The 144179-nt window shown below is 33.5% G+C and overlaps 1 long non-coding RNA gene across 1 annotated transcript; it reads left to right on the plus strand.

Annotated features, from left to right (window-relative positions):
* Window positions 1-87891: 87891 nt before the first annotated feature.
* LOC126886598 (uncharacterized) lies at window positions 87892-90512 on the plus strand. Its single transcript, XR_007698708.1, has 3 exons — window positions 87892-88209; window positions 88268-88458; window positions 90232-90512. It is a non-coding gene; the product is annotated as an uncharacterized LOC126886598 (long non-coding RNA).
* Window positions 90513-144179: the final 53667 nt, after the last annotated feature.

Here is a 144179-nt window from a genome sequence, read left to right on the forward strand (position 1 = left end):
ACAAAGAATGGAACAAAAACTGGATGAAAATCAACGTGAAACGAAACAAGCCATGGAAGAAACATCAAAGAAAAAGGAGAAAAGGTCAGAAAAAGATAAAAGAAAATGAAACCTGTGGCTCCTCAAAAGAAGAGTTGAGCCCAGAAGAAGAAAATTTGAGAGTATCAGAAACAAAGGAAACCTGGGATTCCTCAAAAGAAGAGACGGGCTCAGGAGAAGAAGAAATAAAGCTAAAAAATGAAAGTGAAAAGAATATGATTGAAACAGTGGTATTTGAAGAGGAGGTATATGCAAACGAGGATGCAGAATGCACGGTAAACATGTGTGAAGAATCACGAATAAAAGACAGAATTACATGAAGTAGATAGTAAGTTAGGATATAAGACGTAGATTAAAGTAAGGAAATATACAGGGAGTTGGTTTTGCCTCGAGAAAATTTATTTAAAAATGCAGATAAATTTTATCGAATACAAGGCGGGGATTTGTTATATTTCTATTTGATATGAAAATTAAATTTTGATAATTATAGACAAAATTCAATTTAATATAAAATATTTTCAATTTTCTCAACCACGGGCATATAAATTTAGAACAACCTGTATACAACAAATTGTTATATTTAATTTTAAGAAGTGATTAAAACGATACTCGGAACAATGCGCTTAAAATAAAACTAAAGTGAAATCGAAAATAGGTCATTATCGTTGTTCGCGGAAGGTTCAATCATTAGCCGATGCTAAAGAAGACTTAGTGAAAGTAGATAATAGATCATTAAATGTTGTAATTAGTAGAAAGTAATTTTAGAATGGGAATTAACTATTTTCTTTGAAATCCATTAAGCATATTTAGAAAGTTTAAAAATTGGTTTTGAGGAATACTGCGAATGAGAGTTGGTGGTGGAATTTTGATTTGTGAATCTGGAAGGGATATTTAGAAAGGAGGGGAATGAATGACAAATAGAGATCAGAATGTTTTGAGCTGTCGAGAAGTGAAGTCGAGTAGTAGACGGTAGTGTTCGAGGAGTGAGAAAGTCGTTGTAGTTCCGTGAGTGTGGAGTATCTATCGTGGAACGAGAAGTAGGCCAGGTCGAGAGTAAAAGAACCTCCTTGAGCCAAGAGTTTCCGGTAGCTGATTGCAGTTTCGAAAAAGGTAGAACACAGCATCACGACAGAAGCAGGAAACGAGAGCTATACGAGCTAGTTTCGGAGGAGAACATTACTGGAAGCCAGGACGAGGTTTTGATTGCAGCCAAGGATAGCAGGAAACGGGTCTTGTGTGAAGACATTCTCAGTGCACCAGAAAAAGGTCAGTCTCATTTGTTTGGACATGAATGTATGGGTTTTTCGTAGTAAATACCACATTTAAAATTGAAAAAAACATAATCAATAATATCAGAAAAGCTTCATCAAACTTAAATAGAATTGTTGCTGATAAATCATAATAGTTAAATGTTAATAAAAACTTTCAATTGGAAATCAAAAGAAAATAAGATTCCCATGTATAAATGTTATGTTTAAGAATAATAAGATATAGCAAATATTAAGCAGTGATTGCCATTTAAATAAAATAAACAATATTTTGATTACAATTGTAACCCATATGTGTATTTTTTTTTACTCTTTTCTTTTCTATCCCGATTAGGAACCATTAAGAAATACTAGAAGCCACGAAAGTAAGTAATTAATTTATAATTCGCCCTGAGATTGAAAACATATTGATATGTGATCTGGTTAATTAATTAGATTATTATTAAAGCATTGATTAAATTAAATGACATATAAAATTATTATCTCATATCAATAATCAAGATCACAACAGTATATTGAGTATTTTTGGAGTTATGGGCCATTCCACGAACATACGCCTGTTTTGGATTACTTCGACAACGAATATTTTACTGTGCAACATAAGAAGTACGAAAGTAAATGGAGCTAATAATTATTCCAATAAACAACAATGTAATTTGCAATTTACTTTCGTTCTTCTTATTTTGCACAGTAAAATATTCGTTGTCGAAGTAATCCAAAACAGGCGTATGTTCGTGGAATAGGGTATATTATCAAAAGAAAATGAAATAGACCAGTGCAGATAGCTCTAAAATGGACCAAAAAAATAAAAAATTAATAGCAGGATGAGACCAACTCCAAATGAAAGTACACATATTAGATAACATGTGGAACATTTTTCACCAAATCTGGATGAGGGGAACATGGGTTGGGGGAGCGTTTTTGGGGTGAAAACGGTTAATTACGATTTGCGACAAAACCGCACATCCTATCGAAAAAAGTTAAATTGTAAAGTTGTAGTCAATAAAAAGATCTACAACTTTTGTAAATAAACATTTTTCAGATAACTTCAAAATATACGAGAAAATCGGAAAATTCGATGTTTTTATTTTATTTTTTTTTTCTCACTGAAAAAAAAAATTTTTTACCAAATATGGTGGAAACTTACCTCTTTCTGTCCCAAATACGCTGTAATTTTTCTATATAAAAATGTTTTTTAAAACTCTTGTTTTTTATGTTTAAAGGAAAATGTAAGCATTTTTTCAATTGAAAAATCTCCCGAAATTTTTTTAGCTTTTTTAAAGAAGTTGGCATTTTTTTTGTTTATTGAAACCTCTATTTTCTGAGGGTGTAAAAATATATGTACGTTACTCTGGAAAATTTTGTCACAAAAGGCAAAAATCGGAAATTTATTTTCAACCTCTCACCATTTTCAGATTCTCAGACGTAATATAAGTTGCATAGCGAGCAGGAACCAACGAACCTCTGTTAAAAATTTACTACACTAATGCCGTTGTCTGTGATTTTTAATTTTGTGAATAAATTATAGTTAAAAAAATAAAAAACACGGTTTTAAAGCACTAAAAATTTAAAAATAAAATATTACTAGCTTTAATTTTAAAAGTTATTTTTAAATTTTTAGTGCTTTAAAAGCGTGTTTTTTATTTTTTTAAACTATATTTTTTTTAAAGTCGGCCTACTTACCTATAAACTACATTTTTGAAGTGAAAAGTTCTTTAGGGACGTTGTGCGATTTTTGGATAGGGGAAAAAGCATTGAATTCGTCATTGTCATCGCGACCGTCATCGCGACCGTCATTGCGACCGTCATCGCTTATGCTATATATTATTTGTATGTATATATAAATTGTGTAGAGGTATTTAAATTTAAAATAAATGTAAAACCTATTTTAGGATGGTGAAAAAGGACTGATTTCGCGACCATCATCGCGACCGTCATCGCTTCGGCGAAATAAATTTTGTACATATTATATAGGTATATTATGTGTATGTATATATAAATTGTATAGAAGTATTTAGATTTAAAATAAATGTAAAACCTATTTTAGGATGGGGAAAAAGGATTTATTTCGCGACCGTCATCGCGACCGTCATCCCTTCGGCGAAATAAATTTTGTACGTATCTATATTATGTGTATGTATACATAAATTGTATAGAAGTACATATTTAAATTTAAAATAAATGTAAAACTTATTTTTGGATGGTGAAAAAGGATTTATTTCGCGACCGTTATCGCGACCGTCATCTCTTTGGCGAAATACATTTTGTACGTATATTTATTATGTGAATGTAGGTATATATAAATTCTGTAGGAGTATTCAAATTTAAAATAAATGTAATATCTATTTTGGAATGGGGAAAAAGGATTGATTTTGCGACCGTCATCACTTCGACGAAATAAATTTTGTACGAATATTATTATAATATACGTAAAATAATAGTAATATCATTGAAGTTAAAACTTCTTTAAGGACGTTGTGCACTTTTTAGATGGGAAAAAGTATTAAATTAGCGATCGTCATCGCGACCGTCATTGCTTCGACGAAATAAATTTTTGAAGCGAACACTTCTTTAAGGACATTGTGCACTTTTTAGATTAAGAAAAGTAAATATTGATTTAGCGACCGTCATGGCTTCGGCGAAATAAATTTTTGTAGTGAAAACTTCTGTAGAAACGTTGTTCCCTCTTTAAATGGCGAAAAAGTATTAAATTTGCGACCGTCCTCTCGACCGTCATTGCTTCGACGAAATAAATTTTTGAAGTGAAAACTTCTTCAGGGACGTTGTGCACTTTTTAGATGGGGAAAATTATTGAATTAGCGACCGTCATCGCGACCGTCATTGCTTCGACGAAATAATGTTTTAAAGTGAAAGCTTCTTTAGGGAAGTTTTGCAATTTTTAGACGGGGAAAAGATATTGAATTAGCGACCGTCATCGCGATCGTCATTGCTTAGACAAAAATAAATTTTTGAAGTGAAAACTTCTTTGGGACGTTTTGTCTTTTTATATTGAGAAAAAGTATTGAATTAGCGACCGTCATTGCTTCGACGAAAATAAATTTTTGAAGTGAAAACTTCTTTAGGGACGTTGTGCCCTTTCTATATGGGGAAAAAGTATTGAATTAGCGACCGTCATCGCGACTCTCATTGCTTCGACGAAATAATTTTTGAAGTGAAAACTTCTTTAGGGATGTTGTACCCTTTTTAGATGGGGAAAAAGTATTAAATTAGTAACCGTCATTGCTTCAACGAAATAAATTTTTGAAGAGGAAACTTCTTTAGGGACGTTGTGCCTTTTTAGATCGGAAAAATGTTGGATTAGGGAACGTCAACACGACAGTAATTGCTTCGACGAAATAATTTTGAAGTGAAATCTTTTTAGGGACGTTGTGCCCTTTTTAGATGGGGAAAAGTATTGAATTAGCGACCGTCATCGCTTCGGCAAAATAAATTTTTTAAAGTGAAAACTTCTTTAGAGATGTTTTGCACTTTTTCGATGGGGAAAAAGTATTAAATTAGCGACCGTCATTGCTTCAACGAAATAAATTTTTGAAGTGAAAACTTCTTTAGGGACGTTGTGCCCTTTTTATATGGAGAAAAATTATTGAATTAGCGACCGTCATCGCAACCGTCATTGCTTCGACGAAATATATTTTTGAAACGAAATTTTTTAGAGACGTTATACACTTTTTAGATGGGGAAAAGTGTTGAATTAGCGACCGTCATAGCTTCGGCGAAATAAATTTTTAAAATGAAAATTTGTTGAGGAACGTTGTGCACTTTTTGGTTGGGGAAGAATTATTGAATTAGCGACCGTCATCGCTTCGGCGAAATAAATTTTTGAAGTGAAAACTTGTCTTTGTCTTTGTGCACTTTTTAGATGGGAAAAAGTATTAAATTAGCGACCGTCATTGCTTCGACGAAATAAATTTTTGAAGTGAAAACTTCTTTAGGGACGTTGTGCACTTTTTAGATGGGGAAAAACTATTGAGTTTGCGACCGTCACCACTTTGCCGATCTAAATTTCGTACGTATATACATATATTATTATGTGTATGTACATAACACTAAAAATAACCAGATAGTATCTTCCCGTAGCACAAATACGTCCGATTTCGCGCAAGATGACGTAACTGGAGAACAATTTGAATTTTAATTCTTGTTAAAGATAAATGGGATTTGTATGCATTCTGTCACGAAATTATTCAATTAGAAAAATAATATTAAACGACTTTTTTGTGTTATTTGTTTATAAAACACATCTCACTTTTACAAAGATAAAATATAAAATACACTTATCTTACAACCGCGAATGATTCAAACTAATCGGACGTTACGAACCATTACGAACGTGCCGGTCTCCAGTTGCGTCACGACTCCCCCTCCCTTCAGGATGCGCTTATGATCTTCTTATTTATAGTATAATGTGTATGTCTACATAAGTAGCATAGAACGTACGAAACGCGTATATAATATAGGTATACCATTTTTTTGGATGGGGAAAAAGCATTGAGCTCGTAATTTGTATATAAGAAGTTTTCACTTCTGTAGACACTCCCATGAGTGCTTTAATTTTTTTTAAACTTCTTTCTCATGAACCAAATTAAAAGTCGCAACAACTTTTTTAACGAAAAAGTTTATTTAATACAAAAGAAAGTAATTATTATAATTTTAATGGCCAATTTTTCATCAATTAATTAAGTTTTTGCTTCTTTGATGGCATTTCTTCATCACATTCGGTAATGTTTACAGATTCTGCAGTTTCCTCTAAATCTTCTAGACCATCATGGTCTTCGTCTACATTTTCTTCATTTGGCGTTGGTTTCTCATCCATAATGGCATCATATTCTGCTTATTATCTGCCTCATTGCAGATTATATAAACAGATTCTTCCATATCCATAGTGATAATCTACAAATACAAAATCATGATTTTACAATTTTCTCTTTGAGTAAAACTAAATTTGCTTGTGCAAAAGAAAGAAATTATTGTTTGTTAATATTGTACTGAAGTACCTATTTCTAATTTATTTTGAAATATATTGTATTAAATTATTATTAAAAATTTGTTAATTAAAAAAATAAAAAAATTTCAGGTTATTTTAGTCATACCATTTATGAAAGAAAGTGATAATATTTCATTGCTTAATTGAGAATAAGACACAGGTAGTATTTACCTTTTTATGTAGATTCCACAATTTCCTTTAAAATAAATAAATTTGTCACTAAATTCTTTTCACAAAATTATGTTTAACACGTACGTTTGATTCACTGTATGTGTCATCATGGTACACATAATGGCCGCAGCGCGGCGCGGCTCGGCGTCTGGCTGGGCTGCACCTACTTGCTATGCAACTTACATTACGTCTGAGAATCTGAAAATGGTGAGTGGTTGAAAATAAATTTCCGATTTTTGCCTTTTGTGACAAAATTTTCCACAGTAACGTATATATTTTTTTACACCATCAGAAAATAGAGGTTTCAATAAACAAAAAAAATGCCAACTTCTTTAAAAAAGCTAAAAAAATTTCGGGAGATTTTTCAATTGAAAAAATGCTTACATTTTCCCTTAAACATAAAAAACAAGAGTTTTAAAAAATATTTTTATACAAAAAAAATTACAGTGTGTTTGGGACATAAAGAGGTAAGTTTCCACCATATTTGGTAAAAAAAAATTTTTTCAGTGAGAAAAAAATAAAATCAGTACCATCGAATTTTCCAATTTTCTCGGATATTTTGAGGTTATGTGAAAAATGCTTATTTACAAAAATTGTAGATCTTCTTATAGCCTATAACTTTGCGATTTAACTTTTTTCGATAGGATGTGCCGTTTTGCCGCAAATCGTAATTAACCGTTTTCACCCCTAAAAGCGCTCCCCCAACCCATGTTCCCCTCATCCAGATTTGGTGAAAAATGTTCCACATGTTATCTAATATGTGTACTTTCATTTGGATTTGGTCTCATCCTGCTATTAATTTTTTATTGTTTTTTTGGTAGTAGCACTGGTCTAAAAATTAGGACAATATTAAAAATTCCGATTCTTTTAAATTATATCTTTTTTCAAAAATATGCATTCTAAACCGGTAAAAATTGTCAAAATCATTACTTATGCTAATATAAAGAAATTATTGTAAGGATTACTATAAATTTTTATTTTTGTGGAAATGGCGTATGTTTAATTTTTCACTTTTTCCTAAAAAATTCGAGAGGGTTCTCTTATTTTCATCATAACTTGCTTAATTTTGATGCTATTAAATTCTTCGGAAGCTCATTTGATAGCTACTCCAAAGTACTTTGACAAGTGTTTAGCAGATATGTTTTATAAAATGCATCGTTGTCCCGTTATTCAGGCTTGAATACTTAGATTTGAGTTTTCGTCGAAAAAAATATACATTCAATTACCCTTAACTCACTTTGAATTAACATTCGTTTAGTTCTTTAAGTAGGAAATGTATTTAGTTTTTTATTATCTTTAATTTTCACAATAATAATTTTTTTGTAAAAGCTTATAGTTTTTGAGTTATACGTGAAAAACAGCTTTAAAACATGCATTATTTTACGAAAAAATAAAATTTTTGATGTTTAATAATTCAAAAAGTATTGATTTATATTAATAACTTTATACAGTGAGCACGTAAAGGTTGGAATAAATTCATTTTCTCAAGAACGGACGATTTTGGAAAAAAATCCCCAAACAGGTCAATTTTTATTTTTAAATTATGACTTTTTGGCATATATATCATACTAGTGACGTCACCCATCTGTAGGTGACGTCATCGATGATTTTTTTAAATGAGAATAGGGGTCGTGTGATAGCTCATTTGAAAGGTAATTCAATTCTTTATTCAGTAATATAAACGTTAACATAATTATTTATACAGGGTACCCAAAAAATTTTTTTTCAATTAAATTTATTGACATAAAAAGAAGAATGTGTGTAATTTATTTAATTCAAAATACATTTTACTGCTATCCGAAAACAGGAAAAAAATGTTTATTTGGCAAATAAGTATTGTTTTCTGCTTAAATTTAATATTAAAGCAGCCACCCACCAGCCTCGTGACAATTTGAACATTTAATTTAAGCGAAAAGCAATTATTACTTTTCAAATAAATATTTTTTTATGTTTTCTGAGAGCAGTAAAATGTATTTTGAATTAAATAAATTACATACATTCTTCTTTTTATGTCAATAAATTTAATCCAAAAAAATTTGTTTTGGACACTCTGTATAAATAATTATGTTAATGTTTATATTACTGAATAGAGAATTGAATTATCTTTCAAATGAGCTATCACACGACCCATATTCTCATTTAAAAAAATCATCGATGACGTCATCACGCCCAGAAGGGTGACGCCACTAGTATGATATATATGCCAAAAAGTCGTAATTTAAAAATAAAAATTGACCTGTTTCGGTATTTTTTTCCAAAATCGTCAATTCTCGAGAAAATGAATTTATTCCAACCTTTACGTGCTCACTGTATAGCAAATTTTCCTTAGAATTTGTCCCTCTATCAATTTGTGGTATTATTTTTAATAAAATAATTTTCACCCCCGAGAAGGAGTGACATGCACCCCCAGGGTAAAAGCGCAAGTTGTCATCATGTCAACATTGTTTCTTGTGGTATCCTTTAACTACTGACCAATTTTCATGAAAATCGATGGAGGTTCAACGAAATCGGAGGTGAAAACCATCAGTGACTGCACTATCCTGTTTGTGCAAAATTGTGCGAAAAATCCGAATCAGAATATTTTTTCTAGCGGATGAGCAGTGGGTTTCTGGACTAGAACTGCATCTCTGCATTGACTTGAAACTACTAGATGACACCACTTAAAAAACTAGACCTATTTTTTAATTATTTTATTTTTCCAGAAATTTGAATTGATATTTAATAGTAACAGATTAATAATATTTTTTGACAATTTGATATCTATTCACTTGCTGGCAACTGGTTCATTCAAATGACAGTACAACAAACATACTTCGGTTGCTCACAAGTTACCCTAAAACAGATAAATGAAATGGATTAATAAATTTTTGAATAATAAGTGAAAATAAATTTAGGCGAAGCAATAAAGCACTAAAATCGGCCTTACCTCTGAAAAAAAAAAAAAACGACAAGACGGATCTTGATAATTCTTTTTGCATTAGATTCGTGGATGCGCCAGGAAACTTTGTGACCCCGAGCCATGATATAATATTGAAAAACCGCATACAAAAATACATTCTTAAAGTGCATCTCAAACAGACAATAAAAAAATTCAGAACTCGTCAATTATCGGCGGAAATTTTTTACTCGGGGATTTTTGGGGTCGCTGAAAACGAATATGATGTCGAAAGTGATCTCCGGATTCCCTGGTGCCCAGGTTACCTATTGTTTACCTCCTATTGTGGAGTTTTCGGCAAATTTATTAAAAATTAGTCAAAGATCATTACTCGGTGTTTTTTGGGGTCGCTAACGACGAATATGACATCGGAAGTGATTTTCAGAATACCTGGGCAGGGTACCTACTGTTTACCTTGTCTTGTGGAGTTTTCAACAAAAAAAATTATTAAAACAGTCAAAAATGATTACTCGGGGGTTTTTGTGTCGCTGACGACGAATATCACATCGGAAATGATCTACAGAGTACCTAGTACCCAGGGTGTACCTACTGTTTACCTCGTTTTATGGAGTATTCGGCAAATTCAATAAAAAATTAGTCAAAATTCATTACTTGGGGGGTTTTTAAGGTCTCTGACGATGAATATGACATCGGAAATAATCTCTGGAGTACCTGGTGCCCAGGGTAGCTACTGTTTACCTCATCTTCTGGAGTTTTCGTCAAATTCATTAAAAAACAAGCTGAAAATGCGAGCATTATCATAACGAAAACTTTGTTTATTTTAGTATTTTAATTCATAATATGGAAAATTGTTATTATAAAAAGTTGTTTAGAATTAAAAATTATAATTAAGTATTTTCTATGGCAAATAAGCCACAATTTTACTAAAAAATGAATTTATTAACGTTTGGAAGCCCAAATCGGGTTTCGTTGTCAAAATACAAAATACTATTAAAATAAACAAAAATGTTGTTGCTAAGTAAAAAAATTCTTCCAATAATTTATTTAATCTGACTCATTTATATTGGCAATTCAGACGTATATTATACATTTTAAAGTAGAAGACTTTAAAATGATATCGCCAATATTTATGAGTTGCGTTCCTGGGACGACTTTACTAAAAGATAGTTCATTCGATTATATGAAATCAATCCCAACTCAAGAATATCCGTCGCAAAAAAGTCATAGCATGTGATCTGTCTTTAAAAAGACAACCAAATGCAACGATGACAGTAAAATTCTCGCGTTAGAGATTCCATAGTAAATCACGAGGGAAAAACCAGGAAAAAAACCTCGTGATACTATGCCGACATCGTAAGTGTTTTGTCTTACATTTAATTTACCTTCAAAAAACTAATACCAAATTCTGACTTTAAAACTCCAGAAAACGAGGTAAACAGTAGGTACCCTTCGTACCAGGTACTCCGTTGATCACTACCGATGTCATATTTGTCGTCAGTGACATACAAAACCCCTTAAGTAAAGATTTTTGGCTAATATTTTAATAAATTTGCCGAAATCTTCAGAAGGAGTAGGTAGGTACCCTGGGCACCAGGTATTCCGGAGATCACTTCTGATGTCATATTCATCGTTAGCGACCCCAAAAACCCCCGATTAATTATTATTTTTGACTAATTCTTTAATAAATTTTTTGCCTAAAACTCCACAAAAAGAGGTAAATAGTAGGTACCCTGTGCACCAGGTACTCCGGAAAGCACTTCCAATGTCATATTCGTCATTAGCGACCCCAAAAACTCCCAAGTAATGATGTTTTACTAATTTTTTAATGAATTTGACGAAAACTCCACACGACGAGGTAAACAGTAGGTACCCTGGGCACCAGGTACTCCGGAGACCAGTTTAGACGTCATATTCGTTTTCAGCGACCCCAAAAACCCCCGAGTAACAGAATTGAACTCATTTCCGCCGATAATTGACGAGTTCTGAATTTTTTATTGTCAGTTTGAGATGCACTTTAGGAATGCATTTTTTGTATGCGGTTTTTCAATATTATATCATGGTTCGGGGTCACAAAGTTTCCTGGCGCATTCACGAATCGAATGCAAAAAGAATTATTAAGATCCGTCTTGTCGTTTTTGTTTCGGAGGTTTAGTGCTTTATTGCTTCGACTAATTATACAAAAATACTGTTAAATACAGAGTGTAACAAAAATACAGGCCATAAATTAAATCACATATTCTGGGACCAAAAATAGACCGATTGGACCTAACTTACCTTAATACAAATGTGCACATAAAAAAAGTTATAACCCTTTGGAATTATAAAATGAAAATCGATTTTTTCCAATATATCAAAAACTATTCGAATTTTTTTATTGAAAATGGACGTGTGGCATTCTTATGGCAAGAACATCTTAAAGAAAAATTATAGTGAAATTTGTGCACCCCATAAAAATTTTATGGGGGTTTTGTTCCCTTAAACCCCCCAAACTTTTGTGTACGTTCCAATTAAATTATTATTGTGGTACCATTAGTGAAACTCACTATTTTTAAAACTTTTTTGCCTCTTATTATTTTTTCGATGGGGCAGTTTTTATCGAGTTGCGGCTTCTTTTATAATATGTTTACATAAAAATTTTATGGGGGTTTTGTTCCTTTACACCCCCCAAATGTTTGTGTACGTTCCAATTAAACTATTACTGCGGTACCATTAGTTAAACACAATGTTTCTAAAACTTTTTTGCCTTTTAGTATTTTTTCGATAAAGCACCTTTTATCAAGATGTGGCTTCTTTTTTAATATGGTTCAAAATATGCCTAAAAATGTAAATTATAAATAAATTTTCATACGATTACCAAGTCTCCATAATCGTACTTAACCATTTAAAAATATGTGGTGGATTTGACTAATATTCAAAATATCTCAACAAAAACTGACTTTTCGAAAAAGTACTAGGAGGCAAAAAAGTTTTAAAAACATTATGTTTAACTAATGATACCACAATAATAATTTACTTGGAACGTACACAAAAGTTTGGAGGGGTTTAAAGGAACAAAACCCCCATAAAATTTTTATGGGGTATAAGATGATCCTGCCATAAAAGTACCACATGTCTAGTTTCAATAAAAAAGCTCTAGGAATTTTCGATATATTGGAAAAAATCGATTTTCATTTTGTAACTTCAAAGGACTGTAACTTTTTTCATGTGTATATTTATACTAAGGTAAGTTAGATTCAGTCGAACTATTTTTGGTCCCAGAATATGCCATTAAATTTATGACCTGTATTTTTGTTACACCCTGTATAGACTGGTACATACATAATGTAGATTGGCTATTATGTACTTGATCTTGCACCCGCGTACCAAAAAAATGTATATTAATAGCAAGCTGATAATTTGTTAATAGCTTAACGGTGTCTAGTCGGACAAACTTTGATGTATGGGAACACTGAAACAGGGGAAATTTCAATTGTGGAACATGTTACAGGTTTCAAATATCAGACTACGAGAACGTCCCATGTATTTTGTCGGACAGAACTTCTAATCGATTTGTTACCCTTTCATTAAACTCTCATGCAATAATTAGACTGCTATTTACTACCAACATAATTACTGTCATTTGGCATGTTCTACGTGTCGGACTTTTTAAAATGCCCAACATATTTGTCGTCAGGTGACGACAAACGACAACAACGACAACACGACAACACGACGACAAACGACAACAACGACAACAAACGACAACATACTGACAATACCTGACAATACTCTTTCAAAACTGCATAAACAAAGTAGAGGTTCCAGCCGAATTTAAAACCTCTACCATTTCAACTTTACATAAAAAAGGAAACAAACAAAATTGCGATAATTACCGTGGAATAGCAGTTACTAGTACCATTAGTAAAATCTATGGGAAAATGATCAAAAATAGAATAGAAAGAGAATATACTGATATGGAGGCAGAAGAACAGGCAGGTTTTAGAGCTGGTAGATCGACCATAGACCACCTTTTTTGTATCACTCAACTTATAGAAAAAAAGGTTGCCGTAAATCAAGAAGTCCACTTTTTGTTTGTTGATCTAAAAAAGGCCTACGATAGCATCCCCCAAAATAAGTTATGGAACACTCTAAGACAAACGAACATCAACTCAAATCTCATAACAGCAGTGGAAAAACTATATGATAACGCCAACGCCAAAGTTAAAATAGGAACGAATGTTTCCAAAGGTTTCGTAGTAGACAAAGGACTGAAGCAGGGATGCTGCCTATCGCCGACACTTTTCAAAATATATCTGGAACAAGCATTGAAACTTTGGAAGCGGAAATGCAGCGGCATGGGTATACAATTAAATAATAACAACCTGTACACTCTATGTTTTGCTGATGATCAAATTGTGATTGCTAACGAATATGACGATCTGGAATACATGACTCGAAAATTAATCGAAGAATACAAAAAATGGGGATTATAAGTTAACATAGATAAAACAATGTACATGAACATCGGTGGCAACGAGCAGAGTCTAATTTGAAATGACGGACAACACATTAAGTACAACAATAAATATTCTTATTTAGGAGTAGAAATCACGGACGACGGCAAATCAGATCAGGCTATAAAAAAACGAAACATTCAAGGTAGAAGGGCCATATCGCAACTAAATAGTATTATTTGGGATCGACATATATCCAAAAAAAATAAACATCGAATATACAACACTATTATAAAGAGCATAGTAATGTATGGAAGTGACGTGTGGCAATTAAAGACAACTACTGAAAGAACACTACAAGCCACGGAGATGGATTACTGGAGACGTGCCGCAGGAAAATCAAACTCGAAAGAGTTAATAACCAACGTATACGAGAGATTATGGGAGTCACACATACGATTGTCGAAGATATAAGAGTACAACAATTAAAGTGGTATGGACATGTGCAGAGATAGCCAGAACACCGTCTGCCCAAACAGATTCTAGATTGGTCACCAAATGGAAAAAGAAAAAGAGGCCGACCCAGAAAGAGCTGGAGAGAAGGAATAGACAGAGAGATCCGAGAGAGAGGTTTAGACGAAGACCTTTGGGAAGATAGAGATGCATGGAGATTGGGCATCGGAAGACGTCGGAGGACGTTTTAAACCGATTATATATATATATATATATATATATATATATATATATATATATATATATATATATATACATATTTGTCGTACAAACATTTTTTGATATATTATATTATATAAAGTGTTCTATTGAATAAACTTAAAAACAACCTGCTTAGTTTTCACAATTATAAACTTGTCAGGATGACACCATCCACAATTAAAATCACGTTCCACAATTAGAACTTCCCCTGTTCCAGTGTTCCCATACATCAAAATTTGTTCAACTAGATACCGTTAAGCTATTAACAAATTTTCAGCTTGCTATTAATAAACTTTTTTTGGTACCCGTGATTCGGGCCTATTAGTTATGTTAATGTAATGTATGTCGTAAGCAAGACAATAATGATGTAGCATATTGTTTCAATAAAATAAAGAATTTGTCCATCAATATTGAGTTTATTTAAGTCGTTTCTAAAGTAATAAGTTATTGGCTTATTTGACGATGATATACAGTGATGAGTGCGTTAAGAACCGGTAAAATAACGCAAAAGATGGAAAACATAATACCTTGTGAACTAAAAGAGACGAAACAAGTAGAGGTGGGAAATATAGGTAGAAACCTATAAATTTATATTACAATACATTACCACTATCAATAGTTTCCTTCTTTAGACGTTAGCTTATAAGCTAGTTGACTTCAGTAGAGGAAAGCAACCAAATATGGGATAGTGCCCTAATATGGAATTCCTCGATTTCTTCGAAAATATAAGTTGGAAGCGCACTACAAGACCATCCTCTATTTCAGTCGCTCTCTTTATTATCGTATTCACACCTCTGTGTCAGATGCGAGAACGACACGTGTCTGACAGGCGCGTTTTGTTTTATCGTCTCGCAGAAAATTTCAAAGGTTAATATATTCAACGAGTATTATTGGTTATTATGCATGAATACAGGCTTGTTATGCCATTGCGTATATCAATAGTACCTTAATTTTGATATTTTATGACCTTCTGTAATTAAAACATTACGACTTGAAAAAATGTTGATACTAGTTTGAACTAATGTACAAATCCAAATATGGACAGTCGTTGGTGCCCAATTATGGAATAGTGGATTAAGTGTAAGTGGGCTCATTATGATTGTGCTGGTCCAGAGTTTCATACATGGATCTGTGATGTCTGCAAGTGAATTCTAGCTACTTCTTTCATTTTTCACAATTTTCTTATTTAAATTTATTTGATTTCAGATGTTTATGTCTATTTTTGTTACTGATATGTTGGTTTATGCCTATATTCCATATATGGATACCTATTCCATATTTGGTTACTCATTTGGGATTTTGTTTTTTTGTTCAATTTTTTTTTGTTAATTAAGATATTTAATAGAAGACTTTTAATTACTACATAAAAATGTATGACTGATGTGTCATAACATTAAATTCTTTTCATTTCTATAAAGGTGTTATTTTATATCCATAAAACAAAATGGTATGGGCCATTCCACGAACATACGCCTGTTTTGGATTATTTCGACAACGAATATTTTACTGTGCAACATAAAAAGTACGAAAGTAAATGGCGCTAATAATTATTCCAATAAACAACAATGTAATTTGCAATTTACTTTCGTTCTTCTTATTTTGCACAGTAAAATATTCGTTGTCGAAGTAATCCAAAACAGGCGTATGTTCGTGGAATAGGGATATTCCATAATTGGCAACTTTCCTCTAATAATTATACGTATGAAGTCGAACACTAACATGTTTTCTTTTTAATTTCGCATAAAGCAAAACTTTATCTATAACGCCATACTGAACAGCATTATTACAGCTGCGAAGTATGGCATATGAAGGAAAAATCAAAACAAATGTTAGAGGTCACCGAAATGGATTTCTGAAGAAGAGCTGCAGGAAGATCAAGAAGAGAACATTTCACCAATGAACGGATACGAGAAATAATGATGGTCACACATACAATAAATAACGAAACCATCGAAATACAACTAAGATGGTTTGGTCACGTACAAAGAAGATACAGTAAAAAAGTACAAAAGTACAGAAGTACAAAAATGGAAACCGTAAGGTAGAAGAAGAAGAGGTAGAATGAGGAAAAGTTCTTAGCGCACTCACAATTGTCTAACTAGAGTATAAATAAAGTAAAAGTGATTACCCTCAAATATATTCGCAGGTCAACAATTTCCTGCTCTCAGAGGAGAGAAGAAGTAGCTGGCTGTATACCATTAATTACAAAAATTGAAGAAAAAACTTGCGTAAAAGGTATATTTATTTTAAAAAACCGCAAAAAAGGCTACAAATACAAAACAGAACCTTTTCGCTCTAAAGAGAGCATCATCAGGGTTCTTTGCAAGCTCTGCATGCTAAGCCACCAAAAATACATGGATTAAAACCCTTAAAATGTCGACTAAAAGTCTTACATTAAAATATTATAAATCCTGACGACTGATGAAATTAATAAGGATACCCTAAGGCAGTGTTTCCCAAACTTATCTAAAGCGCGACCCCTTTTTGTTAAAAAAATTGTTCACGACCCCCTACTCATCACCCAAACCAAAATAGCGACAAAAATAGCGTGCCTAATTTACAACTGATGGTTTCTCAAATTTTATTTTACTTTACTGTTTAAATTCAAACTAAATACATTTAAAAAATTCAACAATTATTTTAATATTTGCGATCTGTCCCACTAGTACACTAGAAGTACTTCTGCCAGACTAGCATTTACAATAAAAATAAATAATAAAAAGTCGACTGCACATTGTACACCGCGACATCTTTGTGTCTACATCGCAATACTTTTCCATGATATTCGCGAAGGCTCTACTCCTTACTTCGCTACTGGAACGTTCTGGAACGTTCTCGTTCGATGGCACTCTGGAACGTTCTCGTAGCCTCGTTTTGGCTTTATATAAGCGGCGATGTGCAATGAGACCTCAGTTCGAAACAGCACGTTGTGGCGAATGCAGCGGTATTAAGTAATGAGTAAATATTTTGCGACTTACGTATTCCCGTTTACGTATTTACGTCTACGATAAATTACAAATTATGGATAAGTTTTTAAAAAGAAGTGCAGAACCATCTACGTCTGAAAGTGGCAGTAATAAAAAGAAAAACAGACTTTACAGTGATGAATATCTTATATATGGTTTTACCATTATTTCCAATAAATCACAATGTGTTATTTGTGGAGAAGTATTGTCAAACGAAAGCATGAAGCCATCAAAGTTACTTCGACATTTAAATAGCAAACATCCAGATAAAAAAGACAAACCCGTAGAATTCTTTGAAAGAAAGCTGAACGTCCTTCACAAACAGCAAGATACTTTTCAATTGGCAACCACTACTAACGAAAAAGCATTATTAGCAAGTTATAAAGTTGTTTATCGCGTTGCCAAAACTAGTAATCCGCACACAATTGCTGAAAATCTGATTTTGCCAGCAGCTGTTGAAATGGTACATATAATGATTGGTGAAAAAGAGTCTGCAAAGTTAAAAAACAATACCTCTGTCAAATAATACTATCCAAAGAATAATTAATGATATGGCAGAAGATATTCAAGCGCAAGTTGTGGAAAATCTTAATAAATGCACGTACTTCTCTCTTCAAATGGACGAATCCACGGATATATCTAACTGTGCCCAATTTATTACGTTTGTAAGATATGATACAAATAATGGCATTCAAGAAGATATTTTATTTTGTTCCCGATTGGAGACCAATGCCACTGGAAAATGTTTATTCGACAGTTTTGTGAAACGTACAAGTAAATATGTTATTGACTGGGGAAAATGTATTGCTATATGCACAGATGGCGCTAAAGCTATGACAGGACATCAATCTGGTCTTGTCGTCAGATTACAAGAAATAATGCCTAATGCCATATGGAGACATTGTTTTTTACATCGAGAAGCTCTGGCGTCAAAAGCTTTACCTCCTGAAATGGACTGTGTTATGAAATCCATCATTAAAGTTGTAAATTCCATTAAAGGAAAAGCTTTACAGACCCGTATTTTTCGAAAAATCTGCGAAGACATGGGTGCTATATTTCAAAATCTTCTTTATCACACCGAAGTAAGGTGGCTTTCAAGGGGCAACGTCTTAAAAAGAGTATTTGACTTAAGAGCAGAGCTTTTAATGTATTTGAAAGATGAGAAGTCCCCATATGAAAATCAATTTTCCGATCCTATTTGGCTTTTGAAACTAGGTTTCCTTGCTGATATATTCGAACAATTAAATATTTTGAACAGTAATTTGCAAGGTCGCGACATTAATATAATTACAGCCACAGATAAAATTAAGGGGTTTATAAGAAAAATCGATTTATGGTCAACTTCACTTGGCAAAAAGCAGCTCGATTCATTCCAGTGCGTTCAGGAAATTATAGAAAATGTATGTTACAGTGCTACAAATTTTGAACAAGTTTATGCAGGCATGCAAGTTACTTTGCTTAATTTAAAACAACAGCTCTGTGATTATTTCCCCGAAGAAATTCAAAACAGTTACGACAGTTGCAGTTGCAGACTGAATCCGTTTTTAGCCGATTCCTTTCAACATGCTAAAATACCAATAAACATGAAAGAACAACTTATTGAAATATCAAGTGATGGAATGTTGAAGCTCCAATTTTTTTCCCAGAACCCGGACGAATTTTGGGCCAAAAAGATGCAGGAATACCCTCAGTTGGCGAATGAAGCTGTAAAATGTTTGGTTCCATTTGTAACATCATATTTATGTGAGTTAAGTTTCTCGTCTATGACTGCCATTAAAACAAAAGTGAGAAATCGTCTCGTACTTGAAAACGATATAATTGTGTGTGTCTCAAATACACAGCCTAGATTTGAAAGACTAGTTTCAAAAAAACAGGCGCATGGGTCTCATTAACATTGTAATATTTGACTTTATTTTTTTCTTTTACTTTTAAGGAGTTTTAATATTTAGTTTTATGTTTCGTTTGATAATTAATTGTTAATTTTTATTTACGGCTTTATTAAAATAAAAATACATGATTTAACAAAGTAGTGTTTTTGTCTTATTTTGGAAATTTCCGGCGACCCCCCTAGTACCTCATTGCCACCCCCCAGGGGGTCGCGACCCACACTTTGGGAAACACTGCTCTAAGGCATTATATGACTTTCCACGAAGCACGTGGGTTGTTGAGTCGAATTCTCTGTCTTAACATAGAGAAAGGCGAAAGCCTATGTGAAGGTTCTCTATGTGAAGACAGAGAACTCGACTCAACAACCCACGTGCTTCGTGGAAAGTCATGTAATGCTTTAGGGTATCCTTATTAATTTCAACCATCGTCAGGATTTAGCATATAACGTTTTAAAGTAAGACTTTTAGTCGACTTTTTCAGGGTTTCAACCCATATATTTTTGGTGGCTTAGCATGTAGAGATTGCAAAGAACACTGATGATGCTCTCTTTAGAGCGAAAATGTTGTTTTGTATTTGTAACCCTTTTTTGGGGGGTTTTTAAAATAAATATACCTTTTAGGCAGAAGTTTTTTCTTCAATTTTTGTAATTAATGGTATACAGCCAGCTACAGGAAATTCTTCCTTGAGAATTTTAACAGAATTTTTACAGTTGGAAATTTTGTGCTAAGACCTTATTAAATGAAAAGAAAATTATCAGTTATTGAACGTTTAGACGCCACACAGAGAGAAAATTTTAGAGATGATAATGGTAAAGCAAAATCAATTATAGTTCAGTGTGTTACACATAATAATTTAGACATTATAAAAGATACCAATACCGCTAAAGAAATGCTGAAAGCACACAAAGACGATTTTGAAAGACTATTTACCAAGCGCTCATTAAAAAAGAAGCTATTGACTTTAACGTATAGTATAAATGTGTATTTTGACAAAATTATAAGAGAACTAAAAGTGTAAGTAAGATAGATGAATCAGACCAAGTATGTCATCTCCTCTTAACCCTTAATGAAGAGTATGAATCAGTAATTACTCCAATAGAAATATTAAACACTGAGTTAGCTATGGACTTGGTTAAATTTGGATTAGTTATTGGATAAAGAGCTGAAAAAATTGATAAAAAGGAACCACCTAATAAGCAATGAGGCAGCATTCAAAGTATATTAAATGCATCAAAAATTTGGTAAAATGGGCCATAAATCATATGAGTGTAGGTATAACTCTGACCATGCAGGTTATGTGGAAGAAGAATTAGGTTTTATTGCGATAAATTCCACTAATGAAGCTATTGAAACCAGAAAATATCCGGTGGTGTTAATATTGGGGAAGAAATAGTGCAAAATGAAGAGGCAGTATACCATGAAATGAACTGTGGTACACTTAATGAGGTAAATTTTGTTTTAGATTCAGGTTGTACACAAAATTTTTTTATCTGAGAAATTCGTGGACTATATGATAAATATAACTTTGGATAAAACAAGTTTTCTACAAATGTCAGATGAGTAAAAATTAAAAGCAACTACAAAAGCAAATTAAAATAAAATAATTTGCAAATAGACGCTCTAGTGACATCTAACAAAAGATAGACGAAACCTAAGAGATTTCCATTTCAAAATAAATGAAGTAAAAGTCTTAAAGATTTCTTAGGTCGGAAAAACATTCTCACTTTCAACTATACCCTGTCCTGCTATAATTTGCAAGGAAAAGGGGTGATAAATGCATAGACATGGGGAATCTAAATTATGTATTCCACAACTAACACTTAATTTATCTAGGAAAGATCAAACAAATTTTGATTCCTAGTACTCAATTCGGGAGTTCGAATGAAGCAGTAAATGCATAAAGACAGTTAAGATTAATTTCAGAGCACACCAGTGGCGGCTCGTCAGAGGAGGCAAGGGAGGCTTAGCCTCCCCATACATTTTTTACACACGCTACACTGTTTTGTTTATCATGAATCGCGAAAACAACAAGTACTCTCACTATTATACAACGTGTAAATTCCATATTATCACTAAATATCCATACGCACGGAGCATTAGCATTAGAACGCATGATTGCGTCTCAGTTTTTTTATGTATTATTGTAGGCAGGACCCTGAGTTATCCCGAGATGCATGAACGGAGCCGAGAAGTGGAACAGCCTCCGTAGCTGATGCACCGCGCAGCGCAGCAGGTATTTAAGGAGACGCGGTCTCCTAACAGTGGCATCTACGGTGCAATCACACGCTGCCCGGAGATATACCAAGGAAGGCTAAGTAGTTTCTCGGCTCCGTTGCGTGGTTACGTGCTCGGGACAACGAGTTTTAGGGTCCTGACTAAAAATAATGAAAAAGCTAAAAGTGCGAATTTTGTTATGAAATTTGGTATGTGGGGTTAGACTAATATTTGGAAAAACTTGTTCAAATAACTTTTTCCGATATCTGTAACGCAAAGCAAAATATCGGTAATTTATCGTGTTTTTGAATTCGCAGTAGGCCGCGTTTAGAATTAAAAAAATTCTGTTGAGTATCTTAAAAAGTGTGAAGCTTCATCCTGTATGGACTGCATAACTTCAAATCTGTATTTATTTTGATATGCATATCTACTTACAAAGATGGAATTGTTATAGTATATTAAGTATGGAGAACGGTAAGGGTTTTATACCGATCGAAGACAATTGTTTGGAGGAGGAGCGGAGCGACGACTCCAATTATTGTCTGAGATCGGTTACCCTTAACGTTCGACATGCTTATAACGTTTTTTGCACGATTGATACCATTATAAATTATAAAATTAAACATTTTCGTCATATTGACTAGTTTCATTCATTTTATCAAGACAGATACTTTGGTTGTTAGGTAGTAACTAGGGTGCATAACAACAATGGAGAATTGAGTTTTTATTTAGTTGTCAATAATTTTAAGTACAATTTTGATTATTATAAATTAAAATATGAGCGAAAGTGAATTTGAAGAAATTGAACGGGCTTGGGAAGAAGGGTGTTCCGCAATTATTCCCGAAAAATCCAAAATCCGTTATCAAAATACCTACCAGTTTTAAAAAATTGTGCGAAGGCAAGAATTTAAGAATCGAAGAAAATACTGTATTGGCATATTTCGTTCAAAGATATATGCAGTTGAAAGCTCCTGGAAGCCTCTGGGCAGAATATTCAATGATTAAATCCACCGTTTTTCTTTATGATGGCATTGATATTTCCAAGTTTTCAACTTTAATCGCGTATTTGAAGAGAAAAAATGTTGGCTATAGGCCTAAGAAAGCGAGCATTTTTACACGGGAGCAATTTGAAAAATTTCTGATGGAAGCACCGGATGAAGAATTTCTAGTTCACAAGGTAATATAAGCTAGTTTAGGTAAAAGAAATACTCTAATGAAGATTTTTTCATAATTTATAGGTCGCAATGATATTGGGAATATCTAGTGCCTGTAGAAGAGAAGAATTATATAATATTACTATAAATGACATCCAACAAACCGATGGTTTAATAATTGTAAAAGTACCCAATATAAAAACGAACATCCAGCGTACTTTTACAGTCGTTAATAAACCAGACGATAAAATTCCATATTTAGAAATTCTTCAAAATAAATTAAAATTAAGAGATTTTTTAACTCGACGGTAAGTGAATTACTTACCGTGGAGTTGGAGTACTTACCGTCGAGTTGGATTACTTACCGTCGAGTTGCTAGTAAATGTCACCTACTGACGTAAAATCTGTCACGGTAAACAGTCAAAAATGATCAATCGTGCAAAAACAAATAAACGACACAAACTTTGGTATTAAACTTTTACAATTAGACTAACTATTTTTAAAATATGATCTCATGAAATTGTGAATTATGATGATATTATAAAATGTAAATAAAAAATGGGACCCTAAATTACATTTCTTGGCGCATTTTTTTGCTAGTGCAAATTTGTCTAGATATTTTACAGTTAGGTATAGCCTCCCCTATTGTAAAAATCACGAGCCGCCACTGGAGCACACCACCGGCTGTCCTGATGAGACCAAGAGATTGAAACATATATAAATAGATGGTGGTGGTCTCTGAATCGTTCTTACTCATACGAATTAAGTACTAGGAATCAACATTAGTTTGCATATATTTTGGATTTCCAATTTCAATGAATTTATCACCTTTTTTCTTGGAAAAATGTAGATGGATAAGATATAAATTAAAGTGAGAATTTGTTTCCGACCTAAGAAATCTTTTAGATTTTTACTTCATTTATTTTGAAATGGAAGTCTCTTAGGTTTGTCTTATGTAATTAATTTTAATTTTTAGTGTCGCTGAAAATTCGGATATTAGTACGACGGTTCTAGCAATCTACATATTGAAACCGTTCTAGTAAACTTTCAAAAGTTTCTCTTCTTGGTTGTCGTCTATCAGGGAATTCTGATGATAAATTCTTATTGCTAGTAGCGTTGATTGAGGTATTGGATCATATCCCATGGACCCATATCAATATTTCAATCAACGCTAGTAGCACATTTTTGTTACACGATCCTAGCACAGAACCATATCAATCAGTTCCTCCTTAAAAACATTCATTCTAGTAACAGTAATAAAAGAAACTAAAACTATAAACATAGTCTAATGTCAAACTTTTAAGCTTTACGGCCCTATAGCCACCTATGATTACATTAAAAATCATTTGATTTGAACATAAATAGACTGTTTGATGCCAATCACTACAATTATACAGGGCGTGAATGTTGCTACACAATTAATAAAAAACGTTGCAAAGCCTTATATGTCAAGAAGGAAAATATCGGGGAGAGCTCAAAAATATAAAAATATACAGGAATTTCCATTAAAAAACAGAGATTTGGTTCGCCATATCAACACTAGTGATCCTGTATATTTGAAAATATTTTCAAATGATGATCCTATCTAGGCTCCCCCTTTTACCTGTTTGTGTGTATGTATTGTTATATAATTTTTATTGGAAAAATTTAGAAAATTAATTTATGTCAAAGACCACGAGATTATAGATTTTCATCGCCCTGTATATGGACAAAAATTGTAAATAGTATTAGTTAGTCATAAGCAGTGTTTCGTCGAAAGTGAAAATCGTTCAGTATTAATATTTCTATGAACTGACTTATACAATTTACGGTCAGATTAGAAAGTACATGTATTCGCTTTGAGGTGAACAATAGCACGTTTATAAATGCTTCTTAGAAGGAAGCACGGTAAACACAATTGTTAAGCAATAGCATGTACAAAAACAAAATAATATTGGTATCTCCTGGAATTTGACAAAATGGAAAAGTTGTATACAAAATTAATTTGTTCTTAAGAAATGAAAGGCGGGATGTAATGTGTAGAGCGGATGTTTTATGATTGGTAGGAGAGACGGTTGGAGGGAGAATAGAGTGTTTGAGTCTGGTTTTGAGGAGAAAAAAGTTTCACTGTGTAATGAAGATCTGAGGAGAGCAGTCCAGTTTTTGAAAAGTAAGAAGTCGGTGTAAAGTGGTGAAGTTGGCGGCCGTGTAAGCAGAATCGTGTTGAAACGAAATCGTTGATCGAGTTGAGAGGTTAAATCTCCTTGTGTCCGAAGATATTCCTGTTGCTGTCTGGAACAAGTAGCCGGTTGGTATCAATTTGCACAAGATATCGAGCAGAGAGAAAACTGAGGAGAGATTTCGAGAGAGTGCTGTTGTTTGTTTGTGAAGCAGTTTGGACGAGAAGGATCGTTCTCAGCATTCTAGGAGCACGTGTGGGAGAATCGAGGACTACACAATCCATGAGAAGAAGTAAAGAAGAAAAAAAAAAGGTTAATCAAAAAAAAGGTTAATCAAATTATTTGTGAAACGGAGAGAGTTGTTTTATATCACATACCATATTTGTTTATTTTTATTGAATAGTTATATAGCATAATTTAGTCATTCATAAATTTAAAGAAGAAATAAGTAATCTATTCAAAAGGTGAGCAGTAAATTTTATTTTTTTTTTTATAATAGTAAGAATAGTCTAACGAATTATTTAAATAAAAATTTTGTAAAAAAATGAGATAGCAGAATTAAAGATTAATTTATTACATAAGAAATAGTTGCAACAAAATTGAGTTTTAGCATACATTAAAATCTTAATATTTATGGTATATTGGATAAATAAATAATATTTATAGAATATATATGATATTGACTATATTTATTTTCCCTGTTCTGTCCTGGATTAAGTAAGCAACTAAAGATACTAGAAGCCACAAACCAAAGGTAATATATTAAAATAAATTAGCCCTGAGAATAAATTTTTTTGGAAAGTTTTATTTAATTTTGGTTTTGTTTTCCATAAGTAATAATTAAAATAATTAATTAATTAATCAAAATAAGAATAATATGCTGATCAATATCATAACATAGAGAAAATACAGAGCATAACAGTATGTATCCAATATAATGCTTTAATGTTTTATGATACTCACCTCGTGTCAACTTTCGTAAAGCATTGGATCGGTTTCACGCAAAAGCAAGGTACATCCCTTCGAATACGATTTAAGGCCAAATCTTCAGCTGACGTCATCGTCACTAGGAATATTGATAATAAGACGCAAATCGCTACAAATCTATAAGACATCATTGTTCCGCTTAAGTTCAGAAATATATAACGACATCTGTCGCAACGGTTTTTATTTATAGTGGCGCACTGTTGATTTGGTTATTGTTCTTGATGTTATCACCACAATAACTTTGTAATTTTTTTTATTATATTTTATGTTGCAACACAATTAAATTAGTTTAGAAGCATAGCAAATGGTTTTTGGGAGGAACTGAAGCATTTATTTATTTAGCGTATGGCTACATCACAGGTTCATATATATACACACACACATATATGTATATATATATATATATATATATACATATATATATATATATATATATATATATATATATATATATATATATATATAGTTTTTCTAAGTTTCTTGAACCATACTATATTTAATTAAATTTTGTATTTCTTGGGTTTAGGTTCAGTGAATAATGTTAAAAAAATTTGGAATTAGATTTTATTTTTCCATTTAAATCGACGTTTCGGTGGATATCTCTGACCTTTGTCAAGATTCTAAAAATGCATACAAATGAATACAAGATGTTATTATAAAACATGTTCAAAAACTTACCTACACGTAAATCGACACACTCACAATAATGGACATATACAGAATAAAATGTGAAACCTGTTATCTCATTGCTAGATGGTATAGTAATTACTATTAATTATTAATTATGGTACAGTGACGTATCTTTTATGTTGTTATAAAATAATGCAAAGTGGATGTTTGTTACGACTTTAGGAGGTTTTTGTTTTGTTTCGGGTGTTATAATTATCATTATTTAAATGATATTGTAATATATTCTATTTAGGTTGTTAGTGTCTTTTTTGTCGTTGATAGCATTGGTGTTTCTTTTTATTTCAATCGATTCGTATATTTCCCTCTTTTTTTTATTTTTCTCGGTTTTTGAGACTTTGATGTTATCGAAGTCAAATTTATACTTTTATACTTTTTAATTATAGGTCTTGCTGACAGATCTATTAAACTGACAGATCCAGAGTACAGACCAATTGCAATAAAAAAAGCAAAAAATGCACTCCTAAGCAATGATTATCCCAAACATTTAATCGAATCGATATTCAAATCCAGACTAAATAAATTTTACAACAACACTAATAACAACAAAAGCAACAACACCAAAACTATATATACAACCCTGCCGTATATAAATGGTTTATCTGAACAACTGATGCATCTTTTAGCCAAACATAACATAACAGTGGCTCACAAGGGCAACAACCTTTTAAATAAATATTTTACCAAATTGAAAACAAAGACTCCAAAACTTAAAAAATCACATGTTGTTTACGAGATACCATGTACTAACTGTGAAGGTGTCTACAACGGGCAAACCAGTCAACTGCTTCAATCTAGAATTCGTTCCCACAAATACGATAAAAACAACACCACTGCGCTTACAAAGCATGAGAATGGGAAGAAGCATAAATTTGACTTCGATAACATCAAAGTCTCAAAAACCGAGAAAAATAAAAAAAAAGAGGGAAATATACGAATCGATTGAAATAAAAAGAAACACCAATGCTATCAACGACAAAAAAGACACTAACAACCTAAATAGAATATATTACAATATCATTTAAATAATGATAATTATAACACCCGAAACAAAACAAAAACCTCCTAAAGTCGTAACAAACATCCACTTTGCATTATTTTATAACAACATAAAAGATACGTCACTGTACCATAATTAATAATTAATAGTAATTACTATACCATCTAGCAATGAGATAACAGGTTTCACATTTTATTCTGTATATGTCCATTATTGTGAGTGTGTCGATTTACGTGTAGGTAAGTTTTTGAACATGTTTTATAATAACATCTTGTATTCATTTGTATGCATTTTTAGAATCTTGACAAAGGTGAGAGATATCCACCGAAACGTCGATTTAAATGGAAAAATAAAATCTAATTCCAAATTTTTTTAACATTATTCACTGAACCTAAACCCAAGAAATACAAAATTTAATTATATATATATATATATATATATATATATATATATATATATATATATATATATATATATATATATATATATATATATATATATATATATATATATATATATATAACAAAATTGTTTTTCTTGGGCTTAGGTTCAAAGATTAGGTTTTAAATTTGGAACTAGATTTTATTTTCCATTTATACACAATCAACGTTTCGGTGGATATCTCTCACCTTTGTCAAGATTGATTCTAAAATTACAAATGAAAGACAATACATTATTTTAGAAAAATATTAAAAACTTACCAAACACGTAAAACGACACACTAACGACGATGAACAGACACAAATTAAAAATTGAGTGTTGATATCTCATTGCTTACTGTCCAAACATATTTTATAGTTAATTACAGGAGCGTATCTTTTATGTTGTGAAGGGATACAAAGTGGAAATATGTTATTTTAAGAATTTTTTATTGATGGTGTGATTTATTATTAATTAAATTAGATTAAAATAAATTCTATTTAGGTTATCCGTGTCTTTCCTATCGTTGATTGAATTTTTGTTTCTTTTTATTTCTATTGATTCGTAAATCTCCCTCTTCTTTTTGTTCTTCTCAGTTTTTAAAATTTTTGTGTTTTCGAAGTCAAATGTATACTTCTTCCCATTCTCGTGTTTTGTCAGTGCAGTGGTGTTGTTTTTGTCGTATTTGTGGGAACGAATTCTGGATTGAAGCAGTTGACTTGTTTGCCCAATGTAGACACCATCACAGTTTGTACAAGGTATCTCATAAACAACATGTGATTTTTTGAGTTTGGGAGTTTTGGTTTTAAGTTTGGTGAAATATTTATTTAAAAGGTTGTTTCCTTTATGAGCCACTGTTATGTTATGTTGGGCTAGAAGATGCATCAGTTGTTCGGATAAACCTTTTATATATGGAAGAGTTGTATATGTAATCTTGGTTCTCCTGTTGGTTTCCTGCATACAATCGCCTTTCGAGAATCTTTCAAAGTTCTTGAAAAATATTATTTCTAATATCACAAATAAAAATCCATATTACATTAAAGATTCCAATGACCTTATTTCTAAAATTAAAAATATTCATATACCAAATAACTACATATTAATATCTTTAGATGTCGTTTCACTATACACTAACATCCCAATAAAGCTTGCCACTGACATCATAAAAAAGAAGTGGAATGACATAAAGAAGTACACTGATATCCCATTGCAAGAGTTCCAATCATCTGTGGAGTTAACATTAAACTCAACATACTTTTTATACAAAAACGAAATATACCAACAAATAGATGGATGTGCAATGGGTGCGAGTATTTCCAGTGTCATTGCCCAGCTGGTTCTGGAAGATTTAGAGGAATCTGTCATAAGTCACTTAGATTTTAATGTACCATTCTTCTACCGCTACATTGATGACTGTGTATGTGCTGTCCCAACAAATAAAGTGAACGAAATTTTAGAAAATTTTAACAACTACCACCCAAAGCTAAAATTTACTATAGAGATTGAACAGCACAATAAAATAAATTTTCTGGATGTCACTTTACATCGTATTAATAACACAATTAAAACTATGTGGTTCACAAAAGAAACATGGTCTTCACGATATCTCAACTATAAATCTCACCATCCATTCTCCCAGAAGAAGTCGGTAATTATAGGTCTTGCTGATCGATCCATAAAGCTAACAGATCCAGAATATAGACCAACTGCAATAAAAAAAGCAAAAAATGCCCTCCTCAGTAATGCATATCCCGAACATCTAATCGAATCGGTATTTAAATCAAGAATAAACAAATTTTATAACAACACCAACAACAACAAAAGTAGTAGAACCAAGATTACATATACAACTCTTCCATATATAAAAGGTTTATCCGAACAACTGATGCATCTTCTAGCCCAACATAACATAACAGTGGCTCATAAAGGAAACAACCTTTTAAATAAATATTTCACCAAACTTAAAACCAAAACTCCCAAACTCAAAAAATCACATGTTGTTTATGAGATACCTTGTACAAACTGTGATGGTGTCTACATTGGGCAAACAAGTCAACTGCTTCAATCCAGAATTCGTTCCCACAAATACGACAAAAACAACACCACTGCACTGACAAAACACGAGAATGGGAAGAAGCATACATTTGACTTCGAAAACACAAAAATTTTAAAAACTGAGAAGAACAAAAAGAAGAGGGAGATTTACGAATCAATAGAAATAAAAAGAAACAAAAATTCAATCAACGATAGGAAAGACACGGATAACCTAAATAGAATTTATTTTAATCTAATTTAATTAATAATAAATCACACCATCAATAAAAAATTCTTAAAATAACATATTTCCACTTTGTATCCCTTCACAACATAAAAGATACGCTCCTGTAATTAACTATAAAATATGTTTGGACAGTAAGCAATGAGATATCAACACTCAATTTTTAATTTGTGTCTGTTCATCGTCGTTAGTGTGTCGTTTTACGTGTTTGGTAAGTTTTTAATATTTTTCTAAAATAATGTATTGTCTTTCATTTGTAATTTTAGAATCAATCTTGACAAAGGTGAGAGATATCCACCGAAACGTTGATTGTGTATAAATGGAAAATAAAATCTAGTTCCAAATTTAAAACCTAATCTTTGAACCTAAGCCCAAGAAAAACAATTTTGTTATATATACTTAGTATGGTTCAAGAACATCAATAAAACTATATATATATATATATATATATATATATATATATATATATATATATATATATATATATATATATATATATATATATATATATATATATAAATTACAAACAACAGTAAATACAAAAATATTCTACAAACAAACATCTAGATTATAAATTATTCGATTGACTCTCTTTTTGGGAACTGAAGCATTAGTTGACTTACTATATATTTAAGTCCACTTTGTATTTAAAAGCTATAGAGGATATAATTCTAGTTTATGTCATCATTTAACATGCCGTATCTCAGTTTGTATTGGTTCTAGAAAAAATTATAAAAAAAGATTTTGTTTCTGTTTCTAAAAGATACAATTTTTAAAGCTACAGTTTTTTATTCACTGTATATTTTTTGAGTTATTCTCAAAAAACCCTCTAAAAAGTCAATTTTTTTGTCGAAAAACTGTTACTTTCAAACGCGAATACCTCGAAAAATATTAGTTTTACTAAGAAAACGTAAGGAACAATTTTTTTAGAAGTCCATTTTTAAATCGATTTCCCTGGTTAAAATGTAATGAAAAATTCCCGCCCCCGAGATAGGAGACAACCACCTCTAAGGTTTCATCGTACAGCGGCATGATATAGAAAATGATCCTTGGGCTATTCCCTACCTTCTGTGAAGATTTCAAGTAAATCCATGATAAACGAAAAAATTGCCAAAATGCTTCATTTCCTGAACTAATATCCAGTAACATTTAATTTCTAAATAGAATCGGTTGTTTGTGTGAATCAACTTTTACTAAATGGCATTGGGAAGAGTATACTTTAACTAGTTGGAGTCTACTTTTACCAGTAAATGTTGAATAAAAATCTTCATTTTATATTTATAATCAACATTTACTGAAACCAGCCGTTTGAGTTGACTCGAACTAGGGATAGTCAACTCCATCTGGATAATCAACTTGAACTGTAACATATATATAATAAATCCTGAATTCAAGTTTACTTTCATATAATAGATATTATCATGTCACTTACAACTTACAACCTTCCATTTCAGTAAGTATATGAGTTTAATGATTTTTTCTTTTAAAATACATAATAATTAGTACCCGTACTTATTAGTAAGTAATTAATTTTTCAATTTCAATACTCTATAATATGATTTGGTATTGCATTTGAGAAGGAAACAATAAATATTCAAAATGTAGAGGTCGGGATTTTTGCTTATGCGAGGAATGTTGCATGTCGGGATTTTGGCTGTCGGGATTTTGGGCGCCACCGGGAAATTATATAGCGCAGAATTTCCTCGCATCCGCCAATATATTCTCTTATAAAGAATATCATTACCTTCCCCTTCTTTACCTTGTAAATGAACTTTTCAGATATATTGAGCATCGAATGTTCAACTATAATGCATTGATGTATACTTGTAATATAAAGTTTTAATGCATAACTTATAAGACTTATTAGCCTGTATTTTTTTGCACTCTTTCGCTTCCTGTTGGTGTGGTAATGTCATTAATTCCGAAACTACCCAATGTATTGGAATATTGCCGGTATTGTAGATATTATCGAAGATTTTACGTAGTATTCTCAAAAATTATTATATAACATAAATTACTATCAATATAGTAAATTACTATCAACATAGTAGTAATGGTTGGTGACTTCAATGCAAAAGTAGGCAAAGAAAACCAGTATAAGGAAGTAGCAGGGAAAGAAACTATTCATGAAGACAAACGATAACGGAAGAAAATTATGCCAACTAGCAGCAATAACAACCAGTTACATTATAAGCACAACTTCATGCACAGAAGAGAGCGTAAAGTAACATGGCTGATACCTGGCACAACAGATGGCAATCAGATAGATCACATACTAATAATAAAAAAAAATGGAAAGCAATAATGCATGATGTCAGATCATATAGAGGAGCAAACGCTGATACAGACCATTTTATAGTAATAGGAGAAATCAAAATGAAGATAATTAAAGCAGAGAGAACAAGACAAAACAAAAGAAGATGGAATCCGGAGAAGTTAAAAGTACAGGAACTAAGAGAACAATATGAGACAACCCTAAAGGAAAATCCAACAGAAGCAAATAACACGAGGACATATGGAAAAATATAAAAGAATCCATTCTGAATTCAGCTGAAGAGGTGCTAGGACAGAGGGAAATGAAAAGAGGGAAAGAGTGGTTTGACGCAGAATGCGAAATCAAAATCAAACAGAAAAACCAAGCAAGAGATAAATGGATATCAACTAAAGAAAAACATCATGGAAACGAATACATAGAAAAAAGAAAGTAGCTGATAAATGTTGCAAGAACAAAAAAAACTGTGGATGGAAGAGCTGTTAAAGGACCTAGAAAAGAATAGTAATGATAGCGCCAAACTATTTGGATACCTAAAAGCTCAACAAGCTCCCAACGAAAAGGCAGACCAGTAGTTAAAATTGACAATAGATTATGGGAAACACACTTCACAGAACTATATAGATGCAAAGAAAACCCGGAAGAGGAAGTAGGCTCAATGGAAGACATTAGAGATAATGAAATAGGGATACCAACATATGATGAATATTTAACATCATTCAAAAATTGAAACAGAAAAACACCTGGCCCAGATGAAATTCCCAATGAGCTAATTAAAAACGGAGGGAAAAAGTTATTAACAAGCATCTATAATCTAATAGTTAGAATATGGAAAGCAGAAGAAATGCCCGAGGATTGGAAAGAAGGCAGAATTATACCAATATTTAAGAAAGGAGAAGTAACAAACTGTAACAACTATAGAGGAATATCTCTTCTGAGTACAACATATAGAATTCTAACAGCCCTCATTAAACAAAAACTCACTCAATTCACAGAGAAAAAAATTGGGGACTACCAGCAAGGATTCAGATAAGGCAGATCCACTACAGATGCGATCCACATAGTTATACAAACAATTGAAAAATGCCGCGAACACAACATAGAACTCCACATCCTCTTCGTAGACTTCAGACAAGCCTTTGACTGTATTGGAAGAAATAAATTATTTATTGAAATAATGACTATGGATGGATCTCGAGCTAAAGTAACAACAGAAGAAGGTAGCACAAAATCAATTGCAATAGAAACGGAGTGCGACAAGGCGATTCACTGTCAGTCAACCACATTATTCAACATAGCAGTAGAAGGAACAGTCAAGGCCAGCAAAATTAAAATAAATATAGCCCACTCCTCAACACAAATAGTTGCATATGCAGATGATTTATTTCTTATGGGAAGAGACAAGGAAATATTAAAAGAAGCAGCAAAAGAAGCACGGAAAGAGGTCTAAAAATTAACGAATGAACAACAAAATATCTACTCTGCTCTAGAAGAGAAGATAACAGGATGAGAGAAATCAAAATAGAAAACTACACTTTTGAAAGAGTCCAACAATTTAAATATCTGGGAGTAATATTGAATGGCCAAAACAAGAGAAGTGAAGAAGTAACGGAACGAATACTAGCAGGCAACAAAACATACTGGAGATATCATATAGTTATGAAAGACAAGAACTTATCCAGAAATACAAAACTGAAAATATACAGAGTTGCAATCAGACCAGTAGTTACGTACGCAGCTGAGACAATGTGCCTCACGGAAAAAGGTGAAGAAAAATTGAGAATATTCGAAAGGAAAATCCTCAGACGAATTATGGGCCCGATCAGAATGGACAACGGAGAAATGAGAAAAAGAATGAACCATGAACTAAGAGACACAATGAAGGGAGAAGATATAGTTAGATTTATTAAACCACAGAGGCTGAGATGGATGGGACACATAGAGAGAAGGAAAAACGACCTACTGATTAAGAAGATCACTAGATGGAAACCAGAAACTAAAAGACCAAGGGGAAGACCCAGAGAGAGATGGGAGGACCAGGTCATGAGAGATATCGAAATTCTGGAAGTGAGAAACTGGAGGGAACTATGCACATATCGAAATGAGCGGAAGAAAATTGTAACGAAAGCCAAGTTATACAACAAACTTTGACAACATACTAGTGGAATGCGGAGTGATTCACCGCAAGAAGCGAATCAGAGGGCTCTAAAGAGCGGCAAACATTCCACCCGGAATGAAAAGCCCTGATGATGATGATCTGATCTTCTGAAAAAAGCCGAAAAGTGGCGATTTATTTTTTACATAGTCTCCTTTTAGCTCGATACACTTGACCCAGCAATGCTCAACCTTCTTTAACCCGTCTGAAGAATACCTTTTCTCGAGGTCTGAAGAGTAGCCTGCCGTGTCTGTGATGAACTCCTTATTCGACTTAAATATATGCCCGGGGAGTGAATATTTTAAATATTGGAAACAAAAAAGAAGTCGTACAGGCCCAAATCTGGAAAATACGTTGGATAAAACAGCAATTTGTAGCCCAATTCGACCAATTTGGCCATGGCGATGGCGAAGGTTTGAGCAGGAGCGTTGTCGTGGTGGAAGAGTATTTTTTTATTTGCCAATTTAGGCTGTTTTTTCTGAAATTCGACGTCGAATCGGGCCAATAATGAGGCATAGTAAAGCCCTGTAATCGTTCTAACGATTCCTTTTCCAGGAAGTAAATATAAATTGGAACCATTCCATAGAAATCAAATGTAGGATAGAGAAAGCAAGATTTGCATTTCAAAAAATGGCTAAATTATTCAAATTTCAAGATTAGACGAAGCAACGAAGCTTTAAACCTAGGAATTTTGTGCAGTAAGATGAATCGTCATGCAACTTTTTGCATTCAATTAGAGAAAGTGTCAGGCAACTTTGTGAACTAAATTCATCTAGGGCAAAAATTTTTGTGCATAAGAAAATGCATTTTAAAAGTGCATCTCGAAGAGGTGAAAATGAAAAATTTAGAACTCGGGCAATCTTGATGGAAATGAGTTGAATTTTTATAATCGAGGGTTTTGGCGATCGCTGAGTACGAATTTCATATCGGCGATGGTCTCCAAGGTACCTGGTGCCCAGGGTGGAACTCGTCGCCTGGAGTTTTATGTTTTATGTTTTATGTTTATAATCATAAAAATCAGTCAATAACCATTACTAAAGGTTTTAGGGGTCGTTGGTGATCAACTTCATGTTGGCGATGGTCTTCAAGGTAGGTATACAATAATCTAAAAAATACGTGTTAAATTAAATGTTAGTGCACGTATTCATAATCAATTTATTTGTATAATATAATGAAAAAATTAATAAAAAAGTAAAGTAAAATAAAAAAATATATTTACTTACTTGAAGTTACACAAATTTCTCTCTTCGAAAACCAAATTATTTCGTAAACCAAATTTCGAAAACGAAAATTATAAAACAGTGCAGCTATAGACTGTAGATAATGAAAATTCCTTTAATACCAATCTTAAACAGCTTGATATTATAATATTAATATTTATTCTGTAATTAACAAAACTAATAAGTATAAAATATATGACTTTTTCAAAACACCAACATTAAAAACTTACTTTGCTTTAAATACGGTATCACTTTTTAGATGTTTTTTTTATAATTAATTAAAATTTTTTAAAAGAACAGAACTACATAAAAGTGTAGCTTGGAGGTATTTACATAATATACTATCCTTTGCTTTTAAACCAGGAGCAGTAAAATAAAAAGACAGATTCACACCCAAGAAAGTCAATAGAAACATCACCATATACATCTTCTTTTTTGGTTGATCATATCGGCCTTCGACGGTAATCCATCAACATTATAATATAAACTATAATATTATTATACTAATACGTCGCTAAATAGTTCTAAAAACTACTGTTTTTTTTTATATAAAAGCAGGCTAGAAATCTAAAAATTAAAATAATACCGCAGAAAACACAAAAAATCGCTGATATAAAACTCCAGGCGACGAGTTGCACCCTGGGAACCAGGTTCCTTGGATACCACCGCCAAAAACCCCCTGAGTAATGGTTATTGACTGATTTTGAATGGTTATAACATAAAACGCTAGGCAACGAGTTCCAACCCTTGGCACTAGGTAACTTGGCACCATCGCCGACATGAAATTCGTACTCAGGGACCCTCAAATCACCAGGGTAATAGTTTTTGACTAATTTTGAATAATTATAACTAAAAACTCCTGGCGACGAGTTCCACTTTAGGCACCAGGTATCTTGGAGGCCACCGCCGACATTAAATTCGAGGTCAACGACCTCTAAAACCGCCGTGTAATGGATATTGACGATGTTTTTTAATTATTATAACATAAAACTCCAGGCGACGAGTTGCACACTTGGCACCAGGTACCTTGGAGACCATCGCTGACATGAAATTCGTACTTAGCGACCCCCAAAACCCCCAGGGTAATAGTTTTTGGCTGATTTTGGATAATTATAATTAAAAACTCTAGGCGACGAGTTCCACCCTCGGACCAGGTATCTTGGATGCCATCGCCAACATTAAATTCGTGGCCGGCGACCTCAAAAACCCCCCGACTAATGGATATTGACTGATTTTTAATGATTATAACATAAAACTCTAGGCGACGAGTTCCACCGGTGGCACCAGGTACCTTGGAGACCATCGCCGATATGAAATTCGTGCTCAGTGATCCCCAAAAGCCCCGAGTATAAAAATTCAACTCATTTCCGTCAATATTTCCCAAGTTCTAAATTTTTCATTTTCGCCTCTTCGAGATGCACTTTTAAAATGCATTTTCTTATGCACAAAAATTTTTGCCCTAGATGAATTTAGCTCACAAAGTTGCCTGACACTCTCTCTAATCGAATGCAAAAAGTTCCATGACGATTCATCTTACTGCACAAAATTCCTAGGTTTTGGGCTTTTTAGTGCTTCGTTGCTTCGTCTAAGATTTGTCGATACCCATAAAAATCAGGTTACTACGATGCTATGTTTTTCCTATACTGGTGTACGGAGTTAAGTCGTGGACTCTCACACACGCCAACTGCAAGACAATTAAGGCTTTTGAAATGTGGCTTTATCTTCGAATCCTGAATATATCTTATACCGACCACATTACTAATCAGGTTGTTTTGCTGAGAATGCAAAAAGAAAAAGAGCTGTTAATTACAATAAAAACTGCCAAAATTGAATACCTCGGTCACATTATGAGGGATAGTGAAAGATATGGACTGCTGCAACTAATCTTGCAAGGAAAAGTAGAAAGAAAGCGAGGACAAGGAAGGCGAAGGATTTCCTAGCTGAAAAATCTACGTACGTGGTTCAACACAACAGCCATAAGTCGTTTTAGAGCAGCAGTGTGCAAAGTACACAATAGGCACTACAAGAAGAAGAAGAAGGATATAAATTACACCTTGTGAATCCTAGAAAATGGTGGCCATCACCTTTCCGGCCGATTGGACCCAGTCTTTGCCCTCCTCGGAGCACGTTCGCGGGGTGACGTCCACTGTATCGACTAGTCCTTGGTCTCTGGTGTATCTATCTATCTATCAGCGAGGTTCCTACAGCCTCTGCCGCTTCTCGCATTTCGACCGCCATCGTTTTCTGTCTATCCATTCGTCTTCTTTTATGGCTCTATCTCTCATTATGTGCCGTACATTTTCTTCCCAGGCAACTGAAGGTCTTCCCCTTCTTCTTCTTTGGTGTGGTATGTAATTTAAAGCTTTCTTTGGCCATCTATCTTCATTCATTCGTTTCACGTGACCATACCACACTAGTTGTTTAGTTTCAATTTTATCTACACTGGAATATACAGTATGTGTCCTCCTTCTAATATCTTCATTCCTGATGTGATCTTTTTTAGATATACCACACGCTCTCCTTAGATAATCCATTTCTACTACTTCTATTCTTTTCCTATCTTTTTTTGTCATCTGCCAAACTTCTGCCCCATAAGTCATAATAGGCTCTACCAAGGTACGATAGATTGTCAATTTCGTTTCTTGCCTTATATCTTTAGACCACAGTAGAGAGCTCAGAATGTTTACCGCTTTTTTGCCCTGCTGCGTTCTCTTTTCGATGTCTCTTTTGGTAGTGCCTTCTTTAGATATTATAGATCCGAGATATTTATATTCATTACATCTTTCGTGGTTCTAATTTCTAACTCTGGATCTTCTTCATCATCCCCTATTTTAAGATACTCTGTCTTTGACATATTCATATTGAGGCCCCATTTTTCATATTCTTTCTTTAGTTTTCTAAACATGTAGTCCATGTCTTCCTCATCATTCGCTACGACTACCTGATCATCTGCAAAAAACAAAGTTGTTAGACATTTACCACTGCCTATGTCTATTCCCATTCCGGATACTTGTTTCCTCCACTGCTCTAGCGATGATTGAATATATATTTTAAATAAAGTCGGAGACAGACAACATCCTTGTTTAAGTCCCTTTGATATAGGGAATGAGTCAGATATAAAGTTTCCTTCTTTAACGACACTTCTTGCATTTTTGTATATATTTGCGATAGCATCCACATACTCTCTACTGAGACCTACCTTCGTCAATGTTTGAAACAGTTTTTTCAAAGGTACCGTATCGTATGCCTTCTCCAAATCTACAAACAATAGGTGGGTAGATAGATTGCTTGCCTTCCGTTTTTCTATTACCTGCTGCAGAACGAATATATTATCAGTGCACGATCTTCCTGCACGAAATCCACTTTGTTCTTCCATGTCTTCGTATTCTGATTCTATTATTTTCTTTATTATTCGACCGTACAACCTCTCTACTGAGCTGGTAACAGTTATTCCTCTATAATTAGAGCATATGCGTTTATCCCCTTTCTTGAATACTGAGCTGATGTATCCAACATTCCAATCATCAGGGATATTTTGTCCTTTTAAGCATTTATTAAATAATTGAACCAACATCTCATGTAATATGTTTGGTCCGTACTTTACCAACTCAATTGGGATGTCTCCAGGTCCTGCTGCTTTACCGTTTTTAGATCTTTTGAGGGCTTCGCTTAACTCTCCGGTTGTTATCTGAACTATTTGTGTATGTTCGACTAAATCTTCCATTTCGATCTCTTGGAATTTACATCTATCTTCTGTCAGTAAAATCTCATAATGGTGTTTCCACTGTTTAAGATCTATTATCTTTATGTTAGATTTTTCCTTTCCTTCCCTCTGGAGAGACTTTATTACCTTCCACGCTTGCCCAACTCTTGTTCCACCCATATACCTATCCACTTCTGCGCATTTTCGGTCCCACATCTCATTTTTACTTTTCACTACTTCTCTTTTTACATCTCGATTTAATGCTGCATATCTCTTGTGATCTTCCTCCTTTCTTGTTGACATCCATTTCTGATTTATGTATATCAGTTAAACTATGTTTCGTCGACGGTTATGAAACAATGTAGAAACTCATTTGGATTACGCTTAAACAGCATCAGACACTGCTCTGAATTGGTCTCATGGTTGTGTTTATCATATTGTTTGGAGTTAGAAAATGCGGCAGCCATCGCGACGACAGCTTTTTTACGCCCAAAATTTCAGGAAGAATATAACTAACGAGATCTTTTTAGATGCCTACTGTCTCAGCTATCTCATGCACATTCAGTCCGCGGTCTACCAATACGAGATCGTGGAATTCTTTCACGTTATCCTCAGTGGTAGCCATTTTTGGGGCACCTGGGAGTGACTTATCAAAAACCGACGTGCCACCACGTTGAAACTCGTCAAATCAATTTTTGATTATTTTTATTGAAGAAAAAGAGTCACCGTCTACAGAATTTAAGCGCGTTTGATTTCGTTGAGGGATTTTCCTTCGAAAAACAAGAATCGAATCACCGACTGATATTGCTTTCTTTTCGTTTTTCTAAAATCTCCAAACACGCCCGGTTAAACACGCGGTCAAAACAAAACTATGAGCCCGATTTGGCTGACATTTTGACATAGATCGTCTACAGTCTACAAGAATGTATTATATAATGGTAGATTTCTCTTGAGACAGTGACGATATCGGGCGGAGAGGCTAAAGTATTTATCGGACCACCCACGTAGGTGATCCTGCTTCCGTAGGTATTGGTGTTCAGTACTGTTCAGTTTGCTACAGTTCATGTGCAGTTCAAGTTGGAGACATTGGTTTCTAAGCTTTCTTGTGTCTCGTTTAGAGATTATAATGTGATGTTTACACTTTTTGGTAGTTTCATAGTTTCATAATTGTTAAGCAGCTCTAGGTTGAGCATGGTACTAATTTCGATTCATAAATATTTTTGTAAAACTTAACATAATCAGTAGTAATTGCACGACAGCTCTAAAATTATCGATTTGTTTCCCGAGTGACACTTTGACGGTGTTAATTTCACGATCCGAAGGGGAGTGAAATTATGTCAAAGTGGCACGATAATAATAATGTCAAGTAATAATTTTAGAGGTCGAGTGTAATTTGCTGAGATTATTTCATGAATAAAACTGTCTTTTTTAAATAATTTTAACTAATATTTTATTGATATCTTCACCTGAATATTTGCTAAACCTATTTCTTGGTGTTTTCTGTGACAAGTTGTAAAACATTAATTGTCATTCATGTCACTGAATGTTCATTTTTGCGTAGTAATGAAGGGCATCTGACGTAATGCTTGACGACGGGATATTATCAAAAATTATAATTGTAATTTTTATTTCTGTCGCTTTCTATTGGTGAGAATCTCCTATGAATGAAATAATCGCCCCTATTTGGTTAATTTTTCCTGTTTTATCTAGAAATTTTTATTACTTCTATTAAGGTATAATTTCTTGGTTCGTAATAAAAAATAAGTTTGAATAAAATTAAAAGTTATACTTGATTAACGTAATAGCCAAAACCTTACAGTAAAATATTTGTCTTACTGCAATAAAAATAAATTTAATAAGTTACATTTAATGAGGAAAATAATATATAAATTTTCAAAATTATCCATGGTAATAAATAAATTGTAGCAAGAAATTGCCAACGTTTCCTTTTTTCTTTCCTCTACTCTTTAAATTTTAGGTTATTTTAGGATTTTTCTTTTAGTTCCATATGTTTCGTGCTTGCATTCTAGGGTTTGGGTATTTGTTATCTCAAATGCCATCAAACTTAGCTTCATACGTTCAAGTTACACATCTTCTATTCGCTTTAGATATTAGTATTTGTTTTGTTCGTTGATTGTTATTTGTTATCCATTTTGTTTTTACATTATTTTTATTTTGTCTGTATTATTGTCTTTTCTCACTGACTGAATAAATATTGAGGAAAGACAGCTTTAGATTCAGGGTACACCACAGGCGGTCTTGAACACTCTAAAAAGCAGAAACATGTCTACTGATGGTAGTGGACCTTGAAGCGAATTAAACATAAAACTGTCTTTCCTTATTTTTTTTTCTGTTGGAATTTTATCCAGATAAGCGGACAGGCGATGAATGCATATTGTAGATTCTCCGAAGTCCGCTATTTATCGGCCTACATGCTTCATAAATAGCAAAAAGCTCAGGCAATAGATTGTTACCAAGGATTCTGCATTTCGACATGAAAGAGATAATTTTCTGAAACGACGAGACCCAAAAGACCCCATTTTCAAATAAATAAATATTTAAAAATAAAATCTTTGGATTTCTAAATTCGGAAATAGATTCTCTCTTATACCTATTCCCCATCCTATTAAAATTTGCAAGGAATAAAGGGTGATGAATGCAGAGACATGGGGAGTCTATATAGTTGCACTCCACAACACATCAATTCAACGAGGCAAAGATCAACAAATCTGTTTCCTAGTACTCAATACGTGAGTAAAAACGCAGGTAGATAAAGGCATTTTATATTTAATTTCGATTCAGAGATCATAACCATCTCTCTATGGATCATTTCGAACTTTTGTTCTCCTCAGGAGAGCTTGTAATGATGCTCTGAATCGAAATTAAGATAATTAATAGATAATTTTCTCTTTTCTCCTTGTTTGAATAAATATTCTCACTCCATATGGAATACTTACCCAAGAGCAGTATTAGTGTGTCTTCCGAACAGTAAGGTTGGTTTTGTTACACGCGCTTAATTACTTTTTGCTCGAATTTAGGCAGGTAGATATTTTATTTTGGTTTGTTATTTCATAAACCCATAGTTAAGGTAAGTACAAGTTTTTTAATACTATAATGAGTAACTCTTCCGACGGGGGTACTCCCCCTTCTGGAAAAGACCCACCAGATGAGAAATATATACAAGGCGAAATGGAAATTGATAATAAAATATATAACTTAGACAACAAATATATTTCGACAGACATCGGACCGTACTATGTTATCGTTGAACCGGTTGATCAAAAAAGTCATTTATCGGCTGTTAAAGTTGGGCACTATTTATTTAAAAATACTACTTTAAACACACATGTTATTGACATAAAATTAGTCGGGAGAAATAAAGTAAAAATTATTTTTAAATCTTATAATATTGCTAATGCCATTATAGGACATAAATTAATAAAAGATAACAATTTGATCGCGTATATACCTATTTTTTTCAACCATAAAAAGGCAATTATCAGACAAATTGACACATTTTTGTCCGAAAAGTATATAATGGAGAATATCGAAAGTGAACATAAAGTTGTAGATGTAAAAAGAATGAAACGTAGGATAGTTGATTCTGATAATGAGACACAGTTTGTCCCTAGGCAAATGATCGTCTTGACGTTTTTAGGAAATAGTTTGCCAAAATTTGTTAAAATTGATTTGGTGAGATTTGCTGTAGAGCCCTACATATATCCTGTAGTTCAGTGTTTCAGGCGCCTTCGATATGGCCACACAGCCAAATACTGTAAAAGCACTACAACTAAATGTAAAAAATGTGGTCAAACCCACGATGAAAATGATGATACCGATTGCACTTCTGACACTTACTGCATATACTGTGAAAAGCATGACCATCAGTCCGTATCAAAAATTTGCCCGAAATACCAGGAACAATTAAAAATTAAAAAGATCATGTCTGAAAAAAATGTATCATTTAAAGAAGCTGAAGTTATTGTAAGAAATCCGTCTTACGCTAAAATAGTAACACATAATAATTTCGATATTTTAAATAATTTAAACAATTTCCCTGAGCTGAATGGTAATATTGACACGAACAATTCCCCCTCCACGAGTAATAAAAATTGGGTACCACGTCCTCATTACCAACAGCCGAAAAAGCGCAAAGTAAGTTCGCCCCTTTCAGTTAATAAACCCACTTCATTTAAACTTAAAAATACCGCTTCAAACCCTATCATTCCTAATCCACATAGAGAAGCTTTCCATTCATACAAAGAAAAATTAGAATCACAGATACTGCAGAAACTTCCTTCTATTTTTGAAAATATGCTTAAAAAATTTAATTTGGTAAACCCAGATCCACTAGTTATCCAGGAAACACAAACAGAACTCAGAACAATCTTAGATACGATACAATACAATGATAGTGATAGTGACGAAAATTATTATTAAGTAGATGATAAATATATTGCAATGGAACTATAACTCCATTACAAAAAACAAAGCTAATCTTATTAATTTCCTAAACGATCACGCTGTTAAATTTGATTTAATTATGCTTAACGAAACTTGGTTATCTAAAAAGAAAATATTTCATTTACCAACTTACAATATATTACATGTAGATCGAACTGATGGATTCGGAGGCACTGCCATACTTATTAAAGATTCCCTATGCTATCATGAAATTTCAATTCGTAAAAACTTTAATTCCAAAATAGAAGTATGTGCAGCATATATCGATGACCTTAAGATATCCTTAGCCTCCATTTATAAAGCTCCCAACATAAAAGCAACTAAGACTGACTGGAATAATCTTTTTTCACAACTACAGGGTGATGTCATTATATGCGGTGATTTTAACTGTCATCACAGTCTTTGGGGCTCTACAATAGATAACTCACAAGGAAATCGACTTGTAGAAGCTATAGAAGAAACTAACCTAATTATTTTAAACGACGGACGACCTACTAAGATAGTCAGACCTAACGAAAGACCTTCTGCCATAGATCTTACCTTTGTCTCACCTAGCCTTTTAAGTTTATCTGAATGGAATCCTCTGAATGATACACTTGGCTCAGATCATCTCCCTATCCATATTACTATATCTCGGGAATATACCCCCACTAACAAAACACCTTCTAGAAAATGGATTGAGTCTTCAGCTGACTGGACGCTTTTTCAAAACCTAATCGAAACACAAATCTATAACAATAACAGTAATAATAACTCCTTTGATTTTTTTATGAAAGTAATAAATGATGCAGCTTCTAAGTCAATGAAATCTCGTTCAGGTAACAGTAAAAAACCTCCAAATCCTATTTGGTGGGATAATGAATGCACTTTAATTGTTAATGATAGAAAAGACGCATACCATGAATATAAAATTACCACGAATTATGAAAATTACCTCAAGTTTAAGCATATTCAGGCCAAAGCTAAATTACTTTTTAGACAAAAGCAACAACTATGCTGGAAAAATTTTATTAACAAATTAAATAAAAATACCCCAATATCAAAAATTTGGAGTTTTATAAAAAAAATATCGAACAAAAACTCAACTTTTAAAAACCATCCTCTATCTGAAGAACTAATAAACCAAATTTTTGATATTGTAGCACCTAGTTTTGTGCCAAATATGCTTGAAGGTCCGAACGAGAAAATTGGCAGCCACTACATGGATGCACCTTTTGATATAACAGAACTTGAAGCTTCAATTAAGACCTCTAGATGTACTGCTCCGGGTAATGATTATGTTACATATGACATTATTAAAAATCTTCCCCAAGTTGCTAAAAATTTTATACTAAATATATACAATGATTGGTGGGTGAATTCAAACTATGTTGAGCATCTCAAACAAATTACCATTTGTTTAATTTTAAAACCTACTAAAGATAGAAATATGCCTTCCTCTTATCGCCCTATATCTTTAATGTCATGTATAACTAAAACGTTCGAAAGAATGATAAAAACAAGACTGGAGTGGTACATCGAGTATAACAATATCTTACCTAATACTCAATACGGTTTTAGAAGGGGATATGGTACTTTGGATGCAGTAACTCATTTAGTAAATGACATCCAGATTGCCTTTTCTGGCAACAAGTATCTGGCTTGTTTATTCCTAGATATAAAAGGGGCTTACGACTCTGTAAATATAAATATACTTAAACAGAAAATGGTTAAGATTGGTCTTAGCGAAACGACTGCTCTAAATATATTGCAACTATATTTTTCTAGACATGTCTATATTAGAGACCATAGAAATGTGTTACATGGTCCAAGGGTTGTTTATCATGGGTTGCCACAGGGATCCGTACTTAGTCCTATACTCTTTAATATATATTCTGCCAATATTCATTCACTATTTCATAATTCCGTAAATTGCATACAATATGCAGATGATATCTGTATATACACCATCCAAAATAGTTATGAAGCATGCACTGAGGCTCTTGATAATATTATGCATAAGGTAAGTACATGGACAGAAGAAACTGGTATTACCCTTTCAACAGAAAAATGCTCTATTATGTTTTTTACCAGGCATAGACTACGTGCACCAGAGAGATTAACTCTGTGTGGGCGTACCTTGTCGGTAGTTAAAGAGTTTAAGTATTTAGGTATCATTGTTGACACCAAGTTACTATGGTCGAGTCACATACGTCACTTAATAAACAAATGTGAGAAAGGCTATAATTTGCTTAGGTGTGTAACAAATCGAAGTTGGGGCGCAGCTACTGGTATAGCTTTATTGTTTTATAGAGCCTATGTGCGGTCTATCATTGACTATGGATGTTGTTTATACGGATCTGCTTGTAACACCAATCTAAACAAAATAAACAGAGTTCAATATAAATGTCTTAGAACTTGCATAGGTGGAATGATATCATCACCGGTGAAAGCAATACTGGCAGAATGTAATGAATTGCCTTTGGATTTGCGTCGGCAGCTATTATCACAAAAATATCTTTTAAAACTAAAATCCTTAGAGTCAAACATGATCAACAAATTAAGTGATATTGCAAAAGAAGATTTAACAAACCGCTTTTGGAAATTAAAGAATTCTCCTCCACTGGCAGAAGCTTTCGTTGAGACCAATGCTGATCACATTTCTTTTGGTAAAAATAAAACATTGTTTATGTATACCATACCCTATAGATCACTAATAAAACCAAACAGAGTCATAATACCCAATTATACAGAATACCATCATATAAATCACACCCTTCTAAAATCCATATTAGGTGGATTAGTCAATAAGCCATTTATATATACAGATGGATCAAAAACAAAACACGGAGTTGGTTGTGGAGTTTTTATCCAAAATACAAAACAATCATTTATGTTTAAATTACCATCAATATGTAGCATATATACTGCTGAACTTATAGCAATTTGGAAGGGCATTACTTGGTTAACATCAAATAATTTACGAGATGGAGTAATACTAACTGATTCTAAGTCTGCATTGGAGTCAATAAAAAGCATAAAATTTGAAAGAATGAAATGTCCTATATTATGCAATTTAAAAAATTTGATAGCAGATTTAAATATAACATTTGTATGGGTCAAAGGTCATACAGGTATACTAGGTAATGAAAAAGCTGATAGTTTGGCTAAGGAAGCAGTACTTAACGGAGTTATTTGTAATATTTATACATTACCAGACGTCTTTCATTTGATAAAAAATAAAATAAGATTAAAATGGGAACGACAGTGGGAAAATACTGTAGAAAACTCACAAAATACCTACTTTAAAATACATCCTACCCTACCATCCCCACCTCTATATATTTTCAACTACCCTACTTCAAAATTCTTTTCGGCAAGTGTTTTTCGACTTAAAACAAATCATGGGCGATTTCCATCGCACCTTGCTAAGCTGGGCATTATACAGTCCTCGGCCTGTAGTTGTGATCAGAACTCTTACGGAGATCTAAATCATATATTTTTCGGCTGCAAAAAACATTTAAAAAAATCCAATGATTTAATTCGTACACTTATTGAAATGAAATATTTTCTTCCATTAAATCTCACACACATTTTGTTAGCTGCCAATAAAAACACCTTGGAACTTTTAGTAAATTTTATTAAAGAAAATAAAATACAAATTTAAAACGGCATAACCCACATCTCTGTAGTTATACTATAAGAAAATTCCTTTTACAACTTTCTGTGGCAAATGGACTTGATTCCATGCCATTATCTTTCCACACACACACTTACCCAAGAGAAGATTGAACTAATATAATGAGTTTAGATAGATTCAATAAAGCTTTTGGACCTATTACACTTCGATAAGGTAAGATCGATAAGAACAAGAATAAAACACGACATCAGGGATAGCAATACCGAAAAAATCGAAAATATTATAGAGAAAAACAAGAGTGTGTGTGTGTAGTTTCATTTTATGACTTGGGACATAATCCATTAGCCTATTCTGTTTTGATAAATAATTCAAGTTTTTTTTTTTAACAACTGTTATAGAGAGAACCCGTAATAACAATATAGACCTAATTTTATCTTGACTTATACATACATAGCTACATAATATATATATTGATTTTTTTTTATTTATTTATTATTTTTTATTTATTTTTTCACCGAATGATTGCCGGTATAAGCAATCCCACACTTACTGACCAACGGCTTCGGGCGGATGAGTTGGTCAGTGGCAGGGCACTCTTTTGTCCTGAGACTGAGAAATCGGTCTCCAAGGCGCATGAACCCTACAGAATGGTCAACGGTATAAGAATGCAGAAGGCAACGGGAAACCACTGCATTAATCACTCATGGACTCATGGACTCATGGAGTATCCCTAGAAATCGTCATGGCTTGCAGAAATGACAATCAACAACCTACTAATCATGGTTCTCGGATGCCAAGATTCGGCAGGGGAAGAAACAACAGTAACGACAGGGCTTCCCAGGCCGTTAGTCAGCGAAATCCCTGTTCCCTAAATATATACAAATCCACCTACAAAATCGCTACATGGAATGTAAGAAGTATGTATGAACCTGGGAAACTGAGGAATATACAGCAAGAGATGATGCGACTAGATATCGATATATTAGGAATAAGCGATACAAGATGGGTCAGTTCTGGCGAACTCAATGCAGACAATGGGCGAATCTATTACTCTGGAAGCAGCGACACCCAACACAGATATGGAGTTGCTATGATCCTCAGTGAAAAAGTAAAGAGATCAGTAACAGGCTTCGTTCCGGTGTCCGAAAGAATTATAATGTTGCAGTTATTGACAACTCATGGAAAAATGAACCTTATTCAGATTTATGCGCCAACTGCTGACAAAAATGAAGAAGAAATAGAAAACTTTTATAGTGAACTTCAAAAAACATTACAGTTCACAGCATCTAGAGACATAACAGTGATCATGGGTGATTTCAATGCAAAAATTGGCGAAGGAAAATGCTACCCTAATGTAGGGCCATATGGACTTGGCGAACGAAATGACAGAGGGGATCGCCTAATAGAATTTTGCCAGGAGCATAATGTTATAGTCGCAAATACATTCTTTAAATTACCTAAACGACGCCTTTATACATGGAAATCACCAGCTGACAAAGACGACAAAATCGTCAGAAATCAAATTGACTACATCCTAATAAAGCACAGATATCGAAACTCAATTCAGGCAGTAAAGGCATATCCAGGAGCAGACGTATCTTCTGATCACAGTCTTCTTATTGCTAGGTTTCAAGTTCAACTAAAAAAGACGCAAAAAAGCCGCAACAACAATAAATTTAACATACAGAAACTTAAGTCAGAAGAAACAAAAGAAAATTTGAAACATGAAATCAACACAAATCTAGATAGAAACCCAGGAAATAATTGCAACGTAGAACAGCAGTGGCAATTCTTCAAAACCTCTATATTAGAGCCAAGTAAGAAAGTACTTACAACAACCAAATGTAAGAAAGAAGAATGGATGACGGAGGAAATTCTAGAGTTGATGAATGAAAGAAGAAAAAACAAAACAAATAATAAGACCCGCTATAAACAGCTTCAAAACCAAATAAGAAGAAAAATTAGGGAGGCTAAAGAAACCTACTTCTCTGAAAAATGTAAAGAAATAGAAGAACTTCAAAACAGATATGACAACTTCAACCTTCATAAAAAAGTCAAAGAACTAGCCGGAATAGGAAATAGAAGAACCTCAAATATATTGCTCGACAAAAACGGAAATATTATAATGGAGACAGAACGAAAACTACGACGATGGAAAGAGTACATCGAGGAACTATTTCATGACCAGAGAGAAGCTACTACATCCGTAGATAGCCAAACCGGAGACGTAGGCCCAGAGATAACCAAATCAGAGGTTAGCCAGGCAATAAACTCTATGAAAATTAATAAATCTGCTGGTCCAGATGAATTACCTAGCGAGCTGATAAAGTTGGTCAACGAGAAAAACCTGGACATAATAGTAGAACTGTTCAACGCTATCTATACTACGGGAATCATCCCTAAAAAAATGTTGACATCAGCATTTGTGTGTTTGCCAAAAAAAGTGAATGCCAAAGAATGCAGTGACTACCGAACCATAAGTTTAATGTCACATATGTACCTTGAAAATTCTGCTGAAAATTATCCACGCCAGAATACACTCTAAACTGGAGCTGGATATTAGTGACACACAATATGGGTTCCGCAATGGTATGGGCACCAGAGAGGCATTATTCTCCTTCAACGTGCTGACACAGAGATGTTTGGATGTTAACCGTGCTCTTTACGTCAGTTTTATAGACTACAATAAAGCGTTTGATAAAGTAAAACATGACCGACTCATGGAAATTCTAAAAACTAAAAACCTAGATGAAAGAGATTTAAGACTAATAACACATCTCTATTACAATCAGCGAGCAATAGTAAGAATAGAAAAAGAAACATCTGAAGAAATGGAAATAAAGCGAGGAGTCAGGCAAGGCTGCATACTATCACCTCTATTATTTAACGCTTATTCTGAAGAGGTAATGCGAGAAACTCTGGAAAATGAAACAGTCGGCATAAGAGTAAATGGAATCTTAGTTAACAACATCAGATATGCAGATGATACAGTAATAATAGCCGATAGATTACAAGACCTGCAAATACTCATGAGTAAAATAGTAAGGTGTAGTAAGGAGTATGGACTCTCTCAATATCAAAAAGACGAAGTTTATAAAAATTTAAAAAAAAATAACATGAAGTAAAACTCCCTAGTGTAGTTGGTATATTTAATAAAAATTCTAAAAATTTTTTAAAAATCCAAACGGATTACGTTCAAAACGTTTTCGGACTTATCAGTCCATCATCAGTGAACCTAAAAGTAAGTAATCTCACTTAGTAAAATTGAAAAAGGTGAAATTTTGAATGTTAAAAATTTAAAAGTGTGGTTACGATTACTTACTCTCTGTCCTTGCTAAATAGCCACAATGCCAAACACTGGTCAAGATGAATGTTCTAACTACATGGTGAAATCTGATCTACAATTTGGCTTACATTGGATGCCAACGGATTAGTACTAGGTACATGATGCTCTACTCCATTAATTAAGAGATTTTTTTATTATTAGGTCTACATTGAACTACGTTTAGTCTGTCAATGATTTAGAAGGAAGTTGAAATACTTCAAATGTCAGTAACATTGACATCCAGGAAAGGGAATTTTTAAGGTATTAACCAAGGTCAAGATCCAATGTGGTTACGGAAATTTAAGTTTAAGACTGTGTTGGAATTTTAATTTTTAATATTAGAATTTAAATTTACTATTTTTATAAAAATATTACAACCATTACTATAAACCTGACTATAAAATTAAATTTGATCGAACTTATTGTAATAATATGGTAATGAAAACAAAATGTAAGATAGAATTATTGGTTAATGAAAGTTAATAATTTTTGGCCTAAAATAGCCTTGTGGGTGAAAGTTAAAACGTTGAAGTGATACAACAGTTGTTTAGTGTGTATAGAAATATAAATTTGTTAACTGTAATGTTGGTTGTATAAGTCTAGTAAGATATTGAGTCTGTGTGAAATTAACTATTTAAAAAAATTGGTGAGAATTGAGGTAACTGATATAAGATTGTTAAGTGAAAAATATAAATAATTGACTGAATGTGAAAATGTGTTAGTTATAGTCAAAAATATAGGAAATATAACGTTATGCATAGAAAAGAAAATGGAATTATTTGATTGTTAAATTAAAACGAAGTTGATAAAATGTGTAAATGAACAAAAGATTCAAAATAAGTGCGTCAACCGGATGCACAAGACACAAACTGTATTTGGAAAATAATTAAAAGTTAAAAATAGTAAAATAAGAATAAAGTTGTAAAGTTAGAGATTAGAGTGGCTAGAAAGTTAAATGCAACATATTAAAATTTTGAATTTTTAAGAAAAAATTTTTAAAAATGAAAAATAAAAAGAAAAAGAAAAATAAAATAAAAAGGAAAAAGGACCTGTATGAAAAAGAAGAATTAAATGAATAGCGTAGTAAAACATTTTGGAAAAGACCAACGAACGAAGTAAAGACCCAAGCGGCGAATAGACAAATAGATAAGGTCAATGATTTATGAAGGGGAAAGTAGGGTGAGAAAATGGCAAAGGGTGAATTAGTTGTGTTGGTGTTACTGGGGGTTGTAGAGTAAATGATTAGTATGAAAGGAGATTTTGGAAATAGAAGGAAGTGAATGAAAAAGAATGAAAAAGAAGGTTAAGTTAAAGGTTTTATGGGTGAGGTCAGGAAAGTTGCTAAGTGTGAAGGATAAATTGAAAAAACAAGTAATTTAGGAAAAAAGTTGACGGTGATTGGGAGTAAAATTGCGATTAAGGGAGGTTTGTCTATTCACACAATTGGGACTGGACCTCAAGTCTCGGATAATCTCCAAATTCTCATACAAGTCCAATCGGAGTGTGTTTTTCTGCTGTATATTGTGCACCAACTGGACACCCTCAGGAATCTTAAGTTCATGTCTATTGACTTTAAGGTGATGTGAGAAAGAGGAAGTAGTATCTCTCTTACTATGTTCTAGGGATCTGGTGGCAAGAGATCTACAAGTTATACCGATGTAGGTAGCATCACAATCTGAGCAAGAGAGTTTATATACACCACTACGGTTCATGTAGTTGATTGGATCCTTAGTATTGGTCAAACTCTTGTTAAGGGTGTTATTAACTTTAAAAGAAATTTTTATATTATCACAGGAGTTGGTAATAATGTATTTAACTCTTTCAGATAGATTAGGGTTATGGAAAGGCAATGAAGCATAAATCGGAGTTGTTGTAGATGAAGTAGAAGAAAAAGCTGACTGTTGAAGTAATCTGAGCTCTCTTTTATGTTGGAGTTTATTGATGATATCAGGGTCATAACCATTGTTTATAGCAATCTGTTTAATGATGTTTAATTCTTTGTTAAATTCTGTAGATGAAAGAGGAATAGAATTTAATCTGTGGATAAACTACGGAATGAAGAAAGTTTGTGGGAAAGAGGATGATTAGATGATGAATGAATTACCTGATCTGTTTGAGTGGGTTTACGGTAGATCCCAAAGTTGAAATGGTCATCTAGTCTGGTGATAGAAAGGTCTAAGAAATTAATGGAGTTAGAAGTTTCTAGTTCCATAGTGAAAGTGATTTTTGGATGAATTTGATTTATTTTATGAAGTAAATTCTGTGCTGAGTTGGAATCGCCTGAGATAAGAAGTAAACAATCATCTACATAACGGAACCAGTGTAAAATCTCAGTATTTTTTATGATATAGTTGGATTCTAAATGATCCATAAAAACATCAGCTAGGAACGGGGATAAGCAACTACCCATTGCTAGACCATCAGGTTGTTGGTAAAAGTTGTTATTGAAAACAAAGTAATCTTGAGATAGACAAATTTTGAGAATGTTTATGATAGACGAAGTGGTATTAGGGGTGATAGAGTTATTTAAAAGAAGTGAGTTAACCAGACTAATAGATTCATGTTTGGGTACTGAGGTAAATAAATTGCTAACATCAAAGGAAAGCATAGTAATATTCGGATTAAGATTAATAAGTTGAAGTTTTTCAACTAATTGGCGAGAATTCAAAACTGTAAATTGGGGAGTGAAGTTTATGAAGTTCTTGATAATTTTTAGAATGAATTTAGATAAAATAGAAACTGGGGTGTTTATAAAACTGACGACGGGACGGATAGGAATGTCAACTTTGTAGATCTTTGGTAAACCGTATAACCTAGGGATCAATGGATTAGATGGAATTTTATTGTATGGTGCTTCATGTTCAGAGAAGAAATCAGAATATTGTTTTAAATTATTTTTCAATTTTGAAACAAAAGATTTAGATGGATCAACAGGAAGAAGGGTAAAATTATTGGTGTCAAGAAAGGAAGTGACTTTATCAACGTATAGTTGTTGTTCTAAAATAACAAGACAGTTGCCCTTATCTGCTTTACTAAAAACAAGTTGATGGTTTTTAATCTTATTTTTTATTGACTTTAAGGTGGATAAAAGAGAATTGGTTTTTTTAAGAGAAAAATTGGGAAATGAAGAAGTTGAAGAAATGTTGTTACTGTGGGCCGGATTAGGTGTAAGAGAAGAAGACGATGATGAATTGTTGTAATTAATAGAATGGTTATTGTTAGAAAGTTTATTTTTGAATTTATTGATGGTTTGGATACAAGAATTTCTGATAGAAGTTTTTTGTGTAAGAGAAATGGAAAGATGTTGAATGACTGTATGGGTCTCAATAGAAAGACTCTCAAGATCTTTGACAGACAAATTGGTGGGAATGGAGTGTTTGAGTCCGAGATTCAATAGTTTTAATTCATCATCGGAAAATTGAACTTTGGAAAGATTTTTGATTCTTGGATGGAATCGAAAATTGGAGAACTTATTCTTGTTTAAAGTTTTTTGTTGATCAGATCTAATCTTATTGTTAACCAAACGTAATTTATTATTGACTGTATTGAATTTAACTGTGCGAGAGTGATCAACCTTATCCTGAATGTCTGACATTAAAAAATTGATGTTAATATAACCTAAAGTATCAAGTAGAGAATCATATGTTACCTTAAGTTTACAATTGATGTAATTAAGCTTACTGTAGTGCTTACAAATTTCTTTCCTCAAAATTTTATTCTGAATGGAGATCCTGGTATTGGGATGTACATTATTGGATGTCTTAACTCTACAAAAGGTTGGAAAAACTTTATTGTGTAAACATCTTGAGATGAACCATATTATGTCCAGTTGAACATTGCTCCGCTGTGTGGCTAGTCGCAAGTACTCTAAAGCCAAATTGACCATACTGTCATATACAAAAATAAAACGGGATAAATCTATACTACATACGACATACTAATCATTTACTCTACAACCCCCAGTAACACCAACACAACTAATTCACCCTTTGCCATTTTCTCACCCTACTTTCCCCTTCATAAATCATTGACCTTATCTATTTGTCTATTCGCCGCTTGGGTCTTTACTTCGTTCGTTAGTCTTTTCCAAAATGTTTTACTACGCTATTCATTTAATTCTTCTTTTTCATACAGGTCCTTTTTCCTTTTTATTTTATTTTTCTTTTTCTTTTTATTTTTCATTTTTAAAAATTTTTTCTTAAAAATTCAAAATTTTAATATGTTGCATTTAACTTTCTAGCCACTCTAATCTCTAACTTTACAACTTTATTCTTATTTTACTATTTTTAACTTTTAATTATTTTCCAAATACAGTTTGTGTCTTGTGCATCCGGTTGACGCACTTCTTTTGAATCTTTTGTTCATTTACACATTTTATCAACTTCGTTTTAATTTAACAATCAAATAATTCCATTTTCTTTTCTATGCATAACGTTATATTTCCTATATTTTTGACTATAACTAACACATTTTCACATTCAGTCAATTATTTATATTTTTCACTTAACAATCTTATATCAGTTACCTCAATTCTCACCAATTTTTTTAAATAGTTAATTTCATACAGAATCAATATCTTACTAGACTTATACAACCAACATTACAGTTAACAAATTTATATTTCTATACACACTAAACAACTGTTGTATCACTTCAACGTTTTAACTTTCACCCACAAGGCTATTTTAGGCCAAAAATTATTAACTTTCATTAACCAATAATTCTATCTTACATTTTGTTTTCATTACCATATTATGACAATAAGTTCGATCAAATTTAATTTTATAGTCAGGTTTATAGTAATGGTTGTAATATTTTTATAAAAATAGTAAATTTAAATTCTAATATTAAAAATTAAAATTCCAACACAGTCTTAAACTTAAATTTCCGTAACCACATTAGATCTTGACCTTGGTTAATACCTTAAAAATTCCCTTTCCTGGATGTCAATGTTACTGACATTTGAAGTATTTCAACTTCCTTCTAAATCATTGACAGACTAAACGTAGTTCAATGTAGACCTAATAATAAAAAAATCTCTTAATTAATGGAGTAGAGCATCATGTACCTAGTACTTATCCGTTGGCATCCAATGTAAGCCAAATTGTAGATCAGATTTCACCATGTAGTTAGAACATTCATCTTGACCAGTGTTTGGCATTGTGGCTATTTAGCAAGGACAGAGAGTAAGTAATCGTAACCACACTTTTCAATTTTTAACATTCAAAATTTCACCCTTTTCAATTTTACTAAGTGAGATTACTTACTTTTAGGTTCACTGATGATGGACTGATAAGTCCGAAAACGTTTTGAACGTAATCCGTTTGGATTTTTAAAATTTTTTTAGAATTTTTATTAAATATACCAACTACACTAGGGAGTTTTACTTCATGTTAATTTTATTTAACTAGATGGTATACAGCCAACCTTCGGGTATTATCCCGTTTTATTTTTTTTATGAAAATTAGTAAAAACAACCATAATACTAACGAAATCTTGATAGTAGAGGGCCTGCAGATCGAAAGAGTAAAAAAGTACACTTACCTAGGAACACTTGTAACCGAAAATAATGACTACTCTGCAGAAATCAAAGTCAGAATCGAGAAAGCACGTTCTAATTTTATGAAAATGAAAAAGGTCCTATGTAGCAAAGATTTAACATTAGCTCTTAAAGTACGCCTAACAAAATGTTACGTATATAGTGTACTATACTATGGACTGGAATCATGGACGTTAAATGTAGAGACAATGAGACGACTTAAAGCCTTTGAAATGTGGACCTATAGAAGAATTATGAGGGTTTCCTGGGTAGATAGAGTTACGAACAATGAAGTACTGAGAAGAATAGGTAAAGAGAAGGAAGTTGAACTTACAATTAAAGAAAGAAAACTACAGTATCTCGGACATGTGATGCGGGGCGAGAAGTATGGCATCCTGCGACTCATAATGCAGGGAAAGATAGATGGCAGAAGAAGCATCGGCAGAAGACGAATTTCATGGCTGAAGAACCTCAGAGAATGGTTTGGATGCAGCTCAAAACAACTATTTAGAGCTACTGCCTCAAAAATTAAAATAGCTATGATGATTGTCAACCTCCGTAGCGGAGATGGCACCTGAAGAAGAAGAAGATTTATTTTTTCTTCTATTTTTTTAAATTTTATTTTATTTATTTTTTTATTTACTTTTATTTAAAAAAATTGGTTTTTTCTATTTTTTTTTTATTACGGGAAAGAAAAGGATAGCATAAGGTTGGGTTATTACATACGCCTAGGGGTCCATCAAGACGACTTGCACAATACAAAGTTAGACCACGGATAGAAAGGCTAACAACTGGGTTAAAACACAGGACTTATCACTAACGTTTTACAAATTAAATAAATTTTTCCATTTAGAAATTAAATTTCATTTCACGTATGTGGCGAAAAATGATTTCATATACACTCACGTGCAAAAAAATCGATCCACTTAAAAATTTGGTCAATTTGATGTCACGAATTTCCTAAACCCGTTGTCCGATTTAAGTGATTTTTTTACCATGTTATAGCCTTATTCATTAACAATATCGCTGTAATAATATTGTTGTTAGACAAGTAAACTGTCGTTGTATACTGGGTGTACGAATCAAACTGTGTTTTCTCCTCAAAGTTTGCATCATCCTGTGGACTATTCTAGCATTTATAAAATACTCAAATTAAAACCCAACTACAGCCTCAGGTCTTCTTAATGTTCTGTTTTTAGATTCATTCGCTTATGTTGGATAATAAAAAAGTTAGGTCCTTTAACAACTGGCCATGTTCGTTATCAGTACAGGGTGTTTCTGAATAAGTGCGACAAACTTTAAGGGGTAATTCTGCATGAAAAAATAATGACTGTTTGCTTGATAAACCTATGTCCACAAATGCTTAGTTTCGAAGATATGAATATGTTAAATTTTTTCTTACAAACTGACGATTTATTTATTGCTCTAAAACTGGTTGAGATATGCAAATGAATATTGGTAGGTTTTAAGAGGTAGTTATTCCGCATTTTTTGACATAAAATTAAGAATTTATATTCACCATTGGCGCGCAAACGGGTATTATTTTACACACGAAAATAATGACAGTTTGATTTATAATCATATGTCCGCAAACGCTTCGTTTCCGAGATACAGGATGTTCAGTTTTTTTACAAACTGACGATTTATTTATTGCTTTAAAACCAGTTGAGAAATGCAAATAAAATTTGGTGGGTTTTAAGACGTAGTTATTGCACATTTTTTGACATACAATTAAGAATTTAATATTCACCATTAGCGCCCAAACGGGTATTATGACCGATCATATTACCCGTATGCAAACCAATGGTAAATATTAAATTCCTAATTGTATGTCAAAAAATGTGCAATAACTACATCTTAAAACCCACCAAATTTGATTTGCATATCTCAACTGGTTTTAAAACAATAAATAAATCGTCAGTTTGTAAACAAAATTGAACATCCCGTATCTCGGAAACGAAGCGTTTGCGGACATATGATTATAAAGCAAACTGTCATTATTTTCATGTGTAAAATTACCCCTTAAAGTTTGTCGCAATTATTTAAGAAACAACCTGTACTGATAGCGAACATGGCCAGATGTTAAAGGACCTAACTTTTTGATTATCCAACATAAGCGAATGAATCTAAAAACAGAATGTTAAGAAGAAATGAGACTATAGTTGGGTTTTAATTTCAGTATTTTATAAATGCTAGAATAGTCCACAGGGTGATGCGAACTTTGAGAAAAAAGCACAGTTTGATTCGTACGCCCAGTATACAATGACAGTTTACCTGTCTAACAACAATATTATTACAGTGGTATTGTTAATTGGACGTAGTTAAGCAAAAAACGTTTAACCCACAAATTGTCAAAAATGAGATTTTATTACCAGCGAGTAGAAAATTCCTGTTTCTGTAATGTGCAGAAACCGTCCAAGCTAAAACACTACCTTTTTCTAATAAAATCGTCAAAGATCTAATTCACAATCATGCCAAAACTCAGATTTCTAATATGAATAATAAGTTCAAGTGGTTTGAGCGTTTTCTAAAAAATATAAATTGATTTCAATAACCGTATCAAATAACTGTTGAAACGTGCCAAGTGCCAATCAATGTTTTATCAAAAAATTTTCTCTGATTACCATTTAGGCAGTATACGTCCAACCCGTAATTTTGAATATATCTTTCTTAAAAAATACACTTTTGAAAAATTACCTAACTAAACTCTTTATATAATCAACATCAAGTATTATAGTCACTGTCGTAGTCGTAGTAATCAAATCTATTGTGTTTTAGTGGGGTACGATCATAATGTTTAAATTCAATTTCTCAACAATTGCTATTTGTGGGTTGGACTTATTCTGCTTAACTACGTCCAATTAATGAATAAGGCTATAACATGGTAAAAAAATCACTTAAATCGGACAACAGGTTTATGATTCAGTGAATTTGTACTCTACGAGCTCCTTAGTGGGAAAGTTTTGGGGTAGTTCTGATTTTTTTCATTATATATGGATTTTGGGCTGCTCAATCCGAATATGAGGTTTGCGGACAAAATTTCTTGCCGGAACATTTAAAAAATCGCGAAAAAAGCGAAAAATTTCAGCTTTTTTCCGCTTTTTTGCTCAAATCTCGAAAACTGTTAACTTTTAGTAAATGGTCTGTTAACAGAAATTAAAGTACTTAAAATTATCTACAAATATCACTATTTACTTTTTTTTCAGACGAACCGTTCGGTCTAAAGTGCTAGTTGAAAATTGTCAATTTTTAACGGTTTTGGCAAAACCCACTTTTTACATTCCAAAACTTTAGTTTTTATTAGAATGCTGTCATTTGATAAATTTCTCCTAGTTTTCTGTACAAATAATAAATGTTAGTTCATAATATGAATATTGTATGTCTCCCCTCACAGCTTCCATGAATCCATTCCATCCTAAAATACCGAGAATGTCTCTGCTTTTCCCTTAGAGCCACAGAAGATCAGGCACAGATGGAGTCACAGTTTCAGTTGGTGTGAACATTCCCTTCGGATCTTGATTTCTGATAAACCTTGAGGTTTTGTCCTTTCAAAATGTATTAGTTGACTCTCTGACTTCCATAAACCTCAAGTGCGGGTTTAGTTTTTAGCCGAGGAATGGATTGGTTAGAAGCTATTGAATGTTTTGGTGCAATACAAGAAATGCCACCCATGACGTATAAAGTGTGGTATCCGTCGATTGTATGTACGTTAACCCTTTCTGTCCCAACGCTGCATATATATGTTTTTGAAAAAAAGTCCCAGCCGCCGTATATATACGTTCAAGGTGTTACGGTCTCAATTTACCAAAGCCGAAAATATGCGTTGCTTATAAAATTTTAGACTCATTTGTATCCCAATGCCGTAAAAATATGTCCGAAAATGTTAGATTATTCTTCCGGAAGCCTCAAAATCTTGGCACCTAAGACAGGTCATGCGGACCCATTGCCGTATATATTGGTGCACATATTTTTGATATATGCTATATTGTAGCACTGGTGGCAACGCTTATAGGTAGCTGCTAGAACGTGAAGCGTTTGTAGCCAGAGAAAAGACCAGAAAAAAATAAGCGAATCGAGATACATGTGTGCAAGATGCGGAGTCGGCCTTTGCGTAGTGTCATGTTTAGAGGAGTACCACACAAAAGAAAACTTTCAATTTTAATTTACATTACATTATTTTTTTTTAAGTTATGTAGTTACATTTTTTCAAGTTGGTTTTGCTTTCTGATGAGTACTTTTTAAAAGAAAACGTTTAAGTCGGTTAAAAAACTCATTAAAAACATATTTTTCGGTCATTTATTTGTTTATTTATATGCGACGTATATATAAGGCAATTGGACACTAAGCATGAAAAAAGCTTTGGGATTGAGGCCTGGCATAGAAAGGGTTAAAATCAGCGTTTTCGTACACCTGTTGTGTAAAGCACGGCTTATGAATTTTCTGCAGATCGCCTGCGAATGCTGACACTTCCAGATAAGCAACGCGCTTGCTCAAAGTCTTGTAGCGGCAGTAAGTCCCAGATAGTTGGTCTCACCATTCCCTGCAGGGTTGGCAGTTTTCTCTACAAAAAGTACGGTTCAAGAAAATAGGTTGATGTAGTTTCCTGTTTGGAGTTTTGTTTATCCTATACAGAAGCTGTTCGCCTGGAAGTGTCAGCATTAGGCGATACACAGAAAATTGACCTACCGTGCTTTACACAGCAGGTGTACGATAACGCTGATTTTAACGTACATACAATCGACGAATACCACACTTTTCACGTCATATGTGACATTTCTGGTATTACACCAAAACATGCAGTAGCTCCTAAGCAATACATTCCTCGGATAAAAAAGAAACCCGCGCCTGAGGTTTATGGAAGTCTAGCTAATTCATTTTGAAAGGACAAAACCTCAAGGTTCATCAGAAATCAAGATAACAAATCCGAAGGAAATCTTCACACCAACTGAAACTGTGCCTGGTGGCTCTAAGGGAAAAGCAGAGACATTCCCGGTCTCTTAGGACGGAACGGACTCATGGAAGCTGTCACAAGAGACATACCATACCTATGAACTAACATTTATTATTTGTACAGAAAAGTAGGAGAAATGTATCAAATGACAGCATTATAATAAAAAATAAAGTTTTGGAATGTAAAAAGTGGGTTTTGCCGAGACCGTTAAAAATTGGCAATTTTCAACTTGTACTTTAGACCGAACGGTTCGTCTGAAAAAAAAAAGTAAATAGTGATATTCGTAGATAATTTTAAGTACTTTAATTTCTGTTAACAGACCATTTACTAAAAGTTAATAGTTTTCTAGATTTGAGTAAAAAAACGGAAAAAAGCTGAAATTTTTCGCTTTTTTTGCGATTTTTTCAATGTTCCGGCAAGAAATTTTGTCCGAAAACCTCATATTCGGATTCAGCAGCCCAAAATCCATATATAATGAAAGAAATCAGAACTACCCCAAAACTTTTCTAGTCAAAACACAATTTTATTGAATCATTAGGAAATTCGAGCATCAAAAATGAGCAACTTTTTAAGTGGATCGATTTTTTTGCACCAAAGTGTATATGCAAGTTGTTGGATTTTATTAAATGTAATAAAATAAAAGGTAGCATAATAGGAATTTTTTCACTATTGATATATTGTAGTAGTCTAGACACTGCTGAGTGAACACGTAAAATAAACATAAAATACAAGGTACATGTAAGTACACCAAATGTTTATTTTTGTATATGAATTCATCGTGATGTTGTAAGTCATCTACTTTTTTTTAATGTTTAAAACTACAATGGAGCAAAAACTTGATAAACTAATTCAAACAATAGAAGAAATGAAATCTGATATCCATTCAATAAAAACTTGCATGGAACTAATGCGACAAGAAAACGATGAATTGAAATTAAAGGTCAGTCAACTTGAAAATAAAATAGTAAATCTGGAAAATAATCAAAATAAAAACAATATAGTTGTATATGGACTGAAAGAAAATCTTTTTATAAACCAAGACGCAATTATAGAAGAGGTATTATCGGTAGTTAATGAGAAAATGGAAGTCAAGTTGGAAGAACGTGATATACAGGATGTCTATAGGATTGGCTTTAAAAAAGAACGCAGAGATCGACCGACAGTTATAAGACTTAATTCCATTCAAAAAAAATATCAAATTATAAGAAATGCTAGGTAATTAAAAGACACCAGTTCTAGTGTATCAGAGCAGTTTAGTAAAAAAACGATAGAAGAAAGAAAACAACTGGTCCCGTACTTGAAGAAAATTAAAGATTCTGGTGCAACGGCTTTTATTAGACATAATTATATAATAGTGGACAACAAAAAAATGTTTTTGACAGAGATTAAGCAAAAATTCGACGATTCTGAAAAACCAATTTCATCACAGCAACAACAAAATTCATCATCGTCTTCAAAAAACTACAGTTTGAGAAGTGGAATACGGAGCTAAATCCGAATTCAACTGAACAATGTTCGCAAAAATTCTCATTAATGCATCTTAATGTTCATTCAATTCGCATTAAAGTTGATGACATAAATATTTTTATTGACGATTATAGTTCAGTAAACTGTATTGACGTGATCTGTTTCACAGAGCATTGGATGCAAGAGGGAAAATTTGACTTTTACTCTTTACAGGACTATCAATTAATAAACAAATATTGTAGGAAAACTGATTCCCATGGTGGAGCGGCCGTTTTTTCTAATAAAAAGTTTGATTTTAGTCCAGTTGTTAATTTAGAAACTGTTTCAGTAGATAACAAAATTGAATTTACCGTTGTAAACAATCATATTTTAAAATTAGTAATTTCTTGTATTTATAGACCCCCCTCGGGAGATTTGCAAATATTTTTTATTGTGTTGTGCGATTTGTTAAGTAAACTGTATTTAAAATACAGAAATTACAATTATATAATTTGCGGCGATTTTAATATAGACTTAGATTGTAAGAATAGGAATGTTTTTGATTTTGAAAGCATATTGACATTGTATAATTTAATACCAACTATTTTAGAACCTACTAGAGTAACAATAACGTCTGCTACACGAATAGATAATATTTGTGTTAATTTGAATCCTAAACTATTATTTGAGGGGTCTACATTTGAAGTAGGAGTGTCTGATCACAAAGCTCAAATTTTAACCATAAGTGTGGATAAAGCTGATGCTAATAATCAATCTCATCTGGTTAGATCCTTTTGTCAAACTAATAAATTAAAATTTCTTGAGTATCTTCGTCAGTGCGACTTTAATGATGTATATGAAATATCAGATGTGGAAGTAGCTTATAATGTGTTTAATGAAAAAATTGGTTCGGGCTTCGAATACGCGTTCCCGACTAAACGTAAAAAAATACATAACAAAAGAAATTTTAAAGGGTGGTTAACTCCCGGAATAAAAGTATCGTCAAAAAACAAAAGATTCTTATTACAACTAAAAAAATATACAAATAATATTACCATAAAAAACTACATTAAAACGTATTGTCGATGGTTACAACAAATAATTAAAGAGGCAACAAATAAGTACTACCACGGTATAATCAACTCCTCAAATAATAAATCTAAAGTGACATGGGATTTAATTTCACATTTTAACAAAATAAACATAACAGCTAAGAAAGATATATTTATTAAAAAAGGTGATATTGATATCACAAATCCAACTGAAGTTGCAGAAGAATTTAAATCTTATTTTCAACACATTGCATCAAGTATTATTCCTAATATCAAAAGAAAAAAATCTAGTGATAACTATTTGCAGAGTTTACCGGCAAATAATGTAAGTTCATTGTTTTTTGGACCTTTAATAGAAACTGATGTCAGGGAGTGCATTTTGTCACAAAAACCAAAGAAATCCGCGGGGCTTGACAAAATTCCAATTACCCTTGTAAAAGAAAATATTGATACCCTTTGTAGGCCTTTAGTTTTTCTTTTTAATTTGTCTCTTAAAAACGGAATATTTCCTAAATGTTTTAAAAAATCGGTAGTTATTCCTGTACATAAAAAAGGTGATAGGTGTGATATAGAGAACTATCGCGGAGTGTCTCTATTACCGTCCCTTTCAAAACTATTAGAATGGTGCGTAAATAAACAATTACTTCTTTTTTTAAATAAACATAAAATTCTAACAACTTCTCAATATGGCTTTAGATCTGATGTGAGCACTACAGATGCAGCATTTTCTCTAATCGAAAATGTGCATAAAATCTTGGAAGCAAAACACCATCCTCTTGGTATTTTCTGTGATTTATCGAAAGCATTCGATTGCGTAGACCATCAAATACTACTGGACAAAATCTACTACTACGGCATTAGAGGTACACCACATAAATGGTTTCAGACATACCTATCACACAGAAAAATGTGTGTTAGAATAAATAATTCTGATAGTAGCTGTGAAGCATCCTATTCAAATCTCGTAGAAGTTTAGTGTGGAGTTCCACAAGGGTCTGTTTTAGGACCAACACTGTTTCTTATCTATATCAATGACTTGGTAGCTAGTATCCCGAATACCACATTTTCACTTTTTGCAGATGATACGAGTATAGTAATTAAAGGCGATAGTTCTGATACATTAACATCCTGTGCCGCTACTACAGTTGAAGAGATATCAGACTGGTTTCTCGCCAATAAATTGGTTCTGAATATTAGTAAAACACAAAGTATCCGTTTTAATTTGTATCAAAATGTGGAAGATGTTGTTATTAAAGTAGATCAAGAAAGCATTACTTCTTGTCATACAATTAAATTTTTAGGCATAAACATAGACAGCAAACTTGATTGGAGTTACCACATAACTGAACTTAATAAAACCCTCAGCAGAGCTACATATGCCATAAGAGCAATTAGACAAAATACAAATGTTTGTGTGGCAAAAATAGTTTATTTTGCTCAATTTCAAAGTATTATGCAATATGGTGTGGAATTTTGGGGCGCGGCTAGCACAGCAGAATCCACATTTGTGGCTCAAAAACGAGCAATTCGAGCACTATTCAACTTAACAAATAGAACTTCATGTAGACCTCTCTTCAAAGATCATGGAATAATGACGCTCATTAATATTTATATTTATAAGATGTCTCTACTTATACATAGAAAACGACATGAATTGTTAAAACCTCCTGATATAGACAGTCACAATACACGCAGGCAAGATATAATTCTTCCCAATTATAATTATAGACGTACTCGAAATGGTCCATTGTACTCCGGTATTAAAGTATACAACCATTTGCCCACTGGGATTAAAGCACTTTCAATATGTAAGTTTAAAAAAAATTAAAAAATTGTTAGGTCAATATGTTTTTATAGTCTGGATGAATTCTTTTTAATAAATTTTAATGATCTAGACGGTTCCAACGCTTGGGCTAAAATCACATATTGTTCTTGTACAAATATTTTTGTTAAAATTATATTTATTGTGATTTTTTGGAATAAAGATAACTAACTTGGAACTTGGAACTAACTTGGATATACTCATATTTTTTTTATAAATTGGTTTATGGAACGTGTATTTAATGAGCAATTTAAAACTAAATGCTCAATTGAGCCTTCTTCACCACATTCGCAAAGTGGAGTTTCAGCTAAATTAATTTTAAATTTATGTAACGGAGACAGAGCATGGTTGAATCTTCTAGATATTATCCTAATCATGTCTTTATTGAAATTTGAGTTTTTAAACCACGTTGAGGACTGTATTCTTGGTTTCACGCCTTTATAATATAATCCCTTGTTGGATAACTTGTGCATTTTTTGCCATGAATTGATCATTTTTTTTCCTTAAATGAGAAATTAGATCCTCAATTACACATTTATATTCTGATTCTTTAGATGGTTCATTATATTTGGCAATTTTGTCTACTATTTCATTGTTTACTAATCCACAATGAGCTTTTATCCAACAAAACATTATACAGTGCGGTGGAATAAGTGTTGCCCCCCCCCCCCTATTAAGAATTTGTTTATTTTAAGAATATAAGCACAACGCTCGGACAGGTCGATTTTTAAACTAACCATAGTATATTATAGCATCAAAGTTTCGAACTTTACGCGATACCTCTTCAGGTGACAGGCATTTTTTTATTTTATTTTATTTTTAACTTTGATTTTTTTAAATGGGAAAGTACATCATGTGACACCTCATTTAAAAGCTCTAAAAATACTGATTTCAAAAATGTATAATACTTTAATCCTGTTTGAGAGCGTAGGCGCAAAATTTTGGTCGAATTTTTTATAAATGCAATCATTTTTTTCGAATCCTGAAAAAACTAATAAATATTTTTGAAAAATTTAAACGCAGAATGAAATATTGCAGTATTCTCGATGGTCCAAAGTCCCTGAGAACTCCTATAATGTTTATTTTAATAAGTCACAGTGGTGAAAAAAAGAGAAAATTTAGTGTGATTTTTAATTTCAAATATATTATTCAAAAGAAACTTTTTGTTTATTTTAAGGAACTGTCAGCCCTCGGTAATAATCTAATCTTTGATTCTGCGTTTAAATTTTTCAAAAATACTTATTAGTTTTCTCAGAATTCGAAAAAAATTAATGCGTTTAAAAAGAGTTCGACCGAAATTTTGCGCCTACGCTCTCAAACAGGAAAAAGTATTATACATTTTTGAAATCAGTATTTTAAGAGCTTTTAAATGAGGTGTCACATGATGTACTTTCCTATTTAAAAAAATCAAAGTTATGCCTGTCACCTGAAGAGGGATCGCGTAAAGTTCGAAACGTTGATGCTATAATATACTATGGTTAGTTTAAAAATCGACCTGTCCGAGCGTTTTGCTTATATTCTTAAAATAAACAAGTTAATAGGGAGGCCAACACTTATTCCACCGCACTGTATTAGATCCTTTTAATTTTATTGTACCCACCAGGTTTATAATTTCAGACAATACATAGTTAAATCCAATATTAAATCCAATATTAAAATCGGCATGTATCCGTGACAATCAGTGATTATGACATTTGACATTGTGGAAAAATCAAACTTCCTACAAATTCCCCTAGACTTTCATGAAAACTTGCAGAGAAAATGGCACCAAACCGATTATCGCGCAATTGCAAGAAGTTGCAGGCAATAATCAACTGATGACATACTGCGCATGCCTTTAGGCAACTTTCTTGTGTCTTGAACGTATAATTGCAAGCTGCAAAGCGGTGTTAACCAAAAAGGTATTTATATATCAGTTTATAACGTTCTACGCCGTCTTCTGATTTCCAGTCTCCATTTATCTCAGTCGTTCCAAAGATTTTCTTCAGCTCCCCTCTCCCTTTATCGATTCCTTCTCTTCAACTTAATCTCGGTGATTATGTCTAAATCCTGACCCACTACTTTACGCCGTGTAATTTGGGTTGCCTATATAAACTTGAATCGACGAAATGGGCCTTTCGGTTATTTAATAGTTATTTATGATACAGTACGTAAATCGTTCTGCTGGACATAGGGAATATACATTGAGATCATTGTGGCAACTGCGCTAACCTGTGTTAGTTGAAACTTCTGTTCGAGTACGAGTTTCTGGTGCAATAGAGCTGTTAGAACGAATAAAATGAGTGATTTTGAATGCAAGGTAGTCCATAAATAAATCAAAAACAAAGATTATGACTGATAAATTAATAATTTTACTTTAATTTTTAAAATATCTTTTATTTAAAAATTAATTTCCAAATTAAACAGACACAGCTTTCCCATTAGATCAAAAATAGTTCTACTACAATGTCATGTGTTGACGTTTATTTGTGTCACCCGAAATTAATTGTCAATTTTGAGGTTAATGCCCCTTAATTCTAACAATTATATTGTCATTGAGAGAGCGAAGTTGCCACAATTACCTTAATATAATACAATGTATGTATTTATGTATCTAAATATATACAATGTAGGTTCCCTATGTCCAGCTAAACGATTTACGCACTGTATAAGTGTTAAAAGTACACGTTTAAGGCACGCATGTGAAAGTTTGCAGAATGAGCGATAGCGAGTTCTGCAATTCACATGAGTGCCTTAAAAATGTACTTTTTAACACGCATATCATACAATATTTTTTCTACAAACGTAATTACAGGACAATATCTACAAAAACTTTTACTTGAACTTGACTGACATTCCATTTTTATATTTTTTTGACATTGCATCAAAATTGTCTATACGGTCAATACGAACTGCAGTGCCTTAAACATATTTTTTCTACAACCACTATTCAAAGTGCACTTTTCTGCACGGTTTTATGTTAGCAAACTTGATATTTTCTCACAGTATACGATATTTGACATTAGTGTGCAGAAAAGTGACGTTTCTGTGCCGCAAAGTGACGTTTCTGTGCCGCAAAGTTCTTTTCTGCACAGCTGACTACCTCATTCTGAGTAACGTTATATTCTGTTTACATCCGTGGACTACCGCATTCTGAGTAACGTTATATTCTGTTTACATCCGTGGTTAAACTTTAGACAAATATATAACCTATAAGACAATTATTATATTTAACTATAGCATAGAAACTAAATTATGGATGTTACAACTGTTTTATTTTACAATTTTATTCTTATTAAACATTTTATAATTATCAAATAACCAATAAGGATTTAGCAACCTGTGCAAGAGACGTCGAATGAAGTAGGTTTTGTGTAAATCCGTGACTGCATAAAAATATAATGTCAATAATGTGTAATAATTGTTTAAATTTAAACAAATTAAGGCAGTGCATTAATTTTTTAACTGATTTCTGTGCAATTTATTTAGGTATAAGGAATTTAAATTGATTAGTAGGTATTAATTAAATACAGTTTAAAATTTATCACATAGGTACCTATTATAATTAATCGTCGTTTGGAAATTGTGATTTTTATTTTTAGGAAAAACTGTGCTTGTAGAAAAAGTATAGTGTGAAACACGTGCAGAAAGGTAATTTCTCACTCGTTTGAATTGCGGCACTCGCTTGCGCTCGTACCGCAACTTTTCAAACTCGTGAGAAATTAGTACCTTTCTGCACTTGTTGCACAATATACTATTAAAGCACTAGTGCCTTAAAGTAACATTTTTAACGCACGTATGGAGTGCTAAAAATTGCATTTTTAACACGGTTGTAGAAAAAAAATATTACATACAGAAATTGGAATAAAATAGAAATGGGAAAATTATTAATTTATAGATATTACAAAGGAAAGGTATCTAAATGGTTATCGAGCAAGTCATGCTGTATGAAAGAATTTAATAAATAATAAAATTTTGCTATATTACCTAACAACTTTAAAAATTCACATTATTGCAATGCATGAATAAATTAAACTATGTAGGTAGTATCTTTTTAGATATAATTAAAAATGAAACTGAAAAGTTATTACTATAAAGATTGATCTGTCGCTATGCTTGACTTAAATAAAACAACGATTAGATAATATAAAAAATTACAAATTTTATTAAATTTGGGAAAGTATAGACTCAAAATTCAAAATCAATTGATGGAAAGTCACTTGAAGGTCGGTGAAAAGCTAGGGCTGACGAAATTTAATTAGTTGTTTAAACTCTAGATTTTAATTGCGAAGCGCATTCAATGAATCATATTATATGATTTGCTTATACATATGCTAATTATGTCATGTGTGAATGATCATATTATTATGTGACCGTTAAAATTGTTTTTAGAAAAACGCTGAAAAGACTATTTAGTGATAATAAAAATCGATATTTACTGCAGTTACATGATATTTAATATTAAAATAGTATTGGATGTGATAGAATGTAGACTCTTTGTATAATTACCAATTGAACAGTGAAGCTGTTAGATAAATTTTCCGATTCAATCATTTCTACTGTTCACAGTTCTGTGTTTGCTTTTTGAGTAGGTATTTCATTTTCTTGGCAACGAAAATGTTCAGTGTGGAAAGAATTAATAAGTGCGTGAAACGCGGAAAAGTGTATATGTTACCGTAAAAACCCGATTTTAGTTAAAACCCGAATTTACTAGGAAAAACTAGTTTTAACTATGGGCTTTAGACAATTCTAGTTTTAACTAGTGAAAACTAGTACTATCAAATATTTTCAGTTAATTCTAGTTGAGACTAAGCATATTTCAGTCAAAATTAGTTTTTACTAAACTTTTCAGTAATTTCCAGATTCAACTAAAACTCGGTAAATAATTTGCTACCCCGGTTGCTTGTAAATACTTTCTCTAAAATGTAAAATACTGGACAAGGTAAAACAACTAGTTTAAATGATGCATTTACTTGAGTTCAAAAGAAACTAAATCTGAGTGCTTGTACAATAGTAAAAACAAGACACTAATAAACTATCGAACAGTTCTTTGGATTTAAGAATAAAAAAAAGTTATGTGTAAGTGTCTGTTTGTGCAGGGCTGGCTATCGTGGCATTTAAAGTTGCATGACTAGCCCTTAATTTTACAGAAGCAACAACTATGTATTAGTGTTGCAAATCTTCTTGCATATGTAACGTGTAAATCTACGACCTTCCCCTATGGTAGCGTAACTAGCAGCAGTTCTTTATCTTAAGGAAACATTTTCTTTGAGCACTTCTTTAGATGTCAAAAACCTTTCTTTTATGTCAAATTCCGATCTGAAAAAAAAAATAAAATGTCCAAGGGTGGACAAGTATACTGAGTACAAAACTATACAAGCTGCTCTTGCAAATTTGATGTTTAACATTCGGTTAGGGCGTTAGGGCAAATTGTAAATTATGAGAAGTAAATTAAAAAAAGAGAACTAACTTTTTTTCGTTAATTTTATAGACTTTTTCTAGTTTATGCTAAATGTCTTTTTTCTTCCTTTGATTAATGTAAATATTGAATTTGGTTTTTTGAAATCATTTAACGTCGCAAATAGAACTAGGTATATTTTATAAAAAATAAATTTTACATCCCAATAATCAGCATCAAATATGTAACAGGCTATTCTCGTACTTGTCGGCAATACAGTTTTTCTATTTTCCATGTTTTTTTCCAATTTTGTGCAAGCCCTTTAGGTTTTTTTTAAGCACGACTGTGATCTTTCTTTCTTCTGGGTCTCTTCCTTTTGTAAAATCTTTTCCAAAAAACGTCCTTTCCATTTATTTTTATTTAGCGTATGGACTTTCTCAGTACGATAAATACACAAATATAATATATATTATTCAAACATTAAAACATAATGAATGAATCTAAATATTAATGTCCAATTTACATAGCCATTCAATTGCTTCTGGGGAGCATTCCACAAAGTCCTGGAGGTTTCTACGGTAGGCACGATTTAGGCAATCTGAAACACAATGACTTATGGTCTGTCTAGGCGATCCACAATCGCACTGTGGACTTTCCGCACGACCCCATTTGAACAGAGAATCAGCACATTTACCATGTCCGGCACGTATGCGATTAAGCGTCGCCCAGGTGGGCCGGGGCAGACCCGATCCGATGAAACCCTGGGTTGGGGTGGATATCTGAATATAGTCTGCTGCTATTGTTGGCATCCATCTTGTGGACCATTGCCTTTGTATATCATAGGAATCACCAATTGTTCGGGCAGATCTGATTGGAGGATTTCTAGACCTCAGTCGCTGGTGCTCTTTTGATATGTCTGGTATGTCTTGATGGATTGGTAATTGTATGTTGGCTACAATTTTCTGATACTCTCTCACTAATGCTGCTGTACGGCGTAGATCTGGTGGAGCAATATTGCTCAAAATAGGCAGCCATCTCACTGGGGTTGATTTTATTGTTCCAGTGATTATTCTCATGGTTTGATTAAGTTGGACATCGATATTGTTTGTATGTGCACTATTTAACCATACTGGTGCACAATATTCTGCCACTGAAAAAACTAAAGCTAGAGCAGAGGTCCGAAGAGTATCTGCAGAAGCACCCCAAGTTGTTCCAGCAAGTTTTGTTATTATATTGTTTCTTGTTCTCAGTTTACCGGCTGCGTTTGTAAGATGGCTTTTTGAAGGTGAGTGTTCTATCAAGTGTGACGCCTAGATATTTGGGGTTGTTGTTATGTTTGATAGCTGCATCATTTAGAGTTACATTGAGGGTATCGCTCGCAAGTTCATTCGACAGGTGAAAGAGACAGGTTTCAGTTTTGCTTGTGTTAGAACGTAAGCGCCAGTTCTTAAAGTAGTTAATAAGTGTAGTTAGGTCCTCGTTTAGAGCTCGTTCTCCAACTTCCTTACTATTACCTTGGAAGCCAATGGCCAGGTCGTCTGCATAAGCGAATTTTCTCGATTTTGTTTCAGGTATATCCGCCGTATATAGGTTAAATAATAAAGGAGCTAGCACTGAGCCTTGAGGTAAGCCGTTGTTAAGTTTTCTAACGCTACTTCGTGCATCATTTATATATACCTGAAACAGTCTGTTATTAGATTGTCTATCAGCTGACAAGTTTTGAGACGGTATGATTTTCATCAACTTATTAATAAGGCCCTCTCTCCACACAGTGTCATAGGCAGCCGTAAGGTCTATAAATGTTACGGCAGATTTTTCACGTCTTTCAAAGCCAGCCTCGATGAATGTAGTTAAGGACAGCACTTGGTCACAGCAGCTTCGCGATTTTCTAAATCCAGCTTGCTCAATTGGTACAGCGTCCTCAATGGTGTTACATTCTTTCCATGTTCTTATACCACAGCTCTCAACCTGATCTTCGACATTATCACTCATGGTGAATAAATAATACACAGTATTGTAATACAACCAATAGAAACTATGCAGATAAATCAACAGTTTGCACACACTTAGTTTGTTTGATACCAACCGGCCGCCTTAGTCAATAACACTACTTTGAACAAGCCAAATCGTATTTGTCTCTTCTTGCAACGATTTTAACTGGTACATCTAGTAATTCCAGTAAAAACTAGTTTGAACTAATATAACCTACTCTAAATAAAATTAGTTGAGACTTTTAGTTTTAACTGAATTTAGCAGTAAAATCTAGTTTTGACTAGTTAAAACTAGAATTGTCTATAGCGCGTAGTTAAAACTAGTTTTTAAGAAGACATGTAAAAAGTTTGCAGTAGGCAACCCAAATTACACGGTGCAAAGTAGTGGGTCAGGATCTAGAATCGAGTAATCTCGGTCTACCTTGCTTTCTTCTTCCACGCGTTGTCCAGTTCAATACTTTCTTTGGTATTCTGTGTTCATCCATTCTTTGGACGTGTCCATACCATCTTAGTTGATTTATTCTGATGTCCTCTGTTATATTGTGTTTACCATAGTTTATATTGTGTTTTTTTTTATATATTACCAATATTAGGTTTATTAAATACCAATTTTTAATGACATATTATTTGAAAAAATATACTTATGGTTTAATTATTTCATTTTTATAGACATTTGAATACATGTAATATAATAGTAACAAATTGCAGATTAAAAATAGTTGTTGACAATTTGATGTTCACTTGCAGGCAACCTGTTCATTTAGAAGCTGGCTCTATTGGCTTTTCCTATACGAAACAACAATAATGCCGGATGCCGGTCTGGCAAGTTACCCTAAAACAGATAAACCGAAAAGGGTTAATAAATTTTTGTATAATAAGTAAACATAAATTGTACAAATACTCATATCTTAAAGGGGTAGGCGCAAAATCTTGGTCCAATGCTATTTAAATGCATTGGATCTAAAATACTTGTGCTTAACGCTAAACACGAAGCTTCGCTGAAAAGAAGAATTAAATATCAAATATAAAAAATTGTACTGGCTCCTGGGAAGATACTCAGGGTTGACAACGTATAAAAAGATACTAATTTACATACAAGTAATAAAGCCAGTATGAATGTATGGTATCTAACTATGGGGGTGTACAAAAAAGGCTAACTTGAAAGTAATACAAACTTTTTTCAAAACAAAGTATTACCTAAGGGCCATAGTTAACGCACTTTGGTATAGCCGTAATGACGACCTCCACAAGGATCTACGAATGGAGTCCGTCGACAAGGAAATTCGAAAGCATAAAGAAAGTCACGAAAAAAGACTTTTCCTCCACCGAAATATTGAGGCGATTCAGTACCTGGACATCTCAAACCAGAAAAGAAGTCTGAAGAGGACCAAACTTCACGTGTTGGTGTAGTGATAGTGTGTGATAAAGTTAAAAGCGGTGCTTTGTGTGATAGTGAGGAAGCAGAAAGCGCCCCAATGTCAATAAAATCAACTAAGCAGGCATCAAAGGGTGACTCGTAGATATTAAGGGCCGGTATTTCCAACCTCACTTAAGCCAAAGCTTACTTTAAGCCTTTGTTTAAGCTTAAATGGCTGTATTTCCACTTCAATTTGAGGCTTAAGCCGAGGATTAAACCAAATAATTTTAAGCTCGGGCGGCAGTTGGTTTAAACCTTTGCTTAAAATTTGTTTTCTGTTTCTTGAGGTTATTTCTATAGATTATTAATTATAAAGTTATTTTTTCTACAACCGTGTTAAAAATGCAATTTTTAGCACTCCATACGTGCGTTAAAAATGCTACTTTAAGGCACTAGTGCTTTAAAATTTTTATGGCACTGCAAGTATTGATCGTATAGGCAATTTTGATGTAATGTCAAAAAAATATAAAAATGGAATGTCAGTCAAGTTCAAGTAGAAGTTTTTGTAGATATTGTCCTGTAATGACGTTTGTAGAAAAAATATTGTATAATATGTGTGTTAAAAAGTACATTTTAAGGCACTCATAAATAAAGCTCGGATTATAGGCAAAATGCCCTTTTTGCCTATTTTGCCGATTATAATTGATTTTTGCACTTTTTGCCTTTTTTCGTAAATTCCGCCTATTTGTGCCTTTTTTAAAATTTCATGGTACTACCCATGATATTATTCTATTACTAAACCATTCTATAATAAAATTTTGGGTCAATAATAAAATATCAATGGTTTGTTTATATAACAGATTTCTAGGAAAATGTACCTGATCGAGACTTGCGGGTTAACTATTTGGAAATCCCTAAGCTTTATTAGTTTATTATCAGTTGTACAGTTGGTTACTGTATCAGAGTTTAGTCACAAATTGCTATATCCTAGTTTAGTTTTGTTGCGTATACCGAAAAGCAAAGAACACGTTTTAAAACGTTTTAGACATTTGTGTGAAAAGATGACATCTAAATTAAGGCTATGGATCGCACCTTATTCGGAACTTTCTCTAGAAGGAGATGGAGCATTTTGTAAACCATGCGGCAAATCGGTAAGTTTTATTTTTTCTCTTTTTTTCTCGTCCCACAACATAACTAAATTCTAAAGCGGTTTTAGAATTCTAATATTTTTTTTTTAATTCTCAGATTTCAAGTAGAAAAAAGTACTTTATTGACCACCATTGTGGAACCCCACTTCATAAACGTAATGTGGAAAAATTAAATTCCTCTAAGTTAGCCCAAATATCTCTGCGGGATAGTTTAAGCAGTTCAAGAAAAAAGGAGGAAGACGCATTTAAATTTGATTTATGCCAGATGATGATTGCATCCAACATTCCTCTATATAAAGTTAATAACCCTAGTTTTAAATGCTTTTTCGAAAAATATCTTAATAAATCCTTACCGGACGAGAGTACATTGAGAAAACATACTGCGGAAAAATGTTATGTGGAATGTATTTCAAAAATTAAGCGGGAGTTAGAGGGCAATTTTTTGTATATTATCGTGGATGAAACGACAGATGTATGCGGCAGGTATATAGCTAATTTAATTATTGGAATTTTAAACGAAAACTTTGCAAGAAAACCTTATTTAGTTGCCGTTAAAGAATTGGAAAAAACAAACAATTTAACAATAAGTCGATTTATACAAGATAGTATAACAAACCTCTTTTTACCCAACCCTATACCAGTGAATAAAATAGTTTTAATGCTTTCAGATGCTGCGGCATATATGTTAAAAGCTGCTGTTAATTTAAAGATTTTTTATCCTAATATAATTTATTGCACTTGTGTAGCCCACGGGGTAAATAGAATTGCTGAAGAAATAAGAAATCTGTTTCCGTTGTTAAATAATTTTATAAATTTGATGAAAAAAGTTTTTGTAAAGGCTCCGTTGAGGGTGCAAATATATAAAGAAAGACTTCCCGGTGTCCCTTGGCCACCTAAACCAGTAATTACAAAGTGGGGAACCTGGCTCGAAGCAGTTTTTTTACTTTGAACACTGCAATGAAATAGAATTAGTTATGTCAGAATTTGATGATGATATTTCCGAAGCCATTCAAGAAGCAACAAAAATATTAAAAAATCACAAATTGAAACAGGAACTCGCTTATATCAATGACAATTATAAATTAATAGTTACCACAATTACCTTATTAGAAAAACAAGAGATAAATTTATGTGAGTCAGTAAAATTAATAGATAATTTAAAGACGAAAATTAAATCGGCACCTGGAAGTAACGGTCAATTAATTAAAAAAAAAATGAAATATGTTTTCGACAAGAATGAAGGTTTTTCGTTTTTATCTAATGTTGCTAAAGTTTTGAATGGGACATTTTCCGAGGAATTACAAATTATGCCAGATTTATTATCCGCTCTGAAATATGTTCCAATTACATCTGTCGATGTCGAACGTTCGTTTTCAATGTACAAATTAATTTTAAGTGATCGAAGACATAGTTTTAAGACCGAAAATATTGAAAAACATTTAGTTGTTTCTATTAATGATAAAATTTTAAGTGGTTACAATGTTTAATTATTAATTAACAGTTATTTAGTTACTAGTTTATTTATAATAATGTTATGGTTATGATTAGGATGTGTAAATATACCTGCCTTAAGTTAATATTACGTTAATTCACTTTGTGTGGATTGGCAACGTTGCGCTGAGTGTGTAAATATTAATTGTATTTTGCTCCTGCATTAAACCCGTTTTTCGCGAAATGCAGAGTAAATCAATTACAGCAAACGCTAAAGTGTGAAGTTAAGTGAGTAATCTTCGCGCTGAACGAAAAATAATAAACTAAATATTGAAATTGTGCTCCAAATTGGCAAAAATCAAAGGTAAGCGTAACACATAAACAAATAAAACGTCATCGATATTACGATATTCGAAGTGGATTCTTGTTTGATTGGAACGCGGTGTTGCCAAGTCGACAGGGAAGTCCTGTAAGTAGGGAGGAGCGAAATAGTATATACTGCTCAATATAATTTTATCAAAAAAAAAAAGAAAAAAAGTAAGACGCTACACCGAGAAAGGTTAAGTTTACGCGGAGATAGTCCGAACGAGACCTTTATCGCAGTAAAACGAACCAGTTGTAATGAGCAGAGAAGATAAAAAATACGAAGAGCTATTATTTCGAACAGAAAGTGACGGTACCACGACAGACGAAAACGACAAGAAGAGAAAAGAGGAAGAATTGGAACGGGCTTTTAACAAAGGTCGAAAAATAAGCAGATCTCCCTCCTACAGAAAGGAGAAAATGGAGGAGAATATACAAAAAATTATGGAAATGATGGCAGGAGTAAGTCTAAAAATCGAGGAACAATCAAGAGAACTTAGCGAGATGCGTAGAGAGCAGAAAGAATATAGAGATGAAATAAGAGAGCTACGCCAGGAGAATGTAACATTAAGAGAAGAAAACACGAAACTAAAACAGGCAGTTTATCAAATAGAAGAACGGCTTGAAAGTTTAGAAAATCAAAAAAGGCGGAAAAATATAATTATACAGGGATTGAACATAGATACAAATGGGCCAGATATCCTAAAACATGCAATGAAAAATTTTATGCAGACAGAATTAAAAGTAGATGTACAAATAGAGAAGGCTCTGAAGTTAGGAGAAAAAGTTTGTCTGGTTGAGCTTGAAAAGGAAGAAGATAAAAGAAAAATCATGCGAAACAAAACCAAATTGAGAAATCGAGAAGAAGGTCTAGTTTATATCAACGATGACCTATCAAAGAACGACAGAATTGTACAGAAACAGGTCAGACAAAAAGCGCAAGAACTAAGAAAGGAAGGGAGAAAAGTGAAAGTAGGGTATAAGAAAATATATGCCGATCATGAAATATGGCGCTGGGATGGAATGAACCAAACGTTGGTGGTAGAGACCAAAGCAAAAAACTAAGCAATAGCAATGAAAGGAAACAAATGACGACGAAAAATGCAAAGAATAGGATTACGAACTATGGAAATAAAACAAATCAAGACAGCAATAAAAAAGAAAAGCCGAAAAATGACAAGATACAGTTTGCAACAGGGATAAATAAGAAGGAAACGACGCAGGCAATGGACAAGGCAATAAGTAAAGATAACAAAAAGAAAACTAAAGTCAACTTGGGTACATGGAATGTAAGAGGCACATACGAAACAGGAAAACTCAAAGAATTAATTAGAGAAATTAAAAGATATAATGTAGAAATAATAGCTTTACAAGAGACAAAACAATTGGAAACAGAAATAGTAGAAATAGAAGAAGTGGTATTTTTTAAAAGCGGGGGAGAAACCAGAAGGTTAGGAACAGGTTTTATAATACAGCGAAAATGGAAGGAAAGAGTAATGGCATTCCAACCAATATCAGATAGACTATGCACAATAAGATTAAAAGGGGACAAACGAAACATAAGTATAATAAATGTACACGCACCGATTGAAGATGCCACAGAAGAAGAAAAAGATGAATTCTACGAGCAATTGGAAAGAGAATATGATAAATTACCAGGGTTTGACATCAAAATAATAATGGGAGACTGCAACGCCAAAGTAGGAAGAGAGAATATATACGAACACATAATAGGGAAATATAGTAAGCATGAGGTGTCGAACGATAATGGCCAAAGAATAATAGGCTTTGCAACAGAAAGACAAATGGTGATACGAAGCACACAATTACGCCGAAAAGATATATATAAAGGAACGTGGATTTCTCCTGATAAGAAGACAGTAAATCAGATAGACCATATTTTAATAGAGAAGAAGCATGCAAACAATGTAATAAATGTAAAGAGCATGAGAGGAGCGGACTGTAACTCTGACCACTACCTGGTGAGAGCAGAATATAAAATCGAGCATAACATAAAGCGAAACAATAAAACAACAGAAAAAATTGGAAAACAATTTAACATAGGACTACTAAAAGATAACAACACACAGAAGAAGTATGAACAGGGAATAACCAACAGACTAATCAGGGAACAAGAAACGTCAAGCCCAGACAAACAATGGCAAAATATCAAAGAAGCAATCTTGGACACAAGTAAAGCAATCCTAGCGAAAACCAAAAGAAAACACAAAACAAAAGATTGGTATGCTGAAGAATGTCAAGAAATAGCAGAAGCAATAAGAAAAGTAAGACTCAAAAATCTCACAAATGACGAAGAAAGCGCTAGAGAAGAATACAGAGAATTGAGAAAAATCATGAAAAGAAAATGTAGAAGCAAAAAGAGAAAATACAACGAGAACAAACTGAAAGAAATAGAAGAAAAATTTCAAAAAAAAGAAATAAGATCATTCTACCAGGAAGCAAAAAAAATGGAAAGAGGATATAAAAAAAACAACCCATATATGAGAGATGATAAAGGGATGTTGCTAAATGAGCCTGAAAAAATAATGGAAAACTGGCAAAACTATTTCACAGAACTGCTAAATAAGAGCGAAGTACAAAAGGAAACAAACCATGAAATTGAAGATGATCAGATAGCAATAGAAATACCCCTGAAACAAGAAATAAAGAACGAAATAAAGAGCTTGAAAAATAACAAAAGCCCAGGAATAACAGAAATATCGGCCGAAATGATAAAATCAGGAGGGAAAAGACTACAGAAAGAGATATATGATCTGATAAAAAGAATATGGGAAGTAGAAAAAATGCCAGAAGAGTGGACCATAGCAAGAATATGCCCTATACATAAAAAAGGTGATAGAATGCTATGCGAAAACTACAGAGGCATCGCACTATTAGAAATAGTTTACAAAATCTTGGCACAAAGTATAAGTAAAAGGCTAAGTCATTATTCGGAAAAAATACTGGGGGAATACCAGGCAGGTTTTAGAAACAACAGATCAACGACTGACCAAATATTTGCCTTAAAAGAAATACAGACTACCTGTTACGAACATAAAACAGTACTATATGCTTTGTTCATAGACTTTAAGCAGGCTTACGACACAGTAAATAGACAGCAGATGTACGAACTGATGAAAGAATTGGGGATACCAATTAAAATTGTCAGGATGATAAAGATGACGATGGAAAACACAACAAACGAAATAGCTTGGAAAGGGTATACATCCAAAAATTTGAAACCAAGGAAGGATTACGACAAGGAGACCCACTATCAACAATGGCATTCAATCTAACATTGGAAGGAATAATCAGGAAAAGCAGAATAAACATGCAAGAAACGATATTTAAAAACGGCCACCAATGCATAGCATTTGCAGATGATCTGACGCTATTAGCAACAAGCAAAAAAGAACTACAAAAGTTAATGAAAAACATAATAACAGAAGCCAAAAAATTCGGACTTAAAATAAATGAAGAAAAGACAAAGTATATGATAATGGGAGAGATCCAAAAAGAAAAAGAGAATAACATCATAGTACAAATAGATGGAGAAAAAACATACTCGTTTAAAAGAGCCAAAGAAATTATTTACCTGGGAGCCAAAATAGATGAAAATGGTCATGAAGAAGGGGAGATAAAGGCAAGAATAGCTAAAGGAAATAAAAAATATGGAGCATTACGCACATTATTGAAATCCAAATACGTATCAAGAAAAACAAAAATAAGAATTTATAAGACTGTTATCAGACCTACAGTAACATACGCAAGCGAAACATGGGTGCTCAAAAAGTCAGAAACAGACCTGTTAGAAAGATGGGAGAGAAAAATGCAAAGAGCAATATATGGAGGTGTGAAAATAGAAGGTCAGTGGAGAAGAAGAACCAATAAAGAATTGGAAGAACTATATCAAGAGCCAACGATTACGATGACGATCAAAGCACAGAGAATACGATACTTGGGGCACATAGAGAGAATGGGAAGTAAACGAATGCCAAAAATGGTACTTTCACGAAGACCAATACAAAAGAGGAGGAAAGGCAGGCCAAGGAAAAGATGGAAGGACAGTGTATATGAAGACTTGAAGAAAAGTAACATTGAGAGATGGAAAGAACTAGCATTGGACAGAAGGAGATGGAGAGAGGTTGTGAAGGAGTGTATAAAAAGACTGAAGTGTATTTAAATAAAATTTATAAGTTATGTAAGTTATATTAAGTTATTTACTATATTATTTATGTAATCAGAAATGTAAACATTTTAGCCCTAGGCCTACAAGGCCTGTTGCGCTTAATAAATAAAATAAAAAATAATTCACTTTGTACAATAAATAATAAGTTATATTCCTTTATTGCCTATATTTTGCCTAAATGTTAATATTCCTGCCTTTTTAAATAAAAATCTTTGCCTACATAGGCGCTTTTTCTTCAATTTTTGTTGCCTATAAATCCGAGCTTTATTCATAAATAACTATTATGATATAAGTGTTAAAAGTACACGTTTGAGGCATGCATGTGAAAGTTTGCAGAATGAGCGATAGCGAGTTCTGCAATTCACATGAGTGCCTTAAAAATGTACTTTTTAACACGCATATCATACAATATTTTTTCTACAAACGTAATTACAGGACAATATCTACAAAAACTTTTACTTGTACTTGAACTTGACTGACATTCCATTTTTATTTTTTTGACATTACATCAAAATTGCCTATGCTATCAATACGAATTGCAGTACCATAAAAATTTTAAAGCACTAGTGCCTTAAAGTAGCATTATTAACGCACGTATGGAGTGCTAAAAATTGCATGTTTAACACGGTTGTAGAAAAACAACTATTAAAAACCAACTTTTTAGTAATAACGTTATTATTAGATTATTAAATAATAATCTATTAATCTATTAATTTATTAATCGTAATAACGATCATTAAAATTCTTACTACTTTTGGAGGGTGTAGGCACATGAAAATTGTTTATTTCTACAATGCTTGTTAGGTATATTTATTTTACAAAAATAAACTTACATTCCAATTTGACATTTTAAGGAATATATCTAATAAACAAAACTACAAAGACGGATCTATTGCTTATGCAAAATAACAATAAAAATATAACCAGACAAAATATAGACAATAAACTATCAACATATGTACTACATACCATGTACACAAAATTAAATGAAGTAAATGACATTGATACAGATGACAAGATAAAATTAAATGTCAACAGTAGTGGTTTATACCTCAGAACAGTTATTTCTATCATTTTGACGTATTCAGAGGTACCAAACCAATTAACTTTACAGCTGAGCATCAGTTTAGTTAAGGGAATGATGGAAATACGGCACCCAGCTTAAGCTTCTCCTTAACTTTTGACACAGGCTTTGCTAAGCAAAAGCTTAAGTAGTCATTGAAATACCGGCCCTAAGTAGTTAGTAAGATAAGATCGATAAAAAGTTACTCATTGGTCATCGACCAAATTGTAGCACTTAGCAAAAAAAATGATGGTCCTATCTAGACCTACTTCAAATTTTACTTCTTCTTCTTCTTCTTCTTCTTCTTCTTCTTATAATAGGCCTCTTGGCCTGTTCCTTACCGATTTTGAGCTTGCATTCGTAGCTGTGATGTTGACTGCCAGCTATCTCGCCACCTTTTAAAGGGCCTTCCTATTGGTCTTTTGCATATTGGCTTCGAATCCCTGGCTATACGGGCTATTCTCTCGCTGTCCATTCTCGTCACATGCTGATTCCACTCTCGTCGTCTCTGTCTTCCCCACCGTACTATATCTTGTATGTTACAGAGATCTCTTATTCTGTCGTTCGGTATTTTGTCTCTCAGTGTTTTCCCAGTTATTGACCTCAGCGTTCTCATTTCTGATGTTCTCAGTATCCTCTTGGTTTCTGCTGTGTCACATCTTGTTTCTATCGCGTACGTCATGATCGGTCTTACACATGATTTGTATATGCGTACTTTCCCTTCCAGCCTCATATCTTTGTTTCTCCAGATGACATCCCTCAGACATCCTGACACGTAATTGGCTTTATTTGCTTGCTTTCGGACGCTCTCTTTAACATCTCCATAACTACATATTTCGATTCCCAGATATTGGAATCTCGAGACTTGTTCAATTAGTTCGTTGTTAATTACTAATTTGCATCTTATGGGTTCCCTTGACACTACCAGGGATTTTGTCTTGGCTGTTGATATTTTCATGTTGTAGTTCTTCGCCACTGTATTGAAAGTTTGTGCCATTCGCTGTAGGTTATCCTCGTTATCGGAGATTAAGATTGCGTCGTCAGCATAACAGAGGATTTTTATTTGTTTTTCCGCCATCTTATATCCTTTTCCAGTATCTTTAATGTTTTCTATGATTTTGTCCATGACTAAATTAAAATGCAATGGGCTCAAGCTATCCCCTTGTCTGATTCCCGAGTTGATTTCTAATTCCCATATTAGTTCATTCTCGACTTTTATTCTGGTTTTGTTCTTCGTATTAGTGTCTTTAATTATCCTTATCATCTTGTTGGGCTGATTTTTCTCCTTTAGCAATCTTAGCACATCTTCCAATCTTACACAAGCGAAGGCCTTAGTCAGATCTATAAAGCACATAAATGCAGGTTTATTATATTCCAGTGCTTTCTCAGCAATTTGTCTGGCTATGAATATGGCGGCTATTGTGGACCTATTTTTCCGAAAACCTTGTTGTTCCTCACTAATTGTGTATTCTTCATTTATCTTATTGGCAAGTATTTTTGTTAAGAGTTTAAGAGTTGTGCTCAGCAAGGTGATGGTACGGTAGTTGCTAGGGTCTTTGCTGTTTCCTCTCTTGTGTATAGGTATTGTTATACTCGTCCTCCACTGGTCTGGTACACGCTGGCTACATATTATTTCTTGAAAGAGGATCTCTATGTTTTCGATTAATGTTTCTCCTCCGTATTTCAGGAGTTCATGTGGTATCCCATCGGGTCCTGGCGCTTTTCTGTTTTTTAATTTACGTATGTTATTCCTTATTTATTCTTTTGTGATTTCTAGTTCTGTGTTTATGTTGGATTCGTCTTCATTTTCTGTTTCTTCCTCTTCTTCAGGTACTATAGTATATTCCTTATATAGTTCTTCTATATAGGCGCTCCATTGTTCTGCTTCTATTTTATTTAAACTTCTATATTTGTTAATGGGTTTTTTCCTGTTTTTTAGTATTTTCCAAAATTTTCTTTGCGCCCCATACAAATCGTGTTCCATTTCTTTGGTAAAGCGTGTCCAATATTCCCTTTTTATATTTCTTATCTTAGAATTGATGTAATTTCTTGTGTCTCTGTATTGTTGGTAATTGTTTGGTGTCTTGTTAGTGCAGTATTGTAGGTATGCTTTCCTCTTCTTATACGCTAGATCTCTTATTTCAGTATTGAACCAGGGCTTTGATATTTTTGTTGCATTCAGGTTAATTTTTCTGACCCCTATGCTTTCCTTTTTGGCTTGTAATATATTATATTCTATTTTTGCCCATGTCTCATTTACTCCTTCACCTGTTGTTACTGGATTTATCTCAAATCTTTGTTCTAAACGTCTTTTATACAGCCATTTTGTGTTTTGGTTCTCTAGAGCAGCGGTTCTCAAACTTTTTTTGACGTGGCACCCTTGTAGGGCGAAAAATATTTCGAGGCACACCAACCTTTGAAGCGATTTGGGAAACGACAAAAAATGAAAAAAATACAATTCTGAGGATCATTTGATTTTAATATAAACTTTATTTCAGATCAATAAAATACAGTACATTTGATATTCAAATATCCTTACTTAATGTGATGAATGAAACTGTTTCGATGATGTGTTTATTATATTCTTTATAATTATGGGAATCTTTGTAAGATCTTTGAATGACCCTCAAATCCCTTGATGCTTGAAGTTTGCTTCTGTATTTGTTTTTAATGTAAGCATATGCGAAGAAAGAAGACTCGCAGAGATAAGTCGATGTGAAACACACAAGTTTTTCACTGCAACCTTGCCAAAAACATTATTTCTGAATATACCTGCATCCAGAACTCTTCTTGGCTTCCTTCACGGTATTTGAGTTTTAAACTGCTATCTTCTCTGATCTCAAGTAGATTTTGAAAAACTTCATTTGTCATTCCGACATGTTTATTTTTTGGTCACACGAAAACGGGTCCATCATCCAGCTATATAAGTCATCTGAGTCAATGTCAGGAAAATAGTTTACAATACTTTCTTCCAAACCTTGCCAAAGAGCAATAACAATTTCAAAGAAGTTCGTTTGACGATTGATTTCATTTGTTATAACAAATTCCTGTGATCGAGAGAAATTTGTGAGGTTCCTCTTTTCAACACATGCTTTGAAAAATGTAACTTTTTTATGCAAGGCTTTGATTTTATCTAATCGTGCTCCCCTTTGCCTTGAAGCGAAGTGGTGGTTTTATTTATTACTTCGAAGATGTCTGAAAAGTATCCCAATTTTAGCAGCCAATTGATATCGGCTGCAAGAATTAAACTGTGGAATGAATGCTGGTAGCAGTCGCGTCGGTCGAATTCTGCTGTTTGTTTATTGGTTGCCATCGAGAAAATACAAGTACAAATAGTCAACATGTTTCGATTGGACAGTGGCGCAGCGGCCAGTTGTTCTACTTTTCTTAAATGTTCCACGTCACCCTTGGCAAATGCTTGAGGCACCCCAGGGTGCCGCGTCACCCACTTTGAGAACCTTTGCTCTAGAGACTCAAATTTTACCTATATCCTATATGTATGTACATATGTATACTACATAGCGTTTTAATGTTTTATGATACTCACCTTGTGTCAATCGTGATTGACGGGCCCGCCGCACAATTATCATAGGACATGCAAGTGCAATTTGTTTGCCTTCGAAGACGTCTTAATAACAAATCTTCAGCTGACGTCATCATCACTAGGAATATCGATAATAAGAAGCAAAGGGCTACCAATCTATAAAACATCATATTTCCGCTTTACTTCAGAAATATATAACGACAGCTTTAGCAACGCTTTTTATTTATAGTTTCGCACTGTTGATTTGATTATTGTTCTTGATATTATCATAACAATAAGTTTATTAAATTTTTTTATTAGATTTTATGTTGCAAAATAATTAAATTAGTTTAGAAGTATAGCAAACGGTTTTTGGGAGGAACTGAAGCATTAGTTGGCGCCTTCGATAATTATGTCAACTTTGTATTTAAAAGCTATAGAGGATATCATTTTCGTTTATATATAACTAATTAACAGTAAATAGCTGAAACAACTCACATAGCTGATGGTACAGATAACTGAGGATGGCAGCGAGAAGGTGGAAAAGAAAAAGGATAATGCTTGCTTACAAAGCATACTTCTCTCTGTCGTAGCTGTTTTGTTCTAAATACATCCATAGGGAAAGTTCAGTATATATGTTACCGGCGAAACCCGATTTCAGGACAAACTAGTTTGGCCTAGGCCTAGGCCAAACTAGTTTGTCCTAAGCCCGTTATGATAAACTAGTATGGCCTAGGCCAAACTAGTTTATCCTGATATAAATACACACACTTCAGACCAAACTAGTTTGGCCTAGGCCAAACTAGTTTATCCTGATACAATAAAGACTTACACTTCAGGATAAACTAGTACGGCCTAGTCTAAACCAATTTAGCCGAGTCGAAAGTAATTTAGCGAACATGTAAGGACTTTTACATGTGGGGAATTCCCAAATCACGTCCCAACAGGGATGGGAAAAAAATTATACATCGATATATTGTATCATATGATACATCGAATGAAGATATTGATACATGCTAACGTGTGATCCAAAATTATTGTCACCTTAGGTGGCTCTGAACGACAGAGATAGCTATACAGTGCATGTCTATTATTAATTCAGATATATTTTCTAGTTTACATCAACTTTGAGAGATACTTGTCAGTGTACGTACGTCAACTTAAAAAACACTATAATTGAACATAAAAAGTAGCAGAAGAAGTAACATTTTAACTTTATACGAATGAAAAGGTCTTGAGATTGGGTATCTTTTCAACGTGTTTTCAAACTGTATTCTTTGTTTGGAAAAGTGATCATAACAACACTGAATATAGCCGCAGTTGGCCGTGAAGTCACACTCGGGCGCTAATAGGGAACTTGCATAAATTTTTAAATTCGAAAAAAATGTTATAAATCACAACACAACATAATTTAAAACATGTATCAAATATAAAAAAGTTTTGTTTGTCTTTCGTTTGGCCCCTAAAGACGATTAAAAATTCAAATTAAAACAGGTGGTCCAAAACGCTTCGTGACGTCACTTGGTTTTACATTTACATTTTTCCAATAGGCCGTTCCAACATGCTGTCAAAATCAAATCAATATGGCCACTGGGAGTAAAAGATAAATGTTATTCTATCTGTTCTTAATGTGTTTTAGATAATTTTAGTTGTATTTCTTTGTAATTTTGTGTTGTACAAAGATTAATTTAACATTTTCTCTGGAAGTATTAATTTAGAAAGATAATATGCTTCATTGGTGTTGTGTTTTGAAGTGTGAAATGCAAAGTAATCCTGATAAAGTCAAGATAAAGTTCACTTTTAAACTGAACTAAATAAGGTATCATCTGAGAGACAACAATGGTTAAATGCAATACAATGTAAGGTTTTACTAGCGAAATGAAAATTCTCCTGTCCTGTCTGCTGTAATCATTTTATATCTGGTAAGTTACAATTACGACAGTAACGATTTTTGAAGATGTTAACATTTTAATCTAATAGAAAAACCAGCCGACTTAATCGATAATAACAATTCAGATTGGGTTCCTTCAATAAATATGGGCTATAAACACAATGAAATAAGTTCCCCAAAATCTAAAATGGAGTGGTATCAAAGGAGAATTAAAAGAAAAAATATTCATATTGAAATTATTTATAAGGCACTGGACTGTCTTAAATTCTACAAATACTAGGTAGGTAAATGATTTTAGACATTTTTCATTAATGATTGTAGGTTACTGTTACTTCAGTAGATTTAAGACTTGTTTACACGGGTAGAGTAATGATGCAAGTACTTGATAGAGTAGAGTAAAATGCTCAGCAGAGTAGAATAGCAAGTAGAGTGTATAGTAGGAGTTAAAGTAGAGTGACTAGCAACATATGGCAAAGTAACTACTCTACGACCACCACCACTGCCAAAATGTCTACTAGGCTGCGCGCTCTACCCATGGAACACACTCAATTATGGCAGAGTAGAGTAGGTAGGAAAGTACATGGGGGCGCTGTCATTCTGGCTGGAATTGTGTTTTGTGTAAATAGTGAAAATGAAGTTCACTGAAGATGAAACTTTAAAACTTGTAGAGCTATAATACGGCGAATACCAGTGTTTATGGAATTTAGGTAGTGTACTACAGAAATAAAAGTATGCAGCAAGCTGCGGAGGATGAAATCATCGAAAGAATGGCAAAGGGGTATTTGGAGTAAACGAGCTCAAGCAAAAAATTAACAATTTAAGGTGCACTTATAATCAAGAGTGTTTAAAATTACAAAAATCGGTTTCACTATACTAGCATCAGTACTATACTTGTGCTCTCCTCATGTGAATGGTATCAAGCCATTTTTGGTAGAGTACTACTGCTACTCTACTCTCCTCAAAACTCTACCCATGTAAACAAGTCTTTAGAAACAGTGGAAAATGAGGTAGCTAGTAGAGTAGTAGTAGAGTAAAATATACTGGTTTAACAAATTACAATGTTTTAAGGTGATACAGTAGCGATCAACAGGTAGCCAAAACGCGTTCCAAGATTGCCGCTGTAATTTTGAATATTTTTTCGAGATATTTGGCACACATATTCGTAATATAATAAAGAATGGCGGTACAGAGCGCAATTTGAAAAATATATTAATATGTGGAAATTACTCTGTAATGATAAAATATTTAAAAAACCAGCCTGTACCGCCATTAAGAAGAACAAAAAAATACGCTTTCTTCAAATAAACTTTTTTATCCGATGCCTAGATTTTGTGTCATTTTGGAACTACATACTAATGAAATAAAAAATTTTAGTAGTTCCAAAATAACACAAAATCTAGACATCGGATAAAAAAGTTTATTTGAAGAAAGTTGAAGAAATTTTTTTGTTCTTCTTAATGGCGGTACAAGCTCGTTTTTTTTATATTGTATTTAATTACAGAGTAATTTCCACATATTAATATATTTTTCAAATTGGGCTCTGTACCGCCATTCTTTATTATATTACGAATACGTGTGCCAAATATCTCGAAAAAATATTCAAAATTACAGCCGCAATCTTGGAACGCGTTTTCGCTACCTGTTGATCGATACTGTTTCCTCTTAAGATAGTTTTAATAGTTATTTATGATATAAGTATTAAAAGTACAATTTTAAGACACGCATGTGAAAGTTAACTTGAAAAAATAATTTTATTAATGTTTTGCACATCAGATGTCATTGTCAGAATACAAAATATTCATTATTATTAGGTTTGTTCTAGCAAACAGTCAAACTAGTCAAAAACCGTCAGCAAACAGTTGGTCAGTGAGAGAACATAATACAGTCACCAGTGCTATCCCCTCTACTCGTGCTGGTCCACTATTCGCTGATGGTTTAAAACTGATGCTAGAACAAACCTAGTATTATTATGCATATCATTATCTGTAAATAATATTTCTTCTGATTGTTAATTGTAAAGGATAGAAAAATTACCATTTTAATTTTTTTTTAGAATCAGCTGAGAGGAGTGGTGTACAAAAAAACCAGAAAGGGAATGGAATATGTGGCTACGAAAGGCAAAAGAAATGATTACAAAGCAAATGTGACACATTTTTTAAAAAATATGTAGGAATATCAGTAAACTACATTAAAAGTGTATGAAAAGATTTTGTGCAATAAAAATGTTTATATTTATCAAGGATGTATTATTTGGTATGGCCACATATCGTCAGTGATGTGACAATACATCCTCTCTGTTTTTTATGTGTTTTGTAAGAGAGACTAAAAACTTGTTTTAGGGTCACCACCTGTTTGAAATTTTTTGACTTTTTTTGTAGTAAATTAAACTATCTATTTACTACAAAACAAGTCAAAACTTACATATGAAAAGAGGATGTGACCTTAAAAAAGTTTTTCGTCTCTCCTACAAAACTCATGAAAAAACAGATATTGACAGGAGGTATTGTCACATCAGCAAGGGATATATTTCTGGTATATCCAAGGAATGTCTAAAAAATATACTTTGAATGACCAAGAACATTCGTGGACATTCATGGATTCAGGGAATGTTTAAAATGCTGGCACAGAATTTTCCTGGGATGTTCAGGGAGCGTTCTTGTGCTTTTGGGGATATTCCAGGAATTTTTTCAATGTCCTGTGTGTACCTTCTAGGAACATACATGGAATGTTTTGGTGTTAGCATCGGACTCCACTTGCGATTTGTAGTCATGAAAATTGAACACATTGTTTCAAATAGGGCTTTTCATTGATTGTCATTTGTTTCGAGCCTCTGTCAAATGTCGTATACTCCGTGTATAACATTAATATACACGGATTATACGAAATATGATAGAAGCTCGAAACAAATGACTGAATGAAAAGCCCTATACAAGTCAATCCATTTGCGACTAAACAATCATGGATTGACTTGTATTTGAAACAATGTGTTCAATCTTCGGGACTACAAATCGCAAGTGGAGTACAGCGGTGAGGGTTACTTCCTCTTCGGCATTATTATGTATTACACTACAGAAATCAGGAACATCCCTCCTAAATATAATGTATGGCCATCAAACAAATTCTTCCAACCACTTTTTTAATGTTTGCCCTTTCCATGCTGTAGCAAACTTGTCAAATTGTTGATTTTAAATTGTAACAGTTACGTTTTGCAAGGTATGCTGCCCTCTTGTATCTTCTGCGTCATCTTCATCATATACAGTAGAACCCCGCAAATCCGAACTAATTGGGGAGACAGCCTGTTCGGATTCCGAAAAGTTCGGATTATCCGAAAGTTAGCCTTAACTAGTAGTTCAAAGCTTTCATTGCGATTTTGAGTAGCCAAACGTTCTCGCTCGCAAGAGTGTGGACAATATTTTTGGACTCAAGTGACTATGAGAGAACCAAAATAAGTTTGTTTTTAACGTTTAAAAACCTATATTTTAAAGTATAATATTTATTTTTAAGAAATTTTAAATGTCAAAAGTCCTATTAATCCTACATTGTCCAATTTTCTAGCTTTACTCTGTATAATAAACATGTTTTTAAGTTTTTGTCTTGAATTTTTAAATTTTTTTTACTTTCCGTTGGTTCGGATTTGCCGAAAGTTCAGATTAGTGGGGTTCTGGTTTACGGGGTTCTACTGTAATTACTTCATCTAAAAACTTTCTGCGATATATTCATTTAGTTGCTAAAATTATTTCCGGATCCATAGGTTGAATAAGCAATGTATTTTTTGGCAAAAACATACAACTAAAGTTGCCATGTTTTGATCATAGAATATTTTCAGAGGGAGGAGAATTGTCTAAAATCAAAAAACATTTCACCTCTTCCGGTAGTATTGCCAGTGTCTTCTATTGAAATGTTTTCACTGCAGGTACAAATTCTTTAAAAAGGCAATTTTTGAAGATATCTGAGCTGAACCATGCCTTATTAGAGCTAATAAAATTTAAACTTACATTACCAACCACTATGATGAAATTATTTATTTTAATAGCTCCACAATTATATACAAATCCTGCCTCAAAATACTTGTAAAAATTTAAACTCTTAAATGCCTTCATTTGTTGACCTGTGTAGAAACTATTACTAAGCCCTAAATAAGTAACTATGTCCATGTTCAGGTCCCTTGGAAAACCTTTTCTGCGGTAGGTTAACTCATACCCCTTGAGGGAAAATAGATCTATATACCAACAGCTTTTGAAAATATTCACTCAGGTTTATTTATTCACTGCTTAAAACTAAATTAAGTCGTTAAAGAACTTCAACATCTAAAAGCTACACAATGTCAACAGCAAAATGTTCGGAAAATACAACTAAAAAAGACTATTTTACAACTATTAAACTATTGTATAAAAACTGTTATATAAACCACTATTTTATAACAACAATAACTATTTTATAAAAAAACTATGAAACGTAAAAAACTCAAAAAACTCAATGCAGTACAAATATAAATAATTTCAATGTTTGCCTCCCAGGTTTCATATTAGTGTCATAAACGTCAAAGTCTTGAAACGGCCTATAAAGTAAACAGAATTTTAAATTAGACGTTATAAACGTCAGTAGAAAATACATGTGACGTTACAAGTGTTTTTGATCGTTTGAACTATTCATAGGAAAATTCGTACTTTTACAAAATGGTTTTATTTTCAATAGTAAACCTTCCTTCCTTTCCTTCAAAAACAGTATAAAACTACAATTTTAACAAACTGGTATATATTATTAGAATGACATACGATAAATGTCATTAGAATATAAATATTTTTGACTTATTCCACGACGATGAGCTTGCCAATTACCCAAGTAGGTGGAGGCCAATAAACTAAAGAATGAGAAGAAGAATATACCTAAATATAAGGTTGTGTCTAGGTATACGTTACCGTGTACGAAAATAAAAAGTTAGAGTGTCAGTGATTTCTTATTTTTTATTTGTTTAGTGTTTGTTTTTAAATTAACTACGGAGCGTGGACAATTATTTAGTTCTTTTAATGAGTTTAAGAACATTTTAAAACAGTACGAAAAAGATAAGAGACTATAAATTATTATATATTTTTTTTAGTTATAAATGAAATAGTATGTATTACCGTAAAAGATTAAAATAAAAGACCTAAAGCTTTCACAATAATAATTAACTTGTTCTGAAGCTATTATCCTTGTGGCATTTTTGTAATCAACTATTCTAAATGGGAACTAAGCCACAATTTAACCAAAAAATGATTTTATTAACGTTTCGACGTCTAAATCGGACGTCGTTGTCAAAATACAAAATATTATTAAATTCAACAAAAATGGTGTTGCTTAGTAAAAAATTTTTCCAATAATTTATTTAATCTGACTAATTTTTGTATTTTGACAATGACATCCGATTTGGACGTCGAAACGTTAATAAAATCATTTTTTTAGTTAAATTGTGGCTTATTTCCCATTTAGAATAGTTGATTATAATAATTAACTTACGTATAAAAATTATTTTAACAATATTTTTTACGTGTTATGTCAACTAAATACATATATTTATTTTGCTAACCTAAATATATACTTTAATATATACATTGATTTATTACAATTAAGTTTGAAACATCTGAATAGTTCTGCTTCCCTTCCTTTAACAAATATTTTTCTATCAAACACACGCTAAACATATCAAAATAGCATGTACCAAAATATACAGTCACTGCGCACGCTAAATAATAATGTCACTGGCTTGATGAAGTTTAATTCGCGTGTACTTACATACCTAACTTTTTTATTTGCGTACACGTTAGCGTGTACCTAGACACAGCGAAATATAACCATAATATTAACTAATGTAAAACTATGTGACGTCACGGGTCGTTTGAACTATCTTATACCGCTGAAGACTTTAAATACGTATTTCTAAGTTATTACGAGTTTTTGAAGCGTGAAATTTTGGAAACCTCATTTTTAAACAAAACTGAACATTATTATGTAATAAAAAAAAATTGTGCAAGTTCCAATTCAAATTAAAACAAGACATACGTAATTTTTTGCACGGATAGCTTTGATCCCAATAATTGTGGGTCGCTCGTTATAAATCAATATATTCTTGTATAATTAATTAATATAAAAAATAATAAATAAAAGGATGAGGTTTTCTCCAAAAATTAAAAGAAAATATACACTTACGAATAAAATCGAGTACGAATTAATATTGTTCTCACCAATTTTTAAAAAATGTGAAAACGTTGAATTATCCACGTCCGTCTGTCCATCCGTCCGTCTGTCTGTCCGTGAACTCAACTCCTCCGTCATTATAGCAGGTAGAATGACAAATGAGGTGTCACATGAAAGCTTATAATCCAAGGATGGTACTAAAGGTGAGAAGTTTGACATAGGCTGTCTGTCCCTCCGACCGCGAATATTACTCAATTTAATACGAATAATTATAATTTGAATAAAAATTATTATTTTTTCAAAAACAAAGTATTTTATTCAATTTATTATTTATATAAGCCGGTTTTTATTTATATTTAAATTTGATCTAGGACTTCCGGTTTTAGAAATGCGACCAGAAGTATTATTTTAAAGTCACCGGAATAGTACAAGTGATATATTATTCGACGCGACTTCGCAAGACGAGAACAAATATATACTTCCAAAAGGATAAGTTTTTAATCTAATGGCATACAACACAACATAATGTTATTCTACATCCCACCAGACTGAAAACAATGGGAACCTTCTCTGGTTACACCTCCGAAGCTTCTACAATTTGCAAGCCATACGGATGCTGAGACTAAGGAAGATGAGGGAATTTTACAATTTATAATTCACGTCCCATCTACTCAGCGTGGTAAAGTTCTAACGAGAATGGTTCCCTTCGTACTCCAATCAGAGTAAACATGTAAATCAAAAATGAATAAAATTTTCAATTTCGTTGCAAAACGAAAATACAGCCGCACCATATTCTAGTCCAATCAGAGAGTGCAGCAAGCACCTCTACCGGTTTCGAAACCTATTAGTCACTCATTAGGAGGCACAGATGCTGCTCTCTCTGATCTAACCAAAAGAAACCCCGGCGTGCAGTCACGGATTGCAACGAACGAAAATGGCATAGATGTCCTAGCGGAAACTGCTAGCAAAAGACTAAGTTTTCAAAAATCAAAAAACAGTAAATAATTTGTAAAAGGTATATATTTATAATCCCTAAAAAGGGCTACATCACAATTACATAACTAGTTTTCGACTGGTTTATCAGTCATCATCAGTGCTTACCTAAAATGAATATAACGTGAAGTTTACATGCTAACCACCAAGATATAGTTTAACAAAAAATATGTGGGTCAAAGCCCTGTATAAGTGGTCCATTAAGGAAACATCGGTTAAAAATGCCAATTAAAGCATGGATGTTTAAAATATTTTAATATTATGCCCCAGGTAACATCTGAGCTGTGGTTTGACTTGATTACATGGTGAAAGTCTGGTAGCAAATGACTAGCAAATGGAATATTCATTAAGTTTTCACTCTAATGGCATATAAAACAACATATCGTCGGTGATTCTGCAAAACCTTGTATGAGAATTTTTTTCAGAATTTTTGTTTTTTTTTACCCTGTCAGAGCCCTCCGTTAAGGGGTACACATGGGTACGCATATGTGCCTCCGGATGAGAGACTAATAAGTTTCGAAACCGGTAGAGGTGCTTGCTGCACTCTCTGATTGGACTAGAATAAGGATGCAGCTGTATTTTCGTTTTGCAACGAAATTGAAAAAGGTTATTCATTTTTGATATATACTTCCAGTTTCAATTACGAAGCAAGTTTTCAATCCTAATAGCAAATAATTAATATTGAAAAATATCAAAAATTACTAAAAGATTTTTAAATTGAAAACTTACTGGTACATCCCCATGTATACGCCTCCAAGACTTCTACAATTTGCAAGTCATATGGATGCTGCAGTAAAGACGATAGGGAAGGAATTCTACACTTTGCAATTCACATCCCCCGTCTGCAGCCGGCTAGGAACTGAAAGATGCACCATAGTTACTCTACTGAGTAATAAGAAAATAAAATACTTCCAGTTTCCTGTAAAATACTTCCTATTTTACTTCCAGTTTCATGACTGTCTGTCCGTCCGTCCGCGAATACAACTCCTTCGTTATTAATACAGATAGAATGACAAGTGAGGTGTCGAATGAAAGCTTATAACCCAAGGATGGTATTAAATATGAGAAATTTGACATCGGACTTCGGTTTTAGATTTGCAACCGTAAGTACTGTTTTAAAGTCACTCAAAATAAGATATGAATGTAAATAAAAATTACACAAAACTTACTATTCACTTCATGTAGGGTAATATTCAGGAATATGCCCTGAAAAATCCTTTTTTATTTTCTTTAGTTAGAGTGTTCTTCCATATTACTCCATAGAGTGCTTTCGTGGCTTGTTTTCCCGTACTATTTTCATTTCTATATCTTTTATGTAAAGTAGTGCAGAGCTATTTAGAGCGGAAGGCAACAAGATCCGCATTGCCATGATGATTTTAAACCTTCGATAGAATATGGAACTTAAAGAAGAAGATATCTTTCATAGAAGTGCCATCTCAGTTTATCATTTACCCTAAATACTTAAAAGTCTTACACCTCTTAATAGTGTCTTCAAAACTTAGGTTTAAATCAGCAACCAATCTGTAATCAATTACTTTCGACTAAATTAAATTGGTTTAGACTAGGCTAAACTAGGTTGTCCTGGTATAAAAACGTACACTTCGAGATAAACTAGTTTGGCCTGAACTGTGCGTCTTTATATCAGGATAAACTAGTTTGGCCTAGGACAAACTAGTTTGGCCTGGGCCACACTAGTTTATCCTAATGCTCTTAGGACAAACTAGTTTGTCCTGAAATCGGGTTTGGCCGGTAACGTATACATATACAAATTGGAATAAATCCTTTGTAAAAGGTGTAAAATTTATTAAAATCCCTAAAGGGCTACATCAGAACAAAACGTTTTCGATTTTATTACAAAATCATCATCAGTGTAAGACCTAAAAGTAAGTATAACCTATTTTATTAATGTAAAATTGATATTTAAATTCTGACTAAGGTTTAAAACAAGCGGTTATACTCACAGTCCGGATGCTAGCTGAGCCACCAAAGAAATATAGGGGTAATAACCCTTCAAATATAAAATTTATGCTTTACAGATGCATATTTACTTAAAATGCCTTGTGATGGGCAAATGGCAACAGGAATAATGCTCTAAGGTAAGGTATTTAAATTCCCAACATGTGGGATGCAAAAAATTGAGTTGTTTACATTTCGATGACTTTATGGCAACTGAATGAAAGTTGAGCGATGTTTCTGAAAGGTGTCAAAGATCAAACCGAACAATGTGACAATGTGACATAATAGTTACCATGTGTTACCTCAGCCAACTGATTGTGATATGATATTTTTTAAAAATTTCCAACAGTAATAACTAACATCAACAAAGATGTGGCTATAATAAAGTTTACCCCAATTATGTAGGTTGTATTAAATGATTTTTATAACGTGGATGGAGAATTAGCCAGATTGTATGCAACCATCTATACATAATAATAATGAAAATAAATTAATTAGCGAAAATGGATCCATTTATGTATAGGAACATCTGGGACCCAGTAATTAAGTGGGAAAATTTTTTTTTTGCTTCGATGTTTTATTTATGTGTAAAGGTTGATGATTGTGGTTCGAATTTAAAATGGAAGCGAGTCCAACCGTGTTGATGAAAGTTGAGTTTACTATGAATGAAAAATGGTTTAAATGTACTAATTGTAAGAGTAAATTAGATAGTCTATTGTATGTGGAGGTCTGATATCAAAGTAGTGTTGAAATTATGATAAGTAGTATAATTTACAGGAGGAGGCTGATATGATATAAAGATATGTAGGTTGGTTGGCTATAGATAGGTGGGTGTATCAATTGGAAGTGAAAACAAGGTATCAATTGAACTCGTAACTTGGGTAGAAATGTGAGGTCCTTTTATGTAACATAAACATCTAGGACTAAAAAAATGTTTCAAGAATTAGGGATATTTTTAACAAGTTACTGAGTTAAATTGAAAAGGTTTAAAATTGGATGGATGTATGAGGGTGTTTTGGAATAAAGCTGGCATTGTTGGTAAATATTAGTTAATAACTAATGAAAAATATATGGTTTGATATCAAAATTGTTTACTGTAATGAGGTGTGATAAGGAGGATATACATATAAAACCATCATACGATGGGCCTGCGTAGTTCAGGCGGTAAAGTGTCTGAGTCGCATGCTGGTAGACCGAGGTTCGAGACCCAGCGCTGGCGGAAACAGGTCGACTCAGCCTGAATAAAATGATTACCTTGGGTAAAACCAGGGGCAATAATAGGCGAACAATATAAAGAACTGGATAGAACTGTCAGCAGAAAGATAAAAGAATCCAAAGAGAAATGGTTACAAGAAAAATGTCAAGAGATAGAAGAGCTAGAACGAAGACACGATAGTTTAAACATGCATAAAAAAATCAAGGAGTTTACTTATACTTATAAGAAAAAACAGTTTGGTAAGTTAATAGACGAGAACAACAAACTTATTGTAGATAAAGAAGAACAGTTACATACTTGGCAATTTACATAAAAGATTTGTTTACGGATTATCGTCATATTTTTACGAACACTCTTGATCTGAATGGACCAAAAATATTGAAAAGTCAGGTGATAAAAGCTATAGATCAAACGAAAGATGGGAAAGCAACAGGATGCGATGAAATACCAGTCGAATTTTTAACGAGAACAACATGAATGTAGTATTGGAACTGCTTAATAAGATATACGATACTGATCAAATTCCATCGGACTGGTTGAAATCTACATTTGTGCCCCTTCCCAAGAAATCCAATTCTAAGACGTGTAGCGAATATCGCCTTATAAGTTTAATGAGTCACACCCTTGAAGTATTCTTGCGTATTATCCATTCCAGAATACGAGCAAAATTAGAATACAGCATAAGTAAAACACAGTTCGGTTTTAGATGCGGTTTTGGAACTCGAGAGCCCCTATTTGCAATACAAGTCTGGATTCAAAAATGCCTGGATCAACAGAAAGATGTTTACGCCTGTTTTATCGACTATGAGAAAGCATTCGATACTATCAAACATGACAAACTCATAGACTATTATATTTTTCAGGACTTGACACTAAGGACGTCCAGATTATAAAAAATCTATATTGGAATCAAACAGCCCACATATAGAATGGATATATATGGTGAGTGAAAACATAACCATTTCAGAGGGGTTAGACAGGGCTGTATTCTTTCGCCACTACTTTTAACCTGTACACGGAACAAATATTTCTAGAGGCACTGGAAGAGTACAATGAGGGCATCAAGATTAATGGTGTACCAATAAGTAATTTTCGATATGTAGATGATACTGTTATACTGGCCGATAACATCGAAGATTTACAGATGATGCTAAATAGAGTAAATGCAACTGGCAACCGATTTGGACTGAAGATTAATAGAAAGAAAACTAAATTTATGGTGATCAGTAAAAAGAACATTCAACATATCTACCTGAATATTGAAGCCGAACGTATTGAAAGAGTACACCGATTTAAATATCTGGAATATACAGTAAATGATAAGTGGGACCCAGATGTAGAGATTAGGATCCGAATTGAAATAGCAAGATCCAAATTCATAAAAATGAGAAAGCTCTTCATCAACCGCAACCTAAGCGTTAACCTCCGATGGCGCGCCACGAAATGCGCCCTCTCTACGCTTTTTTACGGAGTAGAAGGGTGGACGTTAACAGCAGCAACTATAAAGAAGTTAGCGGCTCTAGAAATGTGGCTGTATCGACGCATACTGAGAATACCTTGGACAGACAGAGTGACCAACACATAGGTATTGAGACGAATGGGTAAAGAGGTGGAATTGCTAACAACTGTTAAAAGGAGGAAAGCGTCATACCTGGGCCATGTGTTCCGTAATGATAAGTACAGTCTGCTACAGCTTATCGTGGAAGGCAAGATTGAAGGTAGAAGAGGTTTGGGCAGAAAGAAGAAATCCTGGCTGAGAAATTTAAAAGAATGGTTTCAAATACCAGAAGCTGCGAACAGAATACATGCGGCACAAAACAGAGAAACCTATCGTTTGATGGTCGCCAACCTTCGGTAGAAGACGGCACATACAGAAGAAGAATAATAGGCGGTTGAAGCGTAGCACTGGCCCTGCTACCTTCCTTGTATACCGTAGGCCCTAGATATAGCAGAATACCCTGCTATTATTATTAACCATCATACTATTAATACCCACATAGGACGTAGAAACATGTATCACGACAGAAAAGACAAGAACCATATTAATACTTTTGAAGGAGACATTTGAGATGGATATTGGTACCCATCTGCGACAATGGTACGTAAAGAATAAAGTTCAACCACGAGTTATAATACAAAGATTCCGCTGGACAGGTCACCTTATAACAATAGAATACATAGTAGCACAGAGGTGGGACATAAGCCAAGAGAAAGATCAAGGAAGATGTGGATAGACGCAGTGAGAACCGGTGCTAAATAGATATTGAGTGTGGATGAATAACTGGAGGAGAGCAGCCAAGGAAATGGAAGATTGGAGGCGGATGCTAGGGGAGGCCATTACTTGATTTGGGCTGTAGCACTATCGCTGGGAGCGTTAAGAGGGTAGGCGCAAAATATTGGTCCAATGATGTTTAAATGCCTCCATGTTTTTCGTATCCTGAGAAAACTAATAAGTATTTTTTTTTAATTTAAACGCAGAATGAATGACTACATTATTGCCGAGGGCCGAAAGTCTATGAAGACTTCTATAATGTTTATTTGAATAAGTTGCATAGGTGAAAAAAAAGAATAGAAAATTTTGTGTAATTTTTAATTTCAAATATTTCATTCAAAAAAACATTTTATAATGTAATCTTTCATCCTGTGTTTAAAATTTTCAAAAATATTTATTAGTTTAGTTTTCTCAGGATTCGAAAAAAATTAATGCGTTTAAATATAATTTGACCAAGATTTTGCACCTACCCCCTTAACCATCATTATAGGTCACGTGGTACAGTCACGTACCTCTGATATCGCGAGGGACGATCTTATGTGTATGATTTATGCGTTATATACAAAACCAAGAGATTATTTAAAATTTTACTATAAATTTTATGCTAATGTATCAATATCAGGGCCCCCGCTACCATATGTGCAAAGTGTGCAATGCACACGGCGCCATCCTTTAGGGGCGCCAAAATTGCAAAAAAAAATTGGAAAAAAAAAACAAAAACAAAAGTTAATTTTAAAATAAAAGTTGAGAAATTAAAAAGGATTAGGTATAAATTAGAAAGAAAGAGGAGAGAAACAAAATACTTTGGCCATATAATTACAGAATTTAATGTCATCTCGGAGGGCGAAAGCTGGACTCTGCATGAGGTAGGTGGAGCCCTTCCTCGAGATGCTCTTGATACTCCATTGTCGTTGGAGGGTTGTGCTGTGTCCTAGGTGAGAGGTTCGTATATGTGAACTTCCTCTCATAGGTTGCCTTTCTAGGCGTATCTTTAAGTCCATTCTGCCTCTGATCTAGCACCCTGAAAGGCTAAGAGGGCTTCAGGTGTCGAAATAAAGCACACAGTCGAGTTTAGGTAAGGTACAGCACAGATTCTCCTTCTATTTCGGCATTTCGCCTGTGAAACGGCCAAATGGCCGAAGTTGAGGCCGGAGCCCCAGCTCGTTAGAGCGCTCAATACGACGAAGTGATGTTAGGCGAAGTAAGAGAGAGAATCAGAGAAATTACTTCAATTTATAGATTCGCGAAATTAAAGTAAGACGTAATTAAAATTCAAAGAGCAAAACCGACCAATCAGGAAGGTTCCTGGCCGGTGGGCGGAGGCTAAGAAAAATCAGACGCGAAGATATACGCGGTTTGATAACATTAAATACCATCTACTTCGCCTGTAATACAAGGAAAAGTGGAGGGAAAGAGGTGGATTGGTCGAAAGAAACTTTCATGGTTGCGTAATATTAGACAATGGTGTGGAACCAGAGCAGAAAAATTATTTCGCACAGCAGCCGATAAAGAAAGGTTTCAGCAAACGTCTATATTCTTTGGTTTCAGGTACTTGTAAACATGATGACGGCCAACATCTGAATACGGACACGGCACCTAAGGAAGAAGAAGGAACCACTACGGTAAGACCCGATTTTAACAGTCCCCGTTTCAGCGGTTCTCGATTCCACCGACCCTTTTCAGCAGTCCCCGGTTCAGCGGTACCCATTTCAGCAGTCCCCGTTTCGGCGGTTCTCGATTCCACCGACCCGTTTCAGCGGCGTTTGGTTCTGCAGCATGCCGTTTGAGAGGCATCGTTCAGGAAAATGAGTAAAAATAGGACCCTCTTGGGGACAGTAGTTTTAACAATAAAAAATGAACATATAAAATTATTTTTTCTTTTTTTATATGCATTTTTTCATCAGCTTTTCATTGAGCCTACATACAAGCACGGAACATAAAAAATATCTAAGTTATTCTAATTGTTTATGAGCTAAAAAGTCAGGTCTTTTTCAAACAGTTTTTTAATAACAATTTCAATAAAATGTTAAAAACATTTTAATACGTCTTAAAATTAAAGTCTCAAATAATCGACTGCGATCTGCTAAATATCTCACAGAGTCACTGTAGGGCAAGAACAGTTGCATAAACAATTGCTCTCTGGGATAAACAAATTGAATAACTTATAAACTATTTGGTCGATCTGGTTGAAATTTAGCATACTTAAATAACTCATTAATTGACATAATTTAAAGTCATTAAATTTTACGTCATTGTGCAAAAAATAAACTTATTAATATTTATAATTTACTGCAAAAATGAGGGTTTTTTGCAATTATCTCGGTCAATTGTTTATATATTACAATATGCTTACCACCAAATTAAAGAACTTTTTAAGATCTACATTTATTTGAAACATTTTTCTCTAAAATGTACAAGAAACGTTTTATAGTCAAAAAACTGCTTTTTTCATTCTTTGCAATTGTTTAAAAAAAAAGCAAAAACAGCTGTACGTCTTCACGGAATTATCATCAGGTATCCCTCATCTAACGTTTAAAACTTTGAAAACCCTGTAGAACATTTTTACCTGAAATCGATGATTTTTTTCCCTATTAACTGGGGTATATAGCAGATACTTAGATATTACCTGTATATTTTCAAACAAGAATAGGTTAAAATAATATCCTACAATAAAACTAATTACTTATCATTGTCATATTATTATTTTCTTATTGAGACCGCTCTATTGAGGACCACGTTTATGGGGACCGCTAAATCGGGCACCGCTGAATCGGGGTACCGCTGAAACGGGGACCGCTGTATTGAGACCGCTCAATCGAGGACCGCGCTTACGGGGACCGCTGAATAGGGGTGAAACCATAACTACACACAAAATTTTATTAGTATACTATCATCCAGTTACTGCTGATTCCTATGTGAGAGAACATGTCAGAAGTCAGGCATTTTAATTTATTTTATTATGATTTTATTCTGTTTGTTTCATTTGATAGTTTAGTGTACAAAATAATAGTCCATTTACTCACAGTTTTTGTTGTGAAGTTTAAAGAACCGCTTGTATTGACGTGAAATTTGACATAGACATAACTAATATGCCAAAGAAAGAAAGTGATATTGTGCCCAGAGCTTTTGCCATTTTGCTCTGGGCACAATATCACTTCTCGTGGTGAACAAACATACGTTCAAAATAAGTCCGGAATTGGATAAATTGGCTAATTCTAAGTAACTTTGGTTCTATGGATTTTTTTCATTACGTCAATACTTTTTGAGTTATTTGTGAGTGAATATGTTCATTTCTCAACAAAAACCCCCGTTTTTCGCAAATAACTCAATAAGTATGTATTTTATCGAAAATAAAAATAATCTTAGCAAAAATATAGCTTACAAAAAAGTGAAAAAAATGGTGTATATTTATGAAGTCTGTAAACCCAGAAGAAGCAAATTTACAGCTAATAAAGAGTAGGTCATTCGTCAAATTTCAAATCGAATATTTCGACGTGAAATAATCAAAATATTAAGCATTTATCGGGTAAAACTCATTAAAACTTTTTTAGTGTTTAAGAAAGTTTCATTATTTTTTTTAAGATTCTTGAAAAAATTTCTTGTATTCAATGTTTTCCAAATAATTTAAATATTATTAGTGATACTCAAAACCTCAAGCATTAAAAAATGTAGGTTATGGATTTGAATGTAGTTTTGGAAAATTTGGATTTTTTGTTTTTCTCTAAGTAAAAAAATTGTTAAGATATGCCTGTTCAAAATTTGCATAGGTACACTCGTGATTAGTAACTGGTTCAAGCCCTTTTAACTACAGTCTTTTCAAAAATAAGGACTTTGAACCGATGAAACCTCAGATCAATATAAACAATGCATAAGTAAAGTAGCTGGTGGTGAAGAGGTAACCATTAATTTCATTTGGGATGCTAATAGGGAACTTGCACTAAAAAATTTTTTTGCATAAAATTGTTAATTTATGATTAAAAATATTATATTCAAAATATTACGTCTTAACAATGAATAGTGTACGTACAACAACTGATAATAGTTCCGCGCCCAAAATTTCCGTTTCAAACAACTTCAAAAGCGCGAGCTGGGGTCTGACGTCACAGACCACTCGTATCGTTCGCCGGTTCGGTGGGCTATTGCATTGAATGCAGTTTGCCATTGCCACTTGTGCGTGTCGAATAACTGTGCTGTTTACTCGGTATTTGTTATTATATTTAGTGTAGTTTAGTGTATTTAGTGTGTAATATACTTTATCAAAATGGAAAAAAAATCTGCGCAATATAATTACTGTATAGTGCCGGGATGCAAAATCACAACTGTCAGAACATCCAACAAACATTTTTACTCCTTGGTAGTCAAAAGGTTATTGACTAATAAACATTACAATAAAATATAATAAACTTTATAAAAATTTAGTTTCTTTATTATTATGCAAATTACACCGTAATCTTTTCCAGGATATACGAAATGCTTCGATTAGGGGTAGGTAGATCAAACCCACATGTAATTTTTATTTCTGTAGCATTCTATCGGTCAGAATCTCTATGAATGAAATAATCAAGTAGATTTTGTAAAAATTATCTTGATCGCCCCTACTTGTTCGATTTTTCCTGTTTTATCTAAAAATATTTGTTTCTTCTATCGTTGATTGAATACACCAACGCTTCTATTAATTTAGAAATATAATAGTAGAAATTTTTACTACTTATAACTTTTCGGTTCGCAATAAAAACACGTAAAATTAAAATAGTCCAAGTAATAAAGCTTAAAATAGGACAAAACCTCGCAATTTTTACAGAATGGATCGATTTGCTTGAAAAATTAAGAATAAGTAGACGATAGTCCAAGGATTAAAATCTATATCATGCCGTAAGGCGCTTTTATCATGGGGGTGGTTGCCACGCCATCTCAGGGGTGGAAATTTTTTATTAAATTTTAATCACAAAAGTAGGTAAAAACGTTCATTCTTAGCAAAAAACTTTCTATACATTTTTTTAATAAAATTGATACTTTTCGATTTATTCGCTATCAAAAGTGTTGGTTTTATATCGAAAAAATCAATGTTTTTAATAACTTTTCTGCTAATAACTCCAAAAGTATTCGTTTTATCAAAACAACTTTACTTAACAAAAATGTACCTTTTGAAAAAATAAACAAAAACATGTTTTTATATTTTCTTTAAGACCAATAGTAATCGAGCTATACTTTATTATATGTTGGCTCTTCTTCGTCAAATGCTAAATTTTGTAGTTTCAAAGTCAAAAGACGAGAAAACAATGCATTTTTCGACGACAACTTGTTCAAACTAACTTAAAGTATTAAAAATATCTATCTCCAGAAATAAAAAAAGTCTCTAGCTCAAAAATTAAGTAACTTATAATAAAAATAATGTCAGTCCCTATTTGTTTCAGCAAAAAAGTGATTGGAAGCAACCCCCTAATCTCCACCCTAATTAAAATTAGTCATTGACCTTATTTGGTCTTTTTTTTCTTTATGTATTATTAATAGGTTCTAGAAGTTTCGCCGACTTAGAATGAATAGTCTTTAAAAAAAATGAGTTAAAAGCAAATAACGAATTTGTGTAGTTTGGAAAAAATTGCATTTTCTTCAGAATAGCAAGATTAGCATCCGAGATACGAAAAAATGTCTAAATACGAAATTGTAGCAGATTTAATTTCCAAAAATCTGGTTTAAAAAATTTTTTTCTACGGCAAAAATTAAGTGAGCTATCGACAATTAAAACTTGTAATAACATGCAAAAATCACCTTTACCAACCCCTTCAAAGTCGCCTCTTTTTGCGACTGAGGATTTTAACAAGAACTAATATTAATAACCTTATAGACCTTATAAAAACCTACAAAATTATTTTTTACCAAACTCCTACGATGAAAATTAAAAATGTTAGGGTTAAAAAATCAATTTATTTTTTTGAAAAAAAAAAGGAAAAATCCAATTGGAAGCATAATAATGTAAGTTAGGGGTGTTTTTAGTCATTGGCCTTATTCATTCTTATTTATTTATGTATTATTAATAGATTCTAGATGCTTGACTGGCTTAGAATGATTAGTTTTTGAAAGCAGGAGTTAAAAGCGAATAACGAATTTTTGTAGCTTAGTAAAAATGCCTTTTCCTTCAGAATATAAAGATTAGCATCAGAGATACGAAAACATATTTTAATATAAAATTGTAGGTTATTCAATTCTCAAGAACATGGTTTAAAAAAAATTTTCTACGGCAAAAATTGAGTGAGTCGTAAATGAGTATACCTATCAAAACATTGATTTTTTCGATATAAAACTAACATTTTCGATGGCAAATAAATCGAAAACTGCTAATTTTATCAAAAAAATATACAAAACGTTTTTTGCTTAGAATGAATGTTTTTATCAATTTTTGCCGACAAAATATAATAAAAAATTTCCACCACCGAGATGGGGTGAAAACCACCCCCAAGGTAAAAGCGCCTTTCCGCATCATATAGATTTTGATCCTTGGTCTATCTACTACTTATTTTCAAATTTCTAAGCAAATCTATCCATTCTGTAAAAATTGCGAGGTGAAAAGCTTCGGTTCCTGGCCTAAAACGTTAATCTTTTTTTTTAACTGAAATTTTCATTAGGTAGGTAGCTACTTATAATTTTTCTATTGAATTAATTTTATCTATTAATTAATTTTGTTTTTGAAAATCTGACAACTACACCTTTGTTAATAATTTTATTATGGTATATGTCATAAGTAGGCGAGAAAATGAAGCCAGATCTTCTTCTTCTTCTCTTCTAATGGCGCTACAACCCTCTGTGTGTTTTGGCCTGCTTAACAATGTTCTTCCATTCTGCCCTGTCGAATACTTTCCTTCGCCACTGCCTGATGTTTATGGTTTTAAAATCCCCCTCAAAGTCGTCTATGCATCGTTTACGAGGCCTTCCTCTTGTTCTATTTCCTTAGGGCTTTCATCTCTAGATTACTTTCACACAGCTCGCTTATCTGGCATTCTTTCTAAGTGACCAAGCCAGTTTAGTCTTTGAGTCTTTACAAATCTAACAATATCTGCGCTCTGCATTAGTTCATCCAGCTCGTGGTTCATTTTAATTCTCCACGAACCACGAACCATCGCTGCAATATGTTGGTCCAAATATCTTCCTCAGTATTTTGCGCTCAAATATTTTTAGGTGATTTTCATCAGTGATTGAGAGGGTCCACGTTTCACATGCATATGTGACCACTGGTCTAATTAATGTTTTTTAGATTCTAAGCTTAGACTCACGATTCAATACCTTACTTTTCATTAAGTCCTTGTATGCATAAAAACACTTGTTACTGCTAAGAATCCGTGCTTGTATTTCTTGACTGGTGTTGTTGTTGTCATTTATTATTGAGCCTAGGTAGGAAAAATTGGAGGCATACTCGTAGGTATGATTGTCTACCTTCAGATTCTCATGTTGATTCGACTTTGTGCACTCCATATATTTTGTTTTACTTTCATATATATATATATATATATATATATATATATATATATATATATATATATATATATATATATATATATATATATATATATATATATAGTCCAAACGTAGCAGCTTCTTGATTCAGTTCTATAGCTTTTTCGCTTAATACCCTTTTGTTGCGGTTTATTATGGCAACTCCTTTCAAATCACAAAACTGTCAAAACTTTGGTCGTAATTTATTGCTGACAATGTCATGCATAACGCAAAAGTTAGGGATATCTGATTAAATTAAAGTGTGCCAAAATAGTGCGAAAAAGTAAATCCTATTTAAAATACATTGTTACTTCACGCACATTTTAAATCCTTCACGCACAGCTATCTATAATGACAGTTTTTAACAACTAAAAACTTATACATAATATGAGATAGAGTAGATAAATATAATGTTTTGTTGTTCCTTTATAAATTTTTGTTAAAAGGGCCGTTCAAATATTACGAAACGCAATTTTTGAAGCTCTTGCAATCTCTTTATCCCATCTGTATCGTTTCATCTTTTGTTGTGAAGAAAGGTCCAGCTATTTATTACAAACACATGTTACTGTGCTTGATCTGGTTAATACAAATTTTAAGATTTTTTCACTTGAATACTATTGTCTTATTGTAACATAAGCGGAGTGTGAGGGGGCAATATAATACAATACAGGGGTTCTTTGTAAAATATAAACGAAAGTTGAAAATTTGGGAAATTGTGATTCCATAGTTTTTTATTTAAGTTAAAAAACAATGTTACGTAACGCGCTGTTCGAATCCGTCCCCCCCTCCGAAAGTAGATTAAATTACACTTGGTATGATAAAAAAACTATCCAACAAATTCTTTGTTTTAATCTAGTAATACTCAAATTTAAAAAAGTTATATCGATAAAACAAAATTCTAAGCCTGCAGGAATCATTTTCAAAAAATTTACCCTATTTTGATTATAATCGCTCCTGTATCAAGATACTTTTATGTGGCACTCATTGTATTATTAATTTTCTTATCTCAATTGGCAGCTAACATGTCAATCTCGACAAAAAAATATATCTACTAAATAAATTATTTTTCAAACTCTTTCAAACTAGTTTGACAAACAGTTTGAATTTTCAAACCTGTACGATTGACCAGTTTGACTTGAGTTGAATTATTTGTCAGAAGGATTGACTTGAGTTTGACTTGTAATTAAGTCAAACCCAAGTCAAGTTCCAACATTCAAGTCAAACTTGTGCAACTCTAGTCCCTAATTCAATACTTTTCCCTCATCCAAAAAGTGCACAACGTCCCCTCAAGAAGTTTTAACTTCAAATATTTATTTCGTCGAAGCGATGACGGTCACGATGACGGTCGCTAATTTCATACTTTTTCCCATCCAAAAAGTGCACAACGTCCCTAAAGAAGTTTTCACTTCAAAAGTTTATTTCATCGAAGCAGTGACGTTCGCTAATTTAATACTTTTTTCCATCCAAAAAGTGCACAACGTCCCTAAATAAGTTTTTACTTCAAAAATTTATTTCGTCAAAGCAATGATGGTCGCTAATTTAATAATTTTTCGCCATCCAAAAAGTTCACAACGTCCCTCAGGAAGTTTTCACTTCAAAAATCAAATTCATTCAAGCAGTTCTTTAAAATTTAGAGGTTTTGCAATATTTTACCTTTAAAGAACGAACTATTATTTTAAATTTAAATACTTCTATACAATTTATATATTTATACAAATCATATATTATAGCATAAGCGATGTTGGTCCCAATGACGGTCGCGATGACGGTCGCGAATTCAATGCTTTTTCCCCTATCCAAAAACTGCACAATGCCCCTAAAGAAATTATCCATTGTAATAAATGAATTGTAGCAAGAAATAGTCTACGTTTCCTTTTTTCTTTCATCTACTCTTTTAATTTTAGGATATTTTAGGATTTTATTTTATTTCCATATGTTTCGTGCCTGCATTCTAGGGATTGTGTATGTGTTGTCTCAAATGGCATCAAACTTCGCTTCAGCCTTTCAAGTTACACTTCTTCTATTCACTTTGTATATTAGTGTTTTTTTGTGAGTCGATTGTTATCCATTTTGTTTTAACGTTATTTTTATTTTGTCTGTATTATTGTCTTTTCTCAATGACTGAATAAATATTGAGAAAAGACAGCTTTAGATTCAGGGTACACCACGGGCGGTCCTGAAGACTCTAAAAAGCACAAACATGTCTACTGATGGTAGTGGACCCTAAAGCGAATTAAACATAAAACTGTCTTTCCTTATTTTTTTTCTGTTGGAATTTTATCGAGATAAGCGGACAAGTGGTGAATGCATATTGTAGATTCTCCCAAGTTCGCTATTTATCGGCCTACATGCTTCGTAAATAGTAAAAAGCTCAGGCAATAGATTGTTACCAAGGATTCTGCATTTCGACATGAAAGAGATAATTTTCTCTTTTCTCCTTGTTTGAATAAATATTCTCACTTCATATGGGATATTTACCCAAGAGAAGATTGAAAAGTGAGTTTAGATAGATTCAATAAAGCTTTTGGGCCTATTACACTTCGATAAGGTAAGATCGATGATAACAAGAATAAAACACGACATCAGGGGTAGCAATACCAAAAAAATCGAAAATATTATAGAGAAAAACAAGAGTATGAAAGTGTTAAAACTCTAAATAGCAAAGGCTAACAACAAATACACCAAATAAAAATTAAAGTGGAATCATTACGGGAGAGTCGGCTAATGGTGCGCGTCGGGTAATTGTGCGCATCAATGTTTCTAATCTCCTATTTATTAAAATTGCAAAAACTAGATTGTGCTACCCGAACTTCGGGAGATACTTTATCGGTTGGCAGTTATTGTTTACATGTTTTCGCGTGGTATGATATTGTTTGCGTGTTTGAGAAAATAAGCGATAACTTTTTTTCTTGACAGAAATATAGTTTAAATAGTACTTATATCCTTTATCTATTTACCATTTTAAACACTGATAAAGTTAGTTTTGCTCGATTCTTTTTTGTTTTTATCAAATTTTGTGTTATGTGGCAAAGTGTAACGTCGTCTAATGGTGCGCATTGCGCACCATTAGCCGGCAAGGTATATAAAAACCTGTTTCACGTTTTGTGACTGCGTCATAAAATGTAAACAAGCGTTAAACAACCGTCAACGTAGAGAAAGAGGCAAAGAGAAAACCACGAAATTGAAAAAGGTACAAAAAGGAAAAGGAAAATTTTTGACCACAACAGCTCCGAAGTTATTTCAGAAAGTGGACTGTACCGTGATGATGAGTTGGACGATCTCGGGTCAGGTCAAAATCTTTTGTATATTGTGGTGACGGTGGTAGCAAAAAAGACGAGGTATGGTGAAAGTTTCGATATATTGTCAATGGTCTCATGTCATGTGTATACGACAGGATAGTCTAGAGCAGGGGTGGGCAAAGTGCGGCCCTCGGCCGGCATGCGACTTTTAGTAGATGATGAAAAATACTCTAATTTTGTACGAATGAATGAAAGTACATTTAATAAACTCTTGGGAAAAATTTAACTCATAATCACAAAGAAACCTATATTTCGAGATACTATTTCTGTGAAACACAAATTAATTATTACCCTAAGGTACTTAGCTACAGGAGAGAGCTTCCGTAACTTAATGAACAATATAATTCAGAATCTCAGAAAGTGCTATTTCATTATTCATTCCCAAGCATGGCCGCATGAAAAAAATGTTGATATTGATATTTCACAAACAGAAAACAGCTGATCGGCATGTATCCGTGTCAATCAGTGATTATGACATTTGACATTGTGAAAAAATCAAACTTCCTTCAAATTCCTCTAGACTTGCATGAAAACTTGCAGAGAAAATGGCACCAAACTAATTATCGCCTAATTGCAAGAAGTTGCAGGCAATAATCAACTAATGACATACTGCGCATGCCTTTAGGCAACGTTCTTGTGTCTTGCACGTATAATTGCAAGCTGTAAAACGGTGTTAACCAAAAAGGTATTTATATATCAGTTTATAACGTTCTACGCCGTCTTCTGATTTCCAGTCTCGTAGGAGATCCGCTATCTGCTTGCCGGATGAAACATTTTTTTTTATTAAATTTCATACACAAACAAATATTTTTAGCATGGGTTGCCTATCAAAATCGTGTCATAACTATTCTTGGTATGGGAATAAAATTGTTTTTGTCCTTATTTTAGAAAATTATAAAAAACGCTAGGATAAGAAAATCCTTTGTAGATATATTGTGTTTCCCCTTTCTTTTAAAGCACTTCATCTAGCTTAATCCTCTTAATGAGACTTAACAGCATTGATAGTGGCCTTTTCATGTAGCCTGGTGCTTCCGGTTTTTCCTCCCCGAGTTCTAGAAACCGCACTCGTGCGAGACCTTCGCAATGACACAGAACGTGTAGAGCGGTTTCCTTTTCTTCCAGACAGAACCGACAGGTGTCCTCTTCTGTCAGGCCTATGAGACTCAAGTGTCTATTGAGTCTACAGTGTCCAGTCAGCAGACCCACTATCATTCTGACAGTACTGCGACTGCGCCAAAGTAAGTCTGCTGTAAATTTAGCCGAATGTCGTTTGATGAACTGTTTGGCCTGCCTCTGTCCTGGGGAGTTGTTCCACCATTCAAGAGACTTCTGTTGCACCCATTTGTCTATAGCTGCTCTTTTATCGTATTTGCGATTCCAAAGAAGGGTTCCGGACCAACCAGTGGCGTAGATGCGCCTTTTCGGGCCAATTCATTGGCCTTCTCGTTGACACGATGACCCTTATGTCCCGGCACCCAGGCGAGTGTCAACCTGTTTCGACTTCCCACCTGAGAGAGGACATTCAAACAGTTCCATATCAACCATGAATCGACCTGTACCGAACTGAGAGCCTTTAGAGCCGCTTGACTATCCGAATAGATAACGATGGAGTCGTTATCTAGATTTCGGCTGATTAGTTCCATAGCGCACATTTGTATAGTAGCTACTTAGGCTTGAAATACTGTCGCATATGTCCCTAGACATAACCGGATTTCCGTCTGGTTTTATGCCACATATTCCAACCCCTGTACCTATATCGGTTTTGGAGCCGTCCATATACCATATTGAGTTTGCCGTTATCGGCGGACCAGTTTCCCAGTCCTCTCTTTTTGGTATTGTGATAAGAAAATTTTTATTAAAGCTATACCTCGTAACCATTCGGTCTACAGGCATTCCTAGAACGGGGTCTGCCTTTATGTCCTGGTATAGCCTTAAGTTTTCAGTTCCCTGCATGATACTTATTGGAGATTGGCCTTGGATCAACCGATGTACTGTTGATCTGGCTTCACTCTGTATGTATATATGCAGAGGTGGTAGGTTTAGTAGAACTTCTAGCGCGTCCGTTGGGGCTGTTCTCATGGCTCCTGTAACACTCAAACATGCAAGCCTTTGTGTGCTACTGAGCAATCGAATCGCCCCGGACTGTTGCGTTTTGTTCCACCACGCCACTGAACCGTAAGTTATCATGGGCCTTATAACCCTTGTGTATAACCAGAGGCTCATTTTAGGATTTAACCCCCCAATTCTTACCACACATTCGTCTACATCTGTTCAGGGCCATAATAGCCTTCTGTGTGACTTATTGAATGTGTGCATTCCATGTCAGCCACTGGTCGAATATTACACCTAAGTACTTGGCCTGACTTGTGAATGGGATTTCTACTCCCTTGAGCGCTAGTGGCTGTAAGCCTTGCAGTGCTCTTTTCCTGGTGAAGGGAACAACGGATGTTTTTTGAGGGTTAACCTTCAGGCCTTCTTCCTCACACCAGCTATCCACCATCCTCAGAGCGACTTGAAGTCTCTCTGAAATTACTTTGGTAAAGCGTCCTCGAACTACAATTACCAAGTCGTCCGCATAACCCAGACAGTAAAAACCCTCCCTGGAGGGTGGTTAACCAGCGTGTTAAGTAGGTCGTCCATGTTAAAGGCTGAACTAAAGAATATGTAAAAAGTCCTGATGGAACAAATGGGTACACTGTTAAATCTTCTCACCACCGTCGTCACTAAATTAACAAAATGATCAAATTCTTAAAAATAGCTATTTGGAATGCCAACGGGCTAAGAAATCATTCTCAAGAGGTTAAAGCTTTTATACTAATACACAACATCGACATAATGTTAATATCTGAAACACACTTTACAAATAGAAGCTATCTAAGAATTCCCAACTATGCAATATATAACACCAAACATCCAGATGGCACTGCACATGGAGGAACTGCAATCATAATTAAGTCATCGCTAAAATACCACGAGTTAAATAAGTTTAAAAGAGACTATATACAAGCACCACGTATTAGCATAGAAGACTGGAACGGTCCCTTAACAATAACTGCAATATATAGTCCACCACGACATACTATAGCCAAAAATCAATACCAAGAATTCTTCAACACACTTGGAAACAGGTTTCTAGCAGGCGGCGATTATAACGCAAAACACACTCACTGGGGATCCAGGCTAATAACCCCGAAAGGTAGGCAATTATACATGGCAATGGAATCCAACAACCTTAAATACATATCTACTGGCGAACCCACATACTGGCCCACAGACACAAACAAAATTCCAGATTTGGTTGATTTCTGTGTGACGAAAGGAATATTATTATTATTATTATTATTAAAGAAGGAAAAGGAGCCGAGGTCTAGGACCTATATAGCTCCATTTTACTAAAAAGAACTATGCAAAAAGAAACCTAAACTTAAGACTACATACGACTTATAAATTAATTTAATTTAAGAAAAGAAAAATTATTGTTCCCGTGGTACAGAACTAAAAGAGTCATATTTATTTTTGAAGCAATTTACAGATACAGCCCCGACGACGTCGTGTGGAAGTGAGTTCCAGGTATAAAATATTCTATTGGATATAGAGTTCTCACGACATTTACTGTGAAACTGTTGTCTGGCTAATTTGTATGGATGACCCCGCAATCTAAGGTCGTTACTCAAAGGGAAGAGATGTGATAGATCTATCCCAAACCTTCCCTGTAACGCTCTATAAGCAATTATTAAATCCCCACGAAGTCGTCGGTCCATAAATGTAGGATAATTTAAGTAGGTTAACCGTTCTTCGTAGGAAGGACGACGACGGCCATAAGGAATTCTTGTTGCCCATCTTTGCACAGATTCAAGTCGATCAGAATCCCTTTGCCAGTCGACATTCCACACGGGTCCGGCAAACTCTAAAATAGGTCTTACATATACACTAAAGAGAGCAACAAAATTTTTTGGCGATATCTTAGAGAAAGTCTTAGATAATAAGTAAACTGATGTTCTAGCTTTATTGCATACCGACTGGATATGTTCAGACCAAGATAATGTTTCCGTCACAAGTACACCCAAGTCTTTTTGCTGCGAAACAGTTTTTAGAGAAACATTTGAAAGTACATACCGATTCCTTGGATTGTTTTTACCTAAATGTAGAACTGCACACTTGGATGTGTTTAATTGCAAGCACCAATCGTCTACCCACTTAGCAACCTCTTGAAGGTCGGTCTGTAATTGATTGTAACCAGAAAAGGGATTTGCATATAACTTTGTGTCATCAGCGAAAAGCGACATGTTACTTTTAAGGTGAATTGGCAGATCAGCAACGTACACTAGGAACAAAATCGGCCCCAACACTGAACCCTGCGGAACGCCACTGTATACACTAAACATTGAGGAATAACAGTCACCAACGCGTACACAAAATTTACGGTTTATTAAAAATCCTTTAATCCACTCAAGTAAGTTTCCTCTAATACCGTTATGTTCAAGCTTAAATAGTAGTCTCTTATGAGGAACTCGATCAAAAGCCTTAGCAAAGTCTAAATATATAATATCGACAGGTTGATTACTGTCCAAACAAAGAGACCAGTCATTAACACATGTTAACATATTAGTAACAACCGATCTTCCAGGTACAAAACCGTGCTGGGAAATAGGAATTCTATTATTGTTTAAGAGAAAGTTCATAACCGATTCGCGAATAACTGATTCCATCAATTTAGCCGCAATGGATGTTAGACTAATTGGTCTATAATTGTCAGGATCTAACTTGTCACCTTTTTTATAAATTGGAGTAACACTAGAGATTTTCCAGCCATCAGGTAAAGTGTGTGACAAAAATGAGGTTTTCATTATAAAACTTAACGGATGGATAATCGAGTTTGCACACTTCTTAAATAAAATTGCGGCGAAACCGTCTAATCCGGGAGCGGAAAAGGATTTTAAACACAAAATTTTTTGTTTAAGAATCTCTGGATCAAAGTCTATGTCACTAATATCGTAGTTACTTCTTGTAGAAACAACACGTAAAGTATTCGGAAGAGCCTCCTCGATTGTAAACACTTCTTGAAATTTTTTGGCAAAAATAGTAGCAACTTCCATTTTCACTGAGGTTGGTTCGCCTGTTTCGGTTTTTAAAATAGGTAACGAAACTTTAGATAAAATAGAATTTCTGACATATTTATAAAGAGGTTTTTTGTTCTTATTTGAGGACAGTTGGTTTTCAAAATTTTGTTTAGATTTAAAAAGAGTTGATGTTAAGTTATTAGAAAAAGTTCGATGATTGAGGTAGTCAGCATTCGTTTTACTTCGTAAATACTTTTTCCATAATGACTTTTTAAATTTTATCATTTCAAATATTTCTGCACTTATCCATGGCTTATTAGGATTACATCTACGTTGCACATAATGAGAGTTCGTGCGCATGGATTCATTCAGAAAATTTTCAAAAATTTCCCACTGTTTGTTAACATCCTTACCATTCAACATATCTGCCCAATCTGCAGTAGATACATCTAAGTTTACATGATGATAGTTTATTCTTTTATATGTCATTAGCATATTATTTTGTAATATTTCCGACTTGAGGATCTGTATGGAAGTTGAAATAACTGCGTGGTCCGACTTTCCAATTGGAGATGTAACCGAAATATTAGTTAAAAGATTAACATCAGAGGTTAAAGTAAGATCTGGCTGAGAAGGTTGTTGATTCAGACGAAAACGAGTCGGTTCATTGATTATTTGTTCTAATCCAGAATTTTCTAAGAAATTAATAAAAAGCTGAGATTGAGTATCATGAGGGTGATTGATCAGCGGCCAAGAAATGTTGCTTAGATTGAAATCACCAAAAACAATTAAGGTTTTATGTTTGGCTATGAGCGTTTCCAATTGACTGTATAATTCTTGATCACTTTGAACTGAACTGTAACCAGGTCTATATATACAAGCTATAGCAAAATTTATTTTTAACTTTTTAGAAGAAAAATTAAGCGTCAACCCTTCATAATGGTGATCAGAGAAGTTTTCACAAACAATGTTAAATTGGCAGAAGTCAGATTCCTTTGCATATATGCAACATCCGCCTCCTATTCTCCCTATGCGGTCTGCTCTAAAAATTTTGTACCCAGGTATATTTACCATAGAGTCCAAAATATTTTTGTGCAACCAAGATTCGGATACTAAGAACAGTGAAGGTTTTTCGCATTGCATAAAAGTAATGGTATCTAAAAATTTCGCTTGCAGAGAACAAAGATTAGTATACATAATACGCCATTGATGAAAGCTCGAACTCAGTTTTTTGGTGAAAGATCAATTATACAGGGAATACCTTTCTGATACTTGATTGTGACGTTTTTTTCTCCATTCTCGATGCGTTGATTTAATTTAAGACGCAGGTCTTTTAAGTATTGTTCTTGCATTGGAGTTTTATCGTCATCAATCTTTATGTTTTTGTATTGCGTGTTCAGTAGTTTCCTTTTGTTTTTTAAAATAATTTTAGCGACGTGTGCATTCGGAAAAATAACTTTTAATGGACGTGGAAATTTACGATTACTGTCTGGTTTACCTAATCTACCACTTGATACTTGAATACCACTTGAATCCCGGACAGCACAATCTTGTTTCGATCTTTCATCCTACCACTCTCCTGTCTTGGTCATGATATCCACAAATATCCTCGAAACAGAACCTCCACCATATCTAAGTAGTAAATATACCAATTGGATTAAATTCCGGGCTATCCTTGATGAGAGACTGGACCTAAACATCCCACTAAAATCGGATGGCGAAATTGACGAAGCAGTAAATCAATTAAATAGGATAATTCAGGAAGCTGGCTGGCAGTCAACACCTACACAACCAAGAACAATCATACACAAAGATTTACCCAACGAAATAAAAGAAAAAATCGCAGAAAAAAGAAGACTAAGGAAAGTATGGCAAAACCGGCGCACCCCAGGATAAAAATAGATTAAACCAAGCTACAGCGCGACTGAAAACTTTGTTAAACAACAATAAAAACAACGACATAAAACGTTATCTACTAAATCTATCTGCCACGGAAACCTCCGAATACTCGCTATGGAAGGCAACACGAAAGATTAATAGATCACAACTCTCTAATCTGCCTATCCGGACCAGTAACGGACGATGGGCTAAAAGTAACAACGAAAAAGCTACAGTCTTTTCCAAATACCTGGAGGAAGTGTTCCAACCACATGCCCAAAACAACAACTCTGATGCAGGAGATAATATTCAATTGTATTTAGAATATCCATACCAACTAGAAGCACCGTTGGAAAAATTCACAGCCAAACAAGTTTTCAACAAAATCCAAACAGATATGAATCCGAAAAAGTCCCCAGGGTTCGACTTAATCACTGCAAGAATTTTAAAAGAACTTCCCAAGAAAGCCGTGCAATATTTGACACAGATTTTTAACGCAACCTTAAGAACTGGTTACTGTCCCCTTTTGTGGAAAGTGGCACAAATCATCTTAATACACAAACCAGGCAAGCCTGTAAAAGAAGTTAAGTCCTATAGACCTATCAGTCTACTTTCAGTGATCTCAAAGGTTTTTGAAAAACTCTTACTAGACAGAAAAGCAGCTAATACCCAACCACCAGTTTGGATTTAGACAACAACATGCTACCACCGAGCAAATTCATCGAGTCTGCAATTCCATAAACAAAGCCTTAGAAGAGAAGCAATACTGCTCTGCAGCCTTTTTGGATGTCTCGCAGGCTTTTGATAAAGTCTGGCATACTGGCTTGCTATACAAAATGAGAAAAGTCCTTCCTCTCAACTACTTTCTAATCCTCAAGACCTATCTCTCCGACCGCCATTTCCTTGTAAAAGTTAAAGATCGGTGCACTAACTTATATCCAATCAAAGCTGGAGTACCTCAGGGTAGTGTCCTTGGACCAGTTCTCTACCTACTCTACACAGCAGATCTTCCTACAAGCCAAAACATCATCACAGCCACATATGCAGGTGACACAGCAATCATTGCAGCTCACTCAAACCCGTACATCGCCTCGCAACTGCTCCAGACAAATCTCGACAGTATAAATACCTGGTTACAAACATGGCGAATTAAAGTAAACGAAAGCAAGTCAGTACATATAACGTTCACTAATCGAAAAGATACGTGCCCAACCGTCTCATTAAATAATCAAGTACTACAACAAAAGGATGATGTAAAATACCTAGGTATGCACTTGAACCGCAGATTAACGTGAAAGAAACACATATTCACGAAAAGAAAACAGTTGGGTCTGAAACTCAATAAAATGTACTGGCTGATAGGAAAAAGGTCACAACTGAGTTTGTACAATAAAATTTTAGTATACAAGGCAGTGATTAAGCCAATATAGAGCTATGGTATCCAACTGTGGGGATCTGCGTCGAGATCCAATATCGACATTCTGGAGAAATTCCAATCGAAAACCTTGCGCATTATCACAAATGCACCGTGGTACATGCCCAATGAACACATTAATCGTGATCTCCAAATGAAGACTGTCAAAGAAGAAATTGCCAGTTACGCCCAAAAATACGACATCCGACTACAAAACCACCCCAACAGGCTAGCGAATAACCTAATGAGACCCCAGCCAAACAGAAGGCTAAAGCGCCACACTCCAAGCGATCTACGAACAAGATTTTAAATTTTAAATTTTCAAAAATATTTTATTTATTATAGTTTTATTTATAGGGTTTTATTTATTAGTCACAAATAATTTTGTTAAGTACTAAAATTATGATTTCATAGGTCATTGTCACTGGACAGTCTCCTGCAAGTCTCTTTTAATTGTTAAACAATTTACTTATTGTAATCATTATTACAGATTGTAAATAAATGGGATGCAAAAAAAAGTAGGTCGTCCATAAGAGTAGCCCACAGTAATGGGGATAGAACTCCTCCTTGTGGGCAGCCGCTTACTGCCTTCGCTTCAATAGTGGCTTCACCTAACGAGGACACCATAATCCTGTTTGCTAAGGTCGCCTTTGTCCACCTTCCATTACAGACTCGAAGGAGACGTTATTAAACGCTCCCTCCACGTCCAGAAACGTCGCCACCGCTATCTCTTTTTCATCTAGCGACTTTGAGAGCAGTCTGTTAAGATCATCCAGTGCCAAGTCAGTTAACTTTCCTGGCTGGTATGCATATTGACGATCCCTGAGTGGATTCTTCATCAGCACATCGTCCCTAATATACCTGTCTATCAATCTTTCCAGCGTTTTTGCTAGGAAAGAGGATATACTTATTGGTCTGTATGACTTGGGGGTCTGGTCCATTACCCTACCAACCTTGGGGATATATGTGACTTTCACCCTTCGCCATGCAGTTGGAATATATCTCCATGCCAAACTAGCTTTAAAGATCTTTGTTAGATGTAGGATAATCACATCCTGTCCCTTCTGTAGGAAGGCTGGATAAATCCCGTCCATTACAGGTGATTTATATGGCTGAAATTTATTGATCGCCCACCTGACTTTTTCCGGTCTCGTGATGTCGGTAGCTAATTTCCAGTCCACCTTAGTAGGCCTTCTGGGATAATCTACCTCTACCGGAGGATTATTGTCAATAGATGAGCCAGGGAAATGTGCCTTGGTGAGCATTATTAAGCTTTCCTCCAGTTCCCACATACGTTTCGTCCTCTTTTTTCAAGAGACCGACCTGATTCACAATACCATCCTTAGCCAGGATCTTGTGGATTCTGGAGCATGCGGGATCCTGTTCGACTTCCTCGCAGAATTTTCGCCACGAGTCTCTTTTGACTTTTTGGATCCCCTTATTATATTGCGTCAGTTTTTCTCTATAAATGGCCCACTCCTGGTTGAATTTGGCTTTATTGAATAGCCTTCTTACATCTGCCCTAAGCTTTTGTAAGTGTTCATTCCACCAGGGTGTGTTTTTCTTTCCTTTCTTTTCTCTCTCTGAACAATTCTCCTGGTAAGAGGCCAGAATAGCTCCGCTCACCGTTTCGACTGCTAGTTCGAGATCTTCCCTATCTCTTATGGTGCCGATTCCTGTCTCAAGAGACTTCTCGAGTGAGCCACTATAGCCTTCCCAATCCGTCTCTCTCGGGTTCCTGAATCTTGCCACCATTCGAATCGAAGTAGTTAAATCGAATCGAATATGCCTATGGTCGGAACATGAAGGTTCCTCTGACACATGCCAATTCTTTATAGTATCGTATGTTTTTTCACTACAAAGTGTTACATCTAAGAGTTCTCTAACGAAGGTAGGTTTATTTCCTTTATTGGCTATTTCTAAACTGTGGCTTAAGATGAACTGTAGTAAAGACTCACCTCGACTGTTGATGTTCGTACATGTTCGTACTCCCCCATGCCAGATGGTGGGCATCACATCCCAGTATTAGCTGAAGGTTCTCCCTTTGGTTGTAGGTTATAACGTCCTCTACTATGCCTGGGCAGAAGACCTTCTATCCAGCGAAGTAGGCAGAACAGACCAACCATCTTTTACTACCTTCCTCGGTGGAAGCGGTTAGAATACCTGTAACAAAGTCTCCACAGCAAAGATCCGGAATCAGTGTACAGTTTACTTCGTTTCCATATACAATGCATGCTCGAGGTGTCTCTCCTTTCGCATAGTATAGTAACTTACCTTGTTGCGGCTTCAAGCCTGCAACCCTCCCTCCGTAGAGCCATGGTTCCTGCAGTAGGGCCAAATCCAGGCCTTCCATATCAAACCTTCTGCACAAAACCGCCGACGCAGATTTGGCATGATGTAGATTGACCTGCAGGACCTTTATTCTGCCTTCCTCTAAATTGAAGGCTAACTTTCGGGTTTTCCCGTGTCCTCTACCCCTTTCATGGGAGCGTCCACCCGCCCAGTGGCTTCTAGCCTTTTGGGCGGGTCTCTAGCACTCCCCTGCAAGTCGGTACGGACTTCTTCCGGGATTATTCCTTCTTTGCTCCTTCCCTTGACTTATCATCTTTCGCGAGAGCCTTGCTTTTGGTCAAAGTCTTAACCTTCTTTGGCGCTACTTTAAAGCTTTGCGCCTCTGAAGGTTTGACTTCTTTTCTTTTTTGCTTAGCCTTAACTGCCGAGGTTGCGGCAGTTACGCCTTGCAACCCTGATGGTCCGGCCTCTGCAACCACCTTCTCAGTGCGCCCATCATCCTTGACACTGAATTTAATTCTTCCTATGCCAAAGTAAGGACACATTTGAAGTTTTTTGAGTTCCTCAAAAGACTCTTTATCCATTGAGAGGGCCCATACCTGCCCTTTTTCTGCAGGTGTTTTGCCCAAAACGGTCCATAAAAGAGTGTTGAGCTTTCGTTTGCTGATCCTTAATCGAGTCAGCACACTTTCCGCCTCCAACCTCTTTCCGTCCTTTCCGTACCAACTCTATCAAGAACCATTTCATTTCTGTTTAGTTTATTCATCATTGTTTCGCAAAAATCCATTCTACGATCTGGATCATCATCTGTTAGCTCTTGCACAAAAGTCAATTTATATGGATGACATTCTTCTTCATGGAGACACTTTAGGAGAATAAAATGACTCACATTATTTTGGCGAGCAATTTGACGGGAAGTTGATGTTGGATTTTCTACGACACTTATAAAATATCCACTTTCACATCATCTTCAACGAAGTGCGGTTTTTTTTTCTTTTTAATGGTCTGATGTGTCCAAGTTCTCTGAATTGTGCATGAAGGTTAGACACAGTACTCTGCGAAATATTAGGCAACTGAGGGTACTTCTGATCAAATAAGTTTGACACTTCAACTTGACTTCTGCAATTATCCCCGTAACCGATCATCATTAAAATCTCAATTCGGTGAGTCTCAGTTAAATATTTCATTTTTACTTGTTCAAGATATTAGTTTTTAATAATTCATTACTTCAATGTAACATGTTATATATTTTATGAATACAGAAAATAAGTCTACAGTAATTGTTTCTGACTCACTTTCCGTACTGACAGCTATTCAGACAATAATATTTCTAAGTCATAATTTAAACAAATATATCTTCCAAATTAAAAAAATACTTTATAAAATCTATAAAAAAAACGAAGAGAAGTGCATTTCCTATGGGTTAAAGCACACATAGGTATCACCTGTAATGAACATGTTGATTTATTAGCAAAAAAAGCCATCACACATGGATCGTTAACCGGACATAAACCTTCTAATCCAGATATATGTGCAATTGTTAAAAATGAAGTTAACGAACAATGAAGACGAACATGGAACGAATCTAGCAAACATAGTTCCTCTCAATATGCGATGATTCAACCTAAAGTGCCTACTGAGTACTGGTTTAAAAATTATTCCGTACCCCGCAGATATATTACTTCCATTATTAGAATAAAAATTGGTCACGCCTGTTATCCTTTTCATTTGGCGAAAATTAACATTTTATCTTAAAATCTATGTCTAGACTGTCAAAAAGAGGGAGACTTAAATCATATATTTTTTGAGTGCTCAAAGTATACTCAACAAACTAATAAACTAATTGAAAATTTATTAAAATATAATATATTTCCACCTTATAATTTACGTTATAGTCTGTTCGCTAAACTCAGACGCAACTTTCTAGATATTTTAGTCGGTAATTTTGCCAATTTTAGTAAAATTGGCAAAAAATAATTACTAAATAGTTAATAATCACTAAATAGTTAGTAATTTTGCCAATTTTTGCAAAATTTGCAAAAAACAAAAAAAATATCGACTGAAATATCTAGCCAGTTGCGTCTGAGTTTAGCGAACCGACTATACCTACTTTCTCTAAATAGGAAAAAATATATGACTGTTTAATGGAATTTATTTGTAAAAGTAAAATCAACCTTTAAGCATTATCCACAAATGATTATTTACCTTTGTTTTATCCCATATGTATTTACCTCCTATCCGCGACCTAGTCTAGTTATGTCTAAACGAAATGTCTTGAAGGGTCCCTAGACGAGAAGAAGCAAGTGACCCTGTCTTATTCCTACCTTAACTCCTGAATATAATAATTGCAATATTAACAACCACCTTTTCAGGTAACGTTTCCTTATCTGTCTTATTTTTGTTTTGTTTTATATTTTTGAAATGTATTTAGATTTTAAAATATACTTATTGTGACTGGCTGAGTGGCGACAGCCCATGCCAAAAAAAAATGTAACATGTTCGTAAAACTACTTACCGATTTAGTTTAATTATTGGTACCTATATCGAGGTAGGTTTTACCTGTTCAAAACAAAAAAGGTGACAAAATCTAATATATTGTTACCTTGTTTAGAACGGTTCATGGCAGTATTTAGCTAATTTAAAAAATTGGCATTAACTGGAACGTAATAAATTATTAATTTAAAAATTTTATATATTTAATGTGTCTTACAAAATATCAAAATTTCACCATGTATTATTTATAATACATAATATAGTTCGTTGAGATCAGGTTGATAAGGAGTATTTTAGAACATAAAATAAATAGGATGTTCCATTAAAAATTAAGATTATTGAATAGATTAGACTTGCTTGAATCACCCAGTAGGTACATTTAGATTTATGTTTAAAAAGTGCACATTTTAATTTAAATGTTGACGTGTCTCATCGTTTTTTTTTATAATTTTCTAAAATAAGAACACAAACAATTTTATTCCCTAGGTGGTTTCCACATTTTATAATTTCAAAATTCACCCTGTATTATGCATAACATACCCAACATGATAGAGTTCGTTGAAATCAGGTTGTTCAACAACTTTTAAAAATATAAAAATATACAGGGTGTTTCATTAAAAATAAAGCTTATGGACTAAACTAGGCTTGCTTTAATCACCCTGTACATTTAAATGTACTTTTAAAAAGCGTCTATTTATATGTAAAAATCGATGGCTCTCTGCGTTTTTTATAATTTTTTAAAAGGAGGGCAGAATTAATTTTATTCCATAAGTGCCTTCCACTCTGTATATTACGATATTACTAATATTAGGATTATTAAATACCAATTTTTAATGACACATTATTTAAAAAAAATATACTTATGGTTTAATTATTTAATTTTATAGACATTTGAATACATGTAATGTAATAGTAACAAATTGCAGATTAAAAATAGTTGTTGACAATTTGATGTTCACTTGCAGGTAACCTGTTCATTTAGAAGCTGGCTCTACTGGCTTTTTCTATAGAAAACAACAAATATGATCGATACCGGTCTGGCAACTTATGCTAAAACAGATAAACCAAAAAGGGTTAATAAATTTTTGTATAGTAAGTAAATACAAATTGTACAAATACTCATATCTTAAAGGGGTAGGCGCAAAATCTTGGTCCAATGCTAAATGCATTAAACCTAATATACTTGCGCTTACCGCTAGACACGAAGCTTCGCTGGAAAGCACATGTGAAGAAAGGGAAAGAAGAATTAAATATCAAATATAAAAAATTGTACTGGCTCCTGGGAAGATACCCAGAGTTTACAACGTATAAAAAGATACTAATTTACATACAAGTAATGAAGTCAGTATGAATGTATGGTATCCAACTATGGGGGTGTACGAAAAAGGCTAACTTAAAAGTAATACAAACTTTTCAAACCAAAGTATTACCTAAGGGGCATACTTAACGCACTTGGGTATAGCCGTAATGACAACCTCCACAAGGATCTACGAATGGAATCTGTCGACAAGGAAATCCGAAAGCACACAGAAAATCACGAAAAAAGACTTTTTCTCCACGGAAATATTGAGGCCATTCATTTCCTGGACAACTCAAACCAGAAAAGAATACTTCTTCTTCTTGCAGTGCCGTCTCCTATCGGAGGTTGGCTACCATCACAGCAATCTTAACTTTGTTGGCTGCAGCTCTGAACAACTGTATTGAACTGCACCCATACCACTCTCTTAAATTTCGCAACCAGGAAATCCTCCTACGTTCCACATTTCTCTTTCCCGAGATTTTTCCTTGAATGATGAGTCTTAGCAGAGAGTACTTTTCTCCTCTCATTATGTGGCCTAGATATTCCAGTTTTTTCGTTTGTATGGTTTTTATGACTTCGCATTCTTTCCCCATTTTCCCCACTTTCTGTCCATGATATTTTCCACATTCTCCTGTAACACCACATCTCGAATGCCTCAATGTTTTTGATGTTTATCTTTTTCAGTGTCCAAGCTTCCATGCCGTACAGCAGAACGGAGAAAACGTAGCACCTCAACATTCTTGTTCTTAAGTTTATATTTATGTCCCGGCTGCATAGGAACTTTTTCATTTTGACAAACGATTGTCTCTATTCTCTATTCGCCTCTTGATTTCTCTTGTCTGGTCATTAGTATCTAGTATAGTGTTTAGTATATTAGTAGTAAAAGAATACTGAAGAGGGCCAAACCTCACGTGTTGCTGTAATGTGTGACAAAGTTAAAAGTGGAGAAATGCACGACTAGTTTTCAAGCAACGTTTTGGTGTATATATATATATAAATATTATCGGTTCACAACGTTCTTCGACGTCTTCCGATTTCCAATACCCATCTCGTTCTGTCATTCCATAGATCGTCCTCTAGTTCTCTGTTCCTGATTTCTCTAGCAACTCCCTCTCTCCAACTTTTTCTAGGCCTTCCTGGTCTGCCCTTCCTCCGCCATTCGAGGAGGATGACTGATCCCCCATTCGAGGATCTGTCTTGGTATTCTATTCACGGCATTCTCCTTACATGGCCGTACCAGCTGAGCTGGTTTGTCCTGATGCTGATGTCGTCAACAATAGTACGTGTATAATGTGTAACCCCCATGATTTCTCGGACTCTCTCGTTTGTTATTCTGTTGCGTCTAGATATTCCCTCCGAGCGGCGCCAGAAGCCCATTTCTGTTGTTCTAAGCATTTTTTCTGTTCTGTCTTTTAGGGGAAAAACTTCTCATCCATATGTTGTGATCCTTTTTATTATAGTGTTATACAGGGTGTTTGGTAAAGAATGGGCCATAGCTTAACCTCAGGTTCCTGAGGTTAAAATAGGCCGATTTAAACTAACTTACCTTAGTACAAAGTTTATAATAACCGAGATACAGGGTGTCAAAGTTAAACTTTTTTTTATTATTTATTATTGAATATTTCCTGACAGGTATGAGATAACAACATGAAATTTGGTATATGGGGGTTTTTTGGGTCGAGAAAACTAAATTCCCTACCAAAAATTATGTATTGTCCAGAGGGCGCCTCATACGCCTTTCAGCACTCATTTATTACGTTCAATTTTTTTATCCCTCACCCTGTATAATTTTGACATTAAAATGTTTATTCTACTAATAGTTTTACTTAAAAAAGGTGTACTTCTTTCATCTCCCTTAACTCAACCGTTTTCTAGATAAACACATTTTAAATCTGCGATACACCATCCTTTTAGCATAATATCATGTAGTTCCACCCGAAAAATAACTTAAAACCATAATAATTGTGCCAGTTCTCAAATTTTTTTCATTGCATCGCAAATTCCATTTGAAGAAATTTGCGATACATTTTTGGATAATTTTATGGTTTTAAGTTATTTTTCGTGTTATTCTGAAGCTATTTCCTTGTGGCATTTTTATAATCAACTATTTATAATGGGAAATAAGCCACAATATACAAAAAAAAGAGTTTATTAATGTTTCGAAGCCCAAATCGGGTTTCGTTGTCAAAATACAAAATACTACTGAAATAAATAAAATACAGTAGTATATTTTGTATTTTGACAACGAAACCCGATTTGGGCTTCGAAACAATAATAAAATCTTTTTTTGATAAATTGTGGCTTATTTCCCATTATTAATAGTTAGTTATTTTTCGGGTGTAACTACAATCATGTTATGTTAAAAATGATGGTGTATCGCAGATTTAAAATGCGTTTATCTCGAAAGCGGTTGAGTTTAGGGAGATGAAATAAGTATACCTTTTTCAAGTAAAACTAAAAGGATAATAAAAATCTTAATGTCAAAATTATACAGTGTGAGGGATAAAAAAAATTGAACGTAATAAATGAAGGCTGAAAGACGTAAGTGGCGCCTCTGGAAAATTCATAATTATTGGTAAGGAATTTAGTTTTATTGACCCAAAAAACTCCCACATACCAAAATTTATGTTGCTATCTCTTACCTGTCAGGAAATATTCAATAATAAATAAAAAAAAGTTTAACTTTGACACCCTGTATCTCGGTTATTATAAACTTTGTACTAAGGTAAGTTAGCTTAAATCGGCCTATTTTAACCTCAGGAACCTGAGGTTAAGCTATGTCCCATTCTTTACCAAACACCCTGTATATTCTCAATATTTACTCTGAATGGGTATTTAAGGAAGCTTTAGACGGTTGTGCGAAAGGAGTATTAATAAATGGTGAATGATTGAATAACATTAGATATACAGATGACACCATAGCTTTTGCCGATAATTTGAATGATTTACAGAAATTAACAAATCGTATAACAGAAGTCTAAACGCTCAACTTACAATCAACCAACAGAATATCGAAAGAGTTGAGCAATATACATATTTGGGCACGAATTTAAATAGCCAATGGGACCACTCAACAGAAATTAAACAGCGAATAATAAAAACGAAAGCAGCATACGTTAGAATGAGACCCATTTTCAACAGTCGAGACATATCATTAAAAACAAAATACCGTCTGTTGAAATGCTACATATTCACAGTTCTGCTCTAAGGAATGGAAGAGTGGACACTAACTGTTGCATCTATGAATCGGCGCGAAGCTTTCGAAATGTGGTGTGTTATAGGCGCATCTTACGTATATCCTGGATAGACCGAATTACTAATGTGGAAATCCTGCGTAGAATAGGGAAAGAGTGTGAAATTCTCATAACCATCAAAACAAAAAAATTAGAATATCTAGGACGAATTAGAATGTTACGGCTTTATCCAACTGATTCTTCAAGGGAAGGTAAATGGAAAAAGTGGACCGGGAAGAAGACGCATTTCCTGGCTTCAAAATTTACGAAAGTGTTAAGTATAACACGACTACCACTGAACTGTTCCGCGCTGCGGTAAATAAAGTCAAGATAGCCATGATGATCGCTAACATCCGGAACGGATAGCCACTTTAAGAAGAAGAAGAAGAAGATTCGTCTTTTATTTTCCTTAGATTCTTCTTTTATTTTCCTTAGATATTTTTATTCCACAGTACGCTGTTCAGTAAGGATATGCCTTTCCTTCCCTGTATATTTCGTTTCTTAATAGCTGCATCTAATTTTCGGTCTTGAGTGATATTTACTCCCAGGTATTTGTAGTCTTCACATAATTTTATTTCTTGATTTTCCTCTACTGGAAGGCTATGTCGGTCTCCTCCGATACTAATGTATTCAGTTTTTCCCATATTCACTTCTAAACCTCACTATGTAAACTCTTCTAATAGTTTTCGCATCATGTAACTAAGATATTCAGAGTCCTGTACGATGATCACCTGGTCATCCGCAAAGCACAGAGTGTACAAAGTTGAGTCCGTTAGTGGTATGCCCATATTCGTATATTTTTTCTTTCATTTGTTGAGTGCTGCTTCGAGGTATATTTTGAATAGTGTTAATGAGATACAGCATCTTTCTTTAATCCTCTAGTTACTGTAAATCCAGGTGTTATGAGATTTCCCGTTTTAATTCTTGTTGCTTGTTGGTAGTACAACGTTTTTGCGGCTTCAGTCAATTCTATATTTACATTCGTTTTCTCCGGTTCTCCCATGATCCAAAACATGATCTATTGTAGATCGACCTGCGCGAAAACTAGCCTGTTCTTCGGCTTCCATATCTTGGTATTCTTCTTCTATTCGATTTTTAATAAGTTTCCCATATATTTTGCTGATCCTACTAGTGATTGCAATGCCTCTATAGTTTTCAGGTTTTGATTTATCTCCCTTTTGTGTATAAAATGAAATGTTTTGGTACAGCGTGTGATAAAATGAATAGCGGTGTTTTGTGTGATAGTGCGGAAGCAGAAAGCGCCCCAGTGTCAATAAAATTAACTAAGAAGGCATTAAAGGGCCACTCTTAGGTATTAAGTAGTTAGTAATATAAGCAGAGCCTATTTTACTTAAAATCAGGCCCGAGCCAGTACACAATTTTCGGGCCCCTATTTATAGGGGGCTTGATTATTTATTAATAATAACTTTATAGGGGGTTATTAATAATAACTTTTTTAAATGTATTAATTATTTAATAGAAATATAGCTGCACAAGAAAATCAAACTTTTATTAACAATAAATAAAATTTATATTTAAACAATTAAACATTGTTTAAGGGGATAGGCGCAAACTTTCGGCTTCAATGCTATTTAAATGCATTATTTTTTTTTCGAAGCCTGAGAAACCTAATAAGTATTTTTGAAAAATTTAAACGCAGAATGAAAGATTACGTTACTAGCGAGGGCCGAAAGTCACTGAAATCTTCGATAATGTTTATTTTAATAAGTTACAGGAGTGAAAAAAAGAGAAAATTGAGTGTGATTTTTAATTTTAGATATGTATTGTTATGCTCTACCTTTTCTATTTATTTAGATTAATTAGCAAATTCTTAATTTGATTGATTATCCAATTATTTTATTTATTGCCTATGTAAAGACATAACTAAATTCCGATTAAATTTTCCAATCAATTTTATTATCAGGTCTAATTGTGTATTTGATACAATACCTGTAATCTGTGGCTTCTAGTATTTCTAGTTGCTTACTTCTTCCAGGGTAGAAACGGGGAAATTGACAACACTCAAATTCATATAAATGTAATCTATTGTTTTTATCAAATGCCGTGTACATATGATTCAAAAAGTATTAAAATTTAACTTTGTTGCAACAATCTCTAACTTAATAAATTAAAACTCTAACTCTGATATCTCCTTGTTTTGACAAAATTATTTATTTATTTAATTTCTTATTTACTCATACTAAGTTGAATGAATTTTACTTTTCTTCTTTTGAGTTGATTTATCAAATTTGAAATGACTAACTGCGTTACAAAAAGATTATTCAATGAACAAGTAAACAAATATGGTCTTGATATAAATAACTTTTCTCCATTCAGACAAATGATTTGACCAACCTTTTATTCTTCACTCACTTGTTTTCTGGATTGCGCTGTCCTTTATTCTCTCAACACGTACTCTCTGGTTGTTGCGAAAAAGTCTCCCTCGTCAAAACTGCTTCCAAGAAAAACACACAGGACTTGTTCGAATATCTTGTGCACAAACGGATAATAATCAGCTACTCGTTCTAGACAAAACAAAGGAATCTCCCTCGGACCAGGAAAATTAACTCTTCAACCGGTCGACGATTTGGTTTCAACTTGACTCTGCTCGCAAAGGCTGATCACACCACTATACACTGATTATACACTTTTAAAACTCGACTGCCTTCTTCAGATGTCAATTACACAGTGCCTTTATTTTTCTCCCAAATCCATACTCTCACATCCATTATCCCTCCTCCCGATATTTTTCGTCCAATAAACAATAACCTCTCTCAAACCATTTATTTCTTAAGAAACCCAATATTCTTCCACATAACCTTTTCCAATTTGTCAAATTTCAAGGAAAATCATAATTAGTTATTTTCTACTCTCTACTTTTACAACTAAAATAATACAGTTTGTATACCACATTAAAATACCTTCCCGGAAGGATATGAAAAACGTTATTGTCCCGTCAACGCTCTCTCCACTTTCTAATCACCGAAATGTTTTGTTAATGCCCCGTCCATTTCGTCGAATAATTATCACTAATCGTTTTAATTTTTCCGAAACACTTGTTTACTAGTAAAATTAAATTGTAAACAAGCTTGTTCACATACAGGGTGATGAAAAACTATGATTTTATGGTCTTTGATATAAATTTAATTTTGGAATTTCCTTAAAAAAAAACAATTCCACAACAGTATCTTATTCAAAAGAAACTTTTTATTTATTGTAAGGGACATTCGGCCGTCGGTAATAATGTAATCTTTCATTCTGCGTTTAAATTTTTTAAAAATATTTATTAGTTTTTTGAGGATTCGAAAAAATGAATGCATTTAAAGAGCATCGAAGCAGAAAGTTTGCGACTGTCCCCTTAATCAAACCCTTAAGGTAGACTTCCGCACCAAGCGACCGAGACAGGAGACCGCGACAGGCGACAGATAGGCGAGGTCTCCCCACGACTGCTCTCAATGCAATTATATCAGGGTAGTTCTGCAGCCCGCGACAGAGACCAGCGACCAACTATCGTCTAATCGCGACCTATCTGTCGCCTGTCGCGGTCTCCTGTCTCGGTCGCTTGGTGCGGAAGTCTACCTTTATGGTTATCATTTATTATTGCTTGTTCGTAAAATGAACGAATTTTGAAAATTTGTTTTGTTATTGTAATAAACAGGTTTTGTTTGGTGATCTTTCCGGACCCCATTCAAATACGGTCCCGAGGCAGGTGCCTCACGGGCCGAGTGGTAAAATAGGCCCTGAATATAAGATCGATAAAAAGTTACTCATTGGTCATTGACCAATTTGTAGAACTTAGCAAAAAAGAGTGATGGTCCCATCTATGCCTACTCCCCGTTAAGATAGGCAAAATGCCCTCACTCTCAGAATTCCATTTTTTTAATTTTTTTACGTTCTGTGCAATTAAAAAATGAGATAACGCGGATTTTTCGCTCGCCACCCCCCTTACCCCTCCCCCCACAGCCAAAAACGTATATTTTTAGATTTAATTTTTTTTAGTTGGATTGCAATTGATATAAAAATTCAAAAAATTCACACGTGTAGCTGAGGCTTTTACAAAACATGTCTATTTTTTATGGACCCTTAGGTCGAGTGTACATAACCTCAAATTTTTTTTTAACTTTTTAAAACCTATAACTTTTTTTTGGAGGGGGCTGCAGGTCCAATTTTTTTTTGGATTTTGTGTATTTTATCATCAGCTATCTCCTTGATTTTTTTCAGATTTTTCCGTCAGGTGCGCCATCTTGAAAAATCCGGAAAACTGTTTTTTTAGGGGGTTTTTAGGGATTTTCTCCATTTTATAGACTGCAACATAGATCAACTCAAGGTTTTGTTAATAGATTATGTATAATTTGAAATAAATCAGTATTTTAGGATTATCAAAAATTGGGCAAAACACCTTTAAACCCCCCAAAAACCATGTTTTTTTTAAGTTATGTAAGGGTTTTTGCGGGCTTAATGATACTTTTTGAGATCGACACAGCCTGAATATTTTTTTTTCATTTTTTTTACGTTATATGTGATTAAAAAATAAGATTAATCGCATTTTTAGCTCACCACCCCTCCCCCTGCCCCCACAAAAACGTAAATTTTTATATTTTTTTTTGTTTAAAATCGCAATTAATTTAAAAATTTTATGAGGCTTCTAAAAAACATATCTATTTTTTATAGACCCGTGTAGGTCGAGTGTACAATACATATAACCTCAAAATTACTTTTTATTTTTTTAAAACGTATTTTTGACTTCAAATCAATATTTTTTTAAAACGTCCAATGAATATTGTACATCTCTCTCTCGCGGACGGCCGCTTCAATACATGCTTAGCGCTAATTTTTAATTATTGAAAATAATAGTTAGTAATAAAATAATGACAAAAATTTCTTTAGGCTATTGCAGGGGGGGGCTTTAAATTTTGAGTTGGTCACTTTATGACTTTCATAATAATAATTTTTAATCGAGTTATTAAGCCTTGAAAATGACTATTTTCGCGTTTTTCAAATTTGAAATTGCATGTAACTCGACAACAGCCAATTTTATAGAAAAATCACAAGATATCTTTTTTGCTCAGCTTGATTCAGAGAATCTAAAACAAATTTGTCCGAAGTGAAAAAATTTATTTTTTGAATTCGTTTAAAAAAATAAATTTTCCGACCTCGGTACTGCCTGGCACCTTGTGGAATTGTTATAAGGACCTGTTTTTGAGTAAGTTTGTGCAAAAAAATTAATCGGAATAATTTACCTAACGGGACACGCATACAGCGTGGACTATTTGCATTATGAGCCAAACGTAGACGGTTTGTAAAATACACAAAATACAAAAAAAATTAGCAGCCATTGCCAAAAAAAGTTATACGTACCTATTAAAAACAAAAAAAAATGAGGTTATAATATGTACACTCGACCTTCGAGTCCATAAAAATAGATGTTCTGTAAAAGCCTCAGCTGTGCGTGTGAATTTTTTATAATTTATAATTTAATAATTACTAACTATTCTAAATGCGAAATAAGCCACAATTTAACTAAAAAATGATTTTATTAACGTTTCGACGTGCACCACGGACGTCGTTGTTAAAATACAAAATATTAATAAATTAAACAAAAATGTTGCTTGGTAAAAAAATCTTCTAATAATTTAATTTAAACTGGTTTATCGAATTCTCTCTATCGCAATACAGATGGAAAATAAAATCATTTTTTAGTTAAATTGTGGCTTATTTCCCATTTAGAATAGTTAATTAGAAAAATGCCACGAAGAAATAGCTTCAGAACAACATTTATAATTGAATTGCAACCCAATTTAAAAAAAAAATAAAATAGAAAAATTGACATTTTTGGCTGTGGTGGAGGGGGAATAGGGGAAGTGGGCTAAAATTGCGGTGAGTCCTAATTTTTTAAAATCATATAGAACGTAAAAATTAAAAAAATATATTCAGGCTGTATCGACCTCAAAAAATATAACTAAACATGCAAAAATCCTTACAAAACTTTAAACAAACATGGTTTTTGGGGGGTTTAAAGGTGTTTTGCCCAATTTTTGATAATCCTAAAATATTCATTTATTTCAAATTATACATCATCTACTAACAAAACCTTAAGTTGATCTATGTTGCAGTCTATAAAATGGAGAAAATCCCTAAAAACCCCCTAAAAAAACAGTTTTCCGGATTTTTCAAGATGGCGCACCTGACGAAAAAATCTGAAAAAAATCAGAGAGATAGCTTTTGATAAAATACACAAAATCCAAAAAAAATTGGACCTGCAGCCCCCTCCAAAAAAAATTTATAGGTTTTAAAAAGTTAAAAAAAATTTGAGGTTATGTACACTCGACCTTAGGGTCCATAAAAAATGGACATGTTTTGTAAAAGCCTCAGCTACACGTGTGAATTTTTGAAATTTTTAAATCAATTGCAACCCTATTAAAAAAAATTAAATCTAAAAATCTACGTTTTTGGCTGTGGGGGAGGGGTAAGGGGCGTGGCGAGCTAAAAATCCGCGTTATCTCATTTTTTTATTGCACAGAACGCAAAAAAAATTAAAAAAAGTGAATTCTGAGAGTGAGGGCATTTTGCCTATCTTAACGGGGGGTACCCTTTTACCTACATTCTATATGTATGTATATTACATAATGTTTAATGCCTGGTTGCACCAACAAATCTTAAGCTCCAGCCTAGCCAAGCTCAGCTAATAGATAGGACCGTTTTAAATCTCACAATATGTTGCACCAAAATTTTCGATTCTTATCTATGCAATCCACATGGCAATTAAATCCATTGTGGCAACCTCAAAATTATTGATCTACGACTCCATTAGTAGACTCCACTGATAGATCAGTGGGCGCTGGTTCCAGTTGGGATGCGGGCCCCCGCCCAAAACATTAAATATAAATCATCATATTATATCATAAAATAAAACGTGTGATCCAAAATTATTGTCACCATAGGTGGCTCTGAACGACAGAGATAGCTATACAGTGCATGTCTATTCTTAATTCAGATATATTTACCAGTTTACGTCAACTTTGCAGTGTACGTCAACTTCAAGAAAAGTTAGGTTATGTAGAGATGTTAGTTGTTTGATTTTATTTATTATTGTTACTTATAATTTTGTTAATTCTTTTTTTTTTTGTAAAAGTTCTGTGTTAAAGGTTTTGACTGATTTTTTATGTTTTATAATGTTAATCAAAAATTAATTGATAAACCAATGATATAAATTCAGATTAAAAGAGGACATATGTAATTTTTTGCACGGCTAGCTTTGATCCCAATAATTTTGGATCGCTCGTTATTATAAAAACTCAAGCTAATTTATAGTCCATTTACTCACGTTTTTTGCTGTACATTATAAACAACTGCTCGGATTGAGACAAAATTTGGCATACATATAGCTAACATGTCAAACAAAGAAAAGTGATACCTATTGTGCCGATGTGCGCTTCTGCCCTAGACTAGGTATGTTTTACTACTTCTCGGGTGAAAAACATACGTTCAAGATAAGTCCGGAATCGGATAAATTGACTAATTCTAAGCAACCTTTAAGTTCAATAGAGTTTTTTCACTAAGTCAATACTTTTCGAATTATTTGTGAGTGAATATGTTCATTTAAAAAAAAAACACGTTTTGAGACACTTTTCGCAAATACCATCAAAAAGTAAGTATGTTATCGAAAAAAATATTCTTAGTAAAAATATAGCTTATCAAACAAGTGAAAAATATGGTGTATACAGAGTGAGGCAAATAAAGGACCTATTAGAAATATCTCAAGAACTAAAGGCAACAGAATCATGAAAATTGGAATAAAGGAGTTTTGAAGGATGATCTATTAAATGAAAATATTTTTATCTCTTTACAACTTCCGGTTATACCGGAAGTTGCTTATAACTTCGTTTTTTTAAATGGGACACCCTGTATATTTTTACATTTATGGATTCTCTTCGATGTCTTCTTTCTTAAAATATGAGGTTTTGTAATATTATACAGGGTATTTTAAAAGATAATTACGTTTTTTTATTAATTTCGTAGCAAAATTAACACCCTGTAGAATTGTAGTAGTTTGACATCTAAAACTCTACTTACGTTCAAATGATTTTTAAGATACTCTACCATTGTTAAGAATCATTAGTATAGCTAAATTTTTAATTTTAGTATACAGGGTTGGTCGAAACTCGGAATGAGTATTTTCTGAGTTTTCTTAAATGGAACACCCTGTATTTTAGTATTGTAATGAAATGATATTTTATGGTACTTTTTTATTTCTTAAGCATTCCCAATACCTAACTGCTTTAATTTGTGCTTAATTGTTAATCTTAACAACGTAGGTATTTTGATAGCTAAACCATTATTGGTAATTTTAAGGACCAGTCTGGATTAATATGTATTTATTTCTGAAAAATTATTTGGGATTGAGTATTTGCACGGCCAACCTAATAAAATTTTACATATTTTTTGTTGCAATTAATGTTTAGCTTGAATCACCAATAACTCACAAAATAAAGCAGTTAGGTATAGGGAATGCTTAAGAAATAAAAAAGTACTATAAAATATCATTTCACTACAATACAAAAATACAGGGTGTTCTATTTACGAAAACTCAGAAAATACTCATTCCGAGTTTCGACCAACCCTGTATATTAAAATTAAAAATTTAGCTATACTAATGATTCTTAACAATAGTAGAGTATATTAAAAATCATTTGAACGCAAGTCGAGTTTTAGATGTCAAACTACTACAATTCTACTGGGTGTGAATGTTGCTACGAAATTAATAAAAAAAACTTAATTATCTTTTAAAATACCCTGTATAATATTACAAAACCTCATATTTTAAGAAAGCAGACATCGAAGAGAATCCAAAAATGTAAAAATATACAGGGTGTCCCATTTAAAAAAACGAAGTTATAAGCAACTTCCGGTATAACCGGAAGTTGCAAAGAGATGAAAATATTTTCATTTATTAGATCATCCTTCAAAACCCCTTTATTTCAATTTTCATGATTCTGTTTCTCGAGATATTTCTAATAGACCAGTTATCTGCCTCACCCTATATACGAAGTGTTTAAACCCAGTAGGTCATGACATGTAGGTTCTTATTCGTCAAATTCCAAATAAAATATTTCAACGTGAAATAACTAAAAATGAATCAATTTTCGAGAAAAAGTCATCACAACTTTTTTAATATAGGTTTGTTCCAACACGACGAAGAACCGTCATCTAACGATTACGTTACTAGATAATTAACGTTCCATGGGTTCCATGGGAACGCAATAATGCGTTCCATGGTACTACGCAGGACGGTGATCGTTACATGGACGGTTTCTCGTTGTGTTCGAACAAACCTTATATTTTTGTCATTTTTAGTTTCTAGCATCAATATTAACTGTGTAACGCTCAAAATAAAGTTGAGTTAGTTGATAAAGACACATTTTTTGGTAAACAAATCGTAAAAATCTTTCCCTAATTAGCATCCCAAATAAAATTAATTGTTACCGCTTCACAAATTACTTGACTTATGTATTGCTTATATTTGATCTGTAAGTTTTACCGCTTCAAAGTACTCATTTTTGGAAACAATTTGGTTTTAAATTAAAAAAAAATTATAATTGTGAAAAATTTTGTTTTTTCAAAATAACTTTATTAATTATTGGTGATACCAAAAATCTTAACTAGTATAAAAAAATATAGGTTTTGCTATTGTGAATATTTTGGACTTTTTGTTTTCCTGAAGACAAAAATTGGTTATAAGATAAATATGTCTTTTCAAATTTTGCATACACTCGTGATTAGTGACTCGTTTAAGGCCATTTTACTACAGCGTTTTCAAAAATAGGCACTTTGAACCAAAGAAACTTACATATCTTATAAACAATTACAAGTAAATTAATTTGTAAAGCGGTAATATCATTTCGGATGCTAATTAGAAAGTGTCACAAATGTGACACTGTGTGAAAATGTTGTTCTGAAGCTATTTCCTTGTGGCATTTTTATAATTAACTATTTCCTATGGGAAATAAGCCATAATTTTACTAAAAAAATGAATTAACTGTGTGAAAAGTTACGACTTTTTACAAACCAAAAAAATATACCAACATTATTTTGATCGAAATTTACTTAATTTTGATGTTAGAACCTTCCTAAAAAACAATAGACTATTAAAACAGTAAATTAATATTTATCCTATCGTTTTTCATACTCACATGATTGATAACTTTACGCCAGTCGTTTTTATAAATAATGAAACTCAAAGAAGTTTTACATCCAAAATTCCAGTCATAATTAAAAACCTTATGATTAAAAACCTCATCAATATCGGAAAACTAACACAGCGTTTAAAAAATGAACATTGAAATTGCATAACATGATACATTTATAAATAAGTTAAATAATTACATAGAAACCTCTAAGGAGATAAAATGCTTAAAAATATATCAAAAAAACCCCTGGATAACGGTGGGGTTGATATCTTTTATCAAACGACGAGATTTTCTTTAAAAGAAATTAGTGTCTATATATATAGTGTCTTGTTATCCTTATCATTATTATCTATATTTAGAATTCAATTTCAATTTTTAAGAATTACCTACCTCTATAAAAGTACAGGCTGAATGATGACGGTTTAATAAACACAAGTATCGAGCCTATTGTAATGGGATTACTTTTATTGCCGTATTAAACTTGCAATGCATATTTACAACTATGTAGTTTACCTACATCTTATTCATGAATCTTGTTAATATACAAGTGTTTGAGTTATCACGTGTAGGCAAGCCCTATCGGTTAGTCTTTACAAATGTTGAAACATGGGCTTTGGAAAGCAGGTAAAACGTTGGAACTAAAAACTGAAACGTTTGGAAAGCGTGTAAAACAGGGTTCCCTGTATTTCAAAAATTTTTGTATCGAGCATCGAAACAAAACGGACGTGTTGGCTCTCCGTGTTTACAAAGAGTTTTTCAGTGCTGCAAATAAATTTATTAATAAACAATTGAAATAGATAAGACACATCATTTCCGCACCGTCGAGGTGAATGAGAGTGTTTTTTTCGCGTGTTATTAATAAAATCGAAAGCGATAAAATACCAATTAGTGATAAAGTGATCATTCAATAAAATGAAAAAAATTACCAGATTTTCGACAGTCAGAGTAAGTAGTTAATTTTTATTTGCTAATTATTTTTGTTAAAATCATTTAAAATTTCTCAATAGAGATTCCATATAAAACTGTGCTTGTGACTCAGTGTAAAATGGAAATTCAAGTAGAAACACAATAAAATGTTTCCACAACCAGATTTATACCAATCGCAAAATGAAGCGATATAATTACAGCAGGATAATGTGCTGTTTCAAGAAAACTACCAACGTTCGCAAAATGAACAAATGCTATTTAGCAGTTGGAAATTATCTGAGGCCGAGAAGAACAAGGCCTTGGAAGCAACTCATCAACTACAAAACCAGCTAATTAACATGCAAAAAATGTTTGATGAATTAAATGAAAAATATACACTGCTCGAGAAAAACCGTCTAACAATATCGATAAACAGGCGGTTGAGTATCATACAGACGAATATGATCTTGCACAGGAAACAGAGTGGATTCGTGCGAAAAACAGGAAAAAGAGGAAAATGGACACTTCCCTAACACCACCACGAGAAGAATATAACAACACAAAAAGTCCTGAAAAACCTAAAATAATTGAGAAACCCCACCGATTATAGTAGAAGGTGAGAACAACTTTAACGATCTTCATGCTATGGTACTTAGCTATCAAAATGCTTAAATAAAAGTCATCAACGACAAAACTATTAAAATTAATGTACAAAAAGAGGAAGATTTTAAACTGCTTACCGCAGCATTAAATGATAAGAAATATTCATAACATTCCTATGAAAACAAGCAAAATAGGCCCATTAAAGTAATGGCCACTGGATTACATCATTCTGTAAAGCCTAATAATATTGTCCAAGAAATGAGGAGACGTGGCTATAAGCTCATCGAAGCTACACCCAAGCTAAAGTATAATACTAAACAACCTCTTAATATGTTAATGTTATCATTCAGACACGATGAAAATATCGATAAAATATTCGGAATTTCTGATATATTACAAGTTAGAGTTCGTGCCTCAATGCAAAAAATGCCAAGCTTTTGGTCATACGCAAAAATATTGCGTAAAGCAACCACGATGTGTTAGATGTACCGGAAAGCACCTGACTATCGATTGTGATAAACCTAAAAATGCCCAACCAAAATGTGTCCACTGTGGAGAAAGTCATCCTGCAAAATACAGAGGATGCATGGTAGCAAAAGAAATGCAGAAGTTAAAAGACAATCGAAATAAGAGAACTACAATACCTAAACAACCGCAAAGGGTGCAGCAGCAGAATCCGATATACAAAACAAACGAAAACAAAAAAACCTACAGCCAAGCTGCTAGAGGTAATATAGAAACTGAAAGTACTAACCCAAAACACAGCTCTAATATTGAGAGCACTCTCCAACAAATACTGGAAACATTGACCAAAATGGATGAGCGTATTACTAGATTAGAATATAGCACCAAAGGAGCTATTCCTAAGAATTTTAATGCCAGATAGTCTGAGGATAATGGAATGGAATGCAAATGGACTACTGTAGCATCAACAAGAACTGCATACTGTCCTAGACATTGAAAAGATAGACATTTGTCTCATTTCTGAAACACACTTTACAAATGAAACCTACATTCATTTTAAAGGATTTAAAGTATACCATACCTTACATTCGGATAATACAGCCAGAGATGGTAGTGCTATCATAATAAAAGAAACAATTAGACATCATCAAGAAATATGCTACAAAACAGAAATGTTCCAATCTACTTCAGTATGTGTTAAAACAAAATCTTTTGAGCTTATCCTTACCGCTGTCTACTCTCCACCAAAACATAACCTTAAAAAAGATCAATATCTAGAATTTTTGAATAGACATGGCAAAAGATTTATAATTGGTGGTGATTTTAATGCCAAGCACACCCATTGGAGTTCTAGATTAATTACAACAAAGGGGAAGGAACTCTTGCAGGCAGTTAAGCAATTAAAATGTGAAACATTTTCAACAGGTAAACCGACTTATTGGCCTACTGATTCCAACAAAATTCCAGACCTGATTGATTGATTTTTTTATAACTAGAAATATTTCTGTTAATTATTTACATATTGAGGAAGCTTGGGACATGAACTCCGATCATTCACCCATCCTTCTCACAGTTAGTGATACTGTTATTCAAAGCCAGCCACCTCCTAAACTGACTAATAGGCTAACAGATTGGCGGAGTTTTCAGCTTCACTTAGAAGAAACAATCAATCTCAAAGTTTCACTAAAAACTAGATATGAACTTGATGAAGAAACTGAATGTTTTGTTAAACAAGTTCAACAAGCCGCTTGGAATAACTCACCTGAACTGATTCACAGAGTTAAAGGTAATAATTACCCTAAAGAAATTAGAAAGCTAATCGAAGAGAAAAGAAAACTCAGAAGGATCTGGCAACGCTCTAGAGCTCCATCTGATAAAACAAAACTAAATAATGCTACACAACAGCTTAAAAGAGAAATTAAAAAAATAAAAACGAATCAATTAGTAACTATCTAAGAGAATTGACCAATGATAGCACAACTGATTATTCCCTCTGGAGAGCCACTAAAAAATTAAAACGACCGATAATGCAAAATTCCCCACTAAGAAATACAGATGGAAGCTGGGCAAAAAGCAATTTAGAGAAAGCTAATAAATTTGCCGAATATCTCGAGGAAACATTCCAGCAAAATGAAGGTGATAACACACTGCAATGGGAAAATGCCACACAGGAAGAAGGTGAAATTAAACTAGTCACCCCAAAAGAAGTGCCCTACGAAATTAAATCAAACAGCAATCCCAGGAAAGCACCTGGGTTTGACTTAATTACTGGGGAAATCTTAAAACAACTTCCTAGAAAAGCCATAGTAAAACTGACATATCTCATAAATGCCTCGTTCAGATTAAGATATATTCCCAAGATATGGAAAGTGGCTGAGATCATAATGATCCTTAAACCTGGAAAACAACCAAATACAGTATCATCGTACAGACCGATTTCATTGCTACCCGTAATTTCAAAGCTGTACGAGAAGCTTTTGCTGAAAAGGTTGAAACCTCTCATAGATGCTAAGGCTCTAATTCCATCACACCAGTTTGGGTTTCGAGAAAGTCATTCAACTATCGACCAAGTCCATAGAATAACGGATATAATAGAGAGGTCGCTAGAAGGAAAGAAAGTTTGCTCCGCTGTCTTCCTCGACGTGGCGCAATCTTTTGATAAGGTATGGCACGAAGGACTTAAGTACAAATTAAGCAGGATTTTGCCAAGACAATACACAGAATTAGTGGAATCTTATATATCAGAGAGAGTTTTTAGGGTTAAGCAAGAAGGAGCCTACTCGGAACTAAAGAAAATCAATACAGGGGTACCACAAGGTAGTGGTCCTATACCTATTATACACTAGTGATATCCCTGAAGTACAACATAATACAATAGCTACTTTTGCTGATGACACTGCCGTCTTAGCCGTAGGTGAAGACCATGAAGAAGCAGCAAGAAAATTACAAATATCTCTTAACAGACTTAACGAGTGGACTAAACGCTGGCGAATTAAATTAAACGAAATGAAGTCAGTGCATATAAATTTTAAAAACAAGAAAAATCAACACATTCTTGTTAACTTAAATAATACTCAGATACCATATATGCCGACACCGCAAAGTATTTGAGTATTACACTAGACGCTAGGCTACGCTGGAAGGCCCATGTTAAAAAGAAACGAGAACAGCTTAACATGAAGTATAAAAAAATGTATTGGCTATTGGGAAGGCAATCCACTCTCTCGATCTACAATAAAATACTTTTGTATAAACAGATTATAAAACCTATAT

This window comes from Diabrotica virgifera, chromosome 6, assembly GCF_917563875.1.
Source record: "Diabrotica virgifera virgifera chromosome 6, PGI_DIABVI_V3a".
NCBI classification, from domain to species: domain Eukaryota; kingdom Metazoa; phylum Arthropoda; class Insecta; order Coleoptera; family Chrysomelidae; genus Diabrotica; species Diabrotica virgifera.